The 144179-nt window shown below is 38.3% G+C and overlaps 3 protein-coding genes and 1 non-coding gene across 5 annotated transcripts; 2 read left to right on the top strand and 2 right to left on the bottom strand.

The window, feature by feature from the left end:
* Nucleotides 1-48309: 48309 nt before the first annotated feature.
* Nucleotides 48310-77367, top strand: LOC134848487 (protein CASP-like). 2 transcript variants are annotated; one of them, XM_063865963.1, is made up of 17 exons: nucleotides 48310-48434; nucleotides 48511-48669; nucleotides 48752-48830; nucleotides 48957-49094; nucleotides 49260-49460; nucleotides 50525-50640; nucleotides 56072-56257; nucleotides 57011-57139; nucleotides 59148-59200; nucleotides 59558-59763; nucleotides 73687-73853; nucleotides 74048-74123; nucleotides 74283-74365; nucleotides 75601-75714; nucleotides 75933-76031; nucleotides 76410-76612; nucleotides 76967-77367. In XM_063865963.1, the coding sequence occupies exons 1-17, from the start codon at nucleotides 48372-48374 to the stop codon at nucleotides 77085-77087; spliced, it is 2193 nt and encodes a 730-aa protein (XP_063722033.1). In that variant the 5' UTR covers nucleotides 48310-48371; the 3' UTR covers nucleotides 77088-77367. The 2 variants fall into 2 exon arrangements, with proteins under 2 accessions (XP_063722033.1, XP_063722032.1); XM_063865962.1 differs by lacking the exons at nucleotides 73687-73853; nucleotides 74048-74123; nucleotides 74283-74365; ... (2 more) ...; nucleotides 76410-76612; nucleotides 76967-77367 and adding exons at nucleotides 61133-61672; nucleotides 61903-62384; nucleotides 63130-63279; ... (1 more) ...; nucleotides 64275-64598; nucleotides 68201-69285.
* A 122-nt stretch (nucleotides 77368-77489) lies between these two features.
* LOC134848748 (uncharacterized) lies at nucleotides 77490-112594 on the bottom strand. The gene is made up of 22 exons (XM_063866261.1): nucleotides 112418-112594; nucleotides 111325-111822; nucleotides 110492-110661; nucleotides 107842-108005; nucleotides 100118-100306; nucleotides 99086-99398; nucleotides 98601-98823; nucleotides 96628-96821; nucleotides 96125-96364; nucleotides 95742-95849; nucleotides 95157-95278; nucleotides 94444-94632; nucleotides 89159-89305; nucleotides 88112-88254; nucleotides 85023-85133; nucleotides 84802-84831; nucleotides 83820-84049; nucleotides 83153-83252; nucleotides 82467-82584; nucleotides 78638-78781; nucleotides 78103-78345; nucleotides 77490-77980 (listed from the first exon to the last, which is right to left on the bottom strand). The coding sequence occupies exons 2-22, from the start codon at nucleotides 111780-111782 to the stop codon at nucleotides 77555-77557; spliced, it is 4062 nt and encodes a 1353-aa protein (XP_063722331.1). The 5' UTR covers nucleotides 111783-111822; nucleotides 112418-112594; the 3' UTR covers nucleotides 77490-77554.
* Trnak-uuu (transfer RNA lysine (anticodon UUU)) lies at nucleotides 82297-82369 on the bottom strand. The gene has a single exon. It is a non-coding gene; the product is annotated as a tRNA-Lys (tRNA).
* An 11781-nt stretch (nucleotides 112595-124375) lies between the features above and the next one.
* LOC134848146 (UDP-N-acetylglucosamine transporter-like) lies at nucleotides 124376-125733 on the top strand. Its single transcript, XM_063865506.1, has one exon. The coding sequence runs from the start codon at nucleotides 124562-124564 to the stop codon at nucleotides 125666-125668; it is 1107 nt and encodes a 368-aa protein (XP_063721576.1). The 5' UTR covers nucleotides 124376-124561; the 3' UTR covers nucleotides 125669-125733.
* Nucleotides 125734-144179: the final 18446 nt, after the last annotated feature.

Here is a 144179-nt window from a genome sequence, read left to right as displayed (position 1 = left end):
GTTATGGGCTGTGATGAGTCTGGTAAACCCATGGAGAGCAGCTCTCCAGAGTCCCAGATCAACATCAGATTACTACGCTTGGGATACCACCAGGTCTGCAGCAAGCAGTGGCAAGGAAACTCGTCATGTGTCACTATGATGCTCCTCCAATTACGTTTTCCCCAAGCTTCCAGTAATGGTTCCACTTCCATCATCACTCGGTGGACTTCATCATTCTCGTCTACTGTATTGTAATCTGTGACAGTTGATCCTCTCTGTTTCTGATTCTCAAAGTCACTGAAGTTCCCGCTCACGTATGCCATGAACTTCTTTCCCAGTATTGATTCCAACTCTTCCTTGGTTCTCTCTGGATTTGCTGAGAACGTCTTACATAGCAACTCGTAAGATTTCTCGGACATCCTCGCCAGTCTCACACACTTCGGCACTGAGAAGGCTTGATCCACGATCGTTCTCGTACTCTTTACATCCACGGCTACGAAATGTACCGGGTATCTGCTCTTGCACATTGGAGCCAATGTCGAACCCACCAAATGTCGTGCTCCTGATGGCCTACAATAAGTCTCACTGTGTTTTTGATGTTCATTTCCGTCTCGATCGCTTCCCTCCATTTTCCTATGTATTTCTGCTCAGTCTGCAGAACTCCTGGGAATACTTCTACACTGATGGCTGAGATCATCTCATGTTTCTAGTCTAGATTCAATATTGACTCTAAAGAACCAAACATGCTGTAGAATCCTAGTGCAGTCACTAGATTCACCTCGGTTCCTCCATGGCAATCTGCTATCAGTTCCGTTTCTGTTCTTGCTTTCATCACGACGTTTCCAAACAATACCGTCAATTGCTTGTGTTGTTTCTCTAGGGTCTTTACACAGTCCGGACCTCGGCAAACGTGACCTTCCAGTCCACAGACTTCCGCCAGACAGCTACCAGGTTTAACCCAGTCTTCTGGTCCCCAGCCAGGCAACTCCACTTTATCTTCTCCGTTGCTCCTAGAGGCCGTTATCATCACATTATATATGATGTTAAGGTCGCGCAGGTTACAGTCTGCATTCAGTTCCCTCTGCACGTCTTGTGTCACCCGTAATATTGAGTCAGCGTTTGGACTAGGACACCATGATGGCCTCATCAATTCCCACACTGCCATCAAGCTCGTTCTCAGTAATTCATCTGAGAATCCCAACCCAAATTCCACTCTTTTGTCGGATTTTGGTACGGAAGGTGCAGTCACCTCTTCTTCCAAGACCAGTCCCAATTTGGCCTGCGGATTGTTAACGCTCTTAATCGTTACAATTCTGGACGTCCAGAATCTTAGTAACACCGCCTGCTCGTAATCGAAGAAGCAATCGCGTATGTCTTCACTCAGGAAAGGGTTGTACGCTATCCCTATGATTCCGGATACGTAGCTATACGATTTCTTCTTGATCGGTCCACAGTATTCACTGGACTTCGGCAGTGCCCCCATAGATTATTTAGCGAGTCTCAGCTCCTTGTTTGAGAATCTCCTGATTTCATCTATCTTTCTCATGGGTTCTAATTCCTCGGGTTCTTTCATGTTCACCCTCATCGGTTTGCTTTGCTGCATATCCAGCAGTGCTAGCAAGAGTAAGGCTTTCGCTCGCTCATCACCTTCCCTCAACATCTTAACACAAGTGTTCAATGCAGGTACTGAATTCTGCTCTATCAGGAATCGAATGAAACAGAGAGCGTCTCTCCGCTTCGCACACGCTACTGCTGCTCCCTCTTGGACTATCAGATCCCTCAGGTTCGTCATAAGGAAAACCTTCTCTTCTTTTGACCTCTTCCTTTCTTCTGAATCATATTCTTCGCGAGTCAGTCCATCATGCACCAGGCGAACCTGAGTTGTAACTCTGTTCTTACGTAAAGTACTGCCACGAGAGCATGTATTCTTGGCGAAGTCCTCATCTCCTCTTCGAGGTACCTTAATACCACTGCTTTCCATGGAAAGCTCACCAACTGCTCCATCGTTTCTGCCTGTATCTCAGACGACGCTAAAGTCCTATACGCTTTCTGCTTGAGGGTGGTGCCTTGCAACATTGTCTCCAGATAACTTTCCATGGCCTTTTCGTCTTCCAGGGCCATCACATACCCTGTAGCCGAGTTTCGGTATTCTAACATCTCCATGTATCCACCGGTGGGTTCATCTATCGGCACAGTCTCCGACACTGTTAGTCGGTTATATTCCACTGGTACTAGTTGTCCTGCGACACTTCCCTTTCCGTGATTCGTGGGAGATGGCTCAAAGTCTTTCATTGTGCTCTCTCCACATTGGCTGAGTATTTCCATTTCTAAGCTTGCTCCAGTCAGAGTGCGGTCACTCCTTTTGGATTTATAACCTGTTTACTTTATCCCCGCCATGAGAATGGGTGGCACCATCGCTATATCAGTTAACATTTTATCTGTGCCAGATAATTGATAATCACCTTGCCCCAAATCCATGACCTCCTCGACTCGTTTCCTTTTCGCTGAGTTAACAGATTTCATCGAAATTTCTGAATCCACCTTCGTCTTTCCAACTCTCCTCGGCATCACTCTGCTGCCTAACTTCATTTTCATCGCATTGATTATATCAATCACCAATTTTGATCGCATCGTCCCTCTCCTGGTTCTTGACAGATACACCACCTCTCCTTTATCGTCCTGCGGTATCATCTTGATGGAAGAATTCGCTTCACTTTCATCAGTGGCCGAGTCGATCAATAACTCACTCAGTCGCCCTTCACAATCATCAAGCTTGTCAAGGACTTCCCTCATCAAGGGTTGGTTGAGACCCGTTTTCAGAATGGACTGGATCCCATAGCTCTGAACTACGGTCCAGACTTCTTCCATAAACGCCACTCTGTCCAGTTTGCAGCCCGTCCTATTCTCGTGGTCTCGGTGATGTACTTCCCATTCTTCTTCGGGCAGCGTTCCCAAGAAAGGTACTCTGGCTGAGGCCTCTATTCTTCTTCTTCTAGGTGATTCCATAAGGATTCTTTGTTCGTTATTTCTTGAATTGCCAGGAGAGCTGCTCTCCGGCAAATTCCGTTTCATTTCCATAAAGGCTGACGGAGGCTCCAGTTTCGAGATGCCTTCATCCGCTGGCTCAGTCGTCTCCAACGTATCTGCGTTGTTCTCAAGATATTGAAATCCAGGCTGGATGCTCCTCCTGTCGATGCCCTGTCGTCTTCCCTACCAGCTTGACTTGCATCTTGTTGCATGGGTTCTTCGGTTTGACGGCTTCCTCCCTGTCCGTCATCTCCTTCTGACATATCCTTGTTTGAGCTCGAGGGTCCTTGTTCATCATTGTCGGCTCCTTCCGGAAATCTCGGTATGATCAATGTACCGGCCGATCCATCTTCTTCTTCTCCATGGACCACTTTGATTTCCTCGCAGCCGAAGGGTGCTAGGAAGGTTCTCGCCTGCAATGTTCCTCCCACTTTCAACTCCGGTTTCACACTAGTCAGGATCAAGGAGGCTTCAGGCAGCTCGGTCCTGCATCTCATCTTCATCGGAGCTAAGCCTAATCCCGTCCATTCCTCGTCAAATCTTCCAGGCTTGGGAGTCGCGGCGTTGCTTATTCGCCTTCTCGTCGCTTGATCCGTATATGCAAATCGTGTGTATTGTAACACGGCGGCATTTCTCCCTACAAAGTATGGATCCATCGTTCCCACGAAATTCCCTACTCTCCTTTCATTGGTTTCGAATGCTCTCAATCTAGGAGGCTGTACCACGGAGACTGCTCCGAGCAACATCCTTCTTATCAGAGGGAATTCAGGGATTGCCTCCGGCAGCTTCTCGTAATCACCCCAGTCCTTCGTCTCTTCTCTCACTTTATGATATGATGCGGTGAGACGAGGCACTCTGGTTATTTCACCATTCGTTTTATCATAGGGTCTCAGATTCCAAAGCTTCGGAAACACTTCGATGTGTGCTCTCTCTACTTTTCCCATGCGATCACGGAAGTGATCGTCAAAATTGATGACTGTCATCTCTGGCTCCGATATTTTCGTAAACAACAGATCTTCACTCATGAGCTTCCGCAATGTGTGCTGCTCACCCCAGTTCAGGGTACTACCGTCCACTGCTGATATGAGGTTCAGGTGCAGCACCGACCTCCTATATGCTTCCACTTTAACGTCAGAGAACGCAAACGTGACTGCTGGTCCATAGATCACCGTCACAAACTCCGTGACTCGTCTGATCAGCGCTAGGGGATCGGTTCTCATAGCCAAGCTCAGATCGGTTAACAGGGGCATGCCTCCAACATGTCGTCTAACATCTTCCTCTCTTTCAATCGTCTCGTCTTCTCCCGTTCCAAAGCGATTTTGTTGTAAGAGATACTGGATGAGAGTGTGTCTCAGGTCTCTTATCTTATTGCACGAGTCCGTGGAATTCTTCATATCTAAGTTCCTCACTCTCTCTCTCATCTGCTCCGGACAACGTGTCAGTTTCATCAGTCCTCCCAAGTTTCCGTGCGTAATAGCAATCAATGTCAGAAGTCCATCTAACCGCAGGTTCTGAATTCCTTCGGTGAGCAGCATCGCCGGTCCTTTCACGAAACTCTCCGCTCCAAATGTCACGAACAAGGCTATTAGTTCCACTATTGACACTTCCACTACTGCTTGGATGAATTCTTTTATCAAGTAATGCGAGACTTTCGGGTAGACTTTTGCCAAGAAGGAAACGCGGTCCATCCGGCTCCCAACCCTTCCAGCATGCTGTCTGTCCATTCAAAGCCCTCCTGTCTCTTCACTTCCTGGGTCCAGAAGGTTTCCAGAGTAATCTGACACATCCTGTTCACAAATTCAGCGGTCTTTTCTCCGGCATTTTCCGCCAGGTTCACCTCCTTCAACAAGTAGGCATGTATCTTTGTGATCATCACAGGGCCTTGCTCAAAAGCATCTGCACCCAATGCCGCTACTCTAGGATTCAGGTGTAGCCACTGGTTGGCTTCCGGCTTGGTTCTCAAAACCATCGCCTCCAAATGAGCTCTCGTCTCTAGTGAATTCTTCCTTCTCGTGTTTTCACCCGTCACTTCCATTGCTCGGATCCACAAGTCGTTGGACATCGCCGCGATCACTCGATGGTCGTTGTCTATTCCCGGTTTCAGTTTGAGCTGTCGACTGAAATTGGACAGTTCCAACCCCAGCACCTTGTCCAACACTAACATGTGTAGCGCATGGTCCTTGAATCCTCTCATCGCGTTTGAGATATCTGACCACACTGCAGGTAGTTCAGCCTTGAGTGGCCTCAGGTTCTCCATCTCTATCATGCAATTCGGGGCTGATATGATCACATCATATTTTCCTTCCGAAAGCAAGGTCACAATCGCATACACAAATTTCAGTCCATCCGGGAGATGTGCATACCCCGGAGACAACGCGAATACTATTCTCGGTGTCATTTTGGTGAACGACCCCTCCTTCGTCGCATCCACCACTTCACCCATCGACTCAAGGATATCTTTTATCGCTGGCCACACAGCGTTCTCTGCCGTTGTAGGATCTCTGAGTCTGCTCAGAAAACCTCTACTGTGTAGATGGTCATTGATGCCAGCGAACACGATCGTAATTGGGTTCATGTCCGTCTGCCTTTGTACCCCTATAGCCAGAGATATCGATTGCAGTAGGTCCAGGTCGACCGCTGCCAACATTATGACGTCCGGCCAAAACAGAGACTTGGAGGTGTACACGAACTCTGAATTCGCTACTATCATAATCTTGGCCTTCCTCATTTCTGCTTTGTCATAGGCGGCGAAGATGGTCTCATCTTTCTTTATCGCTTTCAATCCGCCGTATCTTTGGGCATCACCATCTTGATTCACTAATTTTGGGTATATTCTCTCCTTCACATGACCAGGGGGTGAGCTTACTTGCCTGAACATCTTCACATGTTGTCCGATCGGCGCCCTTGTCACTAGAAATCTTCCAGGTCTCTCTTCTCGATTTCCTTCATCATGATTCAATCTCACGTCCTGCAATGGTCTCGCGTTCACTGGTCCCATTGTGTTGTTAGAGGGCAGTCCCTCTAGGTCAGCAAATCTCAAGGCCGTCGTGGAGCTGAAATTTATGCTAGCGGCTATCAACCACTCTACGCCGGTTATCGAGTACAATCTGCTGACGGATAGCGTCGCTCCATTCAGCATCCTCCTTGCATCTTCGATGAAGCTCACCCTCTGGAGATCCAGCTTCATTAGCTCGTCTTTGTATACATGCCAGGGAGACGGTATGGATCTTGACCACATCAACGAGCCTCTGCTCGGGCGTCTCTCCTCTCGACTGGTACTTGTGGTCTCCGATCTAGTGTCCGATCTAGACGTGCCGGCTGTCTCCTCGATTGGGTTGACAGGTCCTATTCTTCTCCTAGGATGGATGGTCCTACTCATCGGCGCTTCTCCCAATCGATCCTGTACGTCTTTCTTTTGACCTGGTTCGCTGGAGCTTTGTTGCCTGTAGTTCGTGACGGCCAGGACCGTACCCAAGCGTGTTTCCAGGCTAGGAGGCACAAAGGTGGTAATCACCGCGTCACTCGCTGTTCCTTCTTCCTTCAGCACTCCTGTGTCAAAGAGTTCTGCTTCTAGTTCGTCCAACCGCTCTTGGAAGACTCGATTCAACCAAGCTTTTCCTTCGATACTGTCGAAGTGGATGCCGTCCGTGGTCAGTCTGGCCTGATCCATAACTCTCAACTCATGTTCGATGTCCATGAGGATCATTCTTCCGGCGTTCCGACTTGCGAGGTTCCTCAAGATGTTATTCCACCTGACGAATCCCTCGTTGTGCCTTCTTCCTGCTGCTGTCAGGCTTCTCGTGTTCATTGGCACAGTGCAAACGGTCAGTACCGCGCAATTGAATTTCTGCCAGAGGGTAGTAAACAAACACACCATCTTTGACTCCCATAGTGCTTCCTGCTCATCTGAACCTCGTACGATGTCATTCGTCCCAACCAAGATCATCACATTGGGGATCCTCCCTGGATTCATCAGTTCCACCATTCGGTATAACTGGGCTATCGTCGCGCCTCCAAAGGCCATCAGCGCGGTGACCCACGAGGTCCTCAAATTCGACAGCACTCTGACCAAGCTGTCTCCCAGTATCAGATGAGATGTCCCAAGTGGTGGTTGCTGCAGGTTTACTGCCGGGCTCCAAGTCGCTCGATTGAAGCAAGCTCTCGGATCTGTCTCCGGAACTCCCGTGAAATTATATTTCAATTGATTATTCTTTTGTACGTCTATTATGCGAGACACTTTCTTCGCCGCTGGCATCTTCTGTATTCTTCTCTCTGGGGCCTTCGAGCTCCCCATGAGTGGCGTCACGTCACTTATCCCCTGTCTGATCACGGTCTGGGAGAGTCGTACTCTGCCCGTGTCGTCGATCGTTCCATAGGGTGCAATCACCCCGGAACCTGGCGCATTCTTGTTGGCGACCAGTCGTCCAGCTGTCTCTATCAGCTTCCTCATTGTCTGTTCCACGACGGGGTCACCCAAGGTGTCACTAGGATACGGGATTGTCACTCGATTTGTCTCTGTCGGGAGCCGTGTCTCTATTGTTTGAATCATTTCTCGAGGAGTCAAGAGCTCCATCGGGGACTGCCCACGAGGAATATTCCTTGCAGGTATCACTTTCTCCACGGCCGTTGTCAACGCCATCTGTTCCGATCGCTCTTTGTAGTCCTGCCTCAAGCGCTCAATTTCTTGACCCTGCTTTTTGTTGCAGTCTTCGAACAATTTTCTCCGCATGTCTCGATCTTCCTCCATCTTGAGCATGCTTTTGGTCATCTCGTCCAGCTCCTTCTTCGTACTTTCCAGTTCATCCTTCATCTCATCCAGATCTTGCATGGTTTGGTTCGTCTGAACCTTCTGTCCTACTTTCGCCCTCTTTCGTGGCACAGCTGCTCTCAGTGGTGAACCAGACGAGGCAGCCTCGCTGTTCATCTCCTGATGCATTCTCGTCAGCCCAGGTTTGGGCTTGGAGGGCATAGGCATCTCACCTGGTTGGTAAGTCCTAGAACTTCGCAATCCAGGCTCATTCGCCAAGTCACTCCCTGAGAGAGCCTCGTTTCTACACCTCATCACTCTCATGTTCGGGCGGTCTAGTACTCCCCTCTCTCCATATGCTGTCATCAACAGGACTTCCGTGGGGCAGTCCCCACGTTTGTCATGCCCCAAGATGTTGATCAGGGCGGTCAGCAACATGACTACCTCTCGGTCTTCCAGAGCGAAGTCACGTCCCATCAGCCGACGATAGATCGCATCTACCATCGGTCCCACATATGCCTCTGCCAGGTCCATCAATTCATCCAAGTTGAAGTTATCCATTCTATTCTTTCAAGTTCAATTCGGTTTTGATTCAAAGATTTGACTCAAGTGAGTAATTAAACGATCAATCAGGATCTAGAAAAGAGGTCACGAATATTACACCTGTCAGTTTCATCTTAACATATATCGCTAAAATGCTAAAATTTGCTTAAAAACAGTTCAGATAAAAAGTTATTTTAGCCTAAAATTTATTAAAATCAATCGGTCTCTAAAATTTTGGAATTCGACCTAAGATTGGACAGTCCAAACTTTGGATCTATTCCTAAGATCGTCATTCAGTTGTTCATGGTCACTAACCCCTACTTACCCAAGAGCTTAATAACATAACACATAACATAACATAGCACACATATCACACATTATATACAACTTAGTCTTTAGCCTAACACCCTCTCGCCTGTCGCTCAGCCTATACTTAAGTAATATTTCTTATGTAAATATACTTGTATATTAGTATCAGAGAAAATCACGTGTACAGGCGCGTACAATTCCCGAGGATGCAGTCTTCCTCTGTTTGGATCGTACACTAGAAGCGAGAGTTCCTTCACGTCCACTTCCTCGAGGAAGTCCCTCAGCCTCGTCAAGGACAAGACTAGGTTCTCTGGGTCCACGTGCTGCTTCTCCGTCGCCCTCGTTACTAAGAAGCGTAGGTATTTTCCCGGTATCTGCGACGCCGCCGGAGGTAAGGCCGCTATGCCCCCTATCCCTGGTCTTTGCTTCCAAAGGAATTCCACGTTTTTGTATTCTCTCTTAAAGTCTGCCGCTAACGCTGTCCTAAAACTCATGTCTGCTGTGATTGCTATCGCACATGTTCTGTTTGTGAGTATGAAATCACTGTCTGTTAGTATTATATTACTTGAATATTCATTTGGTAAGTTAAAATATGACTCAACTACCCTGCCTATGTCAGGTTTCTTAGTTTCTTCGCCTGTTTCTGCTTCTAAGTCTCCTGTTTCTCTTGATATTCTTAATTTTTTTATTATCAAGTTTTTAGTGTGGGTAAGTACTACCCCCACTCCCCGGACAAAAATATCCATCGACGTCCCCGTCGATCGCATACCGGGTATCAAGTCGATGTTAGAAGCTGGAATGAGTAGTCGTCCTTCCTGGGCAGCCCAGGAAGGATCATCTCGTTCGGTCTTGATGTATTTCATGCTTTCACGATCTACGTCTTGAATCGTGACGCTGGTCTCCTCAGGATTCGAGGTCGTTTCATTCAGCCACTCTAAGACACGCGGGTTTGTCAAGTCTTGTTCACATGACTGCTGTTGCTCGTCTTCGAATTCTACCTCGGGTTTCGACCGGTCGTCGACCCACTCGTCGTCGTGATCATCGACTATGTCAATGTCTTGTGACACATTTATTTCCTCTAGCCTCACTACTTCCTCCACTATCCTCTTCAGATCTATCCTATCCACTACAAAGTCGTCACCGTAAGGATTGTATTTCTTTCTTGGTCTCGTCCCGTCCTTCTGACGAGTCTGTATCGTGAACGGAAGATCCGGTTCCAAGTTCTTGGGAACCTCTATCTGTTCGGGATCCTGCCAATCTTCCTCTGCGTAGGGTAAGGTTTCATCGTCCGCTTCGATCTCCTCGTTTGGATCCAGGTCCAGCGGTGTATCCGTTCCTTACTCTACGACTTCGTTTCCATCGTTCTTCTCCCTGGTGCCCTTAAGGTTGACCTCACAAGCAGGATCCATCATTAGATAATCCCCTTCTTCCATATCTGCAGGTATACACCAGTCTTCTGTCGATGGATTGTGTGGCTTGATGTTCTCGTAGTGGGCGGCTCGGCCAGTACTCAGTCTATAAAAGCGTCCCTCCTGGTGCACTTCTGTAATCATGAAGGGTCCCTTCCATTTTTTTAGGAGCTTTTTCGTCCCTTTCGGTGGTATAACGTTCTGAAATACCCACACGTAGTCTCCCACCGAGTAAGCCTTTGCACCAGCTGCTTTCTTGTCGAATCTTTTCCTCTGCCTTGCCTGTGCTTGCTGACTATTTCGTCTACACAAATCGTTCAACTCCTGTTGGCGTCTGATCACATCCCTCACGTAGACCTGTGGAGACGTTTTCATTCCCTCATACTCTGGGTAGAAGAAGGTTAAGGGTAAAGACTTTTCGTGTCCAGTTAGCATCATGTGTGGACTGACTCCGGTGGTGGAGTGTTGCGTGCTGTTGTATGCTCCCATCACCTGTGGAAGGTATTTGTCCCAATCGGTCATGTACCTGGAACAATATACTCTCAGCATCGACACTAACGTCCTATTCTGTCTTTCCACTAAGCCATTCGTCTGAGGGTGGTATGTCGTGGAGTGAGCTTGAGCGACCTGTGAGCGTCTCATGAGCTCTTTCGTAAGCTCTCCTACGAAAGCTGTCCCATTATCCGATTGAAACGTCATCGGACAACCATGTCTTGCTATCCACGTATTGATCAGGTGGTCGCATGTCTCTTCCGCCGAGGCAGTTATGCAGGGCACGGCCTCTGCATACTTCGTAAAATGATCTATCATGACCAACACCTGATTATAACCACTGTGTGTCATGCATATTTTCTGGTGATGGTGATCTATCTGCACCACCTCATTGAATTCAGATGACTCAATCGATTGCAATGGAAATTGCAACTTCCTTGGATCCTTGACTTGTTGGCATGACAGAGATGCTGTTACCCACTTCTCGCATGCCTTTTTCATTCCAGGCCACTCAAAGCGCTTCAGGATCCTCTGATATACTTTGTCGATCCCCTGATGTCCCATCTGATCATGTGACCTGAATAATAGTTCTGTCTGATAGAGTTGCGGTAACACTATCGTGTTATTCTTGTATATGACTCTGTCTTCTTCTCTTCTCTTACAAGCCACAATCCCGTCCTTGTTCAAATATAACCTCCCTTCCTTCTGCATGAAGTACTGTCTCAGGATACGATAACTATCTTCCTTGAGGTCCCCTTTGTCTGGAGAACCATTCTCAATCCACCTTTTCAGGTTGCTTGTCATGCGATCATTTCTCTGCGCCCTGAGAAGATCCGAGAGTCTGTATCTCGCCATCAAGTACGTCTTCATGACCCTCATCTGACTATTCAGCTCGTTGGGCTGGTGTGTGTCTTCTTCCATCTTAACGCACCAAATCTTCGCCAACGGCTGTGTTTCTTGTTTAAACGGCTGAAGATCAGTCCTGACTACCTCTTTCTGCGGCAACAGGCTTATCGAACGTTTCGATACCGCTATTGTCTCCAAGTCATCCGCTGCGTTGTCAAAGACTCTTTCGCTTGGTATAAGGTAGCGATCGCTGTCAGGATCCTGGTACAACTCTCTGTCCAGATCCCTTGCCCGAGTTTCCACTAGTAATGTTTGGATCGCTATTTCGGACAGTTCTGATCCCGAGCTCGAGTTCCTGTCTGAATAGGTGTCCATTCCTGAGTTCCGGGAATTGTCATCCGTTGAAGAGGTTGTGCTGGAGACTGCAGGCTCCTCCAGATCATGTCTGTGCCTTCTTCGCATCCATCTGAACTCCCCGGACAAAACCTTGTTCTCTAGGTCCTGTTTCTCATCAGGAATTTTTTTCGTCTATCTCAGACTCCCCGGACAAACTTTCTTGTCCCGGGTGTTGATCTTGTGATCGCTGATCCTTCTCGTCATTCGTCTCCCCGGACAATTGTCTTGCAGTAGATTTTGTTCTACCTTTTCACCTTCCTTATCCTGGTCCTTAAAATTGACGGTTTTCTTTCGCTTGCTGCTCCTCTGTTCTTTCTGTCCGTAAGAAGTACTGGTTAAAATCTCGTGGGGTATTGAGGATACTAGTTGCTGAACTATTGTCCTACAATCCCTCTCGTTCTCTGCGCGCTGTCGTCTGGACGGCATGATCTTCACCTTCTCACTGACTGTTAGCGATGCCACTGCTGCTGTTCACTCGGGGTCATCTCTGGTCACTTCTCTTTCTAACAATCCACCCAGCAAACAGATCCAAGGAAACCGGGTCCTCCTTGGATAGGATCTTTATCTCGGCTGCTTTCTCTACAGGTAACTCAGGATGCCCTGGAATTGGGTGTCCAGACTTGTCCAACCATCTCGTTAAGGGAAGCGCTTCATAAGTTTCTTTGTCCAGAAACGAGAATCCCTCCTTTATTTCCGCCTGATTGGCCTGCTTCTGCTCCAATCTTTCATAGAACTCAGTTTTCTTGCTGAGGCTGTCAGCATTCTGGTGTTTATCACGCATCCTATGTTCGATTATCATATGGTAGCCATCCAATCTTACTATCCATCTACCAATATAACTCTGATCCATCGAGTAGGTCTTCAACCAGGATAACGCTCTGTTGTCCACGCGTAACTTGAAGGGAGCGCTCCCCAAGTATTCACGGTAGTTTTCCACGAAAGTGACTACTGCAAACATTTCTGCTTTTGGTGCGCCATACTTCATCTCCGTGTCACTCAAGACCTTGCTGCCGTATGCAATGGGACGGAGAACTGTTCTTCCGTTCCATTCTTGCTCTTGATGCAAGATTCCTGAGATGGCTACCACCGATGCGTCTGTGTCGAGAACATACATGCCCTTTTCTGTAGGCATGCCCAGCACTGGCGCTTCGCACAGTTCCCGCTTTATGTTCTCGAAAGCAACCTGTGCCTCATCGTTCCATTCGAACTTTTTCCCCTTGTTGCGCATCAGCTTCTGCATCGGATACACTTTGTCCGCATATACTTTTATGAATTCCCGGTAGTAATTGGCAAACCATAGAAGCTCAGGAGCTGTGTGTCCGTTCTGGGAGCTTTCCATGTCAACACTGCTTCCACTGCTTCCGGGTCCGGCCTCACACCATGCCTGTCCGCCATTCTTCCCAGGTACTAAATCGAATCCCTAAGGATTTCACATTTCGATGGTTTGCACTTCAATCCTGCTCTTTTCATGCATCCAAAGACCTCATCGAGCCTATCAATGTGGTCTTCCAGGGTCGGTGTCGCTATGACTACGTCATCCACTTCTTGGTCACTCCCGTCAAAGCCTGAGCCATCATTCTTTGAAAAGTGGCCGTTGCATTGCACAAGCCGAAGGGCATCCTCTTCCACTGGTTCAATCCCAATTCGCACGCGAATCAGGTTTTCTCTCTATCCTTTTTCCGCAGAGGGACCTGCCAGAAGGCAGAACCCAAGTCCAATGTGGTGAGAACTTGGCATCACCAAGCTTAGAGAGGCTCTCGTCTATTCGCGGTATCGGGTACGCATCTTTTATCGTTACCGCGTTCAAGTAACGAAAATTGCAACAAAATCTGAGCTGCTCCCCTTTCTTTTTCGCCATTACTACCCCGCAAGCCCATGGCGATTTCGAGGGTTCTATCATGTCGTATTCAAGCAACATTTCTTTTTCCGCTGGACACGCTTCCGATTTGTGTGGCTTCATTCGCCTGGCACCTTCCCTATGGGGAACGGCGCCCTCCTCAAGTTCGATTTCGTGTTCGACGAAATTACAGCAACAGATATCTGCCTTATGTTTTGAAAATACATCTGCGTTCCGATTTAGGAGGTCCCGCAATTTTTGGAAATCTCCCTCACTTATTTTTCTTTTTAAATGTTCTATCTCTGGCAAAACCGGTTTGTCAGATTCTAGTTCGTATGACGAGGGGCGTTCCGGAAAATTCGAGCAGTTTGATAAGCCATCGTATGTTTCGGATTTCATTGAAAACAATTTACGAATAGATTTTAATTCATTAATCTTCTTTTAAATTTTATCTTTATTGGCATGATAAGGACAGTCTTTCACACTATGTTTTTTCAAGTTTTGTGTCTCCTCATAGTCGGTCCTCATCGGCAAAGCGTAGCCAAGCTTCTTTCCACGCTGGATTGAAACCCTTTCCACGCTGGATTCTTTCCACGGTGTCCAGTGTGTTCAATAACACACTGACACACAGTCCGTTTCGGGTTACCGAGAAGCTCCGGCCTAAAATCACCAAACTCTGACTATTTGGATTCGGTACTAAGCAAACCTGTTTACTATCACTTAACGAATTCAAATTTCTCATTCTAAAAATTGCTACCACAGCTTGTCCTGGTTGTAATTTTACTTTTCTATCCAAAAAAACTGGTACCTTATTTTCGTCTGTTATTATCCTATTAATTGGTCTCTTAACATACTTTCGGTCCGGGTTTCTAATCCGTATTAGACCGTTGTTCAAGTCAATCATCACGTCAAAATTCCTGACAAAGTCTCTGCCCAAGATGAATTGGTCGGCATCGTCCAGATTCTCTACCACCAGGAAGCTCATCCAAAGATCTCGTCCTCCCATGTGAAGGACCGTTATCGGTGTTCTTCCGGCTACGTAGATAGCTCCTCAATTGGCGGCGGCCAGTCGGAGATTCGTTGGAATTAGATCTTCCCTCGTAAAGCCCATTCTTTCCCAAGTTTTTATCGGCATCACACTCACTACCTCTCCTGTGTCCAGAAGCCCTGTGAGTCCGATTTTTGTTCCGTTGGTGTCAAGCAGATGTGCAGTCACATCTGCTTCATACCCAATGTGTACTGCATCTTGTTCCATCATGGCGTCATGGCCTATCCTGCGGACACTGAGATAATCGACTGGATCTTGATTCCTTGCGGCACCATGCCGAACCTCTGACCGGAAATCACATTAAGTTTCATGTTCAAACTGCTTGGTGCTTTAGTTTCTTCGAACTCCGTTGCTTCGAAGGTAATCAGTTGCTCCTGAAGTTTCTCATTCTCCAGTTCAAGTTTCACTTTTTGTTCGATCTCTTTCGTCACCAGTTCCTGCTGTACTCTATTTAGAGCATCCCTCGCGGCTGCCCTATAATCGATCATGAAGTCATCAGCCGCAGTTGCTGGTTACGGTTTACGTGTCTCCTCTGTTACCGCTTGCATTTTCTTTGCCACCAGTTCTTGAGGTTTATCCTTTCTGCGTGCCTCCGCTTCACTCAAAAGGCGAGCCTTACTGGCTTTCACTCCTGACAAAGCTTCTTCATGTCTTGGATGCTTGATGTCTGCCACTGCATCCCAGAATTGCGGACAATCTGATTTAAAATGACTTTCCAAGTTGCAAAAGAAACACTTTGGGCCGAATTTCGCAATTACTCCTCTCATGAAATCCTCATGGTCCAATTCTGACGCATCTTCGTCCTCGAGGCTAAAGCCTATTGCTTTCATGCCTTGTTTGTAAGTTGGGCATGCTGACACATGATGGTCCGTTGAACTGCAATTGGCACAAGAGCGTCTCTTGTCCATATCATCCCTCGGTTTGTACCAATTGTTCCCTTGGTTTGCTGGTCCGTTGTTAAAATTTCCATAATTGTTCTTGTAGTATCCTGATCTCGAAGGAGGTTTCAACAAAAGATACTCTTTTGACTTGAGTCTCAACTCCTCTGGTGTTGGCGCATTGGTTGATAGTGGTGTGTAATGCGTTGCTAGCATTGTTCGAAGTTCATCATTTTTCACACCATCGATGAATTTTGAGGCTACGGCCAGGTTCATCCTTCGGTTTGACTCATCCGGTTGGCTGCGTCTTCTCAGCATTTCCAAGTCATCGAGAAACTTGTCTATCGTATCATCTTCTCGTTGCCTCCGTTTCTCGAAGCGCATCATCGCTTGGTGCCCCTGCACCCCTGATCCGAAACAGTTTAACAAGATTTCGAAGATTTTCTCAGCTGTGTCACGCTGATATTGCTTCTTGGCCATGACACAGTTCAGGGCTGTCCCTTCCAAGTTGCTGGTGAGCGCACTGCATTCCTGTCTCTCCGACAAGTCCTCTTCCTCGAAATGCAGCTTCATTACCTCTATCCAGGTATCAATACAGCCATCAGATTCGTCTTTATAGCATCTTGGTTTCTTAAAGACTCTTCTGGACTTCTCACTGCGTTCATTGGTTCTGGATAACCTTGTAAGGAATGTCTCCAAAGACCTGTTTAGGGGTTCAAAGGCTGTGGCTATTGCCGTTGCATCCCTTGAGTGTCCCGCCTGAGTGTCCTCAGACCTTGTCAAAGGCTCTGTATGCGGTGCATCCCTGCAATCCGAATCGCCGTGAGTGTTTCCCGTTTGGTCCACATGACGCCTCCTCGGGCTTGCATGCCCCCTGTTACCGGAATCACTTCTCCCAGTTGCATGTGTGCCTTGCGTTGGTCGTTCATCAGAGGTATGTCTGTTCCCCGTTGAACTTGCTCTACTGTTCGGGCCCCATGTTCTATTATCCCTTGTGGCATAGCCTGATGAACTGCCCCTGCCTCTAGTGGATCCATACGTCTTCCTCTTTTGATGTTCAGTGAAGTTCACCTTCGGCTCCCTGCTGGGACCTCCCGAGTTCGGTTCCCCTTCTTTTGGTCCACTCTTGCTGCTTAGTAGCCCGTCCAACCTATCCATGATAGCCTGAGTTCGCCTCTCCATCATCGCGTCTATCTTTGTGTCAAGAGTCCCAAGAGACTGCTCTTGCTGAATTCTTAACTTATCCATGTCGTCTCTTAAGCGTAGCTCTCGCTGTTCCGCCTCTCTTGTCATTCGCGACAAGTTCTTCGCCATATGCTCGTCCGTTCTTTCTTTCAAGCGTTTTTCGCTCCTGCCAACATCTTGTCTATTGCGGTTTATTTCTTCCCGCAGACTTTCTCTTTCAATGTGAACTGCCCTTTCTAGTTCACTCATTCTTATGGACATCTGTTCATTTTGTTCTCCTAAACTGTCCACTATGTTGTTCAAGGCTTCTTCTAGTGCTGCCCCGTTATCCACGAGTGGCGTCACTAGTGGCGGTGTAACCCGGTCGTTCCCAGGTAGCTTCGTGCTGGTCGAGATTCGGGCCTTGACTCTCTGTCTCGACGTCTTTTCATTATCCACCTCAGGATCCGCCAATGCGTTGCCTAGCCCTCTGTTTCTATTCTCCCAAGTTTGCAGCTCTGAATTTGTCATAATCGCGAAGTCTCTTGAATGGCCCGGTGTGTTTACCTCTTTGCTTATCGTTCTCACTACACCTAATTTGTCCATGGTTCCAGTCTCTCTTCCGACGTATGCCTCATTCTCCTGGGTCGAACTATTGAGGCTGACTTGAGACCCAAAGTCCACTTGCTCTTCTTCGTCCTCCTCCTCCTGGGATTCACCTTCATTTCCTGCGCCCCCTCCCATGGTGAATGGAAAGAGGTTTCCGAAGGTGTTCCTCATTCTTTCTGAGAACGATGATGACGTTGTTTGTTTCTCAGTCCCGCCTGCCATCATAGTGTTGTCTGTTGGAGATCATCTAGTTGCCGCTATTTCAGTTGAGATGTCGGACAATTCCGACATCTCCTCTCGATCCAATGTCCCGGTGGAAGTGGCAAAATCATGGCCTTGTTCTACCGGAGTAGATTCACTCGCCAGCCTTCTGCCTCTCCCTTCCAGTCCTTGTACTTCCTGGTTGTCGTTCATGGCATGTTCTGTGTTGACCTCCACTTCTAACAGTTCTTTACGCTCTTCTGAGGTCTTCTGACTTCTCGTTTCAACCATTCTGCCTGAAACCGTCTCCCCTTTGTCGGTCCGTGCTCGTTTGATCCAATCGACAAAAGGATCGGTCATCGTTTTTCTTTGCTTTTCAGGTATGAATTTCCTAGAGCTATTGCCTCGTTTAGGTATCCTTGACTTGTCTAGACTCATTCTCTATTTGTCACTTCTTAATACTTATGCACTTAATTCGATTGCTAGTGACCTTATAGTTTGACTACCAATAATAATGACACAACACAATAAATTTCACAAGATTCTGTAAAATAGTGACCACGAATCCCTGTATGTTATCAGAGTACAGTTTGTATATAATTTATTCACACTAACCAATTATCGGTCGTAAGATTTGAAAACTAGCACAATATGATGTTATCAGTCAATTTAAAAGATAGTGTACTCACTACCCAATCAAGCACAGTTTATGTAGATTTAAAATCAAGAACAACAAAAAAATTTATAATGACAGAATATGAATGCTTTTATGAAAAAACGTATGTGTATTGTACTTTAAGTCGGTCGCAGTACAATAGTCGAACTCGTCTTTTAAAGAAAAAGCTTTCCCTGCTCGGTGCTGCACCAAACAGACAAAACTTTGAAAGCAGTAATTTTCTCAAGTGGGCGTCTATTGCACCCACCGAGTACTGTGTTACCTATCTGCCTTTGGACTGCCCGAGCTAGACCTACTAAAATCCTCAGGGCAGTCACTTTTCACAAAAACGTATTATGTTACAATCCACACCAACGAATTACGCTCTTTTTAGTTTAAACTTAGTGTCGCGAATATCCGAGTTCGGACTTGTTTTGTTTTGGTCTGGTTTTTATTGACAGGCATGTTACCAGTGCAGTCACTGATTCCTAGCCTGTCTGCTAATAACCTAATACCTCTCCCTTTAGTCTTTCTTCCGTCTACCTAAGTCCTTTAATAAAATAGTACCCCTCCGGATTGGCACAAATAGGACCCTTCCGGACTAACAAAATCTAGACCCCTCCGGATTGGGACCCCTCTGAGTTAGTTAATATAAGACCCCTCCAGATTTGGACCCCTCCGAATTAGCAACTATAAGACCCCTCCGGATTCGGACCCCTCCTAATTTGAAAAAATTTTTGACCCCTCCGGATTGGGAGCCCTCCGGTTTTGTAGAAGTAGCTTTTCGGAGATCTCCTTCTTTCAACCTATACCCCTCCGGATATGTTTTCCGATGCTATTTTGCTTTTTAGATTAACTAGGAAGGATATGTAATGCTTTCCTAGACCCTTCCGGATTGAAGTTAAGCCTCTTATTTGACAATTCACGCTAACGGCGAAGGGTCTTATCGCTCGCCTAACTTCGGCTCGATTAAGGTTTTGCTGTGCCTTTAGCCTTCCCTTTTCGTCTAGATCAGCCTAAAGTTACTTTATTCAACCGCTATTACCTTTTGGTAGGGGTATAAGGGCTTTTCTAAAAAATTTTTTTATAAAACGTGAAGGGTCTACCTTCCTAAATTGGTGAATTTGCTAAAAAGAATCTCAAAAAATTTTCACGCTTACTTTTCCGAAAAACTTTTGACCCTATCAGTAAGCTCAGCTAATTTCTGATCTGTTGGTATTAAGATCAACTCGATATGCCTAGTATTCCCAAACTTATTAGCCAAAACGTCTTTTTTCTAAAGTCAAGAAATTTCGCTCTTATAGGTTCCGCCTAACTTTTTCCGCAAATCTGGTCCTTTCGACCTAAAAATTATTGATCCGAGCTCAGAAGGCCTATACTCTTCTAGTTCAATGCAAAAGACCCGACCTAAAACGCTTTAGTTGAAAAAATTTGCGAAAAAATATGCTACCTGTACCCCTCCGGATTGATGAATCCACCAAATCAAACACGTTAAGTTCGATTTCTCTGCAACCCTGAAGGCTTTCGGGTAGCGGGTCTTAAAACTTGTATATTCACTAGTGGAAGTTGTCCGAACAACTATTTTTACTGTTCTAACTCAAAAATTTCAAAAAATTTTCTGATTTTATAGTGTTTCGTTCTATCAAAAATCGCGAAAATTCGGTTTTCGGTACCAAAATAGTTCCAACCACTTCTGAACTAAACTTAATCGGTTCTATCTTTTATAGTAGTGCAGTTACGATGTAACACACTAACTTAGCGCTGTTTTCCGTTTCAAAAAATATCGATATCTCAAAAATTGCGACTTGTGGGGGATCAAATTATCGCTATTTTGACCCTAAAAACCGGTCTGCTTTCTGTGTTTTTCACTGAAAAACGGTATAAGAGTATTAATATAGGCTATATAAGTAATAATATTAGTAATACTATACCCCTCCGGGTTTGTTTAATATCCGAATTAAGGTGCTTAACTCGGATATTCGCAGTTCGGTGAAGGGTCACTACAGTGCAGCACTGTCGAGCCCCCCACAGATTACTATCTTACTTTTTGTACCAAAAGGGATATAAAACTTGTTAACGATACCCAACAGTCAATTGTTGTTGTCGCTGAGCCCCTTCTTGTTGCTCCTTGTGCTGCTTGCCGGATCAGTCTTCTCCCAAGACCCTTCCGAATTGAGCGCAAATCAGCTGACCCTTCCGGATTGAACGCAATTTATCATTAACGTGCTTAAATGCTCAAATAACCCTACAGTACAAGCCTCACAAACGGGCTACAAAAATGATCGTAACAATCCTGACTGATATAAATGCCTGTAACAACAATATATCTATCAACAACAAACGGGAGGGTCGGATCACATCTTGTCTGGGGGGATGATTTCTACTGGTTTTTTACTTTTTGCTGTTTTTGGTTTTTTCGGTTATTTTTTAAGTTTTTTGTTTTTCTTGGGTACTATACTACTTTTGTTTGGTTTCATATATATCTTTAAGTTTTTTTGGTCACAAACCTCTCAGGGAACGACGGGACCGCGAATCCCCCCACCCTTCCTGGTTCGTGAATTTTCGGTCTTAACTAGGTTAAAAAGCTATTCACGATAATCCGGAAGGCTTCCGCGTTCCAAACTATCCTTCCGCCCCGGCGGCTTAGGCCTATTAAGGGCGTTAATGTGAGCATCCGCTCGGCGCGGAGTGCTCGTTAGCGGTTCTGCCGGTCATGATGTTAAAAAAGAATAACACCCAGGAGCGCCATAAAAACATCAATGTAACATTCGCTCGGAAGATACATATCGACGGAAAATAAAACTAAGTCCTAGGACGACTGGCTAACGTCTAAACAGAGCTTTACATGCTTTTCACCGTCTCTACCAAGCCAGTACTTTTGGTGGTCTTTCTAACATCGGGTCGACAAAAACGTTACTGCTTTCGGCTTCGGTCAAAACACTCAAATTAACTTAATTACATGCAGAAATAGTGAGCTCATGGCTGGGTCTCAGTATCCCCAGACCACGAGGTCACTCCTAAAAACAGGGCTACTACTATTTATTGAATTATTATTGTTTTTGTTCAGTAGATAAAAATCATCATCTCCATCGAAGATGGATCAACCCTTTCCCCCACTCCTAGCTTCTCATCTTAGTAGAATGAATTCGGATGTTAATTAAATTTAATTCAGGACATGACAGGGAAGCTTAAAATTCATATAAAATGATAAAAGTCTCTGTCCCGAAACGCCTCCGGATTCTCGAATCCACTGAATCAAGCACGTTAAGCTTGATTTCTCTGTAATCCGGAAGGCTGGTTTCCACCGCTCACTGTTGTTAGCAACTGCTTTGCAACTATTGTAGCGACACAATAGTTGCAACTTGGAGCGGTCTCTGCTACTTCTGTTTTTCTCTGATTTTGATTCCTAATTTTCTCGTTGTTGTCGTCGTCGCAACTATCGTTGTTGTGTTGCTTTTTAGCTTTTCTGCCAAAATGGCCGTTTTTGACGTTTCTGAGAATTGTTACGTCATCACTTCGAAAATTTAAAATTTAGGATTTTCCGAATCCTTCAGCCTTCACGATTTGTCCAATCGTTCGAATAACGTTCTTATTCTTTCTAAATTGCCAATTCGGATGGGTCGCTGCTAAAAACTCCGAGACTGCAGAGATTGCATTTTGTCCATTCTGATCGAATGTCACAATTGTGCATAAAACTGTCTAGAAAATGGATGTTGTTTTTTGCGCCTTCAATGTTCCAAAGTAGCAAACTTGACTGCACATTTAGTCAATTCTAACTGGAATTGTCTGTTTCAATAACTTTACCAAAGCGTATGACAAACTCTTTGCCTGGGTTGTCACGTCTGTTTTCTCTGAGTATTTTTCGTCGTGTGTAGTCCACTTCTTGTTGTCTAGTTTTGTCAAGTCTGGTTTCAAATACACATTTTCGTAGATCTCATTTTGTCGTAAATTTTTTCGCTTTTTTCAAGACCAGTTGTTTGACTTAAACTGAAACCAGTTCGATCTTCAAAAGTTGAGCTCCGTTCTCGTTTTTCTTCCCAATTCTCTTTGTTCGTATATTTTTTCCTGTCGGATTTTTCAAAACCTCTAGTACTTTCTTCGCAAATAGAACATCATTTTCGTCGGTATCTGGTGTTGTTTCCAAAACTACCACGTTTTTCGCTCGATACTGTTGTTGTGTGTTTTCAGACTGTTTTTTAATTGTCTCTGCGTACGATTTTGTTTCAACTGCTGTTATTGGTTTGTTTTCGTTTTTGAGTTGATCCATCAATTAATTTGTAATTCTCGCAGTACAAAATCCACAACAATACGGTTCTTTCAGTAGCTTTTGCTCACATCCTAGCTTCTTTGGGATAAGATTAGTTAGCCATGCGGGGCGGTTTTCAGACATGCACCGTACTTCCAGTTCGACAAATTCTTTTTTGGAATCTCCAAGTTCTTCATCGCACGCCAGGTTGACAGGTTGTTGTTTCCGTGTTGATATTGGCATTGTTAGATACTCATCTCACATCTATTTAAAAAGTTTTTCACGACAATCAAGCTCTGCGGCTCTGTGACATTCGACCAGAATGTGAAAAATGCAATCTCTGCGGAATTCGAAATTTTAGCAGCGAGACTTCCGAATTAGTAATTTTAAAGGATTAACGACGTTATTTGAACGATGGGACAAAACGTGAAGGTTGAAGGATTCGGGAATTGCTTATTTTTAAATTTTCGAAGTGATTACGTAATATTTCTGAGAAACGTCAGAAACGGCCATTTTGGCAAAGAGGTCGAAGAAAAACACAACAACATTAATTGCGCGGACGATAACTACGAGAATCGTGATCAAAAAACAACCGCAGATTGCAGGAATAGCAGAGAAGGTTCCGAGTTGCAACTATTGTGTCGCTACAATAGTTGCAAGGCCGTTGCGGACAACTGTGAAGGGTGGAGGACAGCCTTCCGGATTAAGAAGAAATCAAGATTAACGAGCTTGATTCAGTGGATTCAAGAATCCGGAAGGGTTTCGGAACTGAGACTTTTAGCCTTTTATAAAAACTTTTAGCTTCTTGTCATGTCCTGATTTGAATTTAATTAACAACTGGATTCATTTTGATAAGGATGAGATGCTAGGAGTTGGGGGAAAGGGTTGATCCATCTTCGATGGAGATGATGATTTTTATCTACTGAACAAAAACAATAGTAATATAATAAATAGTAGTAGCCCTGTTTTTAGGAGTGACCTCGTGGTTTGGGGATACTGAGACCCAGCCATGAGCTCACTATTTCTGCATGTAATTAAGTTAATTTGAGTGTTTTGACCGAAGCCGAAAGCAGTAACGTTTTGGTCGACCCGATGTTGGAAAAGACCACCAAAAGTACTGGCTTGGTAGAGACGGTGAAAAGCATATAAAGCTCTGTTTAGACGTTAGCCAGTCGTCTTAGGACTTAGTTTTATTTTCCGTCGATATGTATCTTCCGGGCGAATGTTACATAGATGTTTTTATGGCGCTCCTGGGTGTTATTCTTTTTTAACATCATGACCGGCAGAACCGTTAACGAGCACTCCGCGCCGAGCGGATGCTCACATTAACGCCCTTAATAGGCCTAAACCGCCGGGGCGGAAGGGTAGTTCGGAACGCGGAAGCCTTCTGGATTACCGTGAATAACTTTTTAACTTAGTTAAGACCGAAAATTCACGAACCAGGAAGGGTGGGGGGATCGGCCATTCCCTCGTTCCCTGAGAGGTTTGTGACCAAAAACACTTAAAGATATACATAAAACCAAACAAAAAGTAGTATAGTACCCAAGAAAAACAAAAACATAAAAAATAACCGAAAAAACCAAAAAAAAAAAAAAAAAAAAAGAAGTAAAAAATCAGTAAAAATCATCCCCGCAGACAAGATGTGATCCGACCCCCCCCGTTTGTTGTTGATAGATATATTGTTGTTACAGGCATTTTTATCAGTCAGGATTGTTACGATCATTTTTGTAGCCCGTTTGTGAGGCTTGTACTGTAGGGTTATTTGAGCATTTAAGCACGTTAATGATAAATTGCGCTCAATCCGGAAGGGTCAGCTGATTTGCGCCCAATTCGGAGGGGTCCTGGGAGAAGACTGATCCGGCAAGCAATACAAGGAGCAACAGGAAGAGGCTCAACGACAACAATAATCGACTGTTGGGTATCGTTAACAAGTTTTGTATCCCTTTTGGTACAAAAATTAAGATAGTAATCTGTGGGGGGCTCGACAGTGCTGCAATATCCGAGTTAAGCACCTTAAAGCGGATATTAAACAAACCCGGAGGGGTATAGTATTACTAATATTATTACTTATATAGCCTATATTAATAGTCTTATATCGTTTTTCAGTGAAAAACAACGAAAACAGACCGGTTTTTAGAGTCAAAATGGCGATATTTTGAACCCCCCACAAGTCGCGATTTTTGAGATATCGATAAGTTTTGAAACGGAAAAAAGCGCTAAAGTAGTGCGTTACATCGTTTACATCGTTCTTGCACTACCATAATAGATAGAACCGGTTAAGTTTAGTTCGGAAGTGGTTGGAACTATTTTGGAACCAAAAACTGAATTTTCGTGATTTTTGAGAAACCGGACAGTAAAAATAGTTGTTCGGACAACGTCCACTAGTGAATCTACAAGTTTTGAAACCCGCTACCCGAAAGCCTTCCGGGTTGCAGAGAAATCGAACTTAACGTGTTTGATTTGGTGGATTCATCAATCCGGAGGGGTACAGGTAGCATAGTTTTTTTGCAAATTTTTTCAACTAAAGCGTTTTAGATCGGGTCTTTTGCATTGAACTAGAAGAATATAGGCCTTCTGAGCTCGGATCAATAATTTTTAGGTCGAAAGGACCAGATTTGCGGAAAAAGTTAGGCGGAACCTATAAGAGAGAAATTTCTTGACTTTAGAAAAAAGACGTTTTGGTTAATAACTTTTGAACTACTGGGCATATCGAGTTGATCTTGGTACCAATAGATCAGAAATTAGCTGAGCTTGCTGACAGGGACAATTTTTTCGGAAAAGTAAGCGTGAAATTTTTGTGAGATTGTTTTTAGCAAAGTCACCAATTTGGGAGGGTAGAGCCTTCACGTTTTATAAATCTCTTTTAGAAAAGCCTTTATAACCCTACCAAAAGGTAATAGCGGTTGAATAAAGTAACTTTAGGCTGTCTTAGACGAAAAGGGAAGGCTAAAGGCACAGTAAAACCTTATTCGAGCCGAAGTTAGGCCAGCAATAAGACCCTTCACCGTTAGTGTGAATTGTCGAATAAGAGGCTTAACTTCAATCCGGAGGGGTCTAGGAAAGTAGTACATACCCTTCCTAGTTAATTGAAAAAGCAAAATTGCATCAGAGAACGTATCCGGAGGGGTATAGGTTGAAAGAAGGAAATCTCCGAAAAGCTACTTTCACAAAACCGGAGGGCTCCCAATCCGGAGGGGTCAAAGATTTTTCAAGTTAGGAGGGGTCCGAATCCGGAGGGGTCTTATAGTTGCTCAATTCGGAGGGGTCCAGATCCGGAGGGGTCTAGTATTGAATAACTCAGAGGGGTCCCAATCCGGAGGGGTCTAGATCTTGTTAGTCCGGAAGGGTCCTATTTGTGCCAATCCGGAGGGGTATTATTTTATTAGAGGACTTAGGTAGACGGAAGAAAGACTAAAGTGAGAGGTCTTAGGTTATTAGCACACAGGCTAGGTATCAGTGACTGCACTGGTAACTTGCCTTTCAATAAGAACCAGACCAAAACAAAACAGGTCCGAACTCGGATATTCGTGACACTAAGTCTATATTAAAAAGAGCGTGACTCATTGGTGTGGATTGCAACATAATACGTTTTTGTGAAAAGTGACTGCCCTGAGGGTTTTAGTAGGTCTAGCTCGGGCAGTCCGAAGACAGATAGGTAACACAGTACTCGGTGGGTGCAATAGCTGCCCACTTGAGAAAATTACTGCCTTAAAGTTTTGTGTGTTTGGTGCAGCAATGAGCAGGGAAAACTTTTTCTTTAAAAGACAAGTTCGACTATTGTACTGCGACCGACTAAGAGTACATTACACATACGTTTTTTTTCATAGAGGTATTCATATTCTGTCATTATATATATATATATTTTTGTTCTTGATTTTAAACCTACATAAACTGTGCTTGATTGGGTAGTGAGTACACTATCTTTTAAATTGACTGATAACATCATATTGTGCTAGTTTTCAAATCTTACGACCGATAATCGGTTAGTGTGAATAAATTTTATACAAACTGTACTCTGATAACATACAGGGATTCGTGGTCACTATTTTACAGAATCGTGTGAAATTTATTGTGTTGTGTCATTATTATTGGTAGTCAAATTATAAGGTCACTAGCAATCGAATTAAGTGCATAAGCATTAAGAAGTGACAAATCGAGAGGAGATGTCGGAATTGTCCGACATCTCAACTGAAATAGCGGCAACTAGATGAACTCCAACAGACAACACTATGATGGCAGGCGGGACTGAGAAACAAACAACGTCATCATCGTTCTCAGAAAGAATGAAGAACACCTTCGGAAACATCTTTCCATTCACCATGGGAGGAGGCGCAGGGAACGAAGTTGAATCCCAGGAGGAAGAGGATGAAGAGGAGCAAGGGGACTTTGGATCTCAGGTCAGCCTCAATAGTTCGATCCAGGAGAACGAGGCATACGTCGGAAGAGAAACTGGAACCATGGACAAATTTGGTGTAGTGACAACGATAAGCAAAGAGGCAAACACACCGGGCCAGTCAAAAGAGTTCGCGATTATGACAAGTTCAGAGCCAAAAACTGGAGAGAGTAGAACCAGAGGGCTAGGCAACGCGTTAGCGGATCCTGAAATAGATAATGAGAAGACGTCGAGACAGAGAGTCAAGGCCCGGATCTCGACCAGCACGAAGCTACCTGGGACCGACAGGGTTACACCGCCACTAGTGACGCCACTCGTGGATAACGGGGCAGCACTAGAAGAAGCCTTAAACAACATAGTGGACAGTTTAGGAGAACAAAATGAACAGATGTCAATAAGAATGAGTGAACTAGAAAGGGCAGTTCACATTGAAAGAGAAAGTCTGCGGGAAGAAATAAACCGCAATAGACAAGAAGTTGGCAGGAGCGAAAAACGCTTGAAAGAAAGAACGGACGAGCATATGGCGAAGAAGTTGTCGCGAATGACAAGAGAGGCGGAACAGCGAGAGTTACGCTTAAGAGACGACATGGAGAAGTTAAGAATTCAGCAAGAGCGGTCTCTTGGGACTCTTGACACAAAGATAGACGCGATGATGGAGAGGCGAACTCAGGCTATCATGGATAGGTTGGACGGGCTACTAAGCAGCAAGAGTGGGCCAAAAGAAGGAGAATCGAACTCGGGAGGTCCCAGCAGGGAACCGAGGGTGAACTTCAATGAACATCAAAAGAGGAAGACGTATGGATCCACTAGAGGCAGGGACAGTTCATCAGGCTATGCCACAAGGGTAATGGAGCATGGGGCCCGAACAGTAGAGCAAGTTCATCGGGGAACATACAAACCTCTAACGAACGACCAACGCAAGGCACACATGCGACTGGGAGAAGTGATTCCGGCAACAGGGGGCATGCAAGCCCGAGGAGGAGTCATGTGAGCCAAGCGGGAAACACTCACGGCGATTCGGATTGCAGGGATGCACCGCATACAGAGCCTTTGACGAGGTGTGAGGACACTCAAGCGGGACACTCAAGGGATGCTACGGCAATGGCCACAGCATTTGAACCCCTAAACAGGTCTTTGGAGACATTCCTGACAAGGTTATCCAGAACCAATGAACGCAGTGAGAAGTCCAGAAGAGTCTTTAAGAAACCAAGATGCTATAAAGACGAATCTGATGGCTGTATTGATACCTGGATAGAGGTAATGAAGCTGCATTTCGAGGAAGAGGACTTGTCGGAGAGACAGGAATGCAGTGCGCTCACCAGCAACTTGGAAGGGACAGCCCTGAACTGTGCCATGGCCAAGAAGCAAATATCAACGTGACACTGCTGAAAAAATCTTCGAAATCTTGTTAAACCGTTTCGGATCAGGGGTGCAGGGGCACCAGGCGATGATGCGCTTCGAGAAACGGAAGCAACGAGAAGATGAAACGATAGACAAATTTCTCGATGATTTGGAAATGCTGAGAAGACGCAGCCAACCGGATGAGTCAAACCGAAGGATGAACCTGGCCGTAGCCTCAAAATTCATCGATGGTGTGAAGAATGATGAACTTCGCACGATGCTAGAAACGCATTACACACCACTATCAACCAATGCGCCAACACCGGAGAAGTTGAGGCTCAAGTCAAAAGAGTATCTTTTGTTGAAACCTCCTTCGAGATCTGGATACTACAAGAACAATTATAGCAATTTTAACAACGGACCAGCAAACCAAGGGAACAATTGGTACAAACCGAGGGATGATATGGACAAGAGACGCTCTTGTGCCAATTGCAGTTCAACGGACCATCATGTGTCAGCATGCCCAGCTTACAAACAAGGCATGAAAGCTATAGGCTTTAGCCTCGAGGACGAAGATGCGTCAGAAGTGGACCATGAGGATTTCATGAGAGGAGCAATTACGAAATTCGGCCCGAGGTGTTTCTTTTGCAACTTGGAAGGTCATTTTAAATCAGATTGTCCGCAATTCTGGGATGCAGTGGCAGACATCAAGCATCCAAGACATGAAGAAGCTTTGTCAGGAGTGAAAGCCAGCAAGGCTAGACTTTTGAGTGAAGCGGAGGCACGCAGAAAGGATAAACCTCAAGAGCTGGCGGCAAAAAAATGCAAGCGGTAACAGAGGAGACACGTGAGCCGGAACCAGCAACTGCGGCTGATGACTTCAAGATCGATTATAGGGCAGCCGCGAGGGATGCTCTAAATAGAGTACAGCAGGAATTGGTGACGAAAGAGATCGAACAAAAAGTGAAACTTGAACTGGAAAATGAGAAACTTCAGGAGCAACTGAATACCTTCGAAGCAACGGAGTTCGAAGAAACGAAAGCACCAAGCAGTTTGAACATGAAACTTAATGTGATTTCCGGTCAGAGGTTCGGCATGGTGCCGCAAGGAATCAAGATCCAGTCGATTATCTCAGTGGCTGGACATCAGGTGATCAGAAATCTGAGTGAACCATCCGAGTTCACTTTGATGCATTTGGACACATATGCAGATTATCTGAGGCAGGTGGAGCCACGCACCGAGTCGAGAGCTGTGCCAGCACTACTAACGACGGGTGGCCCTCGCATGAAGAAACTTCATGGACGCTACCTAGAGCTCTATGGGCCGTATCAAGTAATGCTGAACGTGGATGGAATCAGTATCTACACCAGGACTTATGTAACAACAGATGATGACCAAATGGGGCAAATCTATTTGGGTGAAGAGGAACTCAAAGTCCGCAGGATAGGCCATGACGCCATGATGGAACAAGACGCAGTACACATTGGGTATGAAGCAGATGTGACCCCACATCTGCTCGACACCAACGGAACAAAGATCGGAGTCACAGGGCTTCTGGACACAGGAGCGGTAGTGAGTGTGATGCCGATAAAAACTTGGGAAAGAATGGGCTTCACGCGGGAAGATCTAATTCCAACGAATCTCCGACTGGCCGCCCTCAATCGAGGAGCTATCTACGTAGCCGGAAGAACACCAATAACGGTCCTCCACATAGGAGGACGGGATCTTTGGAGGAGCTTCCTGGTGGTAGAGAATTTGGACGACGCCGACCAATTAATCTTGGGCAGAGATTTTGTCAGGAATTTTGACGTGATGATTGACTTGAACAACGGTCTGATACGGATTAGAAACCCAGACTGGAAGTATGTTAAGAGACCAATTAATAGGATAATAACAGACGAAAACAATGTACCAATTTTTTTAGATAGAAAGGTAAAACTACAGCCAGGACAAGCTGTGGTAGCAACTTTTAGGATGAGAAATTTGAATTCGTTAAGTGATAGTAAACAGATTTGCTTAGTACCGAATCCAAATAGTCAGAGTTCGGTGATTTTAGGCCGGAGCTTCTCGGGAACGCGAAACGGACTGTGTATCAGTGTTTTGTTGAACACACTGGACACCACGGTTTCAATCGAGCGTGGAAAGAAGCTTGGCTACGCTTTGCCGATGAGGACCGACTATGAGGAGACACAAAACTTGAAGAAACATAGTGTGAAAGACTGTCCTTATCATGCCAATAAAGATAAAATTTTAAAAAGGATTAATGAATTAAAATCTATTCATAAATTGTTTTCAACGGACGATGGCTTATCAAGCTGCTCGAATTTTCCGAAACGCCCCTAGTCATATGAACTAGAATCTGATAAACCGGTTTTGCCAGAGATAGAACATTTAAAAGGGAAAATAGGTGAGGGAGATTTCGAAAAATTGCGGGACCTCCTAAATCGGAACGCAGATGTATTTTCAAAACACAAGGCGGATATCGGTTGCTGTAATTTCGTCGAACACGAAATCGAACTAGAAGAGGGCGCCGTTCCCCATAGGGAAGGCGCAAGACGAATGACGCCACACAAATTGGAAGCGTGCCCAGCGGAAATAGAAATGTTGCTTGAATACGACATAATAGAACCCTCGAAATCGCCATGGGCTTGCGGGGTAGTAATGGCGAAAAAGAAAGGGGGGCAGCTTAGATTGTGTTGCGACTTTCGTTACTTGAACGCGGTAACGATAAAAGATGCGTACCCGATACCGCGAATAGACGAGAACCTATCTAAGCTTGGTGATGCCAAGTTCTTCACCACATTGGACTTAGGTTCTGCCTTCTGGCAGGTACCTCTGCGGAAGAAGGACAGAGAGAAAACCGGATTATACGGATTAGAAACCCAGACCGGAAGTATGTTAAGAGACCAATTAATAGGATAATAACAGACGAAAACAATGTACCAATTTTTTTAGATAGAAAGGTAAAACTACAGCCAGGACAAGCTGTGGTAGCAACTTTTAGGATGAGAAAATTGAATTCGTTAAGTGATAGTAAACAGATTTGCTTAGTACCGAATCCAAATAGTCAGAGTTCGGTGATTTTAGGCCGGAGCTTCTCGGGAACGCGAAACGGACTGTGTATCAGTGTTTTGTTGAACACACTGGACACCACGGTTTCAATCGAGCGTGGAAAGAAGCTTGGCTACGCTTTGCCGATGAGGACCGACTATGAGGAGACACAAAACTTGAAGAAACATAGTGTGAAAGACTGTCCTTATCATGCCAATAAAGATAAAATTTTAAAAAGGATTAATGAATTAAAATCTATTCATAAATTGTTTTCAACGGACGATGGCTTATCAAGCTGCTCGAATTTTCCGAAACGCCCCTAGTCATATGAACTAGAATCTGATAAACCGGTTTTGCCAGAGATAGAACATTTAAAAGGGAAAATAGGTGAGGGAGATTTCGAAAAATTGCGGGACCTCCTAAATCGGAACGCAGATGTATTTTCAAAACACAAGGCGGATATCGGTTGCTGTAATTTCGTCGAACACGAAATCGAACTAGAAGAGGGCGCCGTTCCCCATAGGGAAGGCGCAAGACGAATGACGCCACACAAATTGGAAGCGTGCCCAGCGGAAATAGAAATGTTGCTTGAATACGACATAATAGAACCCTCGAAATCGCCATGGGCTTGCGGGGTAGTAATGGCGAAAAAGAAAGGGGGGCAGCTTAGATTGTGTTGCGACTTTCGTTACTTGAACGCGGTAACGATAAAAGATGCGTACCCGATACCGCGAATAGACGAGAACCTATCTAAGCTTGGTGATGCCAAGTTCTTCACCACATTGGACTTAGGTTCTGCCTTCTGGCAGGTACCTCTGCGGAAGAAGGACAGAGAGAAAACCGGATTCGCGTGCGAATTGGGATTGTGCCAGTGGAAGAGGATGCCCTTTGGCTTGTGCAATGCAACGGCCACTTTTCAAAGACTGATGGCTCAGGCTTTGACGAGAGTGACCAAGAAGTACGGGAATCTCGTGATGTGTTACGTGGATGACGTAGTCATAGCGACACCGACCCTGGAAGACCACATTGATAGGCTCGATGAGGTCTTTGGATGCATGAAAAGAGCTGGATTGAAGTGCAAACCATCGAAATGTGAAATCCTTAGGGATTCGATTAAGTACCTAGGAAGAATGATGGATAGGCATGGTGTGAGGCCGGACCCGGAAGCAGTGGAGGCAGTGTTGACATGGAAGGCCCCCAGAACGGACACACAGCTGCTGAGCTTCCTAGGGTTTGCCAATTACTACCGAGAATTCATAAAAGGATATGCGGACAAGGTGTATCCGATGCAGAAGCTGATGCGCAACAAGGGGAAAAAAGCTTGAATGGAACGATGAGGCACAGGTTGCTTTCGAGAACATAAAGCGGGAACTGTGCGAAGCGCCAGTGCTGGGCATGCCTACAGAAATGGGCATGTATGTTCTCGACACAGACGCATCGGTGGTAGCCATCTCAAGAATCTTGCATCAAGAGCAAGAATGGAACGGAAGAACAGTTCTCCGTCCCATTGCATACGGCAGCAAGGTCTTGAGTGACACGGAGATGAAGTATGGCGCACCAAAAGCAGAAATGTTTGCAGTAGTCACTTTCGTGGAAAAGTACCGTGCATACTTGGGGAGCGCTCCCTTCAAGTTACGCGTGGACAACAGAGCGTTATCCTGGTTGAAGACCTACTCGATGGATCAGAGTTATATTGGTAGATGGATAGTCAGATTGGATGGCTACCATATGTTAATCGAACATAGGATGCGTGATAAACACCAGAATGCTGACAGCCTCAGCAAGAAAACTGAGTTCTATGAAAGATTGGAGCAGAAGCAGGCCAATCAGGCGGAAATAAAGGAGGGATTCTCATTTTTGGACAAAGAAACTTATGAAGCGCTTCCCTTAACGAGATGGTTGGATAAGTCTGGACATCCAATTCCAGGGCATCCTGAGTTACCTGTAGAGAAAGCAGCCGAGATAAAGATCCTATCCAGGGAGGACCCGGTCCCCTTGGATCTGTTGCTGCGCTCGAATCTGGTCCAGCAAGAACTCTCTCGCATGAACATAAACAGCCTCTCATTATTGGATAAAACGGTGCAGGTCACACCGCAAGTGATGCGGATGCTGGGTGGATTGTTAGAAAGAGAAGTGACCAGAGATGACCCCGAGTGGACAGCAGCAGTGGCATCACTAACAGTCAGTGAGAAGGTGAAGATCATGCCGTCCAGACGACAGCTCGCAGAGAACGAGAGGGATTGTAGGACAATAGTTCAGCAACTAGTATCCTCAATACCTCACGAGATTTTAACCAGTACTTCTTACGGACAGAAGGAACAGGGGAGCAGCAAGCGAAAGAAAACCGTCACCTTTGTGGACCAGGATAAGGAAGGTAAAAAGGTAGAACAAAATCAGCTGCAAGACTATTTGTCCGTGGAGACGAATGATGAAAAGAACCAGCGATCACAAGATCAACACCCGGGACAAGAAAATTTGTCCGGGGAGTCTGAGATAGACGAGAAAATTCCTGATGAGAAACAGGACCTAGAGAACAAGGTTTTGTCCGGGGAGTTCAGATGGATGCGAAGAAGGCACAGACATGATCTGGAGGAGCGTGCAGTCTCCAGCACAACCTCTTCGACGGATGATGATTCCCGAAACTCAGGAATGAACACCTATTCAGACAGGAACTCGAGTTCGGGATCAGAACTGTCAGAACTAGCGATACACACGCTACTAGTGGAAACTCGGGCAAGGGACCTGGACAGAGAGGTGTACCAGGATCCCGACAGTGATCGCTACCTAATACAGAGCGAAAGAGTCTTTGACAACGCAGCGGATGACTTGGAGACAATAGCGGTATCGAAGCGTTCGATAAGTCTGTTGCCACAGAAAGAGGTAGTCAGGACTGATCTTCAGCCGTTTAAACAAGAAACACAGCCGTTGGCGAAGATTTGGTGCGTCAAGATGGAAGAAGACACACACCAGCCCAACGAGCTGAATAGTCAGATGAGGGTAATGAAGACGTACTTGAAGGCGAGATACAGACTCTCGGCCTTCTAAGGGCGCAGAGCAATGATCGCATGACAAGCAACCTGAAAAGGTGGATCGAGAATGGTTCTCCGGATAAAGGGGACCTCGAGGAAGATAGTTATCGCATCCTGAGACAATACTTCATGCAGAAGGAAGGGAGGTTGTATTTGAACAAGGACGGGATCGTGGCTTGCAAAAGAAGAGAGGAAGACAGAGTCCTATACAAGTATAACGCGATAGTGTTACCGCAACTCTATCAGACAGAACTACTATTCAGGTCACATGATCAGATGGGCCATCAGGGGATCGACAAAGTATATCAGAGGATCCTGAAGCGCTTTGAGTGGCCTGGGATGAAAAAGGCATGTGAGAAATGGGTAACAGCATGTCTGTCATGCCAACAGGTCAAGGATCCAAGGAAGTTGCGATTTCCTTTACAATCGATCGAGTCGTCTGAATTCAACGAGGTGGTGCAAATAGATCACCAAAAGATATGCATGACAGACAATGGTTATAATCAGGTGCTGGTCATGATAGATCATTTTACGAAGTATGCAGAGGCCGTGCCCTGCATAACTGCCTCGGCGGAAGAGACATGCTACCACCTGATCAATACGTGGATAGCAAGACATGGTTGTCCGATGACGTTTCAATCGGATAATGGAACAGCTTTCGTAGGAGAGCTTACGAAAGAGCTTATGAGACGCTCACAGGTCACTCAAGCTCACTCCACGACATACCACCCTCAGACGAACGGCTTAGTGGAAAGACAGAATAGGATGTTAGTGTCGATGCTGAGAGTATATTGTTCCAGGTACATGACCGATTGGGACAGATACCTTCCACAGGTGATGGGAGCATACAACAGCACGCAACACTCCACCACCGGAGTCAGTCCACACATGATGCTAACTGGACACGAAAAGTCATTACCATTAACCTTCTTCTACCCAGAGTATGAGGGAAAGAAAACGTCCCCACAGGTCTACGTTAGGGATGTGATCAGACGCCAACAGGAGTTGAACGATTTGTGTAGACGAAATACTCAGCAGGCACAGGCAAGGCAGAGGAAAAGATTCGACAAGAAAGCAGCTGGTGCAAAGGCTTACTCGGTGGGAGACTACGTATGGGTATTTCAGAACGTTATACCACCGAAAGGGACGAAAAAGCTCCTAAAGAAGTGGAGGGGACCCTTCATGATTACAGAGGTGCACCAGGAGGGACGCTTTTATAGACTGAGTACTGGCCGAGCCGCCCACTACGAGAACATCAAGCCACACAATCCATCGATAGAAGACTGGTGTATACCTGCAGACATGGAAGAAGGGGATTATCTAATGATGGATCCTGCTTGTGAGGTCAATGAAAAAGGCACCAGGGAGAAGAACGATGGAAACGAAGTCGTAGAGGAAAGTACGGATACACCGCTGGACCTGGATCCAAACGAACAGATCTAAGCGGACGATGAAACCTTACCCTACGCAGAGGAAGATTGGCAGGATCCCGAACAGATAGAGGTTCCCAAGAACTTGGAACCGGATCTTCCGTTCACGATACAGACTCGTCAGAAGGACGGGAAGAGACCAAGAAAGAAATACAATCCTTATGGTGACGACTTCGTAGTGGACAGGATAGATCTGAAGAAGATAGTGGAGGAAGTAGTGGGTCTAGAGGAAATAATTGTGTCACAAGACATTGACATAGTCGATGATCACGACGATGAGTGGGTTGACGACTGGTCAAAGCCCGAGGTAGAATTCGACGACGAGCAACAGCAGTCATGTGAACAAGACTTGACGAACCTGCGTGTCTTAGAATGGCTGAATGAAACGACCTCGGATCCTGAGGAGACCAGCGTCACAATTCAAGACGTAGATCGTGAAAGCATGAAATACATCAAGACCGAACGAGATGATCCTTCCTGGGCTGCCCAGGAAGGACGACTACTCATTCCAGCTTCTAACCTCGACTTGATACCCGGTATGCGATCGACGGGGACGTCGATGGATATTTTTGTCCGGGGAGTGGGGGTAGGACTTACCCACACTGAAAACTTGATAATAAAAAAATTAAGAATAGCAAGAGAAACAGGCGAAGAACCTAAGAAACCTGACATAGGCAGGGTAGTTGAGTCATATTTTAACTTACCAAATGAATATTCAAGTAACATAATACTAACAGACAGTGATTTCATACTCACAAACAGAACATGTGCGATAGCAATCACAGCAGACATGAGTTTTAGGACAGCGCTAGCGGCAGATTTTAAGAGAGAATACAAAAACGTGGAATTCTTTTGGAAGCAAAGACCAGGGATAGGGGGCGAAGCAGCCTTACCCCCGGCGGCGTCGCAGATACCGGGAAAACACATATGCTTCTTGGTAACGAGGGCGACGGAGAAGCAGCACGTGGACCCAGAGAACCCAGTCTTGTCCTTGACGAGGCTGAGGGACTTCCTTGTGGAAATGGACGTGAAGGAACTCTCGCTTCCAGTGTACGATCCAAACAGAGGAAGACTGCATCCTCGGGAATTGTACGCGCTTGTACACGTGATATTCTCTGATACGAACATACAAGTATATCTACATAAGAAATATTACTTAAGTATAGGCTGAGTGATGTGCGAGAGGGTGTTAGGCCAAAGACTAAGTTGTATGTAATATGTGATATGTATGTTATGTGTTATGTTATGTTATGTTATGTTATGTTATGTTATGTGTTAGGTTATTAAGATCATGGGTAAGTAGGGGTTAGTGACCATGAACAACTAAATGACGATCTTAGGAATAGATCCAATGTTTGGACTGTCCAATCTTAGGTCGAATTCCAAAATTTTAGAGAGCAATTGATTTTAATAAATTTTAGGATAAATATCTTTTTATCTGAACTGTTTTTAAGCAAATTTTAACGATATATGTTAAGGTGAAACTGACAAGTGTGATATTGATCACTTCTTTTCTAGATCCTGATTGATCATTTAATTACTCACTTGAGTCAAAACCTTGGAATCGAATCGAATCAAATCAAACTTGAAAGAATAGAATGGATAACTTCAACTTGGATGAATTGATGGACCTGGCAGAGGCATATGTAGGACCGATGATAGATGCGATCTATCGTCGGCTGATCGATCGAGACTTCGCTCTGGAGGACCCAGAGGTAGTCATGTTGCTGACCGCCCTGATCAACATCTTGGGGCATGACAACCGTGGGGACCGCCCCACGGAAGTCCTGTTGATGGCAGCATATGGAGAAAGAGGAGTACTAGACCGCCCGAACATGCGATGATGCCAATGCCCTCCAAGCCCAAACCTGGGCTGACGAGAATGCATCGGGAGATGAACAGCGAGGCGACCTCGTCTGGTTCACCACTGAGAGCAGCTGTGCCACCAAAAAGGGTGAAAGTAGGACAGAAAGTTCAGACGAACCAAACCATGCAAGATCTGGATGAGATGAACGATGAACTGAAGAGTACAGAGAAGGAGCTGGACGAGATGACCAGAAGCATGCTCCAGATGGAGGAAGATCGGGACATGTGGAGAAAGTTGTTTGAAGACTGCAACAAAAAGCAGGGTCAAGAGATTGAGCGCTTAAGGCAGGAATACAAAGAGCAATCGGAGCAGATGGCGTTGACAACGGCCGTGGAGAAAGTGATACCTGCGAGGGATATTCCTCGTGGGCAGTCCCCGATGGAGCTCTTGACGCCTCGAGAAATGAGTCAACCAACGGAGACACGGCTCCCAGTAGAGACAAATCGAGTAACGATCCTGGGTGACCCCGTCGTGGAACAGACAGTGAGGAAGCTGATAGAGACAGCTGGACGACTGGTCGCCAACAAGAACGCGCCAGGTTCCGGGCTGACTGCACCCTATGGAACGATTGACGATACGGGCAAAGTACGACTCTCCCAGACCGTGATCAGATACGGGATAAGTGACGTGACACCACTCGGGACATCTCATCTGATACTGGGAGACAGCTTGGTCAGAGTGCTGTCGAATTTGAGGACCTCGTGGGTCACCACGGTGATGGCCTTTGGAGGCGCGACGATAGCCCAATTATATCGGATGGTGGAACTGATGAATCCAGGGAGGATCCCCAATGTGATGATCTTAGTTGGGACGAATGACATCTCCAGAGGTTCAGATGAGCAGGAAGCGTTATGGGAGTCAATGATGGTGTGTTTGTTTACGACCCTCTGGCAGAAATTCAATTGCGCGGTACTGACCGTTTGCACTGTGCCAATGAACGCGAGAAGCCTGACAGCATCAGGAAGAAGGCATAACGAGGGAGTCGTCAGGTGGAATAACATCCTGAGGAACCTCGCAAGTCGAAACGCCGGAAGAATGATCCTCATGGACATCGAACATGAGTTGAGAGCTATGGATCAGGCCAGACTGACCACGGACGGCATCCACTTCGACAGTATCGAAGGACAAGCTTGGTTGAATCGAGTCTTCCAAGAGCGGTTGGACGAGCTGGAAGCAGAACTCTTTGACACAGGAGTGCTGAAGGAAGAGGGAACAGTGAGTGACGCGGTGATTACTACCTTTGTGCCTCCTAGCCTGGAAACACGCTTGGGCACGGTCCCAGCCGTCACGAACTACAGGCCACAAAGCTCCAGCGAACCAGGTCAAAGGACAGACGTACAGGATCGATTGGGAGAAGCGCCGATGAGGAGGACCATCCATCCTAGGAGAAGAATATGACCTGTCAACCCAATCGAAGAGACAGCCAGCACGTCTAGATCGGACACTAGATCGGAGACGACAAGTACCAGTCGAGAGGAGAGACGTCCGAACAGAGGCTCGTTGATGTGGTCAAGACCCATACCGTCTCCCTGGCATATATACAAAGACGAACTAATGAAGCTGGATCTCCAGAGAGTAAGCTTCATCGAAGATGCAAGGAGGATGCTGAATGGAGCGACGCTTTCCGTCAGCAGATTGTACTCGATAACCGGCGTAGACTGGTTGATAGCTGCTAGCATAAATTTCAGCTCCACGACGGCCTTGAGATTTGCTGACTTGGAGGGACTGCCCTCTAACAACACGATGGGACCAGTGAATGCGAGACCGTTGCAAGATGTGAGACTGAATCACAATGAGGGGAATCGTGAAGAGAGACCAGGAAGATTCCTAACGACGAGAGCGCCGATTGGACAACACGTGAAGATATTCAGGCAGCTGACGACACCCCCTGGTCATGTGAAGGAAAGAGTATACCCAAAACTAGTGAACCAAGATGGTGATGCCCAAAGTTATGGCGGATTAACAGCGATAAAGAAAGATGAGACCATCTTCGCCGCCTATGACAAAGCAGAGATCAGGAAGGCCAAGATTATGGTAGTAGCGAATTCAGAGTTCGTGTACACCTCCAAGTCTTTGTTTTGGCCGGACGTCATAATGTTGGCAGCGGTTGACCTGGACCTACTGCAATCAATATCTTTGGCTATAGGGGTGCAAAGGCAGACGGACATGAACCCAATTACGATTGTGTTTGCTGGCATCAATGACCATCTACACAGTAGGGGTTTTCTGAGCAGACTCATAGATCCTACAACAGCAGAGAACGCTGTATGGCCAGCGATAAAAGACATCCTTGAGTCGATGGGTGAAGTGGTGGATGCGACGAAGGAGGGGTCATTCAATAAAGTGACACTGAGAGTAGTATTCGCGTTGTCTCCGGGATATGCACATCTCCCGGATGGACTGAAATTTGTGTATGCGATAGTGGCCTTACTTTCGGAAGGAAAATATGATGTGATCATATCAGCCCCGAATCGCATGATAGAGATGGAGAACCTGAGGCCACTTAAGGCTGAACTGCCTGCGGTATGGTCAGATATCTCAAACGCGATGAGAGGATTCAAGGACCATTCGCTACACATGTTAGTATTGGACGAGGTGCTGGGGTTGGAACTGTCCAATTTCAGTCGGCAACTCAAACTGAAACCGGGAATAGACGACGACCATCGAGTGATCCCGGCAATGTCCAACGACTTATGGTTCCGAGCAATGGAAGTGGCAGGTGAAGACACAAGAAGGAAAAACTCACTAGAGACGAGAGCTCACTTGGAAGCGATGGTTCTGAGAACCAAGCCGGAAGCCAACCAGTGGCTACACCTGAACCCTAGAGTAGCGGCATTGGGTGCAGATGCTTTTGAGCAAGGCCCTGTGATGATCACAAAGATACATGCCTACTTGTTGAAGGAGGTGAACCTGGCGGAAAATGCCGGAGAAAAGACCGCTGAATTTGTGAACAGGATGTGTCAGATTACTCTGGAAACCTTCTGGACCCAGGAAGTGAAGAGACAGGAGGGCTTTGAACGGACAGACAGCATGCTGGAAGGGTTGGGAGCCGGATGGACCGCGTCCTTCACGGCAAAAGTTTACCCGAAAGTCTCGCACTACTTGATAAAAGAATTCCTCCAAGCAGTAGTGGAAGTGTCGATAGTGGAACTAATAGCCTTGTTCGTGACATTCGGAGCGGAGAACTTCGTGAAAGGACCGGCGATACTGCTCACTGACGGAATCCAGAACCTGCGGCTAGACGGACTTCTGACATTGATTGCAATTACCCACGGAAACTTGGGAGGACTGATGAAACTGGCACGTTGTCCAGAGCAGATGAGAGAGAGAGTGAGGAAATTGGATATGAAGAAATCCACGGACTCGTGGAACAAGATAAGAGACCTGAGACACACTCTTATCCAGTATCTCTTACAACAAAATCGCTTTGGAACGGGAGAAGACGAGACGATTGAAAGAGAGAAAGATGTTAGACGACTTGTTGGAGGCATGCCCCTGTTAACCGATCTGAGCTTGGCTATGAGAACCGATCCCTTGGCGCTGATCAGAGGAGTCACGGAGTTCTTGACAGTGATCTATGGACCAGCAGTCACATTTGCGTTCCCTGACGTTAAAGTGGAGGCATATAGGAGGTCGGTGCTGCACCTGAACCTCATATCGGCAGTGGACGGTAGTACACTGAACTGGTGTGAGCAGCACACATTGCGTGAGCTCATGAGTGAAGATCTGTTATTTGCGAAAATATCGGAGCCAGAGATGACAGTCATCAATTTTGACGATCACTTCCGTGATCGCATGGGAGAAGTAGAAAGAAGACACATCGAGGTGTTTACAAAGCTTTGGAATCTGAGACCCTATGATAAAACGAATGGTGAAATAACCCTCTGATAAGAAGGATGTTGCTCGGAGCAGTCTCCGTGGTACAAACTCCTAGGTTGAGAGCATTCGAGACCAATGAGAGGAGAGTAGGGAATTTCATGGGAACGATGGATCCATACTTTGTAGGGAGAAATGCCGCCGTGTTACAGTACACACGATTTGCATATACGGATCAAGCGACGAGAAGGCGAATAAGCAACGCCGCGACTCCCAAGCCTGGAAGATTTGAGGAGGAATGGAAGGGATTAGGCTTAGCTCCGAGGAGGATGAGAGGCAGGACCGAATTGCCTGAAGCCTCATTAATCCTGACTAGTGTAAAACAGGAGATGAAAGTGGGAGGAATACTGCAGACGAGAACCTTCCTAGCACCCTTCGGCTGCGAAGAAATCAAAGTGGTCCATGGAGAAGAGGAAGATAAATCGGCCGGTACATTGCTCATACCGAGATTCCAGGAAGAAGCCGACAATGATGAAAAAGGACCATCGAGCTCGAACATGGATAAGTCAGAAGGAGATGACGGACAGGGAGGAAGCCGTCAAACCGAAGAACCCATGCAACAAGATCAAGCTGGTGGGGAAGACGACAGGGCATCGACAGGAGGAACATCCAGCCTGGATTTCAATATCTTCAGTGATCTTGAGAATAATGCAGATACGTTGGAAACGACTGAGCCAGCGGATGAAGGCATCTCGACACTGGAGCCTCCGTCAGCCTTTATGGAAATGAAACGGAATTTGCCGGAGAGCAGCTCTCCTGGCAATTCAAGAAATAACGACCAGAGATTCCTCATGGAATCACCTAGGAGGAGAAGAATAGAGGCCTCAGCCAGAGTACCTTTCTTGGGAACGCTGCCCGAAGGAGAATGAGAAGTACATCACCGCGACCACGAGAGTAGGACGGGCTGCAAACTGGACAGAGTGGCGTTTATGGAAGAAGTCTGGACCGTAGTTCAGAGCTATGGGATCCAGTCCATTCTGAAAACGGGTCTCAACCAACCCTTGATGAGGGAAGTCCTTGACAAGCTTGATGATTGTGAAGGGCGACTGAGTAAGTTATTGATCGACTCGGCCACTGATGAAAGTGAAGCGAATTCTTCCATCAAGATGATACCGCAGGACAATAAAGGAGAGGTGGTGTATCTGTCAAGAACCAGGAGAGGGACGATGCGATCAAAATTGGTGATTGATATAATCAATGCGATGAAAATGAAGTTAGGCAGCAGAGTGATGCCGAGGAGAGTTGGAAAGACGAAGGTGGATTCAGAAATGTCGATGAAATCTGTTAACTCAGCGAAAAGGAAACGAGTTGAGGAGGTCATGGATTTGGGCAAGGTGATTATCAACTATCTGGCACAGATAAAATGTTAACTGATATAGCGATGGTGCCACCCATTCTCATGGCGGGGATAAAGTCAACAGGTTATAAATCCAAAAGGAGTGACCGCACTCTGACTGGAGCAACCTTAGAAATGGAAATTCTCAGCCAATGTGGAGAGAGCACAATGAAAGACTTCAAGCCATCTCCCATGAATCATTGAAAGGGAAGTGTTGCAGGACAACTAACACCAGTGGAATATAACCGACTAACAGTATCGGAGACTGTGTCGATAGATGAACCCACCGGTGGATTCATGGAGATGTTAGAATACCGAAACTCGGCTAGAGGGTATGTAATGGCCCTGGAAGACGAAAAAGCCATGGAGGGTTATCTGGAAAAGATGTTGCAAGGCACCACCCTCAAGCAGAAGGCGTACGGGACTTTAGCATCGTCTGACAGACAAGCAGAAACGATAGAGCAGTTGGTGAGCCTTCCATGGAAAGCAGTAGTATTGAGGTATTTCGGAGAAGAAATGAGGACTACGCCAAGAATACATGCTCTCGTGGCAGTGCCTTACGTAAGAACAGAGTTACAACTCAGGTTCGCCTGGTGCATGATGGACTGACTCGCGAAGAATATGATTCAGAAGAAAGGAAGAGGTCAAAAGAAGAGAAGGTTTTCCTTATGACGAACCTGAGGGATCTGATAGTCCAAGAGGGAGCAGCAGTAGCGTGTGCGAATTGGAGGGACGCTCTCTGTTTCATTCGATTCCTGATAGAGCAGATTTCAGTACCTGCATTAAACACCTGTGTTAAAATGTTGAGGGAAGGCGATGAGCGAGCAAAAGCCTTATTCTTACTAGCACTGCTGGATATGCAGCAAAGTAAACCAATGAGGGTGAACATGAAAAAGATAGACGAAATCAGGAGATTCTCAAACAAGGAGCTGAGACTCACTAAAGAATCTATGGGAGCATTGCCGAGATACAGTGAATACTGTGGACCGATCAAGAAGAAATCGTATAGCTACGTATCCGGGATCATAGGGATAGCGTACAATCCTTTCTTGAGTGAAGACATACGCGATTGCTTCTTCGATTATGAGCAGGCGGTGTTGCTAACATTCTGGACGTCCAGAATTGTAACGATTAAGAGCATTAACAATCCACAGGCCAAATTGGGACTGGTCTTGGAAGAAGAGGTGACTGCACCTTCAGTACCAAAATCCGACAAAAGAGTGGAGTTTGGGTTGGGATTCTCAGATGAATTACTGAGAACGAGCTTGATGACAGTGTGGGAATTGATGAGGCCATCATGGTGTCCTAGTCCCAACGCTGACTCAATTTTACGGGCGACACAAGACGTACAGAGGGAACTGAATGCATGCTGTAACCTGCGTGACCTCAACATCATATATAATGTGATGATAACGGCCTCTAAGAGCAACGGAGAAGATAAAGTGGAGTTGCCTGGCTGGGGACCAGAAGACTGGGTCAAACCTGGTAGCTGTCTGGCGGAAGTCTGTGGACTGGAGGGTCACGTTTGTGGAGGTATGGACTGTGTGAAGACCCTGGAAAAACAACACAAGCAATTGACGGTATTGTTTGGAAACGTAGTGATGAAAGCAAGAACAGAAACGGAACTGATAGCAGATTGCCATGGAGGAACCGATGTGAATCTAGTGACTGCACTAGGATTCTACAGCATAATTGGTTCTTTAGGGTCACTATTGAATCTAGAACAGAAACATGAGATGGTCACAGCCATCAGGGTAGAAGTATTCGCAGGAGTCCTGCAGACTGAGCAGAAATACATAGGAAAATGGAGGGAAGCAATCGAGACGGAAATGAACATTAGACACAGTGAGACTTATTGTAGACCATCAGGAGCACGATATTTGGTGAGTTCAACATTGGCTCCAATGTGCAAGAGCAGATACCCTGTACATTTCGTAGCTGTGGACGTGAAGAGTACGAGAACGATTGTGGATCAAGCCTTCTCAGTGCCGAAGTGTGTGAGACTGGCGAGAATGTCCGAGAAGTCATACGAGTTGCTATGTAAGATGTTCTCAGCAGTTCCAGAGAGAACCAAAGAAGAATTGGAGTCAATTTTAGGAAAAAAGTTCATGGGATATGTGAGCGGGAACTTCAGTGACTTCGAGAGACAGAAACAGAGAGGATGAACTGTCACAGATTACAATGCAGTAGATGAGAATGATGAATTCCACCGAGTGGTGATGGAAGTGGAACCATTGCTGGAAGCTTCGGGAAAACGTAATTGGAGGAGCATCATGTTGACGCATGACGAGTTTCCTTGCCACTGCTTGCTGCAGACCTGGTGGTATCCCAAGCGTAGTAATCTGATGTTGATCTGGGACTCTGGAGAGCTGCTCTCCATGGGTTTACCAGATTCATCACAGCCCATAACAATAGTGATAGTGGGAGTTATGATGGCGATACGATGGCTGGAAGCTCATGTGAGAGAAAATAACAGACAGGAGGCACCGACGAGAGAACAGTTGCGGAGATTAGATTGTCTGAAAGATTTAGATCTTTTTGAGACAATGTGCAAAGTTCTAAACATTCCGATGGAAGTGAAAAAGATATGGGCGAGGAAACGATTGATGCCATGGTTCAGAGCTAACATGACTGCATGGTTGTATGAATATGCGAAAAAGCATATGTCGAAGCATGGCAGAGTGTACAGTGAATATCAGCTGGACATTGGAGCAGGAGCTTTTAAGCGAGCTCTCGTGACTCATCGGAATGAAAGCTGTGAAAAGAATTTCCAGGACGAGTGAACGTAGTGGAAAGGAGAAAGCAGAGATGTTGAATGAAGATTTGGAGAGAAACGTGACGTTGTGTCTCCACAACAGCTTCTGCAGGAACAGAGATTCTAACGTGGATCCCCTACCTTGCTGTAAATAGAGGATGGAAGAGCAGAAGTGTTGGAGGACGGCTTCCAGCAGCGCCAGGATTGCTAACGACGTGTTACAAGATACGGAGACTGAGAGTGCAGAGTCAGTATCACAGGAGGAAGAAATGGAGCATTGACGAATGACCGAAAAGCAAGATGGGAAAAAAGAGACGAAAATTAGAAGAATTTAGAAATTAGAACTTCTAAACGACAAAACAAGAAGAGAACAAAGGAGCAATGAAGGAAAAGTTAAAACTCAGAATTGCTTTATGTGTGTGAAAAAACTCAAGTGAGAAACCAAGCAACCAAGTTGTAATTGGAAACTGAAACATTTAGTTGAGTTTTGAAATTGTTGCATTTTTAAATTTGCATTTTGATTTTAGTTGAGTGGCTTTAGAGACACTCGCTTACTATTTATTTAGAAAGGCTTAAGTGAAGGAGTATATTTAAATATTCCAGCCTACATGACTGTTTTTAATCAGCTAGGAGAACTGATCACTTTGTGGTGACATGAAAGGCTTGGGTAATCTCTCGACGAGGGAGATTGTTTCATTGTTCTTTCTAGCCACGGAGTTTCTTAGTTTTAATGTTCAGGACAATAACAAGCAAGGTTTCCGAAGGGAAGAAGCATAGTAGGATAATTTTAGCTTGTTGGTTGGTAGGACTGTCCTGCAGACCAACACCTTTTAAATCTAAGAGGAAAAGTTTTAATTGGGACATTGACGTTGGAAGTGAGAAAATATGTTTATCTTAAGTCATATCCTCAATGTGCAGATTAATGAAAGAATTTGAAGGCTAAAGTGATGTAGTATGATGCCATTTATATTCTGCAGTGAGTCGATGTGACGTGGATAAAAGTAATTTCGTGCATTTTGTAAATTCTGTTCGATGACACTGTATCTATTTTACGAACATTGCGTGATTCAATGAGGACATTGACCGGACTGTCCGGGAAGTATGTGACATTCGACCAGAATGTGAAAAATGCAATATCTGCGGAATTCGAAATTTTAGCAGCGAGCCTTCCGAATTAGTGATTTTAAAGGATTAACGACGTTATCTGAACGATGGGACAAAACGTGAAGGTTGAAGGATTCGGGAATTGCTAGTTTTTAAATTTTCGAAATGATTACGTAACATTTCTGAGAAACGTCAGAAACGGCCATTTTGGCAAAGAGGTCGAAGAAAAACACAACAACATTAGTTGCGCGGACGATAACTACGAGAATCGTGATCAAAAAACAACAGCAGATTGCAGGAAAAGCAGAGAAGGTTCCGAGTTGCAACTATTGTGTCGCTACAATAGTTGCAAGGCCGTTGCGGACAACGGTGAAATGTGGAGGACAGCCTTCCGGATTAAGAAGAAATCAAGATTAACGAGCTTGATTCAGTGGATTCAAGAATCCGGAAGGGTTTCGGAACTGAGACTTTTAGCCTTTTATAAAAACGTTTAGCTTCTTGTCATGTCCTGATTTGAATTTAATTAACAACTGGATTCATTTTGATAAGGATGAGAAGCTAGGAGTTGGGGGAAAGGGTTGATCCATCTTCGATGGAGATGATGATTTTTATCTACTGAACAAAAACAATAATAATATAATAAATAGTAGTAGCCCTGTTTTTAGGAGTGACCAAAATGCTGGTAGACTAATAAAATAGTTTGGTATTGGCAGCTCCATGAAGTCAATTGGAAGTCGGCACTTTTGATTCGACTTGGTTGATTGAATTTGAAATCATGTTTGTCGTTTTTTCCAGATCTTTGATCGCGCTGTAAGTATTGTTGAAATAATTAATCCTTATGAAGCACGAAAACGTTTGAATTATTATTTCAAAACTTATAAAAACTGTGAATAAAAATAAAAGGTAAGACTTTGTGCTTGACAATCATATTCAGGCTTGTCAACAAAAGGACTTAAACACTTGTCAGACTTAAAGTCAGACAAAGGACTTAAAGTCAGACAAAAGGACTTAAACACTTGTCATCTTCTTTTGTCATTATCACTTCCATATCTAGAAAATTCCAAGGATTTTGACTGGAATACATGATGAAGGGACTCATGACTGTAACCTCGGTTACTATGATACTTTTAACCTTCTGATTATCTATGTGAGAAAAGAAAAAAAAAGAAAAATAAAAAAAAAGAAAGATAAAATAAAAGAAAAAAGAGAAGAAAAAGAAAAAGGAAAAAAGAAGATAAATAGAAAAATCATATTCAGACATCTGAAATGTCGAAAACAGAGAGAGAGAGAGAGAGTTCTATAAAACTTTTGTGTTTCCTTGGCTGAAAGTGTGTCAGACAAAATAAATGTCATCTTCGACGTAGAGGATATTACACAATGGCTTTTTATAAGTCTTATTTTTGTTGAGCAACCGAAAAGAAGTGGATGCAATCAAATCAAAAGTATGATCCCTGTAATAAAAAAAATTCGAGCAAATACCGTTTCACTTCTAAAAACCCATCCACAAGTTCAAGCCATCTAAGTGGTCTCGAGCAGAGAATAAAGCTTTATAAAAAGTAAGCTCGATGAAGAAAATATAAAGAGATGGATAAGGCTTGCTGCTTCGGATGACAAAAATGCTTCTTTTTGAACTGACAAATATCATAAATTAACGTCTAAGCACCCTTAGTGCGACTTATTAAAGGGAAGATTGATAATCATGAGAAGATCGGCCTGCTGGCTTTGACCTCGTACAAATAATCTTGCATTGAAAATTTTTCCAGGTTTAGATAATGTAGTGTTGGACGAATATTTCTTTTTGAAATGGCCGCATCTTTAGCAAATATCACAAATGTTTGGAAGGAGTTCAACTTGGTCATGTTCCAGGTAGGTGAAAAATTTTATAACTTCATTTCTTTTGTAATTAAAGTTTCATACACGAATTCCCCATTATTCAATTTAGTCTGAACTGGACCAAGTTGCGACTGAACTCGCTGACAGACAGGAAAACAGTGAGCAAAGCCGGAAGAAATTAATCGAGCAAAACAAGGAGTTCAAAAAGAATTCAACTGCAGAGACAAAGAAACAAGTCGCGCCTCTACTTAAAAGTTTCCAGAATGAGGTAAAATCGTTGACTACTGCTGAGCGTAACTACTGTGACTAAGGTTTTGATTATTGTTTGATATGTTTTGATTATTGTTTAGATCGATGACCTGACGAATCGTAGCAAGGCTGCGGAAGCAGCTTTTCTGACTGTTTACAAACGGATAGTTGAAGCACCAGGTAAACTATAATTTCAAAAAGGTGTGTATCAAAGAGTTTCAGCAAATTAGATAGAGCACTAGAGTTTCATGATTATTGAAATTAGATAGAGCACTAGAGTTTCATGAAATGTTGCATGAGTTACAGATCCTGTACCGTCGCTCGAGTTCGTACAATCCATTCAAACCAAGGCAAGCAAAGTAGCAGATCTGGAGCTCGAAAACGGCAAACTTCGCGAGACACTCTCGGAGTACAATAAAGAGTTTGCCGAAGTTAAGAATCAAGGTAATTATCGATTTTGCTTTTCGAATTATTTCTTTCTTCATCAGTAATGCCAATTAAAAAAATTTAAAAATTGTTTGAAGTAAAAATATATCGTTCAAGCTGATGTTACCCATTCAATTGCTGTGTTCTGGCATCATATATAAGTGACCAAACTCGTTGCTTTAGAGGTGACGATTAAAAACCTTCGTGAGAAAGTGAAAGAATTAGAAGACTCAGTCGAGAGCAGAGTCAGCAGTCGGCTGGTTGAGAAGGAGAGGGAATTGGCTAAGAGCTACGAGGAGAAGAACCAACTGATTGCTTCCTCGCAGGTGGACTTGGAGAAAAAGTTGACTGAGTCGGAACACAACTCACATGCGCTGCAGTCAGGTTTGACTACGATAGTTTGTCAAAAACTTTTCTATCTTGCATACTGGACGTTTGTGTGATGAAGACAATTTTTAGTTCCCAATTCCAATTCTTGATCGTTCACTGTATTTTTGCGATGATGGTTCATGTTTGGGGTAATAAAAATTAATTATATAATTCTATTAAACTTTTTCTACTTGGTAAAACATGAATCAATATTACCTCAATTAAACGTTTTCGTCCGAACACATCATCAGAAATCTAGAAAAATTCAGTTTGATGACAATGCAAACATGAAATAACTTAAATGCGGAGAGTAACAGTTTCTACTTGGGTATCTTGATGTTAAAGACCTCGCTCTGCCGTTCGATAGGGTTTTTGTGGTTTTTAATTTTTGACAATTTTTTGTCTTTGAAATTCCGCATACCTCACGAAATTTATCCGTGAGCAAAAATGAGCAAAATTTGAATATTCAAACACGTTTTTTTTAAGATGGGTCGGTCGAAATTAGACAGAGAGAGAAGAAAACAAAATTTGCTTAGAATTTCATCAAAATTTTAACTGTGCAGTTTGTTTTGCGCAATCCAGAACCAAAATTTTACCCCAAAAATGGGTCATTTTGACGTTTTTTGGTTAATCTAGAATTGCGCTAAAGCTACCACGTTAAATTATGCCAAATTAATACCAAAGGAGACTTATACAGTCCAACAATGTTCGAGATGGTAAAATCTCCAAAAATCTGTATAAGAGAATTGATTTTTGCTTGATAGCCAAAAAGTATCATTTTGACTATATAAAACTAAAAATATTTGCTTATAAACAAATTTTAAACATTCGCCTGTCTTGGAGTTTTTACTCTTCCAGATTGTTGTTGGGCTGTGTGAGAGGCTCTTTTTGGTGTAAGTTTTACGTAAGCGTGGTCTAATTTTAATCTATTTTGAGAAAAACGTGTTTGAAAACCCAAAAAAAAACTGGATAATTCAAAAATCAGTACAGTACAGTTGCATTTCATCAGATAGTCTCGATCTATACCGTTGTTTTCTTTAGTTTTTTTGTTAGCTATAGTATATATTTGGGCGTTTTAGCGTACAGTGCAGCACAGGCGGAGCTGTTTGAGCTGCGGTCTCGACTGGATGAAGAACAGAGTGGAAAAAACAGTGAGATGGAACTGGTACTGGGAGACCTCGAGGTCGCAAACCAGGTATTACAACCAGTTTTTAATCCAAACTCTCAATTGTAAGAATATCGTGTATCCAATATGTGCAAACAACCATGTATTACAACCAGTTTTCACACTTTTACAACCAGTTTTCAATTCAAAGAATATCAGGTGTACAATATCTTGTGTTCTGTTTTTGTTTTTTCTTTTTCCACTTGCGAGCGTAGTATTATTACGAATCTGGAATGCCTCCTGACTTCAATAGAATTGGATCGAGGCTAGTTGTACGCGTGGCATCCAACAGCTCAATCACAGTAGTCAGTGAAAAAGTCCTAATAAGGTTTTCAAAACGTCAGAAACAATTTGAAAACCAAGAGAATTGACAAATGTATCTTCCTTTTTTTTTCTGGTTAAGCCCCAACGGGACCTGGGTGGGACTCGCATACTTTTCGTTGTGTCGCACTGGAACTAAACATCACCGGGGGGGGGGGGGGGGGGGGGGGGCTTGCATGCTCTCCGCCTCTGATATCTCGCCAGGTTCGTTTTCGTGATGTTTTTTCCGCTGATCAGGCAATCCGTTCTTTCCCACGTTTTTTTTCACGAATTGTCGAGGCAATTTCCTCTCTAAACATTCTTTTCGCTTGGCTCACATCCATATCTATTTTCCTTTTTTTTTGGCTCGCTGCTTTCGACGCTCATGCTAGGCTCAGCCCGCCGCTGTTTTGCAAAGTTTCCCGCATCCCATCGGCAGATAGCTGCTGTGTTCTACAGGTAGTGTCTGCGTTCTCATTTGCCCTTGTGTCCCTCTCCCACGCGCGCATTTCATTTCCCAATTTTCGATGTTTTTCATCTGGCTCTTTACCTCAACTTTCTATGATTCTCTATTGATTGTCGCGTTTTCAAGGTTAGTCGAATCTAATATCTCTTCAATACGTGTTGCCTTTTTCCCCGTCGTTTGTCCCATTGGCCCAGTACTACTTTTGTTGACAACATAGCTGTTAGGACCGCTCCTGAGCTCTCATTTCGATTTTGCCCTTATAGAGGTTATTCCCAGTTGTCTCCATATTTCACACAAGTTAATTCTTCCTTTCTGCATTCTTTTGAGAGTTAACCCTTTTTCGACGTTCCAGATTGTAGTCTGTCTAGACTAGCTTCTACCACACTCTGGAATATTAAAGCTATAGTCCTCTTGCTTAGTTTTGAGTTCCAAAACCACTTCTTCACTTTAGAAACCTCTTTTCACTTGAGCCTCGCGCTCTTTTTGCTTGTCAATGAAGGTGCCTAGCATCCTCGTGCCTTGGGAGCTGTCAATTGCGAGCCTATTTTCTCTTCCTTTCCGTCATGGCATTTTTACTCATATCGTCCCAGGACCTTTTTGACTTGTTCTTCCCCTGTTGGTAGCTCACTACTCAACCAATTGTTTTTGAGTCGTCAGCAAATAAAGTTTCAGTTAGTTGGAAGTAATGTCTTTTGCTGCTTCTCAAAGCTGTTATGTCGGCCGGGGGGGGGGGGGATGTTGCCTGTTATCCAAGGCCGCGTGAGTCCGTGTTTCATGCTCTCTCTTACGGCTGCTTTCCTCCTTTCTTCGGCTGTTTTATCGACGGCTGATGAATGGTAAATGTTAAAAAGGACAGGCAAAGTAAGTAACGTATCCCTCGCGAAGTCCTCTCGCTCATGCCTCCTTTCCGCTGGACTCTATACGTTGTTTTTTCGTGCAGTGCTTCATACACTTTCATGATTTTTTCCGACAAGCCCAGGTTCATAAGGATCTTCAGCATAAGTAATGTTTGTCAATGTCTTCTGTGATTCGCAAAAAAGCTACTTTAAAGCTCAATTTAACTAAAACTGGAGAGATTCATGATAATAAACATGAACAGGTTATGAAGCTCCTCCATTTTTACAGCCATTGCTAAGCTTTTCCTCGCTTATCTGAGTCTCTATAAGGTTTTCCGAAAATATCTAAGCTGAGTGTAATCGGGATCCGATAGAGTCTGGAGTACTGCAAGATTTGGGCTTGGTTACACTTCTCTACAGGATATATTATGCTTGGTATTATCAAGAGTTAACCAATCGGAATATAGTTTATCTTCGTGTAAACATTGTCTAAATGAATCACCTTTCAATTTTTCGGAAAACTAAATTTTCGCTAACGAAAACACATTTGAGCATGTCTGCGTTTTAAATACCTGATCACTTCGAAATTTGCGTCGTTCGCTGAGCCAAAAAATATATGTGGTTGTGTGTTTTGAGGAGAATTTTTTCGATGTTTTATCAAAATAATTTTTTTTAACCAAAACAATTTTTTTATCGACATGACAAGCAGAGCGTAGTGTGATTGTTCGATTCAAATTTTTCCGATTTAAGTTGCAAATAAAGTTGCGACTTTTGGTAACACTTTTGAAGGAGCTACTTTTGCTAAAAAATTTTGAATCAGGAGGCTGCATTGGCTGTATGGTATCATGTGCTCGGACATTTGATTTGTCATGGGTTAACACAGTTGATGCTTTTTTAATTGATCAATTGAGGCGAAAAAGCTATTCGTTTTATACAACAGTACAAAAAAGTCCAAATGCTTTTTCAACTCAGATGATATGGCGAATTTTTTGAAATGCATAATTTATACAAAATTTGGCTTAACACTTTCCGATCTGTTTCATGCAAAATTAAAGTGGTTGCCTTTAGTTAATTTCATTCCACTTTTTGCATGCAAATGTTTGTGTTTTAATGCATTTCAAAACTCCTGAATATTTAGCAACTTCAAGCTTGTGTTTGCGAAGCTGCAGCTTTGCCTCTGTGTCAAAACAGCTCAACTGGTATCAGCTCTAATGATTTTGAAAGGGACTTGTCTCATTTTCTGCCGGCTCTTGATTTGTTGAAAATAGAACTATTCATGATGTTTTTCTCTGCATATGTTAAAACTGTCGTGTTTATGTTCAGCTTTAAATACTACGCCTGTTTCGATATGGTTGATAATAACCCTAAAATATTTATTACCCTTGCGATAAGCAAGGGTATTGTAATCGGGTTCTAGACCTTTTTTCCCTTTTATAGCTTTGTTCACCGGATCTCCACTTTCAAGATCTGCATTTTCAGCAAATAGCACTTTTAACACCTAAAGTTACTGTGTCTACGCTTAAAAATTTCTCTTTGAAAAGCAAGAACTTTGAAGCGATTTTGTTAGATTTTTTTCTGATGTATTTCGAAGATAATTTTTTGTTCTGATGGTGTGTGCAGTAATCTGATCACAACTTAGTGTCGAATTTCATTTTGAGCAATTTTATTTCAAAACTATTCAATATGGCACAGCGCATTGTTTAAATATTCAATTAGTTAGTCCAAAAATAAAAATTCGAAATTAAGTTTCCGGAAAACTTTTTTAAGTTTTGACTTGATTTTTGTCTACGAAGGTATTCGGCGGCTGTTGCATGACCTTTAAGAAGTGTGTCTGTTTCTAGTACAAATGTTTTGAAAATTATGAAGTTCGTTAGTTTTTAGTGAATTTTGAAATTTTCGGATTCTCATTTTCGGACCGAAACCTCACTTTTTTCTTATCCTTTCAATTTAATCGTTACCAGAAAAAAAATGACTGGAGTCTGTGTTGGCTGAATCATCTATTTTTTTGGTAATTGAGTTTTTCAAGTTTGCAGCTGACGTTTTCTTCAACATAATTCATTTAATTATTTATTTTCGTACGAGTCAGTTGATCTTTCGAACTTTGGCATGTAGTTTTCTATCGCAATTGATGCGAAACTCTGCTTCGTCCCTGAAATAGTATCTGAAGTGAAGTTTTGTCTCATATCATGTAATGACTGTTCCCCAAAGATATGTACTTGATGAAAATTGTCAAACCAGTTTTTCGAAAGCAAAATTTAAACGACCCCAAAATTAAGTTATAGCGAACTTTGGCATGTAGTTTTCTATCGCAAGTGATGCGAAACTCTGCTTCGTCCCTGAAATAGTATCTGAAGTGAAGTTTTGTCTCATATCATGTAATGACTGTTCCCCAAAGATATGTACTTGATGAAAATTGTCAAACCAGTTTTTCGAAAGCAAAATTTAAACGACCCCAAAATTAAATTATAGCGAACTTTGGCTGGTAGTTTTCTATCGCAAGTGATGCGAAACTCTGCTTCGTCCCTGAAATAGTATCTGAAGTGAAGTTTTGTCTCATATCATGTAATGACTGTTCCCCAAAGATATGTACTTGATGAAAATTGTCAAACCAGTTTTTCGAAAGCAAAATTTAAACGACCCCAAAATTAAATTATAGCTGCCTAACATAGCGTATTGGGTTTCTGTCTTGAGGTTCCGGCGGCGTTAATTCGCCAGACTTGTGGAGGCTGAATAGGGGTAAACCGCTAACGCAATAATTTTGCAAGGTTTTGTTTATATATACGCTTTACACGAATGTAAAATGAAGTGAAATGTTTACCGCAATTTCCAATTCTACATACTTTTTAGACACTTTACATTAAAAATTTGCGGTGAAGCGTATGTCGACCCTGTTTTTTCTGGTTGTTTTTGACTCCCAGAAAAATGCCTGTCATGAAAAAATCTTGAAATCAGTCGTTTTTCTTTGCTTTCGTTGGGACCATGTACAGTTTTCCAATTTTCTGTTGGCTGTGTTTTTATTTGATGCCATTGAGTATCTGTTTTTTATGCTGTACTAATTATCTGTTCGTGCAATGCATTTATGATTTGGCATTAAGCTTAATGGATTTCTTGTAGGCTTTTAAAAGGGGTGATTAGGCATAAAAATCGTTGATTGAATCGATGCACGTTCATACTCTAGTCTTCAAATTTGCATTTTATTGCAAATAGCATCCATTTAAATCGATTCCCACGACGCAGGAAAACTCATTGGAAAGGGATTATAATCTGATGAAATCAATCTTTTCCCCAGCAGAAAAACCGATTTGTTCAACTGTGTTGATTTTTTTTTCAGCTCCGTATTATCAACGCTAAAATCATGTTGTATCGTTTGTTATATGCATGGCAGTTAAAAGAATAGAGCAAAAAAGAGCAATTCAACTGTATATTTTGGTATCAAATCGACAAGAAATTATACTTTTTTCCGGTGGAATTTTTTCAAATAAATGTAAAATGGAGAAGTTTTTAGAATTGCTCTTAATGTTGAGAAAACTAAAAATTATCGTTGGCTTAACCAGCCTTAGGTTTTTGGGCGTTCTTGGCACACCGCAGTTTTCCGACCGCAGTTCTTAAATAATAATGAATGTATAATTCACCTTGCAATTGATACGCTTTGAACAAATGTCAATCGATATTGACTAGAAAAACTTAGCATTAATTTTGCTTGAATTTGTTGGGTTTGATAGAAAGTGCCCTGCTTTGCTTAATTAGTGAGACACATCCCCTGGTAATTTTCGACCTCCCACAAATTGAGTACTGACGAGTAGTTGGTTGCCACAGATGAGCTTCAAAGCTGTCAACTGAAATGATTATTTTTTTGCAGAAACTGGCTGCAGCAGATAAAGAAATCTCGGATCTGCACTCGCAATTGTCGGAACTGAAGACCATGGCCGCCTCACACGAAGGCCATCTATCATCAGGATCCAATGATAATGAAGCGATTGAAGAGGCGTTCCAGAGATATGCCAACACCAGTCTGGAAGCAGAACTGGTCGCAAAAGAACGGCAGGTGGGTCATTGTAATCATATCTTCGAATTCTTAGAAAACAAGCCTACAGTGACTTCTTAATTTAATATGATCAATAAACCAATTGAATATGAAGCATATCAGTCGTAATTGAATTAGAAAAAACTGGCGGAAATATATTAAAAGGTTTAGTTGAAATGGAGACAGGCGTTTCTCTTAAGCATGTTTCGAATTTCATAGCAAGAGTACCGAAATATGGTTGGGTGAGAGTTTGTTGTGATCTTATTTTAGCATGCGTTATAGGCTCACTTTGATATTAAGGAACAAGACATACGACCCCCTTACGCAATTGACTGTCAAAAGCATTCAAGTCGTGAAAAACAGCTTCTGTTACCACCGCTTAGGCACGTCGATCGGCACAAGCTTTCATGTGTTAAATGTCGTTTTTCGAACATGCACCGAAAGTGTCGAGCAATTCTTCGATAAGAAATTTTTCCAAAATTTCATAAGGTTTTCTGCAGAACTTAAGCGAATTTTCTAGAGGTCACTTTTTTTTGCTTTTGGTAGGTCGTCGCCTTGCAGCCTTGCTTACCCTAATTTTTTTTAGTGTTGTAGTTGTTGTTGCCTAATTTAGTTATCCTATTGAATATGATTAAATTCTACGTTCAGATTCTCTCTCACGCCAGGAAACAACGCAGTTTAGAAAAAAAAGACTTTTTTAAAAAGTTTTTTTTCATTATTGTGGTCTTAAGCGGTTTTTGCACAGCAACTGGTTGTCCTTGTTTGTTTATGCAGATAGAGCAGCTGGTGGATGAGAACAGGCGGCTGAGTGGGAGTGTGGCTAGTGGGAAACAGAGTCTGGAGCTGCAGAGACACAGACACCAGCAGGACTACTCTGCCCTGGAACAGCAACTGGAGGCTATGGTCAGTCTTAGTACATTCACTGTTCAACATGCAGTATAAAGTTTGGATTTATAATGGCTGAAGCACGCGATTTTGCTGTTTTGGACCACCGTTAAGTAAATCGGTAGAAAAACTGAATAAAAAAGATGTTCATGCCAAAATGGGCTCTTTTTGCAGTTAATGAGCATGACATGTCTTAATTGGTTCCTAAAACGTGAATTTGAACAGGATTTTAAAAATTTTGAAAGGTTGCAACGTCCCCAGTATAGATAGGTCTTGGCGGTTTTTTTTGTTTTTTTTTGCAGTTTGATTTTTCATTTTTGTTAAAGTTCTTTTCCTCCGTTAAAAGGAGACAAACTCCACTATCGAACAGCGAAAGTCTACAAGTCACGAAAAACGTGACCGAATTCTAATTTCTAAAATGTAATTTAATTTTCAGGTATGAAATTCGAAGGTTTTGAGATTTTTTCATAAAAAGTATGTCAATATATTTTTTATTGTTGTCATGAGTTCATGACTCTGTTCCAAATTTTCGTTGGCTATATATTTTTCCTTCAAGGAAAAAGTCTGTTTTGTGCACGCTGCAGTTTGAGTTTTTACGGGTTTTAAAGTAAATCAATCATTTTTTATGGTTTCCTTTTTCATTGACATTGACATCTATGTTTTATTTATATCAACGCCCGAAATGTTGACTTTTCTTGATATAGCCTTTTCGATTTGGTGGAAAATGTCGAATAGCTGGTTTTGTATCTAGAATTTCCAAAAACATTTGAATTCGTGTCGCATGCTATTCTGGTAAAAAAAAAACTAGCTTTGATTGGGTTTGACAAGTCTTTGAAATTATTCATATCATACTGGGCGGACCGAACACCGCGAATTAAAATCAATAAAACACTGTTATCAGCAGAGTACCACAGGGCAGTGCTCTCGGAAACTTATTATTCTTGATTCTTACAACGACATGTTAGATTTACCAATAAAAATTGTTTTTATTGCTTCGCGAATGATTCTAAGCTCAATGCATACCATTCCCTTGTTTTCAGCAAACTGCATGCATATAATAATAGTTCTAAAGTTGGGGTCGGCCGATGATGAGCTAGTTTTTAATATGTCAAAACGCGGAGTTTTACCGATAGGTATGAAAGATCAAGCTCCAATTGTTTTGGTTAATAACGAGATCTGAATTCTTAATTGCCACACAGATAAAGGACTTGGACCACACAGATAAAGGACTTGGACTTATTTGTAAGCTTAAATGGAATTTTCATGCCTATCTTTTAACGACCAGCGGCGTAGTTAACCGAGAAATAATCATATTTTTTGTAGTTTTCAATTTTGATTGATCGCAGTTTCAATGTTTTTGCAAACTATGGTCAAACTGGTTTTTTCAGGAGAGAAATAGCTGTCATAAAAGGTCGAAAATTTTTTCAAATCTTTCGAAAATATCCTGCTTATGCCTCTGTTAACTTTGATCCGTCATAAGACTGACAAAGATCTACTTTTCGCACGTAAATGGTAAAATAAAGGAGCATAAATGACTGACGAATTGTGATGATTAAGATACGTTGCAAAAGTGCGGACTCTTTTTGTAGGTCGCGATGATTTTTTAAAGTTTTTTTTCAGGAAAAGTCTTTGTTCAGGCTCTTGTTTACTTTTTCGCGGTTTGACATGCGAGTTTTTTTTATTTCAGTTCATTTCTTTTGTTAAAAGGAAGGAAAGCTCCACTATCGAACAGCAGAAGTGTAAAAGTCACGAAAAACGTGATCGGCTTCTATTTTCGAAAGTGAAATATAATCTCAGGTTTCCCAGCGAAATATAAATTTTACTTATTGATCCATTTGTCTCAAATTGGGCTTAAGTTGTCGAAAAATTGCCAATCATAGGTTATTCCAGAAATTCAAAGAGCTTCAACAGCATCTATTTTTTTCTTCGAAAGTTCGCTAGTCACAAGTCAGTATTTTTACTGTTTATTTGCGTTCACTGACTCTTCCAACTGTCTGTTGGCTATGTTTGAGTTTTCTGTGTTTAGAAGGAGAAGTTGCATCAGCAGCGGGATTACGCGGAGATTAAACGAGAGTTGAAGTGAGTAGATTGCAATACACTTTTGTTTACACAGTCTTGAGGTTTTTTGATGCTGATCAAAATAATTATTGGATATCAGTTTCATTTCTCGGGACAACAAAAGCGTATAAAAAGAGTCCAATGACTGCGCTATGAGAAGAAATACTGATATACTGTTTTGATGATACTTGATTCTCTGGTTGATGAAATAAGTCAAAGAGATTCAGCAATATGACTCAGAACTTCAATATTGTGGATGAATTTGACTAAGGAATTGTCTATCTATATAGAGTCTGCCAGTATGTTGCTGGAAATTGAAAATTTTGAACCCCCTCGAAAAGGCTTAGAATTTACTGATTATTTGATTTTTTTCCCCAGTATCATGAAGTCAGTAGAGTTCGGATTCGCAAGCACGGGTGAGGAAACGACTGGCCAAGACAGCAATACCTCCAGCTCAGCGACGCCAGATCTTATTTCAGGCTCAGTTGTGAGCAAACAGTCACTAGAGCTACTCCTTCTAGAGAAGAATAAGAAACTTCAAAACGAGGCTACTAACTTGAGGAACAGCAATGCATCTCTTCAAGGTGTGTATGTCATGGTGCTGTGCAAATTGTTATATGAAGTACAGGTTGTATATAAACCGACCGAAATTCAAACCAGCTATCATAAAAACAAGCCGAAAGCACGTATCTGTTACACAATAATTATAAAGCAATTATGTCTCCACAATTACGAAAGACGTACGAGGAATGATGCAACTTTCGGCTGGTTCATATACTCGCAGACATTTTCAGCAGGATTATACTTCAGTTGGTTTATTCACACTCGAATCACCCACACTATTTAGAATCTCAATAGTAGTATTTAGCAAGAATCGTTATTTTGTCGAACATGGAACAATGACGTTCCGGTAGTTCATTGATTTAGCAAGAATCGTTTTTTTTGTCGAACATGGAACCATGACGTTTTGGTAGTTCATGAACCGACCAATTCGTTGTTTTCATGGTTGAAAAGTAATGGCATGTTTTGTGTTTGCGTTATTTGTGGTTTAATTACACTAGCGTTAGCTTTGTGTATTGTTACGAATCTTCTTTTTTTTTCTACCCTAACTCGCAAAAAAAATTGTTCACTTATTTGGGATTTTCACTGTAGCATTGGAAATTGCATAGCATCTGTTTAAAAGTAATGAACGTAGTGAAGACTCTTAAATAGGTCTTGCTGATTTTTTTTGTTTTTTTTTTCAGGAAAAGTCTTAAAAGTCTCTAATAACTACAGTGTGCATTCATACTTATTGATGCATTTATGAATGCACTTAGGTATATATGCACTTTTTGAGTTGAATTGAAATTCTGCTAAAAGTGACGTAAATAGCATTCTTCCAATACGAACGTGGAAATGGCGCAAAAAAACGTGAACGATATCTAGTTTCGAAGTGAAACAATTTTTAGATTTCCATTGGAATAAAAATTTTGCCTATCGTTCATTACTGTTTTCCAATCTTCGATTGGCTATGTTCTCTGCTTTATCTGTGGCTAGTGTTTGGCTAATATCTCTTTAGCTTCCGTGCTGAATACTTAGAGTCTAGGCCGCGGTTTCGAATCTCAGACGTAGTCGATTTTTTTTTGCTAATTCGAGGTTTATTTCTGTCTTTTCTTATTGCCATTTATGGAGCTGCTTTTTTATCGTGTTCTGGCTAGTGTTTTCGAAGCGAAGTTTCGCCTCTGTGTCTAAAAGTACTGAGGATCATGTTTCAAACAATTTCTCAGCTCATCTTAGATAAAAATTAAGTTTATCTTTTTGGAAAAAATAGAAGGCATGAGTCACAGAAATTATAAGTTTGGTTGAAACGAATATGCATGACTGTGATTGTAGAAGTACCAAAATAAACTAACATTTTTGATCGGTTAATTTTAAAGTAGTATGTCATGATTTTCTTTTCAACCAACCTTTCAGGTGACTCAGCCGACCAAGGATCCAACATTATCGCGTCTAATTCGCTCTCAATTAATGTACAGAATCCATTATTCTTGAAATCACAAAATAACCAGTCGCTTAACGTTCAAGTTCAATCTTCTTGCCAAAAAGGTTTGAATCTAACTTCAAATCGAGTTACTCCAATCTTACTTCGAGGAGCAGATGAAGGGATTCCAACGTCGAGGAATTTTCCGTTCAACTTTGGAGGAAGTCGAGATTATAACGAAGATTCAGACCTGGAAAGTTTGACGTGCAATTCGGAATCGAGTGCGCAGTCGGGAGTCTTCGGAGGAGCTGCAACGTCGCTAGAATTGTTCAACCCAGCACAGATTGCAGAGAAGGTATCGGTGGAAATCCAGGGTTTGGGAGTGAGTGTAAAGGCGGTTTCTCGCGATCTCAATTTGCCGAATTTGCGAGTGTTGATCGAAGAGCCGAAACTGTTTCACGAGCTGTCGCAGATAGAGTTCTATGCATACTTGGATCTGCTAAAGTGGCTTCGAGAGCAAGAGGCAGCTAGGGGTGAGTAAATGATTCTAATTGATTGAAAACAAAGTGATTGAAAGTTTAAAAAAAAACAATTTGACCGAGATGTTTCTTTATGTGACCAACAGAAAGAACCAAATATTACATTTGAATTAATGAAAAATCTCGGGAAACTGATATTGATTTAGTATAAGACTGAGATGTAAACTTTTCAGTGGCATCAATTATTCGGAGAAGTATTTAGCTATGACTTGATTTTTTTCCAGAAGAGCAAAATAAGCCGAAATCTGATGAAGAAACGAACGAAGCTATTCAAAGAATCCTCGCCTCTGCCAAACAAGAAATGGCTGCATCGCAAAGTTCTACTGAGGAACAAAGTAAACAAGGAGCAACAGATAATGGAATTGAAATTAAAGACATCAAAACTGAAATAGTTGAAATAGAACCGGTTGAAACGAAAGTTGCGGAAAGTTCTAGTTCTGCTATCACAAACAACGAGAAAAGTCCCGTTTTGGGAGAGGAGTTCAGTATAGATGCTTCTAGTTCTCGTGAAGAGTTTACGGAGACTGACGCTATGACGTCGGCAGGAGTTCCTGGAGATAATGACGAGGTCACGTCTAGGAGTATCTGGAGGAAGTGTCCTAAGGTACCTGGATCTCGACTGACTGTGCTGGCCCAGATGAGGAGAATGTTGTTGACTCCTCTCACTCCGTCTGATGTGTCCAAGTACTCGAATTGCGACACTCAGGTAGATGGTAGTTTTATAATTACACATAAGAATAATGCTGAATCGGTGTTATTTAATTCTCTTATTTGTCAGGCTAAGCGAAGTATCTTTGCCAGGCTCTTTTGGTCAATGCGATTGGTTTCTTTGGCAGCCAAATGTGTCTGGGTGGGATCTTGAGTTTCTGTTTTAAAAATTTTTGTTCAATTAAACTGTATTAAGTTTGTTGCTCGGAGATGATATTCGTAAAACTTTCGTTTATTAAGAGTAATGAACGTAGTGAGGACTCTTATATAGGTCTTGCTGATTTTTTTTGTTTTCTTTTCAGGAAAAAGTTTTAAAATTTGTTCACGCTCAATTTTGATTTTTCGCGGTGATTTCTTTTTAAGTCCAGTGCATTTCTATTGTTAAAAGGAAGGCAAACGCACTATCGAACAGCAAAATTGTAACGGTCACGAAAAACGTGATCGACTTCTAATTTCGAAAATGGAAATTAATTATCAGATTTCCCAGCGAAATAAAAAATTTACCTATTGATCCAGTTTTCTCAAAATGGGTTTCTTTAACAACAAAGTGTCCATCATAAGTTGTTCTACAAATTCAAAGAGCTTTAAGGCCATCTATTTTTCTATTCGAAATTCAAAAGTTGAAGATTTTTGAAAAAACTAGTTGATTTTTTTTTCAGTTTCCTTGCGTTCGTTACTCTGTCAGTTGGCTATGTTTGATCCTTTCGGAGTTAATACTATTTTTGACTGATTTTTTATTGCAGATTTTGGCTGAGAAAGTGCGTCGTATACTCGAGAACAACTCGATCTCCCAAAGAGTGTTTGGCCATTACATCCTTGGAATGTCGCAGAGCTCAGTGTCGGACTTATTACTGCACCCAAAACCATGGGGACTGACAACCAGCAAAGGACAGGTGCGAGCATACGTAAAATATTCCCTGATTTAAGAATTAAAATTTTGTTTGAGTTATTTAAAATACTATTTACTGTTTTCGATTGCGAGAGCAAGTAATTTAAAGTTCTTTCAACTATTCAGTTGTCAATTGTGTTTTAATCGTTTCGGCTATGTTTTCTTCAACAAATATAAAGCGCTTCGATGTTTTTTCGCAGAATATGTTTTAAATACACATCTTTTGTGTCACCAATCGATTTCAAATCCCCAAACTGTCACCAAACTAGAATGGAGTCATATAACAAGTTCGTTCATAATACAGGCGTCCTACATCAGAATGCAAAAGTGGCTCGAGGACAGCTCCGGTGTAGAAAGACTGAAACAACTTAACTCGAATTTCCTCAGCGATGTCTTGTCAAACATGCAGCAAATATCTGAGAAGAAAAACACGCCAAATATGACGAACGACTCAATTAAGACCAACAACTCAACCCTTCAGGCTCGTAGCAACAACTCAGCAATACAACAGCTGCCAAAAGTGCAATCGGTATCATCAGTCGCCGCCCCGAAAGCGACTAGAGAAGTTGTCCTCAATGTTCCGAAAATTACTCCTCCGAGAATTCTACCTAGACCGGGTCCGACTGTTATCAGATCGGAATCAGATTTGAATGATTTCTTATTGTTCAACTCGCTAAATACAGAATCAAGCAGGGTGGAAAAAATGAGTACAGTACGTGCAAATAGATATTGTCATAGTTTGAAATTGGCGGAGGAGAAAGCACAAGCTCTGAGGATGTCCAATTCGACTTCGCATAAGTTGCAGATACAAGCGAAGAGCCTTCACATTATTTCTTCATGCAACGTCAAGAGCACAAAACGTAAGTTAAAATGCTCTAAAACTGCGTTTAAAAAAGCCAAGCAAAACCTGCGTTTTTATTTTAAGAGGCTTACGTGGTGACAATTCGAAACTTGTTGAAATTTTATGATACAAGTGGCTTTATTTGTGGTATTTTTCAGCACGTCGTTCGATTAAACTCACGGATGAAATCTTCGACAGTTATTCACTTTACGGACTCGACACTTTAAGACTAACAGACCAAGTCAAAGTTCTTATGTCAACCAGATCGATAGGCCAAAAAGTGCTGGGAGAAAATATCTTGGGTCTCTGTCAGGCTTCAGTTTGCGACTTGCTGAACAAACCTCGACCTTGGAGGGGGTTGCATAGAAGAGTGAAGGAAGCATATATTAGACTGCAGATATGGGCCAATAACCCGACTAGTTTTCCTCTGGTGGACTCCTTTGGGGATTCTGTAGTACCGCAGCCGCTGTCGTCAAGTGAAGGTTAATAGTAACTAACTTCGAGATTTTTCTCGGTTTAACAGACTGATTATTTACACTTAGCAGCTTGCGAGCGTATGTGTAATAGTACGAACTTTTTTTGTTCTAACGTAACTCGCAAATAAAAATAATAATAAAAAGTGTTCACTCATGAAATTTTCACCGTAACATAAGAAATTGCGTAGAATCTGTTCTCTGCTTTATTTGTGGCTAGTATTTGTGGATTATTAAGCGTCCGTAGCTGAGTGTTTAGTGTGTGAGACTCATAATCTCTAGGTCGCAGGTTTGAATTCGAGACGTAGCCGATTCTTTAAACTAATTTGAGGCTTTTTTCTACTTTTTATTGCAGTTTATAGAGCTGCTTCTTGTCATATTCTCGCTAGTGTTTGCGAAACGAAGGTTTGCCTCTGTGTAAAAACATAAGGGATTAAACAAGTGTCAATTCACGTAGTTAAAACACTTAAAAAGTCTTGATTATTTTTTTCTCGTTTATTTTAGCGGGAAAAGTCGTAAAAATTCGTTCACGCTCAAGTTTAATTTTTCGCGGTTTAATTTTTAAATTCTTAAGTTCAGTTCTTTTCCTTCGTTAAAAGCTAGACAAATGCCGCCATCGAACAGCAAAAGTTTAGAGGTCACGAAAAATGAGAACGACTTCTAATTTTGGAAGTGGATTTTAGTTTTCTGTTTTTACCAGCGACATTAAAATTTTATCGACTGATCCAGCCTAGTTTTCTCAAATTGGGTTATTTTCATCGAAAAAGTGTCATAAATGGTTTTAGAACTCAAAAGAGCTTTATGACCATCTATTTTTGTCTTTGAATCATGAAAGTTGAGATTTTTCCAAAAAAAAGAAACTCAATATTTTTTCTGTACTTGCGTTCATTAACTCTTTTACAAGTTTCTGTCGGCTGGCTATAAAAATTGCCGTTGGATCAAGTTTGTTCTAAATGGGATAATTTGGAGAAAAAAGTATCAATTATAAACAATCTAATTCATGTTCTTTTTATTTTCACGCGCTAGCGTGCAATGCTATGCTTGCTTTGTATTGCAACTGATGCGAACCTCCGATTTGCCTCTGTTTTTTAATAGGCATGGAATTCTTTGAATTTCAATGCTATCATTCGTCTGCTTATTTGTTACCGGTTTACTTTCCAAAACGCCTTGAACCATGAATCTTGAAAGTGGATTTCAATTTTAAGTTTTCTCATTGCTATTAGGTTTTAATAAAAACATTTAGGTTCATCAACTGGCGTCTGCACAAATTTTTGCAGCTAAGTATTTGCTCGTTAAAGGATTCGGAATATTGGCTATGTTTGCTCATTGTATTTTTGAACATACATGGTTGCTGTGACCTGCAGTATGGTGCATTTTGTCAGGCAACTTTTTTTCATCATAAGATCTGGTGTTTTCAGCAGTTAATTGGTTTTCGCTTTTGTTCGCGAAGTGCATCCTTGACTCCCAGTTTTTGGCTTATCCATATAAACTACAACTCGTATAAAAAATGCATATTCTATTAAGTGTTTACGAACAAGCTTAGATGATATTCAGGTCGCGTTGTTTTTCCAGGGTTTCAGGATTGTCTGTTTACTATGTTATCAGTTTTGTGATATGTTCAGGCTGTCTCAGATAATTGTCTTGAAACTCAATGTTATTATACTTGCGAAGCGAGTGTTTTAGTACGAACACTCGCGAAGCTCGCGAGTGTTCTAGCAAACATTGGTGCCACTTTTGGGGCACCTTTACAGCTTTTTCATTGCATGTGCTTTGATATTTGAATAGTAAGAAGTTAACACAGTAGATGAATTTTCAATTAATCAAATGAGCCGAAAAAAGTGATTTGTTTCAAATAGCATAACAATAATGAAAACTCGATAAAATATAAATCGCAATTTTTTGAAATGCTCAATTTATACATAATGTGGCTTTGTGCTTTGTGATTTGTTACATGCAAAGTTAGTGTGGATGCCTTCACTTTGTTATATTCCAAGTTATTGAGTCTATTTGTTTTTGGTGCCACTTTTGCTGACTTGTGATTTGTTACATGCAAAGTTAGTGTGGATGCCTTCACTTTGTTATATTCCAAGTTATTGAGTCTATTTGTTTTTTGTGCCACTTTTGCATTGGCAATTTATTAGCATATGTAGCTGCTTTATTCGTGCCAAGTGTTTGTCGGTTGTAGCGCTTGTGTGGCTGATTGGATAGTGCGCGAGATCCAAAATCTCTTGATTGTAGTCGGCCGCAGATTCGAATCCTACACAGCTGAGTTTCTGCTAATTCGTGGCTTATTTCTACCTTTCCTTATTTCACATGATAGAGCTGTTTTCGGTCGCGTTCTCGTAAGTGTTTGCGAAGCGCAGCTTCGCCTGTGTATATTTTGCTTCTGTTTTTCAACCGAGCTATTAAGTACAGCCACTGTTTATATTAAAAATAGAACTTTAGCTTCAAGGTATCATGGATTTGTAGCGTAGAGGTAGGAAAGAAGACCCGCAACAAAATAAGAGGGTTCGAATCTGGGCTGGGTTGGATATGTTGAATGAACTTTTTGGTATACTAGTTAAAATGCGTCCACTCCATAAATTGAGGCATGTTAATTGGTAATTTTTTTCTTCAAATTGACTAGTACTGCTAATGCGTCATAATTGGCTTGCGTCACTTGGCAATTATGTAGATTCATAATTGGCGTGCATCATTGGAGAAGTTTTGCAGACTCAAAATTTTACTAATTCAGTTTTTCCCAGTAGCGTTATCGGTCATATTTTCGCTGGTGTTTGCAAAGTGCAGCTTCGCCTCTGTATTAAATTTTTGTATCGCAATTTTTCTATCGCCTTTGTTTATGATATTAGATTTCAGCTCAGTTTTAGTGGCGTGAAAGATTTAGTTTCCATTACAAGTGGCGTGAAAATATAAATGTGAATCAAAGAATAAGTTACTTCTAGCGTTTTGACTCAGAAATGTCGAATAAGGCAATGTCGATGAATGTAGTTCAGACTCTATATAGGTCGATGTTTTTTTCAGGAAAATTCTTGGACTCAAATTTACTTGTTCGCGGTGTGACTTGATTTCCTTTTAAGTTTTACCATCGGACAGCAAAAGTGTTAAGGTCTCGATAAACGTCATCGACTTCTAATTTGAAGGTGTAATTAAGTTTCCAGATTTCCCAGCGGAGTAAAAAGTTTACCTAATAATTTAGTTTTCTCAAATTGGGCTTATTTTGAAAAAAAAGTGGCATTCATGATTTGTTCTAGAAATTCAAAGAGCTTAAAGACCATCTTTTTTTTTCTTTGAACTTCGAGGGTCTTTCGAGATTTTTTCATAAAAAGTAAGTGATTTTTTTTTGTTTACTTGCGTTCAATGACTCTTCTGCAACCTTTTGTTGGCTATGTTCTAGTATCCAGTTTTGATCAGAGGACATCTCTATTTACTAAAAATTAGAGATGAAGAAAATTAGAGAAGATAAAAACACGATTTATTCAGAAGTTTTCAAAATGAAATCAGAAATTCACCTGCGTGGTACTGTCTAAGAAGAGTGATGTTTGGTTTAGATAGATTTGTTTTCCATTTTGTTTTTGGTAAATTTAGTCTTAAAATTTTGAATTGTTTTGCAGATTCAACAAGGATGCCAAAAGTGTATGTAGACGGACCTCCATCCGCCAAGCGAGCAAAAACAGTGGACACAAGTTGCAGCACAACCAATGAAAAAACAGCTCCCAAAAAGACAACGAGCTTCAGTGACGCAACAATTCAACAACTAGCTTCTTACGTCGACAAAATGTCGCCCGATTCCCAGAAATCACCTGCATCAGGCGAAAATAGTATAATGACAATGGATAATTGGGATTCGAATGTATCACAAATCAAGTCTGCAAATGACGCTAAAGTTGAAGCGGCAGCCGCGGATTTCGTCCGAAGTTATTTGAGTGCTGACGACAACGACGAAAGCGGAAATGGATTGCTAAATGCGCTGGGATTAGGCGATGATAGTTCAAGCGAGTTTGATAGTCTAAACTGCTTTGACCTTGAAAATAGTCCGAACACGGCGGTTGTTCAACCGAAATCTCCATATAACTTTTTGGGAACTGTAACTGAAAGCAATGAATTTGGGTCAGACTCGATTGGTATTTCACCCAACTTAGAAATACAAGTTTCTTCAGTGCAATCGAAAAATGTCTCTGTTGATAAGCTAGATTCATGCTCGAGATCGAAAATTGAAGCTAAAAAAGAGAAAACTTTAACTGGCGATAATAATGAAAACGGGATATCAGAGTCAAGTCTTGGAAATAATGAAGGCAACAGAAAACGAAAGGCTAGAATTGAGGCTTTAGAAACAACATTAAAGTTGGAGAGTGAACCATGGAATGACCAATTAGAAGCGATGAGTTTAATTTCAAAAATGCAAAGCAACTTGGCGTCAACTTCCCAAGGCGATCCTTGGGGAGATAGTACAGACTCGGATTCGTGAATACATGCCGAAATTCGTTCATCTATTCAATGCGAAAAAAATATACGAGAAACGATTTTAACAACTCTACACCAACTTGTAATTGTATTTTAAACAGTTTTAGAGCATGTTTGAGGCAATATGTCGATGTGCTAATATTTCTTAGTTTAAAGTTAAATCATTTGTTTGTAAATAAATAATGCAAGTGCACGAAGTCTTAGAATAATAATTATGGTTACAACGTTTTTTATTATAAATGAATTACTAAGTGCTTTAAGACCTAGAACGCGGAAAAAATTTCAAAACCGACCGGAATAAAAAAAGTTAATCATTGAATTAGTTTTCGTTTACTGGGTTAGTTTTGTCCGTGAAACTTCAGTCATGAAGTCGAAAGCGATATAGATTGATATAGTTGTTTCTTAGAAATCCAAAAGTTGAAAAATGTCTGTTGGCTGTGTGTCCTGGTTCAAGTTCAGTTTTGGCAGTACATGATATTAATGTTATATCCTGCGAGCTAATAGGAGTTAGGTATTGCATAGGAAAATGTTTGTCAGGCTGATAAAAAATGAATTGCCTTTTTTTTCTAAACGTCACTTTCTCGTAAAAGGAAAATTATAGGTCGTAGTTTCTATCGAATATTGAGGTTTACTACAGACAAATGCGTAACTTTACTATATTTGAATAGTAAGTATTTTGGACATATGCCAGTTGGTTGTCTGGTAATTTGTGGCACGTTGAAGTTTTTTTGACGATTCTGTTAGTTTGGAGCAGTTAAAATAGCGGTTTTGGTGAATTCCATCCTTCCTTAAACTAAAAGTTAGTTATTCGAACTTTTTTAGAGTCAATGAAGGTAGTGATGATTCTTTTAGGTCATAATTATTTTTTAGGGTAAGTCTTGAAATTTGTAAACGCTCTAATGTACATTTTCGCGGTTCGATTTTTGATTTCTTTTTAAGTTTTGTTCATTTCCTTTGTTAAAAGGAAGGCGAACTCCTCTATCGAACATCAAAAGTGTAAAGGTAGGTCACGAAAACCGAGATAGAATTCTTATATTGAAAATGGTATTTATTAATCCCCCTTTATTAACACAATTTATTGATGAATTTTTTTTTCAAATAATCTCGAAAAAATGTGGAACTTTAATTTTTTTTGGGTTCGTGGTTTTCTGCCTAGTTTCTGTCGGTTCAATTTCCGTTTTTTAAAATTGAATTCATTTTATCTGGTACTATTGTAAAGCATGAATTTTGTTTCTACTAAAATTGAAAGTTCTGTAAATTGTCTGTTTTCCTAATCTGATTTTTAATATTTTTTTTACTGATTTTTTTTTCAAATCAAAGATTTTCAATTACGTAATTTAGAATGCAAAAAATTTCCTGTTCGACAAAATTAGGTATTATGAAATCGTATTTTTTTAGGCGCTTTGGCAAATTTTTTCACTGATTGACTTTCGTAATACGGAAGCGAAAAAACGTGAACGAGTTCCAGTCTCGAAAAGGGAATTTATTTTAAAGATTTTAATTTTCAGCGGAATTAAAATTTTAACTATTGATCCACTTTTCTGAAAATGAGTTAATGTTATGAAAAAAAGGTCCAATCATAAATTGTTCTAGAATTTCTAAGAGCTTTAAGGCCATCTGCTTTTTTCTTTGGATTTCAAAAGTTGTGATTTTTTCCGCAAAAGAAGTCAGTTTTTTTCTGTTTACTTGCGTTTATTGACTTGCGTGAATTGTCTCTTGGCTATGTTATTAGAATTGCGTATGTTTTTTCTGTATACTTTTTGTTATTTATGCTGTTAAAATTATTGTTGTAGTAAGCTTGTTTTGATTTTATTTTGAAATGTTTTAAAGTGGCAATTGATCGGCCTAACGTAGCAAAAATTCTTCGACAGAAAAATTTGAATTTTTTATTGGTGAAGCTCATTTCTACAAAGAACGGTTAGTCCGGAATATTCGGATAATTTTTTCGCCCTCAGACTTCGTCTACTTTCAAAATGGTTCTCGTCAAGGAGATTAGTATCAGGCTTTCCGAATATGTTATTGGTTATTGTTCCGACTATATCACAGTGGTAAGTAAGGAATTATATGGCGTAGGATGTTTTTATAATTGGATAGATGATATCAGATAATATTTGGGGTTGTTAAAAAAGTTTTATAAATTCAATTGAAAGCTATTGTTTCGGATGAGACTTATTTTTTGTCCACTTTTTTCTAAGCAAAACTAGGTATCATAAAAAATCATCGGAATGGGTCTAGTGATCTATCATTTTAAAACCTTATCAGTTGTGATTTCAAATTTTCAAAACGTTTTTCTCAATGTCGAGAAAAACCAGTTCGAAGTTTTTGATTTATGGTTCATTTTCAAGCGAATAAAGCGAGCGAGCATAGTTAAAGTAAAAGTTTTAGAGTAAGCTTTTATTCCAGCCGTGAAGACTTAAATTTACTCCAGTAAAATTAGTTCCGATTTTTTTTGCCGCATTTTTAATTTTTTTTCTCGACGAAAACTGCTGTCAAAGGTGCCGTATTTAGTATTATCGAGCCTTTTCAAAGTATGTATTTTATCGCATCACGGACAAAATAAGAACGCCATTTTTACGACGTATTTTTTGAGCATCTTGTCGTAAGTAACCTTAGTTAGCTAGATCCTAGCGTTATTCTCCAAAATTTCAAAAAAAGAGCAAAAGAACTGCTTAACCTTGTTTAGCGAAGGATTAATCGCTGTTGCGTTAAGATCACTTAAAATTAGCAAATTTTAGCCAAACTTCTGATATGGGAAGATCAGGGAAAATATTTTATTCTAAGTTGAATGCTTATTTTGTGCACTATTTTGTCAACTTTTTAGTTTCATCAAGATTCGATATGATTCAATTTTAGGCATCCTAATTTTTCGTTTACGTAATTTCATCTTGTTTGCCAATCAATTGATTAACTTTACTTCCAAAATGTTCATGATGGTCAATAAAGAATTTGGAAATGGAATCTTCGATGCTAAAGTAGTCTAGTCAGTGAGCAATGAAAGAACTTATTTTAAACAAAAACTACCTTTTGTGGCCAAATGTTTCTTGTTTCCTTAAAATGGGCAGCTAAAAATCGATTGGCTTTAATTGCTGAGTTATAAATCAGACCTGCTTAATCTATCTATTATTTAATTGGCGTTTCACGTCGCATTTCTTTCTGAAGTCCCTATGTTGACATGCTTAAGATATTATCTTTTAGTTTTTGCATGTTTTAGGAAATAATTTTTGCACGGTTAAGCTATATAGTATATTGCAATGCATAAAAAAATTCAATTTTATGATTGATAGACCATTTGTAAGGCTGTATTGTATCTATGATGCCAGCTTGGGAGGGGGAGGGCAGTATAGTGTTATGTGTATGTGGGATTCTTCTGTCAATATCTTTGTTCTTTCACCAGTGTTTCATTTGACATATGTTTGAGAGGCCTCCCTATGTTGACCTGTTAAGAGGCCAATACATTGCAAAGTTTAAAATATTTAATCGAGTCGATCTTTTAAAATCTGCTGGAGAGTCAATGCTTCAAATCTACATTTTTACTTTACTAGCAACGCAAACTTTCAAGATTTTTGTTCGTTTATTTCACCCAATTTGAAATTGTCAACCTTATGGTGGTGTGCTGTTAGGTTATACTCAGGGGTTGCAAATCTGGCTTTCAAAAATGAATAATCAAATCCTTTCAATTTAAGTGATGTGCTATTTTTATGATTTTTTTCTCTAAAAATTGGATTAAAAAACTAATAAAATTTAAAATTCTTAACCTCATGTTGGTTGCTGTCAGGGTACACTCAGGGTTTACAAATCTGTTGTCCATTTTTTCAAATCCTTCCTTTTGGTTTCCGAGATACGGCGTTGTCTGTGTTTTTTTTTTCAAAACAACAACCAGAGTTTGATATTCTCAACCAGAGTTTGAAATTCTCAACCCCATGGTCGGGTGCTGTCAGACGCCAATCATGGGTTACAAATTTGACCTCTAAAATCTACTGTTAAAATCCTCTCGGTTTCCCAGATGTGGCGTTTCTTAAAATATTCTTAAAATATATTTTCTTAAAATATTTTTCAAAAACCATCAAAACTTGAAAATCTCAGCCCTGTTGTTTGTTTGTTGTCAGGAGGTACACTTCAACGAATAAAATTTTATCCGCCATGTTACTTGTTTAAGACTAGGGCAGCACAGCATGTGATCTCCATGGTTTTTTCAGCTGTCCTCTATGGTGCATTTTGTATAAATGTTGTTCAAACTCATCTAATGTTAATCTGTACCAGAGAAAACATTTTTCTTTTTGATCTTTTTGCCTTTTAATGTCCTTCTTCCGTTGAAATCTGATGAAATTCATTAATTTGGAGATATTACCATTTTGGTCGAAAATATCCTAAAACTTGATTTATACATCGTTGTGTTAATGAAATAGAAACCCCTGATGGATGAGCCCAGTTTAACTTTACGGCTCCATTAAATATCGCTGTTTTTGTTAAAGTTTTAGGAAGCTGTTTTTATGTTCAACGATTTCCTTGAAGCACCGTAGATGCGAGTCATGGGCTAGTATTGAAAAAAAATGAGTTTAAATGAATTTTTTCCCCTCTTTTTTTTATTTATCGAAGTAATGTTTTGTATAAATTCTGTTTTCTGTGTATTGAACAGAGCGATTATCGGTGGTTGAAGTTGAGTTGAAGATGGCCAACAGGACCACTGAGGAGCAGAGTATGTTGATAAACCAGTTAGAGAAGGACCTGTCAAGTGTCAATCAACAGTTCTCTAAGTTCAGGACAGAAGGAGACGGAGCCCCCAACCCACCACCACCCTTCTCGGTAATATTACTGCTGAACAAAATATATTCCTGTTTGATAAAAACAGGTGGTATGGGATTGGGTTTTTTTTATTAAGGAAAAGTCTTGCAGGAAAGTTTAGTTTGGTTAAACTAAATTAACTTGATTAATTAGTTTGGCGTTTATTCAGAAGAATTTTAAGTGTTAAATTTTCTTTTATTTTTTTTTGTTTTTAGATTGAAGGCAGTTCAGACTCTGATTTCACGACTGAGCAAAAATTGCTTGCAGCTGCAGTGCAAGAGAAGGTTGAAGGTATGTAGCTGATGTGGGGACTAGTTAGTTAGAAAACTCGAAAAGAATACAATTATTCAATAAAAAGTTTTGGGAACCTACAATCGTATCTTTATTTGATCCACCAATTTAAGGAAATCTGCGTTTAACATGAAAAAACGGCTGTTAAAAATGTTTTAGAGAGCGAGCCCGAAAACACGCTGCTGTCAATTGTGTCCAGTCAACGCGAGAGGTTCAAGGCACGCAACCAGGAGCTGGAAGTGGTAATTGATAGTTTTGTTCTATATCCTACTATTTACAACAGGAGGTTTATGTGCATCGGGGAATTGTTCGCGATAGAAGTACAACAGTTTATCATTAGCCAGTCAAAGTATTAGAAAATCGTAAAAGTGAGAACCTTATTGAAGTTAAATGAATCGTGATTGTTTGGAAAGTTTCTGCAATTTAAGTATTTTGCGTTACAGATTTTTAAAAGATGTGTAGTAAATAAATTTAATTTAAAAACTTGAATCTGTTAAAACTGTCAAATAAAATCTATAATTGACAAAAAAACTATATTTGGGTAATTTGCGAAAGAATGGAAGCAGATTCCGAAATTAGCAGAAATCGAAAAATTTGAATTTGTCTCTCGCTTTTCCCTCAATCTACTGCTTACTAGTGCAAAATTCATTTTTTCGAGCTGCTTGTTTGTCAGAAAATCGGCCCAGAAGCAGCAAATTGATTTTTCTGAACAAAGTTTTGAAACTAATATTTCTGTTTAACTATAGAGAGTCTCTTAAACAGATCTGTATGAAATCATTTGACAGAAAGCTGTTAAATTTTATTTATTTAAAATATTCAAATGGTTCAACACTGGACCTTATATTCTGATATTAGGTCATGAAATGTCACATCCTGAAATTGTGGCTTCTTCGGCTACGTTTTTCAAAGACCGTAGACCTCTTAGCCATCATTTGGGACTAGCGGTTGTGAGACGTCTGTGGTCTCGGGCTCTCTGTTGAGAGATGCCCACCATGATCTGTGCTTGTTGTCTGAGGGCGAGGCAACAGTTTTCAGCTCAGATTAACAAGCAGATTGGATGTTGTTCTAGCGCACTACTGAGTTACTCCGCAATGAAGTGAGAAGCGCGTAACATGCTCCTTTCCTTCGAAGATGAATGGGATTTGGTGCTAGTTGTTCAACAAAGCCAGGATATGCCAGATATCAGAAAAGTTTATATTTTTTACATTTGAAAACGACGGAAAAATATTTTATTGCAGTCTGAATACACATGGAGTCTGAGTTGGACTTACTTGGATGATGAGGTTGCTGAAAAAATTAGAGGCGACTGAAAACTATCTGCAAAATTCCACGGCGTTCTCGCAATGAGATTTCATTTTGTTGCCAATGTTCTCAAATGTTACAGTCAACTGAATCTAAGTTGCAACCAGTTTATTATTATTATGATTATTATTATTATGATCATTATTATTATTGTTAAAATTCTGTTTGTGTTTAGGAGAACAAAGGCTACCAGCAGAAGATCTCTGTTCTGAGAGGAGAGTGTGACAAGCTGAGAACTGACAATGTGCAGCTGTATGAGAAGATCAAATACCTCCACAGCTACAACCAGGTAAGCAAGCCTGGCGGGCTGGACTTGCCACTAGCCAAATACTCTGGCTTTGTTTGGGATATTGCCTGATCGGTAGCTTATCCTGGTTGTCTTTAGTTAAAGGCACTCGTTGATAGGTTCCATGACTTAAATCTCAAACAGGGTTTTCAGTTAGAGCTAACCTCACTCAAGTTTGTTTCCATATGATTGAAGATGCAACTATTGTCGTGATGTTTCAGTCGCGTAGTGAGAGTGGGGGTGGAAAGAATGACGTTGAGAACAGGTACTCGGCAGAATACGAGAATAAATTGGACCCATTCACCACCTTCAGTCAGCGAGTTAGTCTCCTTGTCCCTTTTCTTAGTTAGAAAATAATCGAATCGCTTTGTTTAAATCGCATGGGGTAAAAAAAATTCAATTTTTAAATTTCGTCAACTTAAGGGAAAAAGAATGAAAGTTTGGTTCTAAAAAGCAGGTAAGAAAGATGGGTCATGTGAATAGTAGAGACAAACAGAAAGCAATCGCGTTTTGAATCATTTTCATATCTGTATGGCTATATCAAAAGACCAATGTAAATGTCAGTGACCCAGCGACTATGTATGTACCGGCCTTTATTAACGGTCTTTAACCAGCTCAAGCCGAACTAACTTGTGAACGTAAATTTCATACTATCTTTGGTTCGGGTCTGAAAATGAAATGATTCTTATTGTTTTTAGGAGCGCCAGAGGAAGTATGCGAATCTGGCCGGGTTCGAGAAAGTGGTGCTCAATGTGGGCCAGCTGATCTTCTCCAACCGGAAGGCGCGCATCATGGCCTTCGTCTACGCAATGCTCCTTCATGCACTTGTGTTCATTGTGCTCTGGAGGTTCTCTCTAGGTGCAACCGACATCAGTACTTTCTCGCAGGAGTGTCAAGTCAAGTTAGTGGATTTTGTTTCTCGAGAAAATTCGCAAGAATTTAGCTGAAGGAAAATTTTTAGTGTTTCTGCTTGCCGGTTTTTCTGTCGTTCTTTCTTTTATGTGGCTTTTTATATTGGTTTTCTCTAGAATTTGATCGATTGGTTTGATTTTCGACAGAGCCCGTGGAAAGTCAAAAATCCAACAAGTGAAATATCGGTCATTTTTATTAGCAATATTGACTTTTTCAAGTTTTTCAAAGGATATGTACTGCTCCAACATTGTACTGCTCCAATTTTTGCTGTTAAATTGAATTTGAATACATTTTAGGACCCAAATCCCACAAATCGAACTCAAAGTTCATCGAGGTTTTTTAGATTTGCAAGTCACATGAAAGAGTTCCATGGACACAATGACGTCATGGAAGCAGCAGGACATCTTCACGAGTTAGAAGGGGGAGGGGCCGCAATGGAACACGCGCACGTGCATGCGAGGTAGTAGAGGGGAATCATACGCAAAGAAACTCCTCTTGAGTGGAAGTAATGGCAGAACGAACTAATTCATATCAGATTGAAAACGCAACAAACTTATTTGTAGTGTCTACGCCGGTTTTTTCAAAAACCTTTTAAATTTATCAAAGTGTGTAAAAAGTTTACATTCGTCGAAATCGAAAGAATTTTTGTTTCATTTTGCTTCAACTCGGCCGATTTTTGCTTTCTTGATTTCATATGTTGGGAGGAACCGAAGTTTATACGAACAAAATTCATTTTGGTGCGAACTTTTTTTTGGCCCGCAAGGTCCTACATATTAAATTTTGTATATAGTAAAACGCACAAATTACTTATTACATTCAAACTTGAGTCTAAGTATTGTGTATCCTTTTTTGGTTTTTGAAGTGTAATGGTAGATTTTAAATTTAAAATGTATCACCCACAATCTGCATTAATTCGAAATAAAGTAATTGATCATTTTTTCTTGATATAGTAAGATATAATAGTCCCGTTAGATCGGTCGATTGCCTTGCCTCCGTTATACAAGGCTTTCATTGCTAAGGATTCGCCGGCAGTTGATGGTTGGTTGAAGTTTCCAGGGTGATGCTGATTTGCCTGATGTATCAGTGTACTCTGAGTTGACTTCAGCTGGCTGATACTGCTATGTGGGGCGGAATGACTGAAGTTTACAGCAGGAGCAGTTGGCCCGTTGCTTAATTGGCTACTTGATGGAGTTCGACATCGGTGTAATTGTTGGTGGCGTGTCAAATTGTGCTGTGCTTGGTCACCGAAGGCGTCAATAAAGAGGTTTTTCACAGGGGTCATTGACCTTCGATTGATCTCTTGACCCCTAGAGCCACTTGGGGTTGAGTTTGTAGATGGCATCTTATTCGGGGAGTGCTAGAAACAAGTACATTAATCTGAAAATGTAACGGAATGGAATCTGTTGCAGCAAATAGCAAAAGAAGATGATAAGATACCCTAAAAGTTAAATCTCAATGATCAGTTCAAAAAATACGCACTGATGAAATTCCGTTTCTTTGTTTGAGATACTGTCCGTATTGCTCATGAGTCATGCTCTCATCTGGCGAAGGTTCTAGTCTCTCAGTCTCCAGACACTGGTGTGCGAAACTGTCGGTTGCGTTGCTTACGCCAACACTGTAATTCAGTTTCCCATTCTTCTGTTTTTGAGGTACGGAGATCCCGTTTTCGATTACTGCTTGGCCGTGACAGCGCGACGCTTCGCCTACCGGATCGACAACTTTCTGTGAACAAACAAGCTTCTGAGAAACAGATTGATGTAAAGATTTTTTTTCGTTTTCCCAAATTAGTGTCACATTCCGTACATTTTAAACTCAGTTGAAAGAACATTTTAAACTCAGTGACGGATATAGAAATTTTTTTATACATATTGAGGGTGGGAGTGGGGTCAAGAGCCTTTTTGTACCTTAAGTGTCTCGCCAAAGCCTGATAGCAAAGTTATATCACACCGCAACAAGAACATAAGTTTATGGATATAGCAGGATTTGGAATCTGTTCGAAGTTTGACTAGCTTACCTTGCGGTCCATGATGCGTTCTTCTGTGAAGATTGGGAAGCCCCCTCCACTCCTGCTGGCATACGGACTCTGGTACATACTCATAGTTGCAAGAGTTCTCTTACTCGCCAACATCTCTGCTTTGGCGGCCGCTTCAGCTGCAGACTGAAAAATACGCTCTCTTATTTCTTCCCACATTCGCAAAGAAGCAGCGTATTGTAACCAGGTACAAAAAAGAGCTGTAGGACTGTTACTAAGACGGCAGAAGAAAATCATTGCTCGCGTTCGGGAAGTTATAAATTGGTAATTCGTTGCATAAGGGCCATGGCAATTCCTTAATTGATCCGTATTATCTTTTCGGCCTTCAGAATAAGTCTACTCTAAACGCTAACTAATTTTTAGACGTGATAAATTACTCTAGCGAGAGCATGTGTCTTGAATCGGGAACTGATTTTCTCCCGTAATCAAATTTTTCTAAAAACCTGTAAAAAAAATTGAACTTGTTTTTTTCTAAATTATTTTCCCATTTGGCCTGGAAGTAACCCGGTTGACTTCTTTTCAAAGTTATGGGATTTAAGTTTCCGATCGGACCTTTTTTCCAGTTGAAACTGATTTTTTTTGGATAAAAATTGAATTGGACTTTTGTTTGTTTGCTTATTTTTTTTGGCTTCATTTCCAAAGCATGGCTATTTTTTTGTTCAAACTTTTCTTACTATTTTTGAAAACCGTGGTGGCGCATTTGAAAAATTAATTGCATATGCTGTGAAAAACGATTACCAACAAGTTAACTCAGTATATGCATTTTTATTTCATCAAATGAACAATAAAAAGCGTTTTGCTTCGAACAATAGTATAGTAAAAAAAATCTTTCAGAAATTTGGAAAATAAATGTATTGCTTTTATTTTTTTTAGAAATTTAGTTTCTACACAATGTTGTTTTACACGTTCCATGTTACTACATGCAAATTTAATATGTTTGTCTTTGCTTCATTTTATTCTCATTACATTCTAAATTATTACATGCAATTTTTTTTTGCTTTTTAAAGCTCAATTTTGCAGCTTTTTCCTTTGTTAGTAAAATTGCAGCTTCGACTGTGTTTCAATTTTTTCATGGTTTCAATTAAATTGAGTCGTTTTGTTGTAGGTGCTTGATGGGTATAGAGAACGCAACAGATCGAATCGCTGAATTTTTTTCTGTGACAATATTTTTTTGCAAAAAAAATCAATTTAAATTTTTCAGTGTTTTGGGCGATTAAGGCTTCGCGGTGGGTGATTAAGGCTTCCCGGTAGGCGATTTACAACAGTTGAGGTTCGGTATCTAGTTTTTTTTCCTAAATACTATAAATTTTTCCCTTAAAAATGTAAAGAACTCAATGTTTTTCCTATTTTGGTTGAAAATTGCTAGCCACATATGACCCATTTGGTCAAGTTTTTTTCATTTAGAAACAATTATTGAAATAAAAACGGAAATATTAAAGGCCTATAATACGTAAAATAAAACGTGGACAAACGTAGATAATAAATTGTCGACTTTTTTAAGATAGACCAAACTGATTTTCCGAGCGCTCCCAGAACATTATAAAAACATTTTTTTGACAAAAACTTTGAAACGCGTTTTTTCGGCGCGCGCTCCTATTTAGAATTAGTATTTATTGGCTTCGAAGGCACCTTTAGAAAATTTCAGTACTGGTCAGCCAAAATTGCATGTAAAAAAAATTAATACTTAAGGGGGGATCCTTTGGTTGGTGAGGGTGTCGAAACCCTGAGGAGGTGGCCCTGTTTCTGTTTATCCGCTCCTGTTTCCCTTTATATCTCGTAGCAGTGACTGGATCACCCGGGTCGAGGTTGTGGTTATATGATCAGACGGTGGCGACCAAATTTTAATATTTCCAGACTGCCGCAACCGAAACTTGATGTTTTCAGACCACCGCGACCAAGTTTTGGTATTTTCAGACTTTGCGGACCCAGGCAATGTGTCCACGACCGGCGCAATCGAAGGAAAGTTAACCGCCACCAGCGCGACCGAAAGAAAGTTAGCCGTGGCGGTCGATAAAAAAAATCAGGGCGTGGTATAAAAAATAGTCGCGGCATTGTCAATAATATAGTCACGGTGGTCGAAAAGTTAAAGGCGGCGGTCGAAAAATGAATCACGACATGGTCAAAAAGTTGGCCGCGGTGGTCGAAAAATTAAATTCAGCGGTCGACAAATATTCGCAACCGATGAGACCGAATGAAAACTAACAGCAATCGGCGCGACCGAAGAAAAGTTAACAGCAATTGGGAAAATGACTGGAGAAAAACGTTTCGAAAGAGTTTGAAGTAGTTAAAACAATCGACTGAGGAATTGATTCAACCAAAAAAAAATTGAACGGAACCAAATTGATCGATAAACACAACTTGATCGTTTCTGGCCGAGAACGATGGCTCAAATGAAACAATTGGCTGCTGAAGAACAGGATAAAACTGCCAGGTTTCGGCCGAACGTTGTGGTAATATATAATCGTTGAAGAACACTTGCTCGTTATGTTTCTTTCTGTTTTTAATTATATAAAGCACTAGTAAACGCCATATTCAAACAAGACAATATCAAATTAATTTTCGCTTGATTTGAAAACAAGACTACTCTTATATCAGGGCAAAGCACTGAATGTTCTGACTATCTCTTAATTCATATCAAATAGTTTTTGGGAAAAGACAATATTGAAAACCTGTAAATGTTGGTTTATATCAAAGTGTGAAATGTTGAATCGTATGACATTAATAAGACCAATTAGCTAGCCTCAATTCAATTTGGAACTATTTTGTTAGGCGGGATAATTCGCCACGCATAAATAAGTTGCGTTACGCTCTCAGCATTATGAATAAGCTTTCAAAGTGCACATAATTTAGTCCAGAACATGACCAATTTGACAATTTTCACACCCCAGAACTTTACAAAAAATAAACGGAGGTAAAATATCTATTCAAATTTGAACGCATGTATAAAAAATGTTGGTTGAAAACTATTATTTCGATCGGCGAAAATTGAATGAACAAAAAAACCACACAGAGCATAAAAATTCCATTTTCTTCAAAATTCGTAACAATAAAATGAACTTTAATTCATTTAGACAGTTGACAAATGCTCTTTTTTATTTGTCCGCTTTTATTTAACCAAGCTCGATAAATTTCTTTATTATTTTGTTTTTACAAATTATTTCGTTTACAAACTTTTTTCTCGTTTGTCCTGATTGTCAATAATAGCTGAAAAATATTCATCGGCAGCGCTCTGCCTAAGCCGTACGGCTGTATGTTTTATCCTCACACGGCAATTTCGTCATTACGGTCAAGTTCAAGTACAGGGGCGGATCTAGGATTTTCTCGAGGGGGGCGGATTTTTTTCGACCTTTTTTTAGGTCGACCGAATTGATTTTCTGGGTTCTCCTAAATCACCATAAATACTTCATTGTGACCGGATTTTCTGCGCCGCATACAAGTTTTTGAAAAAACAAGCCAAAAAAGGCGTTTTTATGCACTTTTTGGAAAATTTTGGCCTAAAAATTGCGGTTTTTCGGCAAGCGCTCCCAAAAAATAAATATAAATTGGTCAAGTAGCTAAAGAATGTTGCCGCCATTGCTACTGTTTTACTGGCTAAATCGAACAAGTCTGTCCAGTCGACAAATACAGATATCAAAAAAGATCGCCCCACAAGGGACTCGAACCCTTGACCGTTGGATTAAAAGTCCAACGCTCTACCGACTGAGCTAGCAGGGCTCTCTTACAATTTGACATTATCCAGGGAATTTTATAACTTGTTACCAACCAACCAAAAACACTCCGAATAACTGGTTGAGTCGCAAATATTGCGTACCTTTTTGGACTCCGCTGTTTGAAGCGTCGACTTCTTCCTGCCCCTTAGTTTTTTCTTCAGTTTGGCACTTCGGGAATCCACGAATTCAGACTCCGAGGTACTATCCGAATCATCGGAGCTTAAAGCAAACAAAAAGTTTTTTAAACTGAATCCAATACTCGACACAAAAAATTGATCTATAAAGTTGGCTCCAAAAAGTCATCCCAAAAAGAAGTTGGATCCCAGAAAAATGAATCTCGGCCCTTTTCTACCTCCCCCCCCCCCCGCACATTTCATAGAATCAATTTTTTTCAGTTGTTTCACGAGTTATGATGGCTGAATGCGTGATTTTACAATGAAAAGTTATAAAAGTTATAAGAACAAATGTGTTTATAATAGTTAGTTTGATCACCATACAAACTCCCATTATATTATGATAACGTCAAGTTTAGTTTTCAAAACTGAAATTCAAATGTGGGGGGGGGGGGGGGGGGGGGAGGGGGAGTGGGAAAGAACCTGAATCTCTAAAAGTTGCATCTCAGAAAAATGAATTAAAAAAAGAGATTTCAAAAAGTTGGATCCCAGAATAATTGCCCTCAAAAAGCTGGATCCGAAAAATTAAGATCTCAAAAAAGTTGGATCCAAAAAATTGATCTAAAAAAAATCTAATCCCAGAACAGACCACAAGCGGGAGAAGCTAGACTCACTCTGACTGGACTGACATGTCTGCCCTTTTGATCCGCTCGAGCAGTTTGAGACAATCTTTCAGGTTCTTAGTCTTGCTCAGCAGTCCAGCCACCTCCGCCACTGCACAATAAATGAAGCATAGTTATTAAAGTAAATTGACAGATAATATCAGAGCCGTGTTTCGGGAGAAAGATTTAGTTATTAAACTAAATTGATAGAATATGTCAGAGACCAAGTGAAAATTCTAACTCCTAAATCAATTTAGGAAGCAGATTGTTCACCTGGTTAAAAGTAATATTTTCGGCCAATCAGATTTGACCATAGTACACGCAGGCCTTACTGAATGAATTTGCCATTTAACTTTAGAAGGGGGGGGGGGAGTTGTTTACATAGGTCGATATCAGAGGCGTGTTTCGAGAGAAAGAGTTGTAAAAACTCCATTCATGTAAGATGGAATGAATGGTTAAAGTATGATTGTTTTGTTCATGCAGAAAGCACTTACAAAAGATGGGTACCGCCAATGTTTTGAAAAAGTCGTGAAACTGACACATCTAAAACGTTCGCATGCTGTTTGTAAACATTTTATTCGCTAGTCAGTTGTTTTCAGGGACCCAACTATCATATGTGCACCGAAAAGTTACCTGGAAGCTGGCCTAACCCGTGGTAAAATCATCACAATTTTCAAACCTGCTTTATCTTTTTCGGCCTTGGCGACCGCCAAAGTTGCGTCTTGTTGCTCTTTAAACTTTTTCTCGTCTTCAGCTGTCTTTTGTTTTAATATTTCCACATCCTCCGTTTTTGATTGGCTGTCGCTCTTGTCGTCTTCTTGGCGCTGTGATGACGTGTCAGCACATGATTGGTCAATCATTTGATGAGCAATTACCCTGGTCAACTCCAAAATATAGTCGTGTTGAGCTCTGAAAATGAAATCTGTTGCATTTTTTTGTTTTGATCGAAAAATTAGTTACGAAATACATCTAAGTAGAGTGGATCGATTGCTGCTCGAATCACGATTGAGAGGATTTCAATTCACGATCACGATTTATCAGTGGCGTGCGTAGAAGGTTTTCTAGGGGGTGTGAGCGCTTTTTCGAAAGTTTTGTCGACCTTTTATTTTTTCTAGGTCGACCAATTTGATTTTTTGAAGGCTTTTGTTTTGAGCTTAAAAAAATGACCAAAGAATTGCGTTTTTTGGCGCGCAAAAGGCGCCTATATTAACTTTTTCAGGTTGGCCTCCCATAAATGGATGTCGTAAAATTATATCAAAGCAGGATCCCCTTTGGAAAAACTTGGCAACCAGAATTGAGAAGCCTTGGGGCTCAAATTTCTCCACCCTCGCACACTAACTGAATATGATATATTGCTTGGCTCCATTTGATTTTTAATTGTGAAAGCTGGATTTGCTTGGGCAAAAATATACTGGCCTGAACAAAAAAGGTTGTGAGCTGAGGTCTCTGAAAGACGCAAAATTAGGCTCCTTCAATGGGATTTTAATTAATTGAGTTTTTCAGGGTAACTAAAAGGAAGGCAGATTCAGCTAAGCGATGACGAAGTTTCAAATATCAGGCTAAATTTTACTTGCTGAAATATTTTTGATGTTATTTCGAAACTTAATTAAACTAACGTGACAATGATACAAAAACTGAGGATTTAAGCACAGTTAACTTACGTTAGTTTTTTGGACTTAGAGCTTGTCCCACTGAAAAACCAGCAAAAGTCAAGCATTGAATCGCAATAGGTTCCAGACTTCAAAAACAAACGTTTGATTGGTGAGCTTTGACTTGATTTTTGTTTTCAGCAACTTAGCTTATTTACCCATTCACTTTAAAAACAGCTGCAGTTTTATTGGAGTTTTCACCTTTTAAGGAAAAGTTCAGGGTAATCACTTACAATTGGTCAGATATGATCTTGGAGTATTCTAGAAGAGCTTCTCCAAACACGTGACCAACTTTCTTCAGATCATGGATGCCGAAATGTTTCCCCGGTTGAGTCATTGTGGCACTGAAACCGATAGTATTGATTTAGGTTTCTTCATTTCGTAAAATTGTCAGTTAAATGATTTTACTGATCAAGTGCGATTATTTTACTCAAAATCCGAACATATCGCATGATACGGGGTATCTAACAAAAAATACGCTACCCACTTCCTCATTTTTAATATATATAAAAAAAATTATCGAAACGGTTGATTTTTTGTAGATTTTTGTTTTAACGTTATTTTTCTGAAATAATTTAAAAAGCTCTTTTTTACCCTTGCGATAAAGCAAGGATATTTCAACCAGGTACTAGACTTTTTTTCCCGTAAAAAACTTGTTTCACAGGATGACTTAAATTGTTGGTCATCTCCAAGTCTGTACTTTCGTCAGCTAACAGACAAGTTTTGAGCATGTCTACATTTAAATGCATGCGCTATTTGAATTTTGCTTTTTATGTTGATTGAAATATTATTAACTCGGTTTGTTAAATGTTTGTTTTCTATTTTCATTTTTCCCTTTTCTTTTCAGCTTAATCGGTTTCGGCTTATATTTTATCGGTTTTGTACATGGATTCGTATGAGCTAATAGTTTCTTAAACTTAGGTGTGTGCATTTTGAGGGAGGGGGCTTGCGTTATGCTTCCGAGTTTCATTTTTGTTTTTATTGAAACACTTTTTTTACTCAATAGATGTATGGTTAAGTGTTGTCGGCCTTGTAACCGATTCCTTCGATTGTTATTTAACATCACATAGTCCTAGTTGGAATTTTTTTTTCTCAAAAGGAACCTTATTCATGCCAAATTTCGTTTTATTTTATGCTCACTATTTTTTCATAATAGGTTTGTATTGTATTGCATTGTTAAACACTTTTAAAGTTTTTCCTGTACCTGATTACGCGATAGGAAATGAAATTGTAATTATGCGGCAATAGCATTTCTAAAAGAGTTACATAGTTTGAGTAACTTCCCAGGCTGTTGCCAGATTTAATTTTTAATTTTGAAGTTTTTAGTGGGCCAAACAGGTATTTTCTATGACAGATTTCTTCTTACTACAAAATTGACAGTTTTGCTTCCTCAACTTCCAGCAGATGTGTGCCAATTATCAAATTAATTACAGATTTTTTTATCGATTGGGGTTTATTGCTCATAATCGTGTTGATACGCGTTGCGAGCTTGCTAGCTTAGAGCAAAAACTGTTTCCATCTTGCTAATGGAAAGATCTCTTCGTTTGCAACATTTGCGGACCAAGTTAACATCCCCCCACCCACAAAGCCGTTCAGGGAGGGAGGATTTTAACTTGGTTATCATTTCGAATTTTCAGCCAATTAGAAAACAGCATTTTGCTCGCAGCGGTTAGCAAATTTAATTTAAATTGAACGCTGAGGTGGAGGATGTTAACTTGATCCAAATTTGCAATAGGACGAATTATGTTAATTTGAGGGACGGAACATGCAAAAGGACAAAACCTGCAGAGAACCAAATCTGTCAACATTTTTATCGGCCGTTTTTTTGATTTTTTGAACGCTTAACTACCGGTGGAATTTTAAACAAATTGTTCATCCTGAAAATCGTTCAGCCTTGCTTTCAGTCTCTTTTTTGATATACAAATTGCTAGTGTTTTAGAAGCTCTACGAACTATCTAAACCAATCTATGGCTTTGATCAAAGAAGTGTTTGTTCGGTTTTTTGCTTTTTAAATTTGTCTCTATCTATAAAACGCAGATAATTTTTTAAAAATTATATTGAAAACTGCCGTTCGACCATTTTTTCTCAAAATGAAAAAAATTTCCAAGAAAGCCTGGATTTTTTCGTTTTGTTCGCTAATTTTTTGTTCTAAAAAATTTGATTTAAAAAAATTTGCGCTACTTCCAAAAAAAATGAATATTCATTGAAAGGGTGACAACAATCTTAAGAGTAACGACAATTTCACAGTCACATCCTGCAGTAAATCTAAATTGCCCTTAGTTGAGAGCAAAATAAGCATTTTTCGATTCTATGAAATTTTATAATAAGCATTTCTCGCCTCATTCTGGATCTAAATACCAAATTTTTGCCATAAAACTGCAGTAACAGTATTTTTGCTATAAAATTGTATGATAAGCTTTCTTAACATGCAGTGAAATAGCAGGATAAGCTTTTTTCTATAAAATAACATAAAAAAACTCTGTTTTGAAAGTTTGATTTTCAAATTTGTGCTTCAAAACCAAAAGTAAGACTGGCAGTTGCCACGTAGATAAACTGCATTTGATGATGTTAGCCATGTAATTTAATATTAAATTTTCACACAGAATTATATAGCAAAAACGTGCTCAAAAAATTTTTACTTGTGTTTTTTTTTCTATACGGCTCAAAAAATTTAAAAAGCCTTTTTGGCCTGCTTTTTCAAAAACTCGCTTGTCGCGCAGAAAATTTGGTCAAAATGTGGTATTTATAGTGATTTGGGAGATCTCAGAAAATCAATTTGGCGACCTAAAAAAACCTCCCCCCTCGAGATCCGTCCCTGATACAATCGTTTTCTATGGACTCCATATATGAAATTGTTTCATGGACTCCGTATATGAAAATGTATGATAGGCATTTTTCCTGGGTGGACGTCAACCCAGGTGCTTTTTTGTTTTAGCCTGGCCATAGCAGTCACAAAATCAAGCTAGAACGCATCTTTGTTGTCAGTTTTTGCGTCAAATTAGGGTTTTTGGATTTTGCTTGAATAATTAAAAATGTAATTTTACAAAATAACATCTAATATTTGTCATTGAGTTCAATTTTTTAAATACTTTCTTCATCCCACCCATTCCCTGCTAAATTTCGCTTATACTGGACAAAAATCAACCAATCAACGCACTTTTAACTGTCCAAAACTAATTAAATTCATCGATTATTTCTTCAAATTGTTGAAAAGTGAGCTTTGATTGGCTGACAATCTTTTTGAGAATTATGCGGTTCTTTGCGCCAGAAGGATTACCCCAACTGGACATATTTGAGTGACAGAGAAAGAGAGGTATCGTACCATGCGTTGGATCCGCTGAGACTGGTCTCCATGGTGAAAGAGTTGAATATTCTGTAGTCTCTGAACATCACCACCCTTCCTGTGCTCTCCTTGCACTTCTTGATGTGGAACTTACTCTTCGAAAACGAGAACAGCTCCGGACCCTGGAATATGACTCATCATCAGATACTGAATAATTTTTAGCTGTTGCAGCTGTTATCCCCTGGTTAAAAGTTACATGATATTTTTGGGATTCATATTTTTCTGGACTGGGTTAGCTTGCCTCACCCTCGAGCAATGGTTCGGAGGTTCAAAGTGGCCTCGAACCTCCGATCTTTCGATCGACAAGTGAAGACTTAACCCGTTCTGCACCACTGCCTTTCTTTAAGTCGCCCTCCCTAATTGAAATACGGAGAATTCCGTCACTCAGTTCAATTGCTTAACCATCGTACTTATGTTTTAGCAGGGTTCAGACCATTTTTCGTTGCTATTGACCATAAGGGTTAAATGTGGAAGACCGACTAGGTTATCTACTCAACTTCATTAAACTTAAGCATGACAAGAAAATAAGTTTTGTGTTTTTTTTGTTTTTCCAGTTGCTTCTTTAAATGTAACATCGTTCGAGGTTTTTTGCTACATCGTTCGAAGTGTTTTAATTCAGAATTGTTGAATCGCAAGTGGCGCAAAGCTCAGTTTTTCACCTCGGTGTCTAAACATTAGTTTTAAAGTTTATCTAAAACATTTTAAAACTGAAAAAACAAAAAATGTTTTCAAAATTCGAAAACCATTATCAGCAATGACAATCTCATGCAGTTAATGCTATATTGTTTACACAAAATTTGGGTCTTTCCCATTAAAGACCATGTCCCATCCAATCCAGCCTAGCAACCCAAAAATATATCCTTTTGAAAAATATAGCTCCCACTGTTATTTTAGAATATAGATAATGACTTATATTGAAAACATAGCTACCACTGTTATTTTAGAATTATGGAGAGGGCTATAGTTTGGAAAGACGGGGGGCTGTAATAAGAGGTCTATAATGGTAAAGGTTCTAAAATAGTATACCTTCATGGACATGAGAAAGGGGAAGAGGCGTTCGTTGAGGTAGTTCTCTGGCAGGTCCGCCTCCCCCTCCAAGTAGCCAGCGTCACAGCCATACATGAACACACTGTGTCTCCTGCTGTGGCCATGCAGGTCCACGTATAATAGCACCTGACAAAAAAAAGAAATTTTTCAGTCAGTTCTGAAACATCTGTCAATTATTCTTAAAGAGTATCGATAAAAAAAGTGAGAAATATTGTCAAAGAGGGATATTTCTATCAGTCCTGAAAAAGAATGAAAGAATGAATCTACTTAACAACCTCCTCACCCTCCCCCCCCCCCCAAATGTATCTACTAAAAAATCTCCACCCCTGTAACTAAAAACTGTAAATTCACACTAGAGCGTTGTATGTAAATTCGGTTTTTGGTGCATTCTCATTGGTCGAAAATTCGCTGCAAGTAATCTACTTAACAATCTCCCCCCCCCCCCTTTCTTGAGGGAGCGGTGGTGAAGTGGTTACGTCTCCGCCTCTCAATCGAAAGGTCGGATGTTCGAGGCCCACCATGATCCGTGCTCGTTGCTTGAGGGTGAAGCAACATTACCCAGCCCAGAAAAAAAACCATAAGCCCAGAAAAAAAATTGCATGTATTTCTTAAACAAGGGCACAACAGCGGTTCGCCGTGATGAGCAGTACAGCTCTTGTCCTTTCCCCCGTGGATAAATGGTCTTAAGTTGGAAGTAGATCCGAAAAAACATTTTCGGAGTTAATTTTAAAGAACTGTTAATAAAATGTTAAAATCTGAAACTTGAGAAAAATCCGAAGTGAAATTTTCAAAGATATATAATAAAACAAATATATCACAGAGCTCAAAAAATTCATAAAGTTTGATGCCTATTTAAAGGTTGTATAAATTGATACCTCTTTTGTACTTTGTTATTATTTAATACCTATTCAAAATTATTGGGTTACAATTGAGTCTGATCAATAAAGTTGTGAACGAGTTAATTCCGATAGTTACACCGAAGACTTTAGTCAAGGTGTTATGGTATCGTGTAACGGTTTTTTTTTTAATGTTGTCTGTTGTCAAGTGTCGACAAATAACGTCCACAGTTATCAATTATCATGTGGGCTGGACTATATCGCGCTATGTCACGTGATTGCGTATGTTTGTTTCTTTATTTGTTCATCTTTATTTATTTAATTATCTGTTCTTCTATTTATTTAATTATGTTTAGTTTGCTTATATTTATTTATAATTTATGTATGTACATATTTATTTTTGTTTATTTTTATCACGTGTTTTGTTTATTTATTTAATTATTCTTTCTTTCATTTAGTTTTGCTTTTATTATTTCTGCGTGTGTATTTATTTAATTTATTTATTTTCATTTATTTATATTATGAATCTGTTTGTTTGGTTATTTGTTCATATATAATTTTTCATGTCTATTTAATTATTTGTACATTTCACTTTTGCTTTTATTTATTTATTTATTTATTTATTTATGTATTTATTTTTATGTATTTATTTATTTATTTATGTATTGATTTATTTTTTTATTGCTTATTTATTTATCAGGTGTGTTTTGTTTATTTATTGATATTTATTTCTATATTTATTTAATTATTCTTTCTTTCATTTAGTTTTGCTTTTATTATTTATGTATGTGTATTTATTTCATTTATTTATTTTCATTTATTCATATTATGGGTCTGTTTGTTTGGTTATTTGTTCATATATATTTTTTCATGTCTATTTAATTATTTGTACATTTCACTTTTGCTTTTATTTATTTATATATTTATTTATTTATGTATTCATTGATGTATTTATTTATTTATTTATGTATTGATTTATTTTTTTATTGCTTATTTATTTATCAGGTGTGTTTTGTTTATTTGTTGATATTTATTTCTATATTTATTTAATTATTCTTTCTTTCATTTAGTTTTGCTTTTATTATTTATGTATGTGTATTTATTTAATTCATTTACTTTCATTTATTTATATTATGGGTCTGTTTGTTTGGTTATTTGTTCATGGGATATATATTTTTTCATGTTAATTTAATTATTTGTACATTTCAGTTTTGCGTTTATTTATTTATTTATTTATTTATTTATGTATGTATTTATTTATTTATGTATTGATTTATTTTTTTATTGTTTATTTATTTATCAGGTGTGTTTTGTTTATTCGTTGATATTTATTGCTATATTTATTTAATTATTTTCTTTCATTTAGTTTTGCTTTTATTTATTATTCATGTATGTATTTATTTATTCATTTATTTATTTATCTTTATTTATTTTTGGTTTGTTCGTTCATTTGTTGGTTTGTTCTTTCATTTATTTCTTTATTTAGTTAGCGTCTTTGTTGTTTGATTGTGAAATTTGATGTTTTACTTCTTAGCTATGTAGTTAAAAGCAAAAAATGATTTTCAACTTATTGTTCTGTTTAGGATATTTTCAGAAAGATCTGTATATCACCAATTAGCGTACAACGATTTACAGGGAACGCTGCCAACGAGATTTGTCCACTTGCTTTTGGGTTGCAGCTACATCAAAAATGATTTTAAATTATTTATTTTAAAGATTTATCTATAGTTATATCTGACCGGTAATTAATTTTCAAATTTGCTTTTGTATTTCTCAAAAAAGAATTTGTTGGAGCGTGGACTCAATAACGTAAAGCAGAATGTTAAATTTTATGTTACTTCTATTTTCAGTCATGTAATGGAGCCATTTCGACCCACGGGCATTGCAAATGATGACAACAGTTGCTATCTCAATTCTGTTCTTCAGCTTTTGTTGTCAAGCGCTTGCATCAGAAATCGGCTCAGTAGACTTACTGAATTTGACCATGGTGGCGTGTTAATTTCAACTGTGAAAGAGATATTTTGTCAAATGCTGTCCACAGAAAACTTTTTCATCAATGCGTCTACTTCCAAAGTTAAAATTCTCCAGCATCTTGATTTGAATTACAGCTTCTCATATACCTATGGACATCAGCACGATGCTTCCGAGGTACTACTGTCAATTATCAATGCATTTAAATCTGAGGGCCAATGGAATTTCTTTGAAATATCGTATTCAGATAATTTCACGTGTTGTCTGTGTAATGTGTCATGGAGAAGACCTGAAACTACTTCTGCGTTAGTTTTAAGTCCTCCACGCAATGGTCAACTTCTGCAGGAGCTTGTGGTCAATCACTTCGCCAACCAAGCCATTAATGTAACATGTCCAAATTCCACGTGTATCTCAGAAAGGGCAATAACAACTAAAGAACCAACCCATATTGCAAATACTGTTATTTTGCTGATTGCGCGTTACATGTTTGTCGCTGGCAATCGCGTTTACTCTAGAGCAGAAGTCACAATTGGTGAAACAATCGAAATTGGTGGATGTGATTACGGAGTAAAGGTTGCTGTTATTCACACGGGGTCTTTTGAATACGGTCATTACTTTACTGTCATAAAAACCGCTCATGAGCACCTTTGCGTTAACGATTGCACCATATCGCACCACCATGTCCCTGATTGGGGTTGTGCTTATGTTATTCTTTGTGAAAAGAAAGATATGTATCCAACACCCGCTGCCAATATTATGCTGCTGGACAATTTATCAAATAACACTTGTGGTAATGTTAAGAAATTAACAAAGTCAAAGATGGATCGGAAAGTGTACCAGGCAGAATGGGCACGAACGAAGCGCGAGAAGGCGAAGACAATAAACCACACAAATAGTTTGTCGCAAAATTCAGTTCCCAGTCACGTGGATCTAACACCAGTCTCCATTGAGTTTGATTTGGCGGCCACAATTTTTGATAAAAAGAACTCAAAAAGAGAATACAATCGGCAGCGTTTGGAACGTTTGCGGAAGAGTCCAACTTTTGTGGAGCAAGAGCGCGTATCACACATAGTTTTGCGAAGATATTGACAAAGAACTGTTATTTCAGGCTCTTTGTCAATATAGTAAAATTTTGGTGTATACATGTGTTAGTACGATTTTTAGTTCTAGAAGTGTTATTTTATGATCTTCGTTGATATATCAAAAATTCAACCTATACATGTGTTAGTACGATTTTTAGTTCTAGAACTGTTATTTCAGGCTCTTTCTCGATATAGCAAAATTTTGGTGTATACATGTATTAGTACGATTTTTTGTTCTAGAACTGTTATTCTTCAATTATTAGTTGTTCAAGTTGTTTGGTTTTTGCTTCAGTTTCTATGCCTTCGGTGTATTGCGCGTAGCGCCTATGTTTATAAGCCGAGGCGGATCTACAGTTTTATCGAAAGGGGGATCTTTTTTCAAAAAATGTTCGAATTTTTTGTTGACTTTTTCAACTCGACCAATTTGATTTTTGAGTTCTCCCAAATCACTATAAAAATCTAATTTTGACCACATTTTTTGCCCCGCAGCTATTTGAAAAAACAGGCTAAAAACGTTTGTAGGCACTTTTGGAAGGGTTTGAGCAAAACACTGCATGTATTGGCGCGCACTTCTACCTCAAAAACAGTACATATTGGCGCCGAAGGCTCCTTCAGAAAATATTCTAGGGTCGTTCGGCCAAAAATGGACGTACTAATATACTACCGAAGGGTGGTCAGGGACCGAATCTTGGCATGAAGGGCGTGTTGTGTATCAATGCTAAGCAGGGGAGTTAGTGTTACGACTTAATTTGAGATCAATAAGGGTGATAGAATTCCTCAATTTAGCCTCAAATTGTATTTATAGCCAACATCACTAAAAAAAAAAATCAAATTTTGCCTTAAATGATAAAAATTTATTTCGTTTTACACGTTTTCATTTTTGTAACCTCTTACCTAAAATGCATTCGACAGATGACATATAGCATCGACTTCATGGATAGAATTGAATAACATCATGAGAAACAATTATGTTTGACACATCTTGACAGTTGATTAAACTCGATCTGATAATATAAAGATAGCATTAAATATAGAATCAAATCATTTAAATTCAGCTGCTACAGATCAGATAAGTTCTTCTATTTAACCTCTCTACGTTTCAACTAAGAGTTTTAAATTCGATGAAATCTTATTTCATCACCGGATCATGTCAACCTCCTTCCCCCCTTAAATCCGCTACTGGGTCATGAAAATGAAAAAAAATATGATTGCTGAATATTTTAAAATGTTCAAGCTGTTTATGAAACCCCTTGAAAAAAGCCAAAGGTAGTTTTTTATTGGTTTTTATTTTTAGACTGGTTTTAATTTATCAAGAACTTTCAAAATCCCTCAACATAATCCTAGATCCGCGCCTGGTTGTTGGGTAAAGACTGACCTCGTTTCTGACCATGGTCCTCTCGATGAGGTTCTTGACGTGCCAGATGGTGGGGAAGAAGTCCCTCTTGGGCTTCCTGTAGTTCCTGTTCATGTCCCTCCCAAATAAGGAGCATCTGTAGTTGCCCACTATCACCCCATCTGGGTTCAACATCGGCACCACTTTGAAGATGAACTGCTTCCGGAGCACCTGATATGATATGTACACTGATACGACTAAGGTAGTGGTATAACCAAATTGTTGACGTGTACACTCAAATATACCGGGCTAAAATGACGTACTCGCTTCACACGTATAGGCTTCTTTTTTTAAAGTTTAATTTACAAATTTAAACCCAAGAAATAAGAACTTTAGTTTCAAAACCAAGTTTGATATCAAACGTATTATGTCTTCAGATTAGCAATACATTAGGCAATAGTGAGCGCACTAAGAAAAAACATTGCAAAAACATGCAATTTTTTTACCATGCATTTTTTTACATGCAATTTTTTTACATGCAATTTTTTTAACATGCAAAACATGCAATTTTTTTACCACAAACTAATGAACTTCTAAAGCATAAAATGCTTGATATCGACGCTTGGTTTTGAAACTTAAGTTCTTCAACTGGGCACAACCTAGATCATAAAGTATTCTAGAGTTAAAAGCGACGGTGGATGGAATAGAAAAAATCTTGTAATTTGAATCCAATTTGTGGACTGATGGTTGTGTACCTGTGCTATTTGGTGTTGTGAAGTGATGAAGTCTAGGAACCCTTCTAGCACCCAGCTGCTGTTTGTCTCCCCCGGGTGCACTCTGCAAGTGACCACCACCGCCTTCTTCTGCTGATCAGGAACTGCAATTAGAACAAGACAAATAGTAACTTTGTGTTTCAACTGGCTCTCTTCAAGTTAGAGCATGTCATTCTAAAATCCACCCCCTCCCTAAATAATTTCAAACTATATTTTTCGGCGCACTAGAAGAACCTAAAAGAAGAGCCAAAAAAATCAAAATGTTTCGAAAAACCTCTCAAAAAAACGGATGCTTTCGAAATACGTCAAAATAGTTATGTGAATACGATGCACTCTCGCCACTAAAACCGACGATCATCAAGTGTTTCGAGAGAATTAGTTTAGGGTTTAATTTAGCGGGTCATGCAAAACTGGAAAAACAAATAACTCGAGCTAAAATTCAACCTTCAGTTCTCTGTACACCACTTGAGCATAATGGTATTTGAATAAGGCTGCCAACATTTTAGTAGCCTCTTAAAGTAAAAATGAGTCACTCTGGTTTGACGTGATGGCCTAAAATTGAGTGACCTTGGTTTGACGTGATGGTGAGGAGGTAGCAGGTGTTCCTGGCTCTAGTCTCGCATAGCGTCTCTCTTCGGAACATCTTCTGTTTGTGAGTCTGTTCCATCAACGATTCTGAAATTCAACGAAAATTAGAAGAGCAAAAACAAGCATCACAAGGGAAGCCGATGGCTGAGCAAGCAGCACAGAACTTTTTCTGACCGCTGAAAATTCTTCTGAAAAAAATTATCATACAAGTTTTTTTTTTGAAGCAAAATCAAGACCGGAAGGTCTTCAACCTGCAATTTCAGTTTAAAGTCTTCTAAATTTTCTTTAGTCACGACAAAAGCCCTAAAAATGATTTGTCTTAGTTTTTTCGAAGAATCTTTGCCCCCTGACTTAAGACTGACCGATGTAATTGCGTAATCTACTGAAAGGGTATGGGTAGCAATGAGCCATGTAACACGTGTCTTCTTTATGAGGGAACTCCAGTTGCCATGACAACACAAAGTAGTTTCTATTTTTGACCACATCTGGAATAGACTTGACACTGTCTGTGTTCTGACTGTACTCCACGTGGTGACCTGACCTGACCCAGCCTTGACTTTTGGCCTCGGCATTGGTCTCGGAATAAAACAATGGGCGCATACCTGAAAATAAAACTTAATTTTTTTTCTGGTTTTTGGAAATCATTTTTTTCCACCAGCCACTACAGCTCATAATTAGTACACAATGAAGCCAAAGGCAAACTGAAATTAATCAAGGACTGATCTACCAAAAATGGAGCTCGTAAAAAAACAGGAGAAAGAACTGCCAGCATAAATGAGATAGAAAAATAAGTTGGTAAAAAGCGGTAAGTAACTTCCAAAACAGGAAAAAGTTCAAATATTTACGCGCATTGCTATACCCATACCGTAATTGTATAGACTGTCTGATTTGGTGAAGTTGAGTATGCGGAATGAGTAAGTGGCACCTGGAACCATGCCCCCTGACGATGCCCCTCCTGCACCTCCCCCTCCTCCCCCCTTCACCCGGAAGTAGAACCACTGGGTGTGTCTCTCCGTGAACATGTCTGGCTTCAACACCAACTCGTACTCGAACAAGCCACTGAAATTAGAAAATTATTTTACGGTAATTGGTAGAAAAATTTGAGCGGCATTGATTGTATTAAATTGTTTAAAACTCTTGTGGGCTCTGTTTAAATTTTATAAAATATGGGCTGTTCAAATAAATATATAACCGCCGTTTATATAACCGTGGGCACTCTTTAAGTTCAGCTTTAAGCTAAGAAATTCAATTATAATTCAATAATAAATTTTTTCAATAATAGTTTTCCACAAAAATGTTTCCAATTATAAGTTTTTTTCCATTCGGTGAGTTTGTGTAAGGTTGATGAAGTTTCTTATGCTTTCTGATATTTGCAGCAGCACAGAATGTTCCGACCGTAGTTTTAAAAATACAACAAAAAAGTTTTTCAATTTATAGTCGTTTTTTTTTCTGCGTGATGTGTTTAAGAGATTGAACAAAAAACTAGAGCTTAGGCATATTCGACAGTCATGGTAAAATAACTAAATTGAAAAACGTTTTTTGAAAAAAAATTGCCTTTAAAATCAAAATAATAAAAAAGAAATCGAAAATTTTTCAAAAATGTTTTTGCATTTTTTCCAAAAAACGCGAAAACTTTAGTCTAGTAAAACTAAGTTTTCTTCGCTTAATTTAAGCAATTGTAAGCTTTTACGCTAATAAAATTACAATTGTAAGCCTGCTCGCTCACTCGAAATTAGACGAAACTTGTTTTCCGCGACACTGGCAAATTTATTTGAAAATTTTTATATGTCGTTCAAATCATAATTGAAAGGGCTTTAAAATGATATATCACTCAACTCTCTCCGATTATGATTTGTTGTAGCTGTTTTTGCTTCAAAACAAAAAAGAAACAAAACTAAAACACACCCGAATACAAAGGCAATATTTTAAAGGCATTTTTTTTCAAAAAAACGTTTTTTAAAAAAGGTCGTCAAATTTTTTGAAATTTTTTTTAAAAATCCGAACCCCCCCGCCGAGAAATTCGTAGATCCACCCCTGTTGTTCGGGGAACATCCTTTATGTAGGAGGGAGCAAATCATGAAAAAATAGCATCAAAAAATCATTAATTGAGCGTTCAAAAACCTTGAAGACCTGATACGCGTTGCGAGCTTACTAGAACCGAGACAAGATTTTCTTTGTGAAATAATCTGGTGGTTACCGGCGTGTCTAACTGCCAGTTCACTACGAAACGGTTATAATTCTTATTCCGCCAAATTGATTTGGGGTTTTTAATAAAACATTCAGCGAAAAAGAACTTGTTACGGTTTTTGACAATTCTGATTGATTTCATGTTTTCTATCATGTGATTAGCCGCTGTTTTGGTTCATGGAAAACTTATAAACATTCAATTTCCATTTATGGATACTTTTGTCATTTAATGTGCATATAGAGAAAAAAGCTTAGAATCGTAGTGAAATGCATGACAAAAAATTTTCCATTGAAATTTTTTGATAAGAACTTTTGGTGATATGGACTTTAATTTTTTTTGTTCATTTACTGTCGTTCTCTTTGACCGCTTCAACTGGTAAAAAATTGACAGTATCCAAAAAAAAATTGAAGATGATTTCAAAATGGCTTTTTTGACAACTCTAAGCCATGCTTGCAAAGCTATTTTAGAAATCAACTAAATTGTGGTCCAATTTTAAAATAAATCATTCATTTTTTCTTGCGCGGGTGTTCATTTTTAAGGTGCGTCTATAGTATTATATTCTATTTCTAGTGATTCCGAATTTAAAAAAATCATTAAAAATAATTATAAATATCAAAGAGAATTTTCAAAAATGAGAGTAGTCTACTCACACCCTGTAAACGTGTTGCAAATTCCCCGACTCGAACCTAGATTCGAACTGGAGATGGGGTGGGCAGTTGGGGTGGGGCAGTTGTTCGTGTGGAGCCACCAGCTGTCCCGGTTCAATGGAGGATGAGTCATAGATGAGGAGTGGCTGGTCTCCCCAACTCACCCCACTATAGTATTGCACTATGCGTCTGGACGCTTTGTCATTACTGCCTTGTCTGTTAGTTTCTAAGCAGATGAAAATCTGTTATACAAGAAAAAAAACTAATTAAATAATGTTAGTTTTAAAAGAGTTAGTTTTAAAATAGATTTATACTCAAAACATGGTGAAGCTGCAGTTTTCAAATTTCTAAAAAAATTAACGTCAGTTTTGCCCTCATTTTTTTATTTTAGGCAAAATTAGATACAATTAAACATGTTCATTGGGAAATGAGCGACTACCCATTTTTTATATTAGAGTTAGACTTCTGCCTATTTTGCCTAAACTGACCTCTCGTCCAAAGAGGCTCGTGGATCTCCTTGGGCGAATATATATGGCGAGGCGTGGGTACCATAGGGCCGAATCCCACAGGCCAGAACGGACCGTGATTGGTCAAAACTATTCCAATAGCGTCTACATATTGACCAGTTTTCGCTCCGTCTGACAAATCTCCCTTTCTAACTGCGTCTCGGAAACCCTCTTTGTTGAATTTGGAGAATAATTTAACCCTTTGTTCGTAGGCGTTGTTTTCGACCGATGGAGCTATAGGCTGATTGGCAATTTGGCTGTATGACTGATGAGTATTTGGTACTATGCGGAGCTCCTAAAACTCACAAAATTACTGTGTGGTTGTTTTTATCATTAAAAGTATTTTTTTTTCTGAAAATGTCATTTCACGCGATTTTATTTTTTCAAAAAAATAGGGAAAAGTTTGAGGAGACCGAATTTAGATATCATTTGATTAAACTTTGAAATTGATTTGAAGCGGTCGAATTTCCGGGAAAAATTGTACAGAAGGTCCGTGGAAGGGATGAGATTTTAACAATGGATAGAAATAACAAAATTAAAAAAGGGGGCGGGTGCAGTTTGTCAATATATTAAATAATTGTGCGCTCTACTGCTGAAGTAAATTAAACATTTTTAGTTACTAGGAACTACCAAGGGGCCAGAACAGGTTTTTGAGAGCCGTTAACAATATCGAAAAAGAAAGACACCTAAGGTTTTTGTTGTATTTTTCAAGTATTAGCAGCGGAGGTGAAGTGGTTACGTCTCCGCCGCTCAATGGTAAGGTAGTACGTTCGAATCCCACCATGATCCGTGCTGGTTCCTCCAGGAGGGCCAGCAATTTTCAGACCATGAAAATAGCCAAAAAATTGCGTGTATACCTTAACCAGGGAAACAGCAGTTGTTCTCGGCGAGGAGCTGGAGAGCTCAAATTTTGCTTCTCTCCCTTGTGGATAAAACGTCTTATTCTTATAGTTATGTTTTTTAAGATACTCTTAATATTCTATAATTGACTAAACTGGCTATGAGGATACTAACCTGAGGACTGGTCATGTTCTGAATGGCCTCTGTCGTTTCCTTGATTGTGCTGCGGAGTCTGGACACTGGTCTAGCCTCGTAGCCAGTTTTAGTCGCACTTCCGAAACGCTTCTGCCATTCTTCACCAGGTCGGATATCCGACTTCTCTTCTTGGGGCGACTTCGGGGGCTCCTCGACTGTCTCCGATTCCTGGACAAAAAATTACGAAATTTATTCACTAAGCTGTTTTGATAATAGTTTAAAACAAGATAAATATGCAAGATAACTATGCTTGATCGACTTGGGTAAAACTTTTTCCAAGAGTGAAAGTATTATAAAGTTTATTAGTTAATTTAATTTACTATTTCGAAGTCTAAATGCTGTAAGCTCAGTTATAAACTCAGTTATAGAAAAGTCTGTGATTATCGGACAATGTTATTGGGAACACCTTTGTTACTTACCAGATAATTGGACCGAACATAACAGAATATAGCTGACTGAGAATGCAACTTCTTTCTCATTTCAGAATACACCGGCATTGTTTTATTTTAAGAAATCCTCATTGAAAAAAAAAGAAGGTATAAAACGAATAACAAAACGAAAGTATCAAAAATGATTACTTTATGAAAGTAGCAAATTTTCTCAAATGGGCAGAAGTAATTGGAAATGTGGATCAAAATTAAGCAGTCTAGTCGATTTTTTACGAAGTAATCGAAAAATAATCATTTTGTAAATACTGCAGGAACCAATTTCAACTTATAAATAACCAGTTTTTTTCTCCGAATGATGGTATATAAAAGGTGTTTGATCTTCTGAGTCTGTTTGATCCTTGCTTACATTGGTTTCTAATCAGTTTTTTCCCAATTCAGTGCTTTTTATTTCAAATCAGACTCCGGTTATTAGCCATAAATTACAGAAAAGCAGGTATCAAAAGAAGAAAGCACATTTTGAGCAGATGTAAAAGTGTTCGGTTGGTCTAAATGCAGTTTGTTTTCCTTTCACAAACACAGATGCTCTCTTTGTCTTGTTCGATCGTAACACTGCCAACCACTCAGCCAAAAAAAAACACGGATTTTATAACACCGAATCAATTATTTAAAAAAAGAACTCGACGCCTCAAATCCTGTTATGCGTTTTTGTGCGTTTTATTGGTTTTCCTTCCTCAATTTGGCATTTCAAGAAATAAGGAAAAATCGAAACGTTTGATAGGATGTACGTTTTTTTGCGACACTAAAAGTGAGTTGTAATAGACCAGCGTTTATTTATTTAGTAGTTGCTGGCTACCAAAACGAAAGAAAATTAAATCAGAAAGTTAATGCTTGATAGCGTATATTTTTGAAATTCATAATTTATTCAGATAGGAAAATTATTCGCGCGAAAATTTCAACGAAACAAAATTCTAAAACAGGAAGATAATTTTAGTTGAGAATCTCCATTTTCAAAACTAGGTGCTTATTGCTCCGACTTCCGTAACAAAAGTAACGGAATATTTGTGCTAGCTCGGGGTGGATTTTTTTTCTTCAGACAAATTTCGACTATTAACTAGCCTTTTTTGTCGGAATTTTTTAATATCATTCGAAAATTATTGTTGTCCTGAGCTTAAACTTGAAAAGATATATCACCTGTGATCAATTTTCGTTATGTGGGTTTAAATATTGCTATGTGGGTTTAAAAATTGCTATTTTGGCCAATTTGGGTCAATTAAGGCGCGATAAACTTTTGACGAACCATGAATCAATATGTGTTTTTTTTTAGCCAATTTTCATTTCCTTTGAAAAATTTGTGGGGGTCAAACATTGTATTATTTGAAAGCCTTGTTTGTGATGATCCAAACTCATAAAAGTTGAAAAATTGTCTAAAAGTAAAAAAAAATGGTCTAAATTTTCGTATGTTGCCGCATCTAAGAAAAATGAAAAGAAATCAACCAATGTGGATTTTTCTGGTCTAAAATATTATCAAAATAATCAATTCACATGTTGCACTCAGACAACAAAATGGAAGAAAGACAGCCGGTTATTGTGAAGGACACCATTTTTTTCAAATTAGTGTCGCTTTTTCTGGGTGATCTTATAGAAAGATCAGGACAAAAAAAGAACCAAAGCGTATTTGACATTCATAAAAACGATCCAATTGCAAAACAGTTTTTACTGAAACAAGAATAGAAACACGGACGTAAGCAACGAAAAAGAACTTAGAAAACTTTCAGAAACTCAATCTATTTTTTTTTGCATTTTTTGGATTTTGAAATTTTTATTCCTAAAACGGCGCTGAAATTAAATAAGCTTTTGTAAGGACGCTCAACTTATTAGCTAGAAATCAAACCAAAAATTAAAAATTTCAAACTGATTTTTCTCGACCTTGAGAGTAAATTTTGCAAATATTGAAAAACCGTTCAAATTACGATTGAAAAGGCATTAAAAAGACTCATCAGTTGGTCCAATCCAATTAATATTTGTGAGTGATTTTGAAGGAAAAGCAAAAAAAATTAAAAGATTAAAACACACCGGAATACAAAATCCTCCACATGTTTTCAAATAGACGAAACCATAAAAAACTGATCATAATCCACTGTTTTTATGAAAAAAAATTGATTATAATTCAAAATCAACTAAAAGGGATTTTTGTTCAAACCATTTGAAAAATGTGGAGAAACTTGGTATTCATATCTGTTTTTTTTTGTTTTTCCACAAAGAATCAAGTAATACAAATATTAATCAGAATGGGATATATCAATGCGAAATTTTTATAGTCTTCATTTGAACGACAATAAAAAGTTTCAAAAGCTTTCTCAGTTTAAAAATTTTATTTCAAGTTTGAGCGAGCAAAAGCGAGCGAGAGGCTTACATCAGCCTAATTATACTTAATTTGAGCCCCAAAGTTTTGGTTTTAATTGAATAAAACTAATTTTTAGCGCTATGTTGGGATTCATTTTCTGCAAAAAAGTTTGGAAAAAATTTGAAAGTTTTTGAAATTTTGTTTAGTTTTTTGTTTTTTTTTTTGTACTCATTTTTCCTTAAAAATGTTTTGTTCAATTTGCCTATTAAATTACGACTGTCGAATATGCCTGAAAAATACTTGTTTATCAGATCTATTTATTACACCATGGAGATGAAACTACACTAATTTGAAAGAAAAAAGACTTTCTTTTTGTTGTAGTTTTTTCAAAAATTATGGCCGGTACTTTCTGCGCTACTTGCATAGTAACCGGCTATCCTTGTTTTTATTTAATTTTGGTTTCTTGTCGGGCAAAATTTAGCCAGATTTTCGGTATTTATCAATTGAGTAATGCGGATATTTTCCAGCGCGACTGTACGGCTTACTCGACTTCTAAACCTGAAATTTTTCAAAACGCACAGTGATTCTGTTAACATCTCCCTCCTAATTTTTACCCCTTTACAACCCCCTATCCCAACGTTTGACACTTTGACCAGATCATCCTCTCCCCACATCTGAAAAAAAACCCTCTGACCACCTGAGCCAACCCTCCCCTGCTGAACCAACCCCAACCCCTCACCCGACCGAACCAGAACCTCCCCTCACATCTGATCATCCCGACCCCTGACTTGAACCCATGAACCACTTGAACCAACCCCTCATCCCACTTAAACACCCCCTCGCCCACCTGAATCAACCGTTACCACTTGAACCACCCACTCAACTGAACCAAACCTTCGTCAGCACCAACTCCTTCCTCTTTTGTTCTGACGAGGGAGGGTTGGCTCATTGAATGATTTAGGTCAGGAAGCGGGTATATGGTTTTTTGGTATTTTTTGAATTTTTTGTGTCACGCTATCCCTTGCAAAACAGTCCATTTACAATCCCCCCAAGCTTCTAAATAACATTAAAAAATTGTTTGTTGACATGGCATGGCAAATAAAAATTAAGTACCAGCAATCAAAATTGCGCACAAAAATATTAAAACTGAACTACAAATAACCAACCTTAGTTTAAAATGTAAACGTAACAAAAAAAGACTTTAGGTACGTTAAAATTCGCATCTCAGTAAAGTCCAAAAGTAAATCGATTAATATGGAGTTTCATTGTCTTATCTTTAAAAGTAAAAAAAATGCATTACAAATGTTTTGCAATAATTTTTAAAGTTGTATCAAATGATAGCAGTATTATGCATTTTCAATTGAAATTAATTGATTATTTTTCACTTAGACACTGACACTTATAGACACTGACACTAAAACTCAAAATTAATCAATTTTTATACATGGAACTCCTGGCGGGAACCATAGTTTGCAAATTGATCTTTGATAGTTTGCAAACTAATTTGTTCTAACTGTTAATTAATTTTAGTTAAGTAGCTCGTAACAATTTGAAAAAACTCCCATTCCCTTTCTCCTGAAAAAAATCTTTTATAAATTAAATCGTTTTTTTTTCGTAATCTATCAAAATCAAGATCGATTCAAGATAGCGCTTAGAGGAAGCAAGCAATGTGTGATTCTCCTCGGGCCCAAAAGGATCATTTTGTACTATTTTAAGAAATCCATTTTTGGCTGACTGACCTTAAAAGTTTTCTAAAGACGCTTTTGGCTCCAATCTATACTAATTTTGACTATGAGAGCGCGCGCCAAAAAAGAACGCCAAAGAATGCGGTCAAAAAAGGTCTTTATACAGATTTGGGATAGCTCAGAAAATCAACATGGTCGGCTAAAAGGAAGTTCGACAAAACTTTCAAATTTTTTTGAAAATCCGCCCCCTCTCTTGAAAAAATCCTAGATCCGCGCCTGGCGTGATCTATTGAAATTAAATTGAAAATATCAAGAAATAAATAAAATGGAAAAGATTAAGACGACAAGATACAGTTAGAAAACTTTTACAGTATTTTCGAAAAAAAAACGTGAAAACAGACAATTTGTAGTTGAAAAAGTCAATTCAGACCGTTAATCAATAATTGCTCTGCCGGAATTATAATTAATTTTTTCAGATTAAAAAAGCTCTCAGATAACAACAAAATGGATCGCCGTTACTGGATTGAAACGTAGTCCAGAATAGAAATTAGAAAGGCCAAAATCACCATAGTTTTGAAAATTTTTGTGTTTTCAAAAATATATAGTTTGATAAGCTTTTAATTAACATAATGGCTTTAGTGATCTTTCAAGTTTTAGTTTCCAGCATTCCCTGCGTTGCGAATGAACTCTGATCAAGAATGTGTTTTTTTTTCAAGCAAAATCAAGAACTTCAAAGGATTCTCATTGAGTTTGTTTAGTATCATATAAAATCCCGTTCAGCCGTTTATTTGAATTGAAAAGTTACTCATTCATCCGTCGGTCCAAACATTTCCGTTTTTTGGGTGGTTTTTCAAGAGGCATAATTTTTATTGAATGTGATTAATTTGATATATTAAATCTTTCATAACGCAAATCAATTTTTATGGTTTTGCTGTTTATGATATTTTAGCATTTGTTTTCTGTTTTTGAGGTTATAATGAATCCACTGCTGCTGCTGAAGAACGTCAAAATCTTTAATTTATTCTTCTTTATTTACAGTGATAGGGTAATACTGTGCCACTTGAGTATCAGACCTACACTCTTGTTCTTAAGTGAATTATTTCATCATACTTTGAGACGTGTATCAACTTTATGCACAAACTCTCGGCTAAAGGGGTAACCGTTTTTTACACTAGTGTCAGCTTATTGTACTATTAAGAACCGTCTTTTTTTCTAAGCTAATTCGCAAAAATGGGTGCCACTTTAGGGCACTTTTACAGCTTTTTGATAGCTTGTCGCGGTTTTGACATTCAAATACTAATTAGTTAACACAGTTGATGCAATTTTAGTTCATCAGATGAACCGAAAAAAAAACTTATTTGTTTTTAACAAAATCATAATAGTGAAAACTCGTTTTTGGAAAAAATCTATCTCAATATTACTCGCAGTTTTTGAGCTTTGCGATTTGTTACATGCTTTTTTAGTTACAAAATTATTAGTTGCAAAATTGTGTTTACTTGTATTTGGTGCCACATTTGTTGAATGGCATTGGCAATTTGTTAGGATATGTAGCTGCTTTAATCGTGACTAGTGTTTGTCGGTGGTTAAGCGTGCGTGGCTGAGTGGGTAGTGCGAGAGATTCAAAATCTCTTGATTACATCAGGTCGCAGATCAAATCCCAAGCCTAGTCGAAATTTTGCTAAATCGAGGCTCGTTTCTGTTTTTCTTTTAGCACTTTTAGAGCTACTTTTTGCCGTGTTCTCGCTAAAGTTTGCGAAAAGAAGCTTCGCCTCTATGTAAAAATTTCTGATTGATTTGAAAAATTCATTCAATCAACCGAAATCTAATTTCGATCTACTGTACTTCATTGATCTCCCCGAGATTCCGCGAAATAACAACGTGGTTCTTTATGCAGATGATACTAATGTATGTGGTGAAGTTTCGGAAGAAAATCATGATCTAGATTTGAACAACTTAGAAACATGGATGGCAGCAAATAAACTTACGATGAACCAAGACAAAGTCAAAACAATTGTAGTCAGCTCAAAAGAAATAAAACAACTGATAAAGTTTCGAAGTATCTTAAAAACAGAAAATGATATTAGATTTTTAGGAGTTCAAATTGATCGCAAATTGAGTTTTGGTGAAAATATCCGAAATGCAAAAAATAGTTGCACAAAATTCATTTTGTTTCTCTATGTTAATCATGTTAATGGTTGAACAACTTATGAGAGTCTATAAAAACTACATACGACCAATTCATCAATATGGAATTCTGATTTATGGCTGCACCTAAAAACAAATCTAGATAAACTACAGAAACTATAAAAAAATTTATAAGATTAGTCACCATGAAAAAAAAATCGACAAATAAGAGCAATGAGGAGGCAAAACAACGTTTATCAATCCTATGAGCTACATACAAACGAAACCATAAAAATGCTAACAAAAATTGTGAGAAAAGAACATATTGAAAAGAATACATACATTTTATTTTCATAACATCAAAAGAAAAAAGTAAGCGCTTTTTAAGTGACACACAGATTAGAATATTCCCAACGCGATCTGTAATGAACAAATTTTTTTAAAAAGTAAGTGATCGAGTTAGACTTCTTTCAATAAGATTGTCAAAGAAGACTATAAAGTTTTGTTAAAGATAATGCAAAGCCCAGCAACTAAGTTTGACAGTTTTGTTCATAAACTTAGAGACCTATATCTATACGATATTGATTTCTGTGCAAATGTTTTTTTGGTAAAAACTGGTTTGAATTGTTTTTGACGACTAACTAGTTTTTTTCATTTTGAGAAATATTAAATAAAAATCCTTGGTCTCTATGTTTTAGATCTACATCAACAAAAATGGTTTATACAAAACTTTAGGTTCAATCAGATAAAAACAAAAAAAATGTGGATTCTGATTCGTCAAATTGCTTTCACATGGCACATGCAAACAGGCTTCCAGCCTTACGATAAAAAAAGTTAACAAAAAATTTAAGTTTAATTTACTGAAAAAAAAAACAGAAAAAAGATAAAATTTTTGCTTCTGGTTGAAATTTCGAGCAGAAATAATTTAGATAAGCAAAAAATCGTAATTCATTATCACTATATCATTAGTACCGAGTCTAAGCGCACCTGAGCAAAGCGGATAATGTGTAATTCTGCTATGTGGCAATTAATGACTCGTTCAAATGTGGTAAAAGCAGAGCCCAAACTTAACTGACTTGTTTTGGCCCGTTCAACCTTATTATCATTTTAACCTTATTAGAAAAATATGAAGCAATGAAAATAACCTGAAGAAAGCTTCACCTTAGATTTATTCAAGTCGATCTTCCGCTGAGCGAGTTGCTGTTGTATTTTGTTCCTCCGCATCCTCTCTTCCGGGGGTGTGTCCAGTCTCTGGCCTACCTTGGAACTGATGGAGTTCTCCACGTGTTCCCGGATAGATTGACGCCAGTCGTCATACTGCGTCACTGGAAAAGAATTCGAAATGATTAACGCAACAAATCGATATAGATTAACATGCCGACTGATTAGGCCCTGAAAAACATATTTGGAGTTAATAATATTAAAAATTATCATATTAATAATAATCATAATAATCATATTAAAACAGTGCTGATTTAAATTAACCGGACAAAACGCGTTAAACTTGAAATTTAAAACCCGTTTTTCTCAAATTGGGTTGAGTTTAGGTGAAAACTTTTGAAAACAAAACTTGCTTAAAAATTTAGCAGAATTCATATGGTGTAATTTGTTTTGCAAAATTCGGGCCCAAAATTTTACCCCAAAAATGGGTCATTTTGGCTTTTCTTAGTTAATCAAAAACTACGCCAAAAATACCCAGTCGATCACAGACATAATTATATCATAGTGAGCCCCTTACGTAGCCCAACAAATTTTATGAAGGGTATTTTCTCCAAAAGAAATTTGGAAATTGTTTAAAAATTGTTTTTAAATAAAAAGTTGGTATTTTATATAGTAAAAACGACCTTTTTTGTCTATCAAACAAAAATAAATTAACTTATACAATATTTTGGAGATTATACCCTTCATAAAGTTTGTTGGGCTACGTAAGGGGCTCACTATGATATAATTGTTTCTGTGATCGACTGGGTGTTTTTGGCGTAGTTTTTGATTAACTAAGAAAAGCCAAAATGACCCATTTTTGGGGTAAAATTTTGGGCCCGAATTTTGCAAAACAAACTACACCATATTAATTCTGCTAAAATTTTAAGCAAGTCTTGTATTCATAAATTTTCACCTAAACTGAACCCAATTTGAGAAAAATGCGTTTTAAATTTCAAGTTTAACGCGTTTTGTCCGGTTAATTTAAATCAGCACTGTAGTCCTGTTTAAAGTTAACCAGAAACAACGAAAAACATACGAACTTTCGGACGCATTTTTCTCAAGTTGGGTTAAGTTCAGAAAAAAGTACAAAAAGAACAAATTTGCATAGAATTTCACCAGAATTAATATGGTACATTTTTTTCTCCGAAATTCTTAACCAAAATTTTACCCCGTGAAAATACCAAGTTAACTGATCAAAAAATTATATCAAAAGAATCCTTTTACATAGAAGCTTTTTAAAGTGATTGAAAATTGTTCTAAGCCAAAGATTTTGATTTTTATATAGTAAAAATGACTTTTCTTGGTTATGAACCAAAAACATATTCTCATATATAGATTTTTGGAAAATTGATCCTTCTAAAACATTTTGTTGGCATGTGTAAGAGGCTTCTTTTTGATTTAAACTTCTTATCAGTTAACCGGGTAATTTCAGCGTAATTCTTGATCTTGGAGTTCTAATTAATTTGTATTCTGTACATTTGTTGTTTTATCCTAACCCAATTGGAGAAAAATGCCTTTGAAATTTTAAATTTTGTTCGTTGTGTCTGGATAATTTAAATCAGCACTGTAGTAATAATAAATAGTCATAAAAATAATCATAATAAAAATTATCATAATCAGAAAAATTACAATAATCATAATTTTGGCTTCTACGAATCGCAGAGGATCAATGAAAGGCTATCCAGCCTGTCTAAGCATAATCCGTTTCTCTCATTTCCCCACATTCAAGGCTGAGTTATTTTGTTGATCTTCATAATCAACCCTGTAAAACTACTCGTTACGATCTTAAATTAATTCTCGTGTAAGCTGGAGGGAAAAAAGGCCGAATTTTAGTTTAAATGATAAGATTAAAAATAAATTTATCAATGAGAGGTAAGACCAACATACAGAAAAATCATGCGCTAAAAATTGTATTCTAAAAAATCCTTATTTTGCAAAAAAATACATAGCACTGCGATTGCGATTTTCGATTGCTACCGTAGATTGAATTCTAGTCGCGCACCTGTTTACGAGCTACATGCAAATTCTAGGGTTGCTTTCTAAGCTGGGAAATGTTGCATCAAAGACAAAAAAAACATCAAGGATCGAACCACCTATCTCTGTGTTCAGGGGCGGATTTAGGGGAGGGGGCGGATGGCCGCCTTTTTCCCTCTGGGATTCGACCCCCTGCAGACCTGAAAGGTCCCATTTTGTACTATTTTGAGATATCCATATTTGGTGACAGACCCTAAAAGTTTTCTAAAGGCGCCTTTGGCGCCAATATATACTAATTTTGAGGTTTTTGAGGGGCGAGCGCGCGACGAAAAAAAGCGATTTTTTGGTCAAAATTTTCCTAAAAATGCCTTTTTTGGCCTGTTTTTTTTTCAATAATTTGGCTGCGGCGCAAAAAATAGGACCAAAACAGGGTCTTTTTAATGCTTTGGAAGAGCTCGGATAATCAGTTTGGTCGACCTAACAAAAAGATCGACAAATTTTTCAAAATTTTTTGAAAATCCTCCCCCCTCGAGAAAATCCTAGATCCGCCCCTGCCTGTGGTTAATTGTTTAGTCTAAGAGGTCGACAATAACTGAACTGAATTAGATGGGAAAATTGAAATAAGTATTCTTACGACTTCGCTTAATCTTCATGTCCTTTTCCATGGAGAACTGAAATACTCGCTCTTTTGTTCTAGGGGTCAGAGGCTGGGAGTTATAAGATGATCTGGAACTCGAATTGATGCCATCTCCATGACTAGTACCTCCCGCCGACCCAGAATCATTGGAGAAAATACTGAGATGTCTGAAACATAGTAATGGTTTTACGATCTTTTTTTTTCTAAGACTATGATCGGAACATTCTGAGCTATTTGCACAGTAACCGGCTATCCTTGTTAATTATTTATCATGGTTTTCAGATTTGGAACTATCATTTTGGGAAATTGGAATTTAATGAACATATTCTTCAAATTAGTGTGGTTTAGAATTATCCTTGTCAATCTCAGAGACAAAGAGTTCACCTAAGAAACCGGTCAAAAAACTAGCATTTATAAACGTTATCACTTTGCAAAACCGATATATCATATCTGACTGTTTAATCCAAAACAAAATTTCTCCAGTAAAACTTGGAAGTACTACTCTTGTTCAGCTGGCGTTTTTTTATCAGCGCTATCAGCGTGATCTGCGCTTCAGATGAGTTCTGTCACTGGACCTATTCGAAGATTAAATAACTCAATAAAAATGCTGGATCTAGTTAACATTTTGTTTAGAATAAATTGGCTCAGCGCTGCGTGCAAATTTCTCAATTCTGACTGGCTGAAAAATCTAGCTTTGAAGTAAGGTTTAATCCACCCCCTTACATCGCTTTAGGGGAGAGGATGTGGTCCAAACATGGTCCTGACGTGGTCCAAACTTGACATGGCTAAATAAATTCTTTTTTTTTCTTCAAAAAAACACGCATACTCACTCTAGCCCATGAGGGGGCAATCTGAGCTGGTTCAAATTGGTCTTCGCCTTCCGCAGTTCCAATCCCTTCTGCTCAAACTCATCCTTCGCCTTTTGCCACTCCTGCTTGATGACGTCACTAACAGCAGTGCTCTGTCCAACACTCATCGCTGATTGGTCCCATTTTTTCAAAATAGCCGCTGATTGGTCAGATTTTTTGAAAGCGGGCGCTGATTGGTCAAACGTACCTTTGTTCTCGACAGCTGACTGGCTAGTCTTAATTTCGACTCCACATTGAATAGCTTGTTTCCTATTGGCTGCTGATTGTTCATTAGTCTTGCTTTTAGACGTTGATTGGTCCAATTTTCTGTCGGGTTTTTTCTTTCGGCTCGCTGTCTGTTCGGTTTTTCTCTCGGATGATTTGGACAATACGAGAGCAGCGGCGCTAGGAGCCCCTGTCATTGCTTGATGTGGGTTCATTTCACAAATACCGAGCGTTTTGCTTTACGGGATTGCCGGCCTAAACAATCGGAAATTACTTTTCACTCAATCTCTTTATCATTATCACCGACAAACTTTCTTAAAAAGTTTTCACAGGTTCAATAAATCGTCAAATATATTAAATTAAATAATTAGTCATGTAAATTTTTTTATTAGCGTCAAAAGTTTTACAAACTGCTCTTCAAAATACTTCAAAAATTGAAACTAAAAAAATTATTGTTTACTGCTTGAACCAAGGGATGATCTACGATTTTCAGATAGCGGGATTTTTTTTGTACAAACCAAACAAAATAAGTATATATTCTATTAAAAAATACATAATTAGCACAACTGGGAAAAGTTAATAAGATTCGGTCTGCCGAAAACAGTTGTCGTTATCCCTAAAGAAGAGCCTTCACCCCCCAAATCTGTTCCTGCTTTGAAGAACAGTGATTTTGAAAATTGTAGCAAAGAGAACTTCACGAAATGAACATAAATAATTATCTGAATACTTTAATTTTCCTAAAATGTGTATAGAAAAAATAAAAGAGCGTATTTTTACAATTTTGGCTAGCAAGATGGCAGATTTTCAAGATGACAGGTCTTTAAGATCATTAAGTGAAGAATAACTTTACCTGTTTTTAGCTCTGCAGAAGCTCACGAATGAAATATTTAAAGCAAGAAAGAACTTTCTGCTGAAAGTAAATTCACTCACACCAAATTACCAACACAAAGATTTGTAATTGTTTGTGACCTAATCATAATCAAAAAGACTTGCTCGCTCATAAACAATGCTTTTCAAACAGCGGAGAGGCTCTTTTTCAATCACGCTAAATGAAGTCTACGCGTGAAGACGTATAACTTTCACGTACAAATAGTTTTAAAATGCTAAAATCGAAAAGATTGAAAATGGTATATCTGTCATTGTAATAATTCTATCGTCTCTGACTGTTTCAGTCGTCAAGGAGTCTAAAATTTTGGTCGTCATTTTCACGGATTATTGCAGAAAAACTATTTAAAAAAACTATACCGAAAATTCTAAGCATGCTCAAATTGAGTATCACTTTCTTTTGTTCGGACCAACTTGAGAAAATAGTAAAGAACAATGGATAAAGATGGGTTATTTTTCGACCCGATTTTAGGCACCCCAAATAAAGTTCGCAAGAGGTCAAGTTTCAAAAAATTGTATGCGAATTTTAGCTGCAGTTTTGATTCCAAGAAGCTTTTTCAGAGTATACAAAAAAAAGAATCAGTAGCGAAATCAGTGATTGTCAGTTTGACAATCAATTTCGACAAACTAAGAAACTAATCTAGAAACCAAGACAAAACCAAGCTGACGAGAATCAGTCATCAGGAACACTTAGTACTTCAGAATTTGTTATCCTACGCAAATTCTGAATCGTTTTCGTCCTCAACTGATAAAGATAAAAGAGTTCAGCGATGGTGTCCCGCGATATGTAACACTCCTAAGTTTACAACCCCTACTTTATACCCCCGTAAAAATTGAACCTCAATTTAACAAAACTGCTCTTATCAGGGCGAAGCCCTGAATGTTCCGACTGCCTTTTAAGGTTTATGGAGCAGTAATAACATTCAAAAATTCAATGTAATAAAACAAAATGAAAAACAATTTTTCTAAATTTTGAAATTTTTTATGAATATCATCCCCCCACACGCCATACGAAAAATACGAAAGGATAGATTTCTTTCCTTGTAACAAATCAATTAGGGCAAATAAGCTTCTTTCAACCAATTTGGAACAATTTCTAAGACGGATTAAATCGCCGCTTACGCGTTACAAGCGCGAAATATATCGCGCGTTAACTGTCCCTAATTGGCCAATATGGCAATTTTTAAACTCCCATAACTTTACAAAAAATGGTCACAGGTGAAATATCTTTTCAAATTTAAGCTCAGGACAACAATAGTTTTCGAATGATTTTTAAAAAAATTTCGTCAAAATTGGCTAGTTTAAAAGTCGAAAAAAAAACCCACCCCGAGCACAAATATTCCGTTACTTTCGTATCGAAAGTCGGAACAATAACAATAATTTGTTTCAAATTAAGTCCTTACAACCATAGTAGTATTCCAATTAAGTATACTAATTGAGGACAGAGAAGCTATTTTTAATCCACTTGAAGCATTTAGTCACTCAAAAATTGCATTTCGATTAGTTAAAAAAATCCTTCATTCACGCGTTTCAAACAGATAACTTACATGGTACTAAGTGAAATTTGGTTAAGCCTCCCTTACACGTAAGTTTCTCGAAAGTGCTCAGACAAAAATAATAGTTGCATAGATGTACCAACGACATAATTATAAGCAATTACTTTTTCTCAATTAATTGGGTATAAATCATTTCGTTGGTACATCTATGCGACTGTTATTTTTTTATTTTTGGTCTGAGCTCTTTTGGGAACAATTTTTGGTTTTGATTGAGAGCTATGATCAAGTTAAATGGGGCAGTATAACAGTGCCGAAGTACAACAGTGCCGAAAATGAAAACTTTGTTCAACAAAACCGAAAATGAAAACTTTGTTCAACAGTGCCAAAAATTTGAACAAATTTCAACATATTAAGTGCGGCAATCAAAAATTAAACAGCGATCGCTTACAATCTTAAGTAGCACTTAAAGATTTTGGGAGAGAAATCTTGCAATTTAGACGTTTTGGCGCCAAAATAATTGTTTATTTTGCTGTTGCAGAAATTTTGGCGCCGAAACTGGTGTGATTTTCTTTGATAATTAGCGTCAGTAATTTCCCGCTCTTTAGAAAATGCGTGTAAAGGATTCTGAATTTTTCCCGCCTTTTTCGGCACTGTTGTACTTCGGCACTGTTGAACGCCCCCAGTTAAATCAATCTCTAAAACAATTGAAGTTAATATTATCCACTTCGCAGTTTAATATAGATTGCAAATGCTGAGCGTTTTAATAATATTGTTCAATTGTGATTGACTGAAATTCTCAACTAGGAGCTATCAATTTCTCGTCAACTTGACTTATTTGATAAAATTGGTTACCTGACCTTGCAAAAGTTGTCCCGAAGTTGAAATTGTAACTAAATTTTGGCTTGTTTACTAACTTTTTTGCTTGCTGTTAAGAAACGATATGAGTGCTTTTAAGAAACAAAAACAATGATGCAAATTTAGTAAACACAGATAGTTAACGATGAAAAAACATAGAAGAGGTTAATTTGTTCGATGGCAAATTAACGCGCCGTAAATTCAAGCTGCCAAACTAATCCACATATAAGCATTCTTAGATAGGCTCGGCTATGTCTTCTAAAGGTGAAACATCAATCTGCCGAAATAAGGGCGTTTAACAGTGCCGAAGTGCAACAGTGCCGGCAATGAAAAAGTGTTCAACAGTCTCAAAAATTGAACATGTTATGAATTTTGAGATTTTTTGTGAGTCGTAGGCAGTTTTGCGTGAATACTGTTTTGTTTTGGAGCGATACCCAGAAAAAAAGTTGGAGAATTTGCTGACATAATTATTTTTTCAGAAAAAATTATGATGTCACGCTTGGGGAACTTTTGTTTGTTTAACAAGCGGCATCAATTAAAACAGTCATTTTATCTTTTGAATTACCGTTCGTTTGAATATAATTACTTGCCTGTGGTTTAGGATGAGTAAAAACAGTATTAAAATAGATTTTCGACACTGTTTAACTAGATTTTGATTTTTGGCACTGCTGTACTTTGGCACTGTTGCACTGCCCCGCCGAAGTACATTAATGGAAAAAATGGGGAAAACGTTTGTTGAAATGATGTGTAACATACTAATCCGGAAATTTTACTTCGGTAATTAAATAAATAGCGTCTCATTATATGGGGCAGTTTACAATGCAATTTTACTATATTTCACAAAGCTGCTGCTCAATTTGAAACAAAAATTAGGCATTAAGTGGACGCCGGACATCAAGCCGACGGGGCTTCAAACCGAATCGTAAGATTAGGGACTTCAAGCCGATTATTTTTATCATACAGTCCTGAAATTTGATTAACTTGAAAGTTTTTTTGAAGAATTTCTCAGTTTCATGATCTTTCTTCACTAGTTATTGGCGTTTTCATAAAAAATAAGCATCCAAGTCATGATTAGGGTGATTGAAAAATAAAACACTGTTGACGTCGTTTTTCATATTTATAATTTATGCATTTCAAAAACCGGCTGATATTATTAACGGATGCCAATCCGTAGTGATGCATTGACATGAATAAAGCTTATTATGGACAAACTTGCCTAAACTTTTGAAAAGAAACGTTTTGCAGATAAAAAGTAGTGTTTTGAGGTGCTTGTAATGCTTAAATTTTGGCCTCAATGCCTTTCGGCTTGTTGTCCTAGACCCGTCTTAAACAAGGTAGCAAAACGGCTATTTATCTGAGGGTGAAGTATTTGATACAAAATTATTCGTGAACGACAAGGCCCAATCATTTGGAAGTGTCATATTGCCGAAGTTAAACTTCAAAAAGGGTGCCAGATTGCCAAAAAAACTACCTTCGGTTTTTTCTAAGGACCAGTAGTTTTGTAAAGTTTAGTGAAAGAGGGGGCTAGGTTTTTTAGCTGACCGGTTTTTCAGCAGGCAGATTTTTTAGCAGGCTCAAAACAATTAAACTGTCAGAACGCTTACTTCAAACGGCATTGGCCAGTAGAGTATGCTTGCTCCGCTTCGCTCCGTTTCGCTCCGCTGCGCTTACATCCGGCACGAGAGGAATACTGCGCGTGAATCAGTGTTCGCCGCTAAACTAGTTTGTTTTGCTTAGGACTTTGTTGACAAACCATGAGATAATTGTCCTAATTAGGGAAGCTCAACCCCAGATTACGCCCAATTTTAATTCAGTCAATCAATTTTTGCGGCCTCCCCAAAGCTGTCACTCAAAGTCTGCTAAAATACCTAAACTTCACTTTTTCAGGTAAAAAACCGGTCTGCTAAAAAACCGATCTGCTAAAAAACTGGTCCCCGTGAAAGAGGTACCAACTTGCCCCATATAATGAGACGCTAATTATCACATTGTCCGAAATATATAATCTTATGCTAATATCAAAATTTTCCCGCAATTTTGACAACCCGATACTTCTGCCTGTTGCGTTGATCCTACACTATTTTATCTGCACACCAAAATAACTTCAAACAACACACCACTAAGATTTAAACAATAATATAACTAAATTAAAAATTCGTCCACGATTGCTGAAGTTTACTGTCGTCTGTTTTAAATACCTCAAGCCAGAAAAACATTAAGAGGGATACACCCACCATCAACCGCTTCAACGACCCAAAGTGTTCTAATGGAGACAAACCAGCCTATCAGAGAGGTTCAATTCAGATAATCATATCTGTATTTGACATCATTATATTTAATGTTTGGTGGTTTTTTTCGCCCATCCAATAATTTATGCGATAATTTTGCTGAATAGATTTGGTGCTAGTAAAAATTGGCAAAGTACTTCAATATTGTATTTAATATATACCTTATATATTCAGTTGTACTTGTTCTATTAACAATTCCCCCTTCTCGTGCTGAGGTTCAGGAGCTGGAGAAAGCGATCAAAAAAGCGGTCTTATGCTGTTCCGGGAGAACTCGGAAATTCAGTGTGGTCGATGATAAATCGCTTGTGATGAAATTTTTTTTTGAAAATCCATCTCTATCTAGTTTTCTTCCCGCGCGAATACAATAATTTCAATTTTTTCTGAATTTTTTTTTTGAGCTGAGAAAATTTATTTGTCCTGAAAGTCTTGATAAATAAGTAAACTGACAGAAATATTAGGCGCTGACAAAATTTATCTGAAAAAGTTCAAAGAATGAACAGCTCATGTTTCTTACTTGATGGGTTTGTAGAAGGAATCCCATTCTTTCCACAAAATATACTAACTAAACAAAATGTCAATAAAGAGTGTCAAAAATGGAATCCGTTTTCGACAAACAGACTAGAAACTGTTAGTCGTCTTTTCAAAAACTTAATTCAAAAATAATACGTATTTTTAATATTAAATATTAAGATCCCGTTAGTTTAAAGGATCTAATCTTTAGCAGGTGTTCAAAATGGTAGCTATTTGGAAAAATAATTTCTAAAACATGCAATGCTTGGATGGTTTACCTGAAAAGAAGGCTGTATGAATTGTTTTTGCAAACAAAGGACTCGGTTTTCATGCCTCGGATAATGAGTGTAGTTTAAAAGAATCTTGTCGCTTTTGTCGAAAAGAGTGTCACATATATATCAACTCACATAAAATGGAAATTAAGTTTGGAGATTGTAAAATGGGTAATTTCTGTCGGATCTTGTTATACATACCCCCCCCCCCCCATGGTACCTTGTAACGAATCCACCAAATAAAGAAAAAATTGAAAAATGAAACATATACGAGTTTCCTGTCCCTTTTGCAAAATGGGAGAAATTGTTAACAAGATTCATTCTGTCTTATTACTCACACTCTGAAATCTCAAACATAAATACTATTTAAGTATTTATTGCTGTTCATCAGAAACCTATTTTAAGCAATATTTTATAGCGAGTTAGTTAATTACAATTAGCAAAATATACAGAGTCCATCCTTTATCCCTCAGAATCCAACTCAACCGGACACCAATCGTCTTCATCATCATCGTCGTTTTTTTTCACTGCCGTTCTTCAAACTCAAAGTTAGACTTGAAAAAAAACTTTTTAATTTCGATTTTTTTTTTGAAATTTATCGAAAGTCTTAAAATTTTTTTTTTGAATTTTATCGAAACGGCAGCTCAACTGCTACGAAGTTGTCAATTTTTTTTTAAAGTTGAACGGTTCAGCACTTAAAAAAACTGTCAACTTTGTAGCAGTTGAGCGGCCGTCGGAACATTAGCGACTTCAACATGATAAGCAGCCTTGTTGGTTCAAGTACTTTTCCAACAATCAATAAGACTGTCTTAGTCTCGCACTGAGATGGAATAGTCTTCGATCTCCTAAAGTCTGCACACAATATTAATTACCAATCTTCAACCATGAGTTCTTGGACAATTTTATTTTAGCAAATTATCAACTGTTTGAACTCATTTTTGAGTAGAATTAGTATTTTAAAAAAAAAATTTGCTGTCAAGGGTAGGTATACTGCTGAAATTTTCCCCTTTTTTACTTCAAAATATATTTTTTTCCTCTTTAAAACATTGAACCTTTTTTTTTGATTTCTTGATTAACTACGATATTAAAAAACAACAGAAGTCATAGCAGGATCAGAGGCGCCTGAAAACGGGCTGCATAGTTCCACGGCGTTCTGGCAATGAGATTTCGTTTGGTTGTAAACGTACTAACTTTTACAATGAATAGAATCTAATTTGCAACCAATTTATTATTATTTTATTAAAGTGACTTTAGGAGATCGAAGACTAATCCATCTCAGTGCGAGAGTAAGACAGTCTTATTGATTGTTGAAAAAACATTTGAACCAACAAGGCTGCTTGTCATGAAGAAGTCGTTATGGTTCCGACGGCCGCTTTCTGAGACTATGGTACTTTATCTGAAACGTTATCTGAACACTACTTCATCTGAAACTACGAGAGTTTTAGATAAAGTACACCAACGTTTCGTCACGCAATCAAATTTCGGACTGAAAGGTTTGTGCAGCTATTTTGTCCCATATCATTTTTTTTCACAGTCTCCATAGACCAAAAAATTGAAAATTTGAGAAAACTAAAAAATGAGTCGAGAAGCAAGAAAATAAGCAAATCTCCAATTGGATTGCACCCATGCGTGGCTTACTAAAAATTTATGAATGGTTTACATTATTTAAAATTTTAAACGTTGGCTTCTAATTTTCAAATCTGTTTCGGACTGGACGGATTGTGCGTAGTCCTATGAAAGCTGTGGGTGTTCTTTTTGGGATCAAGGTAACATCCTCCACCCCAGCGCTGAATTTAAATTAAATTTGTTAAGCGCTGCATGTAAAATGCTCGATTCTGATTGGCTGAAAATTCCCAACTTAGAATCAAGTTAACATCCTCCCCCCTAAACGTATTTAGGGGGAGGATGTTAACTTGTTCCTCTTTTTGTTCAGGTTATTGGGGTTGCAGTTATTATCGGAGGGATAAGTTTCACTCGGTCTGAGAAGGTTATTTACAAATATTCAGAAGATGTTACCCGAAAAGATGAATCGCAGAGTAGGTTCCGATTGACCCATGAGGTCTGTCGGTCTCTAGTCGGTTTGTAGCAACCACAGAGATCGATTTTGTCATAAGTTGCAGTCGATTCTCGCTTCAAGCGGAATGCTGGACGCTGTTATCGGAAATCATGTATTTTACAACCTATATTTTTTCTTTGGCAAGGTTAGAGATCAGAATAAATTTATTAAATTTTTCATTAGTTTCGTTAGTCTCAATGAGTTACTCCGAAGCTAATCGTAGCTTAGACGTAATTTTAGCAAGCTTAGAACATCCTTTATTGCTTCGTGAATTCAGAAGTGGAAGTATACGGAGGAGACTGTTACAAGATAGGATATCTTTTTCAATAAATTGTAAGTTTTGTTCTATTTTGAGTATTCTTATCTGAGTCACTTCATACACTTGAGTCTTTTTTAATGTAATTAAGCTGAAAATTTTTTTGACCAGAGACGATCTCAGAATAATTTTTTTTGAAATAGAACTTTTATAATTCAAAAGATTAAATATATATGCAGGGGCGGATATAGGATTTTATCAAAGAAGGGGGGGTCGGATTTTCAAAAAAAAAATCAAAAAGTTTGTCGATCTTTTCCTTTAGATCGACCGAACTGATCTTTCCAGCTCGCTCTCCCTAAGCACGGTTTAGTCTCTCTTTTGGCGAAAATTTTTGAAAAAAGTCCAAAAAAAGGCTCCCCCTCAAAATTAGTATATAAGGCGCCTATAGAAAATTTTTAGGGTCGGTCGGCCAAAGATGGATTTCTTAAAAAGTAACAAGTAACAAAAATACCTAAGGAGAAAAGAAGAACGTAAAACCGCCCCTGTGCATATGGTTTTTGGCTATGCGTATGTTTTTGTTGTTCCAGCTTTCGAAGAAAACGGAATATTTTTGCTCAAGTTTCGGCGATCGAAATAATAGTCAATTTTCGCCAATCAAAATAATCGTTTTCAACAAAGTTTTTATAGCTCATTGAAGGTTTTGACTTTCTGATTTAGTTGACTAATGCTGAGAGCGAAATGCGAACTTTTTATGCGAGGAAAACTATCCTGCTCAACAAAATTGTTCCAAATTAAATTGAGGCTTGCTAATTGGTCGTATTAAGTTCGAACGACTCGAATCTTCACACTTTGATTTTCTTCAAAATTTATAGATTTTCAATATCTTATTTTCCCAAAAACAATTCGTTATGAAATAAGGGACAGTTGGAACATTCAGAGCTTTGCTTTGATATAAGAGCTCTCTTGTCTGTTTTATTAGGAGTCGTTTTCTCTTTTAATTCTTCTCCATTTGGTTCAATTAGTAACTTTGAAAAAAGAAATCGAATAGGGAAAAAGTGTTCACAAATAATCAGCAATTGGTAAATTGTAACAAACAGAGCACTGTTGAACATGTCATGCGAAGTGATAAGTTGTTTGTTAGTCAGTTTCTTTTTTATCATACAAAAAAAGCTTAACTGAAAATTATGCGGTAACTCATGATTAAAAACGGAGAAAACTATGATCATTTTGTGTGTGTTAAAGTGAATTTAAGGTTATCTGAGTTTGGTTATTATGATTACCGAATTTAAAGCGATGGCTTGGTTCATGGATTGGGTTTCTTATCTATTGAGTATAACTTGCTTTATTTGATTATTTGTATAAGAAATCTACATGAGTAATTAATATTCATTAGCAAATTTTATATTTTGAAGTTGAGCTCATATTAGAACAGCCAGAAAGCCTACGAGAGGCATATTGAAGGCTGCTTCATACAGGTAAGATTCAATGACATTTTATCAAATCAGAAAAATGAATGAAATCAAGATAACACAGTTTTATGGAAAAAAACTTAGTTATAGTTATTAGTTATGCTTACAAAAGTATGAAGCTAGAATTTGGTGCAAAAAAATGTCTTCAGTTACTATGTGAAAGACAGTTGGATCCAGATTTTTAGAGCCGGTATCCCAGTCGTCAGAGTTTGTTTGTATTTTCCATACTTCGAGTCCACTGCCTGGTCCCTTCGAAGAAAGGGTTTTTCAGGTCTAACCGAATACTCGGGGAAGTTAGAAAGCGTTAAATTCAGTCCAACGCTACAATTAATTAATTAATCAAACAGTCACTAACTATATCTTATGACTCTAATACTAAAGGCAGAAAGCGTTTTTGGCATCAATTGATTAAAAAAACTGGGAATATCTAAGCCGCAAAATCATCAAGAATAGCGTTTTTGCTTTTTTCTAACGACTTTTGGTATTCGACTTTTTGACAGTTTTTTGATTCTTTATGATTTTTTTCAATGTCGCAAAAACAATAGGTTGTGTGAAGTTTCTCTTAAGCATAAGCGGCTACAACACCAAATTTTTTGTATGTAAAAAGTCATGATTTTCGGAAAAGTCAAATTTTGGTTTATTGGCCGTTTTTTTTTGGAAACTCAAAAACTACCCTGCCAATTCTTAAGCTAAGAAAACTGCAAGACATCTCCAATCAAGAAATTTGGTTTTGGGAGTTTTCTCTGCTCAAACGACCACGAATCTGCGGAAGGAAGCGTTTTTACGAAATTATCTAAGTGCAATCAAAGGAAATTAGAATAATTTTTAGAAAGATTAACAATGAGAGATCCAGAGTTACTTAATTTCAAGAAGGGTCTCAAGTTGAAAGCAACGTCAATCAACTGCGCACCACAATTTTCTTAAAAACGAGATTGCCAAAGTGCTCACTCACAATGAGGCTGACTCTGAAAATGCTGAATTGCTGCTTGCTTCGAGTGAAATACAAAATTTGGAGAAAGCAACTATGTCAACAATTAATCTTGGCAAATAAGCAACTAAAAGCTTACACGCCAGTGCGGCAGCTCCAGAATGGTTGAATACATCAGGTCCCGCTCAGACCAAAAATATTTGGTTGCATAAAAAAGAAAAGATTGAATTTGAGCAATTTGTGCAGCTTTTTGATAGTTTAACAAAACAATTTTCTCAAGTTGAATCGTTTTCTCATTGTGGCAAAACCACGAGTGTAGTTATGTTGAAAACATTGGGTAATTTGTTATCAGAGATAGCCTCACTAGGGCTATCTAATTTTGTCTCGATAGGGCTATCAAACTTTATCTTATCTAGACTACATCCCCATCTCCCCACCATCATTTCCTCAGTTTCTGAGGCTGTCTCTTTACTTAATGTAAATGTGTGATCGCTTTTATCTTATATTGAATCCTGTTAATAAGCAATGAGCAACTAGAAATTCATAATCAAAGGCACAATCGATCAAAAGTAACCTCTTCCTAATAAATCTGGTTCATCATAGATTATTGGATTTTACCTCGCTACAAACTATGAGTTATCATACTTGTAACAAACCGTTTTGCATTCTCTCAAACTGATAACTTTTAGACAAAAAACCATAGTTCCCAAATAAAAAGGTTTTTGTGTAAAGCTGCACTGGCAAATGGTGAGACAAACTTGAAAATGTCAAGACGTAGCCCATGATTTTCAACACAAAGTTTTTTAAGGTAGAAACTTTCTAGCCATAAACAAAAGATTTCGCTTTTTGTTGTAAATCTGAGTGAAACTCAACATTTTAATTTAAATAACAAATCTCTAGAAAATTCTAGAAAATTTATTGAAAAAAATTCTTGAAAATAAGGCTTTGTTTCTTAGACCGTTCTAGGAAGTCCTTGGCAATCCCCGTTTTCGCTGACATGGTTTTCCCCCTGCCCATGTCCGGCATCAGAAATGGATGTCCATAGAGAGATTACAAGTGTAGAATTTCCAGTTGCATAGATAAATGTATCACCAATAGTTGTTTTTATAGCCCTTCTTTTAATTGAAGATTCATTTAACAATTTTAATTTTATAATTGACGCTCATGTTAAATTTTGTGAGATGCTGGAAATAAAAAAACTTTTTCCGGACACAATCATTCCCGACTTTCATACGTCTTTTTTTAGTAACAAGACTCAAGTGTTTCTGCAGCCCGCGTCGAGGCCCGCGACTTAAGAAAAAAAACCGGCCCAGCACCAATTTCACAATTTTATATTGGTGCGACTTTATATTGGCAATTTCTGACCGTCGCGACCAAAACTTGCCAATTGATGACACGCCCGACTGAGAAAAAACCGCCGCGACGGGCGCGACGGGCGTGACTGAACAAAATTCAGTCTTTTCTTGAGTTGCCCCGTTAGCCTTTTTTTAAAATCGAACCGTCAATTTTTTCCCAAGTCGCGCTGTCAGTCTTTTCTTAAGTCTGATTGAACTCAATCTAGCATTTCACAACTCCATATTTGTCCGACAATGACGGATTTTTGAGGTTTCTGTTTTAACGAGGCTTGTTTATCATTTATGAGGTTCGCTCATCAATTTATTTAAAACCTATATTAATTTTTAGCAAGTCCAGACAAGCCATATCTTCAAACTGGTTTTAAATCTGGCTGGATACTAACAATGCGTTTGTACGCGTACCTTAGTAAATGCATATTCACTTGAATCAAAATTCAACTGCTCTTATTTAAACGGCTTTTCGTTTTTATTCATCTATATTTGTTTAGTCACTCAAAAACTATGTATGTTAACTATATGTTAACTATATTTGTTTTTTATATATATCATTTCATTTAAAATTTTGTTCACTTTTTTCGCCCATTGTATTAGCTAGCTCAATATGTTTATTAATTCAAAAATTTCCTAATGACTAAAACAAAAATTAGTCAAGTATCCGAAAAACCAGAACCTCGTCAGAGAACCAAATTTAAAATGTCGACTAAAATTCAACTAGAAACTCAGGAAGAAACGCAAGACGAAGCGCAGTCTACTTACCATCAAGATACAACCTCTTCGAATAAACAAACCGTTGATCGCAGTCATAACATTAAACGTTATGCATCTTTGGTACTCCTGGTTATTCAAAATGCCGTGTTAGTCCTGATATCCAGGTACTCCCGAACAATGCCTGGCGATCGATACTTTGCTACAACTGCAGTTATCTGCCAAGAAGTTTTAAAATTTCTAGCTTCTATTGTTATCATTTACGTCAATGACGGATTTTTTTCTCTTTTATCACAGGTCAATCAAAGCATCATTGCGAATCCTTTGGATAATCTAAGAGTTGCAGTTCCGTCAACACTTTACATGATCCAAAACAATCTGTTCTACGTTGGCATTTCGAATCTACCGGCCGCAACTTTTCAAGTAATTTTTCAAATGAAACTCTTGACAACTGCTCTTTTCGCCGTTCTGATTCTTGGTCGCAAACTAAACCTCACTAAGTGGGCGTCGCTAGTCATTCTTTCGCTGGGCGTTGCAGCTGTTCAAATTGAAGCAACCATCTCGAAAGATCAAAAAGAAGCAAACTCTACTAATCAAAACCCACTTCTAGGATTCATGGCAGTTCTAGCAGCGTGTATGACCTCCGGATTCGCTGGTGTGTACTTTGAGAAAATCCTGAAGGACTCCGAAGTTTCGCTGTGGATCCGAAACATCCAATTGGGAGTGATAGGAGCTCTAATGGGAGCAGCTACTGCTTACTTTTCAGAGGGCAAAGAAATAATTGAGCATGGGTTTTTCTACGGATACAATGAATACACGATCGGGGCTATTTTCACTCAAGCATTAGGAGGACTGATAATAGCTTGTGTGGTGAAGTATGCAGACAGTATTTTGAAGGGTTTTGCGACCTCTCTCGCAATTATTTTGTCATGTGTAATGTCAGTATTTCTGTTTAACTTTCAAGTTACGCCTGTTTTTGTAGTTGGTGCTACGATGGTTGTTGGATCTGTATACATTTATAGTAAATAACTTCATATGTCTATCAACTTTTTGCATTATTTCGCGAGTTTCAGTTCGCGGCTTTTAATTTGAATTTCAAAAAACAAATAAAATTGAATTTTTTGACTGCAACGAAGTTTGATTTGACGTCAATTGAGAAATAAAAATACCATACAGTTTTCGCAATTTGAACATGTTTCAAAATCATATCAAAAAATTTGAAAGTAGAAAGTGTTTTCATTACATGGTTTGCAAAACTCACCGATGATCAAAAATGAGTCTTAAAAAATCATCGATGATCAAAATTGAGTCTTAAGGTAAGTTGGGAAAAGTATCAAAAATCCGTAACCATATCAAAAAATTTTTGGATTCGTTCCTGTAACAAAGTCGTCATGGATAACGCCTTGGTAAAAAAAAGTCTTCATTTGCCAAAATTTCACCATCGTTACCATTGGACGGTTCTTAGTTGAACTCTGAGATGAAATTTGAACGGATTAATGAGGCAAAGTAGACTTACTTTCTGGCACCGAAAAATATAGCTCTCCAACATAAAGCCAATGTTATTTTGAAGTGATTTAATGGATGCGGATGCAATCTCTTGAAACAGTTTGACCAATCATCGAATCGACAATTTCAGAAAGAATAGAACGGATTGCTACGAAATTTTTTCATTGCTTAAAGAAAGGGTAATGCAATCGGTAACTTAACTTTTTCCCGTAACCAACTTTGTTCACAGAATGGTCAATTTTGTAGAACCAATTAATTTCAAAACATGCTAATTTCCTAACAATTTACTAAAAAAACTACCTTCATTTATGCAGTAAGTAGGTTAAGTCAGTTCCGGGTATAAGTTTTTTTTAAAATAAATTTCTGGAAAAAATATTGAATTTTTATCGGATTTGTAATTTTCGGCCTAATTTTAGTCGGCTCAATTTCCGATGTTTCTTATAAAATTTAGTATTTTATATCGGCTTACTTTGTAAAACAATTTTTTTCATCTTAAAGTTTTTACTATGAGTGAAAGTTCTGTCATTTGTCATTTTACTAAGCCTGATTTTGAAAACCTTTTTTACTTGAACTGTTTCGTCTTGTTTTTTATTGTCTTAGTCATCTTATTTGCATAATTGAAGTCATGAAATCCTGCTAGAAATCAGGTATTATAAATTGTATAGGATTCCCGATTTTCCTTTTTAATAACTTTTTCAAGACAATTTAAAAAAGTATGAGTTATTTTTCGAAAACGAATAAACTGATTTGCAAAATACTATTAAAATGGGAAGACTTCCTACTTGATTGTGTGTTTGCATTTTTTGTGTTTCTTCAAGGTATTCCACATTCAATGACCTTCCAAAAATTGCACAGGGGAAAAAATTTAGCTAATTTTCTTGAATTTTTTTTATTTATTAATCTCTAAAATACTACCAGTAAAATCTGAAGTTATGGTTCAATGGAAAGACCAAAAAGCAAGAAATTCTTTTGCACAAGTCGCTACGCGCTTATATTTACATAACAAAAGTTGTTATTTCAAAAAAGGAGACCATGTCTTATACTGTTTTAACTTTTTACGTCTTTTTCAAAACTTTGGCATCTCATATCTTGGATTAAGGGTTCGATGGGAACAACTGGTTGTAGAAATCTTCCATGCACAATCAACCTTCCATGCCTGTATTTTTCTTTTAAACATTTTACTTTCTCAAAAAGCCTTTTTTGCTATTTTGACCCTTTACGAAAAACTTTCTGACTTGAAAACTACCCTCCCAAATTTAGGCTTAGAGAATCTATGTAGAAATTAGATTGCGGAAGGCCTCCCTCTTAAGCAGCTTCCTAAAATATATTTAGAATTTTGAGAAGTTTTTTTATTATTCACAACAACTACTCTATCATTTTTAACTAAAATTGTTTGCCGCTAGCTGAAATTGCACTCCTGTGCCGAATAAAACCTAAGATTGAAATAAACATGAGGATATTGAATTGTGACCGGGGAAATATGACAAAAAATGGAGTGACAGGCAACAGGTGACCTAAAACAACACACGATTTCTCCAAATTAATAATCATATATATAGTTACGTTTTTGAAAAAAAAAATGGATTAGAATGGATTATTTTGGTTCAAGAAATCGGTTATAATCCATTAAAAATGGATTTAAATTTTAAAACTGGCATATATAACTGATTATAAGGGCCAAAATTTTTGTCACTAGAAACCAATTACTCTAGGGGTTTTCTAGACTCGATACTGCTGGTTTAGCTCGAGCATCATGCTTGGTTGCCGATCCGCGAAAATTTTTTTGAATCGGAACAATCGACTTTTGTAAGATTTTTGGCTGTTTATGTCCAGACTTTTCCATCTGCCAGACGCTTACGACTTATTTTCCAGACTTTTGCGAACATGTTTTGGTTTGTAGCTACCCACGGCGCATTTTTATCGACCCACGTTCCGAATTTTCGACCCAAGGCGCAACTTTCAAGACCTGATAATTAGAACTTCCAGTCTCAAAATCTTGGCGCGACATGGCAATTTTGACCTGGTTTTGGACGCTGCGCGATCTTAGATGTCTGCAAATAACTTGATGAGGATTTTACTGCAAAAAATTGGTACGTCTTTATTCAAAATTCAGCAGCTTGGTTAAATTTGTGCAAGAGATCACAATAATTTTCTCATTTTCAAATAGAAGTTGTGGCTGCACTCCAAATGGACACATATATTGGATTCTGTTGCTGATTGCAACTGTTTCATAGTTTTGCAGGCGAAAAAAAACCGACAAAAAAAATAAAAGTCTTGGTGAAAATTTGTAATTTTGTTTTTGTTCAACTTTGTTTCGACCGACTGGACTTAATGCTTGAAATATGAGTTCGACTGTGCTGTAAATTTGTGTTCAATTGTTTGCTTCGACTTTGTGGTTGATTTAATGTTTCGACATTTTTTTCTTTTTTTTGTTTCGACCAAACTCGACTTTATGTTTCGACTTTGTTTTTCACTTTATGTTTTGACTTTGTGTTCGACTCTATAACTCGACTTTGTAATCGACTTTTGCTTCAATTTTGAGATTGATTTTATCTTCGAACTCTGAATAATGTTCGACACCACTTGGTCGAAACATAAAATGCAAACCTGGACTCGGGTTGCTCATAAGTTAAGTTTCAAAGCCTGGGCCAAAAATTTATGTGAAATAACTACCAACTGTTTGTCGCTGCGTATTAAAGCCTTATATTTCATATTGCCTTCCTTCAGCGCCGAAAAAAACCTAAAGCTGAAACAAACATGTGAAAATATTTGATTTGACTGGATTGTCATGATCAGTCTTGATAAGTTTCAAACAAAATCGATTATAATCGATGAAAAATAGATTATAATCCCATTTTTTATATCAAGCAAAAACTCAAATATGCACAGTTCATCAAAAACCTCTGAAAAAAATCTATTAAGTTCGATTTGATGGATATTATTGATGAAATAAGCGTATGGAGTGTTGAGTGAATAAATTTTCCTCAGAAAATAATCAATTAAAATGAATTTTTGTGGCGAAAAAAAAAATTGATGTTCATCGATATAATTTGACAAAAAACTCAATTTTAATGGGAGAAAACTGGATCATAATGGATAACTTTGTTTTAAAATAAATCGATAGTAATCCATTAAAAAGTAATTTTAACTTCAAAAATGACTTCTATAATCAATTATAATGTCTAATGTTTTTGTCACTAAAAATAAATTATAATCGATTTTTTATCCATGAAACTCAAGCTCCGAGTTTTGTTGACTTTACTTACTAGTTATTTCTTTATTTGTTTGAGTTTGAATGTCTCTTGATTAAAGGAGAAAAACATTTTTTTGCACCAACTTTTGCAGTTATCGAACTGATTGTGGATTGAACAAGTGTATATTGTTATTAAAATCGTGAATACAAAAAAAACGTTTCATCCGTCACTGAAAATATAAGACTCTGTTTAAAAAATAATGGAGAAGTTGGGTGTTATTAGCGTCTATCCTCTATATGCATTAGAAATTATCCTCTGGTATGCAATTTTAGTTAATCTGTTTAATAGTGTACATGTTTTCTTCATGGAGATAAGTTTCTGAATTACCAAGTTTTAATTTTTTTTTGACCTGCAAAAAAAATTGTTTGACAAAATCCTGGCAGAAGAGTTGAGCTGGTGCGAAATTTATAGTGGAAATTAGAACTCGTTAATTGCAAGCAGCTAAATGCTCTAAGATTTTTTTGGCATGTTCTAATGTTCATGTTCATGACAATCCGTATACCCCAATTTATTTGCTTTTCCAGCTTGTCTAGACGTTCTTTTGTGCAACTATTCAAAGCCTTCACAGATAGTGCAAAGGCTTAAAACATGGGTTTTGAGTATAAACAATTTCCTTCTAGAGGAATTTTTTTAATATGCATTTGATGGTTTGGATGGCACTCGCCAACTTCTGTAACACTTTGTTAATTTCTTTTTCAAACGTTAAGCATGCACCGTTGTTAACACCGAGAAACTTGATGCATTCTGATATTTTGACTTAGTTTATACCTATGTACAACTTGCAGTTTCCTATGGGTAATTTTTCTGATGGAGCAGAGAAAGTAATGAACTGCGTATTGTCTACATTTTTTATTAATTGGTTTAATCGAAAATGTGAGAATATTTTGTTGATATTGGATTCAATGGTTTGTGTTGCTGATATCGGTTTTCAAAAAAAATTAAAAGTGCTCTTTCATCGGCATTTTTTGCAAGAGCACACGACTTGTCTAAAGTTTCTGGCATATAAGTTAAACAGCAGAGGTCCTGATACAAAACCCTGAGGCTCATCTTGCTCCAACTTGAGCCAATCTGAATATGCACCATTTACAAGTGTTTGCCGCTGTCTGTTTTCTAGAAATGAATTTTAATGGTCATTGGCTGATGGTTCAAAATCAAAATTCTTCAATTTTTGTTCGAGGGTGGGGTGTGGAAGTGAATCAAACGCTTTTGTTTTTTGTTGTGAGTAGTAGATGTTGGAGGTTAAGTGGGGGGGGGGGGAGGTGGCGGACCCCCATGTATTAAAATAGGGAATAGAGCATTACCTCGGCGCGCGTAATAGAGGGAATCTCGGCGCGCGTTACCTAAATTGGAACAATTGATTGCTAATTATGTGTAGAATTAAGGTTAAATATTAAGATTTTTTTGGGTGGATGGTAAGTCAATGGTAAGAGTTTTTGTGCAAAAACTTGGAATTTTTTATCAAAAAAATTTTTTCGAAAAAATTCAAAACACGATAACATTTTGTTTAATTTGATCTAATAAAAATTTATTAGATAATTTTACTTTCTATCTAATTGAAACAATGCTGAAACCTACTGAAATTTCGAAAAAATTCAAATTTTTTGAGAAAAAATTGCAAAAATTTCAAGTATTTGGAAAAAATTGCAAAAATTTCAAGTATTTGGAAAAAATTGCAAAAATTTCAAGTATTTGGAAAAAAATTGCAGAAATCTCATAATTTTGGCTAATGTATTGTTGCTTTTGATCTAATTTTTAACATACTTTTACTTATAGATTTTAAAAATAAGCTAAGACTATATGTTAATTGGTATTATGTTGAGACAATGATACAAAATTTTGAATAAAAAAAATGACTTTTTCAACAATTTTTTCTCAAAATATTGAAATACGATGAAGTTTACCTTAATTTGAGCTAAATATTTGGTTATAAAATGCTCTAAACACTGAAAAGAAGGTTCATAGTAGCAGAATCAATTTTGAAACTTTCGGAAAACAGTAAATTAAGTCGTAATTTTCGAGAAGGTAAAATAAAAATTAATCAAATTTACATGAAATTTTCCATTTCGAACCTTTACTTTGGTTTTTAACTGTTTTTTTTGTCCAGTTCAGGGATTATTTTTAGGAATCTCAATTCAAATGAACATTAAGGGTAAAATCCTATGAAATTTCTAAATCAAACCCCATGATTCAACTCCTCCTCCCCTTTTTTTTTCTCATTGAATTACCCAAATTTGTAAAAAAAATTACAACTTGTGAGAAATTTTTCATTTTAAAAATTAGAAATTTCTGATTATTGATAAAAAATTAACGGTTTATTGCTAAAATTGTTTAAAACGGGATAAATGTTTCTCAAAAATTTATTCGATATTGGCTCAAATTCAACAAAAACTTCTTCATAACTGATGATTATCTCTCTGTTGCTTCTGCACATAACTTTCAAGATTTTCCGTAGAGTTTTTCCATGTTTTAAAGTTATTCTTGCTTTCTGTTTAAAACATGTTTTCGCTATTGAACACACTTTACTAGAAAATTTAGTCAAAACTGGAGAATTTAGGAGGAAAATAGTATCAATTGAACGAACAATTTGCTAGCAGAGATGAAATTAGAACTGATACCGTATGATAATTACAATAAAAAATGTTAAAATCTTTCTCGAGGTTCCCCTGTTCAGTTGCTATTGTAAACTATTTAAGCAAAAATACACATTTTGGAATCATTAACTATCACTTTTCTTGCAAAATAGTTATTAACTCGCTTTTTTTCTTAATTTATGACGGAAATTTTCTCAAAAAAATCCAAGTGAGAAAGAATTGGTGCTAGTTAAAGCATTCAAAAATATATGTACACAATGAGAATATAAAGGTGTATTTTTACGATCTAAGAACAAATTAGGAGCAGCTCTATTAGTTATAATCTGAAAATCTCCGGAAATACGCAAGAGAACCTAGTTCCTAACATCTACAATATAAAAACTTCTGAAAGAGCGAGTCACAAAAAATTGATTTAGCAAAGCAAAGCAAGGTGCAAACTGGAACAATTGTGTAATTTTCCGATTTTTATTAAGAAAAAACTCTATGTAGTAAAAATGTAGTAATGTATTGTATATAGTGTTGTATATTCTATGTAGTATTGTGTAGCAAGGAAAAGTAGATCTTGAATGCAAGTTTTCGATTTATGCTTTATGTATCTTCTTCCAAAAGATGTCGAATTGGGTTTGCTTTTCAAAAAATATCTTCAAAACATTTGATCTTTCATATAAAGTACCAAATATATCAAATGATAACAATTTTTTCTAATGAATTACGGATAAATATAAGACTTTGAGAATTTTTATGTCGGATTTTTTCTCAAGATATACTTTATAAGCTAAATTTTAGTAAAAGTATCTCAAATTTTTTAAGAATTAAATTGAGTTTCTATCTCATTTTAGCATTTTCTCAGTTTCTGCTTCATCTACTTTCCACCAAATGAATCCAATTTGAGCAAATTTTTACTTGAAAATTGAATTTTAGATGGAAAAATGTATCGTTTCAACGAACGATCAAAAATCCGAAGCTGAATTAATACCATAAACCCTTAACTAAAAAGCTTTAAAGGATTTTCTCAAGCTCATAACTGTATAATGCTGTTTTAAGTCTGAATTTCTTTTTTAGACTAAATTTTTAGTTGGAATGATGTATATCATTATCTTGAAACTTTCAAAGTTTAGCAAAATATACATTTTTTCCACGTCATTTATCAATTTCTTTTCTGAAATCATCAAAAAATCAATAGAAAAACATTATTCTTAAGAAGTCAAATCACATTATCTGCTTAAAAAGCTCTGCTCTATGAACACTTTTACAAGCACTAAACAAGGAAAACTTTAAAATAGCAACTACAAAAAACCTTTCAATTAGTTGATGTATTCCAAATATCCAAGTTTTACAATTTTTAGGTGAATACTTAAATACTCATTAGCATATGTTATGCAACTTACTACAAATTTATCACAAATCTCCGCAAGCTTGCAACCAAGGGAGTTTTTACTGTTGATTAAAAGTTTTTGGATCGAGTTCCATGGAAAGCTTCACGACGATTTGAACTCGATTTTTGCTGTCTTTAACATCAATCAAAACCTTTGAATAAAAAAATAAATGACAGTTCAGGTAATGTAATGAAAACACTGTTTAATTACTAACTAGATATGTTACAATTGCTGAGACTTTCCAGATTCAGTAAAAAGTAATAATCATAGTAATTTCTAAGTTTTTCAAAAAAAAAAACTTAAAAGTTTTACCTTTTCCTGAAGTGTGTTTGGAGTCTGCTGAGCACATAATTTATTATTATGCTGAGAATGCTTCTTCTTGAAATGATTAGCGAGTTCCTCGCTGGTATAAGTATAAAAATTACAATTAGAACACTTCAAAACACCACATGTTCTACGATGTCTTGATGCATCTTTGTGAGTGTAATCCCTGCCACGTTCAAGACATGCAACTCTTTCGTTTCTATTGAGTGAAGGCATCTCAATAGTAATGAAAAATTAAATGGGAGATTTAAAATGTACCAAATTTTTAGATAAGCTGAGTTGAATAGCCTCAAAAAATGAATAAAAGTAAATAAAAACAGCAAACTTATTAACCAATTGTTTTTAACGAGACAGAAAATCAGAATGGATATGCTATTTAACCTAGCTGAAATAAAAATCATCCAATCTAACCATGGAGCTTTTAAAAGTATCAACCAATCAGAAGCGAGCATTAATTACAAGGAAACTTTTATCTTTTCTGATATCAACCAATCAGAATTGAGCTTCAATAGTCATGTAATTTTCAACAAATTCAATGTCAACCTATCAGAATTGAGCTTCAAAAGTCATGAAATTTTCAAGAAATTTAATGTCAACCAATCAGAGTTGAGCTCTTTTTCTCATGAATTTTTCAACAATTTCTTTAACTTTTGTAGATTTTGAGGATACTTTCACAGACATTATTTGTGTTAATAACCAATCAGAATGAAAGAAATCACAGATTGTTAACACTTTGTAGATCAGAACCAGACTATGTTTATGAAATTTCTTAATCAACAAATTTTATTGAATTTTTCCAACATAACTAAGATTTGAAATTTGATACCCTAGTGGGATAAATGAGATTTCTTGTCTAGTTTATATTGTTTTTTCGATTTTCAATTCAAACTTTGAAATTTCGATCAAAATTTTTCCGATTTGTTCTATTTCTAACCAGTGAAAAAAGAAATTACCAAAATATACGTTTTTATCGTTTTCTTTTTGGTATATTGTAGTATAAACAACCGGAAGTCTATTAAATTTGGATAAACGATCAAAAGATATTCTGACAAATCTGGATTTTGTATTTGTATCAAATTCAAAACAGTAATCGAATTGATGTTCCTTATCTCCAATTTCTGTTTCATAGGCTCTTCCATTGTTTTGTTTTTTTACTGATCGACCACCCAATCTGAGTTAACTCTTCTAAATAAAAACATTGTTGATAAATCTGACAGTACTCTTCTTTTTTGTAATCTCCTCTCCATCTTTTTAACAAAACTATTGAACTTTCTGTGTTTCTATACAAATTAAAACTAATACAATCTCCATCAACTTCATCTGTCCACCGCTCTTGTAGTTTTTTGTAGTAGTTCAATTTTAAAATTTGATAAATGTTCAATTCAGACATTGAAAACGCTTTTGATGGAAACATTTTTCTTACTGAAATATATGAAGAAACTTAAAAAACTCGAATTGTTTTATCATTTTTAAATTATGTTGAAATAACAGTCACCGTAAATATTTTTTAATGATTTAGAGTCTAATTAGTTTCAAGGAAATTCATGTAGTCAATAAAAACCTCAAACTAAGGCAGAAAAAAATTGAAAACAACCAATGAAATTCAAAAAATCTTTAAAAAAAAATGATAATGTTTTCAACTAAATATACATTCTTGTTTGTAATTTTCTTAAATTGAGGCAAAATTTAGCTAAACTTTGATAAAAACAGTTATTAAATAAATTTATCTGTAATTTCATAAATAAATACTGGAAAATCATTTCATAATTGGTTAGTGTCTTATGTCAATTTCGATAAAATTGTTTGTTTTGTCTGACTTTTCCTCAGATATTATAGCTCTAGATATACACTTTAGTGAGAAAAAATAGTTTTGAACCAATAATATCTCAATTACTAAACATGCAAAACATCACAAAGCTTTACTGAGGTTTACAATTATCAACAAACATAAAGTCTCCCAATATTTGGGACAGTTCTTTGAATTCATTCAAAGTATAGTTGACATATGCAACTTGCTTCAAGTCTTCATTTTCCTTTGCAGTGAAGAGTCGAATCTGAATGTAGGGTGGCTTGCTCACGTTGTACTTCTTGATTGTGACACACACCCTCCTCATGTTGTACATTGCTATTTCATATACTCTATTACAGATGTCGAGCTCCTGATCCATCGTTGATTCTCTGCCAGATTTGGCTTCATATATAGGTACGAGTTCAAGATTTTCAGCAACGTGAATAATAATATTCCGTATTGCGGATATTGCTTCGCCTTCTTTTTCACTAAGATAGACTTGTTGAGACTTTTCAAATTGTCCCAAATCATTTATTTTTAATAGTTGAAAGCACGGTTCCAAGCATATTTTTCCCTTGTAGGATTTTTGGAACCAAACAAAACTCCCAATTCTTTTTTGATTTTTTTGAAAATTTAATATAGTTGGAACTATCAACTTTTCTCGAGTACATTTTGAAGAACAAACTGATCAGATGAGGAGAAATGAGAGAAATGACTTTGAGTTTAAATGAAAATGAAAGTAAGCAGTTTGAGTCATCGCCATTTCCATATATGGAAGTAGTACCAAATATGGAAGGATTTTCATATATGGAAGCTGCGTAGGCGTTACTACTACTATATAACTCCACCATTTTCTGCAAAATTCATTTTTCCCAATGGCAGCTGCTATGTGTCAAGCTCTTCCCAGCTTTTATTCAGATTATAATAGTAAATCATTGTTTATTTCTGTTTCCAACGATTTTTACGAAAAATACATAGTAACCCAAGATTATTACGTCTCTACTCACGATTCTTTCTGTTCCTTGGGAAATTGCAAATTTCATATAATTTTAATTGGAACTTCCCTTAGCCAAGTTCTTCAGAGATTAGACAAATATCAATACATATATCAAGAAATTGATTGTCTTTACACTTTGTACAAGCACAGATTCTTTTCGAGTATTGTCACATCAAATGGGGAAGTCTTCAATCAGCTTAGTTGTGGAGTGCAGCATAATTTACGATGGAAAGGAGCAGAAAAAACACCAAGCGTATCAAGGAAACGACTTGTTCGCAAAAAGTTCAAAAAACATTATCTAAGTTCTAATCAAAAACTTGCATCTATGCAAACTCTTGGTTCAGCATTTTTAGACAGAATTCGTAAAGTACAAAACTCAAAATATGAACATGATTTGTTAAAAATAATTGACTGTTTTATTGATGGTTATGGATTTGTAAATAGTGATCATGTCAATTTTTCAATAAAAAACTTCTGATATTCCATCTATTTTCTCTCATATGTTTACAAAGTTACCATTAATTACCGAAACAAAAATCACCGTTGTCAAAAACATTTGCAAAAAATTTTTCAAACATGTAAGAAAGATGTAATATTTCTTTTGATTTTCAAAAAGTTGCAAAAATCATTTCAATTTTTTTAACAAGTTGTAAAAAGTGTTTCAATTTTTTTTTGACATAATGCGAAAAATGTTTCAACTTTTTCGAGAAGATGCGAAAAGTCTTTTACTTTTTTCGATAAAATGCGAAAAGTGTTTCAATTTTTTTCGACAAAATACGAAAAGTGTTTTACTTTTTTCGACAAAATGCGAAAAGTGTTTCAATTTTTTCTACAAAAAGCTAAAAGTGTGTACAAGATGCAATATCGATTAGGTAACTTTTTACTTGCGTACAGTTTTTCCAGTGTTTTTCCGAATTTTTGTACAAAAATTAATCAAATTTTTTAACATGTGTGCGGGTTCGGAGCACTTAACTAAGTTCTAATTGTTTTTCAATGATTTACCTTGAACCTCTCATCTATTCTCATAATTAAAGTGAAATTGAAGAAATTAATTACAGAAAACGAAGTCAAAACCAAACAACCTTTATTTACAAAAACATTTAATCAAAGAGCTGTCGAGCAGCAGAAGAGTTCTGGAGGTTCTCTATAGAACGCAGAGCTGGACGAGGTTGTAGTGGTTGTTGTGGAACTGGAGGTGTCATTGTTTCTGAGAAACCCTCATCTTCATCTATTGTGATGGGGTTTTCGACTGATCCTTCCTCCTCCCAAGGAAAGAGGAAGTCGTCGACTGGTTGAGCCACAAATCTTGAGTCCGGAATCTCGGGATAGTTCATTCCCACATGATCAGAAACTTCCCCCATCATTTGCATTGTTCCAAGTTGGTTTTCTGTGATGGGAACTTGCATCATATGATGCTCGCTGAAATCCCTTCGCATCACTTCCACCATGTGCCAGACTTGGATTGGGATGTCCATTTGTGCTGGAAAAACTCCAGAGACTGTTTCTCGCACTTGAATTTGTACTAGATCAGGCGAAAATTCTACAGAGTACATAAGGTTGCTGTTTTGCACTGAGAAGATCATTTTGAGCAATAAGATGACTAAAAGAGCAAAAAACAAAAAAGAACTGAGAAGAGGGGGAACCTTACCAAAAATAAGTTGAAATTAGGATGTTTAGAGCTGAGAGAGGAGGTAGTTGACGGTAGTTAAGTTGAAAATAAAATAATTTTTAGTTAAGAGAGAGGGCTACCTTCAACTGGAATGTGTGGGTTTAACCAATCAGATTGGATTTTCCTTATTTGGATTGTAGTCGTGTCCAATCAGATTTTAGTTTCCTTTTATAGAACTCTTATAGAAAACTCGTGTCCAATTGGAAACAAAGCTCCATTTTGCACATTGTCGTTTCCAATCACAAAAATGTTTATTTTTGTTCAAGTTGTCATATCCAATCAGAGGGACCTTTTAAGGACTTAAGTCTTCCAAATAAGTAAAAATATACACAAAAGCAATCGCAAAAACAAATGACCAAAAGTTGTTTGCTGTAAAAATAAGAAATATTGCCGATATAAATAATAAAAGAAGGAAAATTAATCAAAGTAGCATCTCTGCAATTTTTTCATTTCTGATCAGAAACTTGCGTCCACTCAGACTCTTGAATCTACTTTTTTGGAAAGGATTCGAAAAGTTCAAAACTCAAAGTATGTGACTGATTTGTTGAAAATTGTTGATTGTTTTATTGATGGTTTTGGTACTGTAAATAGTGAACGTATCAATTTTTCTATTAATAATTGAATATTTGTTAATAAAAACCTTGTCAAAATTGTTTATATTTAAATCAAGAGTTTTTCAGATGCAAATTTTGGTTTGATTTTGTCAACACGTTTGCAAAAATTTAATTAAACTTTTTTACAAGATGCAAAAATTGTTTTGATTTTTTCAACAAGTGTGCAAAAATTTTCAACAAAATTTTGTGTTAGATGCAAGTTTTTTCGTGATTTTTTTGAAAACAAATGCAAAAATCTAACTTATTTTTTCTTATTCATTTACAAAAATTGCAAAAATTTTTTGTAAAAAACTTGTTAAATTAATGCTAAAAATTTTTCAAAATTGCTGACTTTGAGTATTATTCCCTATCTTAATACATTGTTTTTCCAATATTTTTGATCAATCTACATGCAAAAAAAGAGATTTTTTTATGATCAAAATCAAAACAAAGATTTTCATTTTATTTAATTATTAACAGTGCAAGAAAATCTTCTTTCAGTTTTCTTTAAAATGCGAAAATATTTAATGAAATTTTTCTTAATTTGCGAGATTTTCTTTGATTTGTTTTTAACAAGTGTGTAAAAAAATTATGAAAAGTTTTGCTTGATGCAAAAATTAATGTAAAGTTTTTAACATGCTTGCAAAAATTGGTTCAATTTTTTTACCATATTTCTAACAAAATTCTATAAAAGTATTTACCAGATGCATAATTAGTTTAATTTTTAACAAATTTTTACCATTGAAATTTCTTAATAAACTTTTCTATGATCTCTTTGTTCTTATCTCTTGAAAATAATTTTACTAGATACAAAGAAATTAAATTACAAAGCACAAGACAGTAACCAATTTATTTACAAATCAAAGAGCTGTCGAGCAGCTGAGCTCTCAAAATTTTGCAAGTTCTCAATGGAGCGCAAAGCTGGTCTTGTCTCCATCACTGGTGGCTGTCTTGGTGGTTCGCTGACTGGAGTTCTTGGCTCAGAGAACCCCTCATCCTCTTCGATGGTAATTGGGTTGTCCACAGATCCCTCTTCCCAAGGAAAGAGGAAATCGTCGAATGGTTGAGCCACATATCTAGAGTCAGGAATTTCGGGGTAGTTCATTCCCACATGCTCGGCCACTTCCTCCATCATTTGCATTTCTCCAAGTTGATTCTCTGTAGGAGGTACTTGCGTTATATGATGTTCGTTGAAATCCCTTCGCATCACTTCCACCATATGCCAGACTTGGATTGGGATGTCCATTCGTGCCAGAAAAACTCCACAAACTGTTTCTCGCACTTGGATTTGTACTAAATCAGCCGAAAATTCCACCGAGAACATAAGGTTGTTGTTTTGTACTGAGAAGATCATTTTGAGCAATAAGTTGAGTAAATGATTAAAAGCAAGATTTACAGTTGAGAGGGAGAAATTTGCCGGTAGTTATGTTGAAATTTTTGTATTTAGAGCTGAGAGAGGAGGTAGTTGACGGTAGTTAAGTTGAAAATAAAATGATTTTTAGTTAAGAGAGAGGGGTACCTTCAACTGGAATGTGTGGGTTTAACCAATGAGAATGAATTTTCCTTGTTTAGATTGTAGTCGTGTCCAATTAGATTTTATTTTCCTTTTATGGAATTCTTATAGAAAACTCGTGTCCAATTGGAAACAAAGCTCCATTTTACATATTGTCGTTTCCAATCACAAAAATGTTAATTTTTGTTCAAGTTGTTGCCTCCAATCAGAGGAACCTTTCAAGGACTTAAGTCTTCCAAATAAGTAAAAATATACACAAAAGCAATCGCAAAAATAAATGACCAAAAGTTGTTTGCTGTAAAAATAAGAAATATTGCCGATATAAGTAACAAAAGAAGAAAAATTAATAAAAGTAGCATCTCTGCAAGTCTTCTCATCAAGTTAACTGAGTTTTTTGTATAGAATCGATGAGAAACTGCTAATTTTTCAGCAGATAATCAAGTTCTTTAATTTTGATGTAGATTTGAGATGATAACTCAAAGTTGATGAATTTTTCAAAGCAAATCTCTGGAAATCTGATACCAAACCTGATCATGCAAGATTTTGAACTTTGAAAGTCCTTAAAAAAACGGAGGAATAAAGCACTTTGCTGGGGAGTTTTAACAAGTTTGGGAGTTGGATATGGAATAAAAAGAGTCTTTGAAATATTATCGTACGATTTTTTTATCAACTTCAAATTTTCTAAAATAAATAAAATTTCTTTTCTAGTCAAGTGTATCTCAGCTGTAAGTTTATAGCTTTGATAGGTAATATCTGAATCAAAATTAAACTCTTTGATTGAGTAAGTTTCTCTAAAGAGACCTTTACTTAGTCGGAGAACTCTATTTTGGACAACATAAACGTCCAAAAAATTGTGAAAAAAGTAAGAATCTACATCTATTTCATCAATAAGGAAATCACACGGAATATTTTCTTTTTTCTTGTAGAGTAATTCGAGGAAGTTCAAATGCTTTTTGATTGACATTCTTCAAAAATGAATATTTTGGATCCAAAGTTATGACTAGAAACTGCTTAGTTCTGATTGGTTGAAAATTTTTCTGGAAAATTCTAGAACTTTCAAAGGAATGACGTCATTACCATATTAGGAAAATTGCGTGGGTGTTGACGTCATTTCTATTTCTAGAATAACGTCATTATCATAAAAGGAACATTGCGTGGGTGGTGACGTCACTTCTAAATATAGAATGACGTCATTACCATAAAAGGAAAATTGCGTAGGCGGTGACGTCACTTCTATTCAAAGAATGACGTCATTACCGTAAAAGGATTATTGCGTAGGTGTCATTGATAGTATAAATACACTTATTTTATTGGGTTAAATCATTCATTTTGCTTACCAATCAGAAACAGTTGATTGAATTTTACTTCAAATTTTACATTTCGTTACTTCACGAAAAGTAAGTATTTTCATTCATTTGGTACTTTAACTTTTTAAATTTGGAACATTCCAAAAGTCCCAATTTTTTTAGATAATGCCTGCCCTTAACCGAAACGAGAAAGTCAAATGTGAGGAATGTGGTCAGGAATACAGGAGAGCTGATAATGCGAGACATCGAAAAAGATGTGCTAAAGGATTTGTTTCTTGTCCTGAATGTAAGTATTCCACTTACAATCAACAAGAAATGAGCTATCATATGGCTAAGAAGCATGCTCAACCAAGTTCGAAGCAGTCGACGGTTTGTTTTTTTTTGTGAACAAGAGTTCCCGAGTTACTACTCTCTCCAGCAACATTTAAATTTGATCAAGTCATACCTAATCCCCTATTTGATTCGCGATAAAGAACAAGAAACATCCGTCATCAAAAAAGCAAATGACTTTATATCTTTCAAGTTTGGAGATGTACAATTTCTCGACATAATGAAGTTTCTGGGAGGGGCAACTACTTTGGACTCCTTTCTCAAAGCCTATAAAGCTAGCGAAACGAAAGGATTCTTTCCCTATGAGTGGTTTGATAACCCAGACAAACTTGATTTTCCAGGACTGTCCCCATATGAAGCATTTTTCAGTAAACTTAGAAACAACAATCCTCTACACAAAGACTTTACTGATTATGAAAAACTGAGGAAGAGTGGACTTGATGAACAGCAAGCACTGAAAAAACTTCAAATCAAGACTGTTCCTTCATCTGGTTTGGATAATTACAATTACTTACAAGAGACTTGGAAGAAAAATGGAATGACAGTGTTCAAAGACTTTTTGAAGTGGTACAACAACAAGGATGTAGTTCCAACCCTGGAGGCAATGCAAAAAATGATTCAGTTTTATCATAACAAGGGGATAGATATGTTGAAACTTGGATGTACACTTCCAAATCTAGCAAACATTTGTCTACACAAATCTACAAATTACAAGTTTTATCCATTTTGCGAAAGTGATAAAGACTTGTGTGAAAAAATACGAGAAGACATGACTGGTGGGCCTTCGATTGTGTTCACTCGAAAAGCTGTTGTAGACGAAACCTTTATCAGAGATTCATCAAAAATTTGTAAGTCAATCGTTGGAATTGATGCGAGTCAGCTTTACCCCTATTCAATGTGTCAAGATATGCCAACAGGACTGTATACGAGATGGGAGTTTGACACTGATATGCAGAAATTCAAGGCTAGACATAATCGAACTCGCAACTTTGAGAATATGGTCATGTCTTTCTTTCAAGAATCAAGACCAGAATGTAAATTTGAGAGCTTTTTTACATCTGGAAAACAGAAGAAAATTGACTGTTTTAATGTGGACGGTTATTGTGATCACTGTAAAACAGTATTCGAGGCAATGGGACGCTACTATCACTTTTGTTCTTGTCAAGAAGCTCGTCCCTCCTTAACAGAACAGGATATCGAGCGAGGAAATAAGAAGAGAGAGATGGATGAGATGAGACGAGAATACATTCAAGAGAAAGGATACAAAGTTGAAGAAATATGGGAGTGTGACTGGTGGGAAAGTTTCAAAACCGATGAAAAGATCAAAAATCACGTCAGAACCCACTTTCCCTATAAAAGACCTCTTTCTACAGACTCTCTTCTAGCAAAGATAAAAGATGGATCTCTTTTTGGCTACGTTCAGTGCGACTTGGTTGTTCCAGATGAACTGAAATCAAAATTTGCAAATTTTCCTCCAATTTTCAAAAATACTGAGGTCGGAAGAAATGATATTGGAGATTACATGAAAAACTATGCGATCGAGAACGAAATGTTAAAACATCCTCAGAGAATGCTGATATCTAGTTTCAAGCTGGAAAATGGAACGGTTATAACTCCTCTCTTCAACTTTTATATGGAACTTGGATTACAGTGCACCAAAATTTACCAATTTGTTCAATATTCTCCTCGGAATTGTTTCAATAATTTCGTTCAATCGGTGGTTGATGCAAGAAGAGAAGGAGATGAAAACCCTTTGTCAGGAGTTGTAGCAGAAACAATGAAGTTCTTGGGCAATTCCTCCTATGGATATCAGATCATGGATAGATCCAGGCATACAATCACGAAGTATCTGAACGATGAAAAAACTCACAAGGCAATCAATGAACCACTGTTTAAGAGACTTAACACAGTTGATAAGGTTTTATATGAGGTGGAGTTATTGAAGTCAACCATTGAGCACAGAGAACCCATCATTGTTGGTTTTTTCATACTTCAGTATGCAAAACTGAGAATGTTGGAACTCTACTATAACTTCTTTGACAAGTTCTGTGATGTGAATAAATTTGAAGAGTTGGAGATGGACACAGACTCACTTTACTTGGCACTTGCAGAAGAAAATTTGTACGATTGCATCCAACCAGATAAGAGAGCTGCTTGGGAAAAAATGAGGGAGAGTGATTGCAGAGATTCCTTCAAGGCGGATGCAAAATCTAATTTCTTTCCTCGAACCTGTTGTAGTATCCATAAAAAACATGATAAGCGGGAGCCGGGACTTTTCAAAGAAGAATTTA

Source organism: Symsagittifera roscoffensis, chromosome 6 (genome assembly GCF_963678635.1).
Source record: "Symsagittifera roscoffensis chromosome 6, txSymRosc1.1, whole genome shotgun sequence".
NCBI classification, from domain to species: Eukaryota; Metazoa; Xenacoelomorpha; order Acoela; family Convolutidae; genus Symsagittifera; species Symsagittifera roscoffensis.
This window is presented reverse-complemented; position numbering and strand designations above follow the sequence as displayed.

Bases quoted from the DNA above. Each gene is read 5' to 3' on its own strand.
- LOC134848487 (XM_063865962.1), top strand. From the start codon at position 48,372: ATGGCCGCATCTTTAGCAAATATCACAAATGTTTGGAAGGAGTTCAAC. The intron at 59,764-61,132 runs GTGTGTATGTCA...CCAACCTTTCAG, and splicing joins CAGCAATGCATCTCTTCAAG to GTGACTCAGCCGACCAAGGA. The intron at 63,280-63,579 runs GTGCGAGCATAC...TTCATAATACAG, and splicing joins TGACAACCAGCAAAGGACAG to GCGTCCTACATCAGAATGCA.
- LOC134848748 (XM_063866261.1), bottom strand. From the start codon at position 111,782: ATGAACCCACATCAAGCAATGACAGGGGCTCCTAGCGCCGCTGCTCTC. The intron at 89,306-94,443 runs GTCAGTCTTTAC...TTTTTTTGTCAG, and splicing joins GGACCATGGTCAGAAACGAG to GTGCTATTATACGTGGACCT. The intron at 77,981-78,102 runs GTGCGTATTTTT...ACTTGTTTCTAG, and splicing joins AAAGAAACGGAATTTCATCA to CACTCCCCGAATAAGATGCC.
- LOC134848146 (XM_063865506.1), top strand. From the start codon at position 124,562: ATGACTAAAACAAAAATTAGTCAAGTATCCGAAAAACCAGAACCTCGT.